Source organism: Oreochromis niloticus, linkage group LG3 (assembly GCF_001858045.2).
Source record: "Oreochromis niloticus isolate F11D_XX linkage group LG3, O_niloticus_UMD_NMBU, whole genome shotgun sequence".
In the NCBI taxonomy this organism is placed as follows: domain Eukaryota; kingdom Metazoa; phylum Chordata; class Actinopteri; order Cichliformes; family Cichlidae; genus Oreochromis; species Oreochromis niloticus.
In genome coordinates this window covers 20,187,846-20,332,024 of record NC_031967.2, presented here as the reverse complement: position 1 = coordinate 20,332,024, position 144,179 = coordinate 20,187,846, and the positions used below count along the sequence as shown (strand labels likewise).

The window sequence follows — 144,179 nt, the reverse complement described above, 5'->3', positions numbered from 1 at the left end:
GAGCTTGGCCGTCTACTCTGAGCCTAGAGATCCTTACCACGTCACCCTTTTTTATGATAAGGAAGAAGACGACACCTATAGGGAACAATTTGAGAGTGATCTAGAGGGAGAAACTTGGAATGTAAAAACACACAATATTTACATTGGACCAGAAGGTGTCGCCGCGGCTGTCAAATTAACGGATGAACAATTGCCCTGGTACAATGTGGGAGAGGATTCAGCCCCTCACATTACTTTGGCGGTCCATGTTGGTCATGAGGCAAGAGAACTAGGGCCAATGGTCAAGCGGGCACTGGACAACTCTTGGTGGCAAGGTACGCAAATTCCAAATGTTTGGTATGCTCCTAAATGTAAAATCTATCGTATACTTTGTTGGTCTAACGATGCTGTGATTTTAGAACACAAAGAAATTTCCAGAACACATGGCAGAGAGAAAACAGATCATCCAGACGCGGTGGCTGAACTCCCCAAACTGCCTGACACGTTGTGGTCCAGAGGGCCAACTGATGTGGGTTTAGCTTCCTGTTCACCTGTTCTTTTCGAGCTGAAGTCGGATGCACCCATCAATAAACCACAGTACAGGCACAAACCAGAGGCTGACGCAGGTATTGCAGAACCCATTGAAGGCCTGTTGCAGGTAGGGGTGTTAGAACCATCACACTCATACTGGAACACGCCTATTTTACCAGTTGAAAAACAGGGCACGGGGAAATACAGGATGGCACATGATTTGAGAGCTATTAATGCAATACTACGCACTGAAACTGTTCCTGTGCCTAACCCATACACAGCTCTCACTGCAATTACATGGGACCAGAAATGGTTCACTTGTATTGATTTGGCTAATGCCTTCTTTTGTCTTCCACTGCACGAGTCACTCAGAGACATTTTTCATTTACATACAGAGGCAGACAGTTCAGATATACACGGTTGCCACAGGGCTTTGCACTGTCCCCAGGCATTTTCAATCAGGTGCTGAAAGAAGCCCTGTCACCATGTCAATTGCCTGAGGGCTGCACATTAATCCAGTATGTTGATGACCTCCTAATTGCAGCTCCTTCCGTGGCGGCGTGTACGGCAGCCTCGCTCGCAGTGTTGAATCGACTGGCAGAATGCGGCTTCAAGGTCAGTAAAGAAAAACTGCAGCTGGTCCGACCGGAGGTAACTTTTCTGGGCCGGGTGATTGCACACAAATCTGTGGGGTTAATGAGCACACACAGAGACCAAATTCTCACACATCCCACGAACGGTGAAAGAATTGCTTTCTTTTCTAGGTTTGACAGGTTACAGCAGACAGTTCATTCCGAACTACGCAGGTAAAACCGCCCCTTTAAGGGACCTGATTAAGAAAGTAGGCGCTCGAAATCTGAGGGCTGAGTTGTCTTGGACACCGGCCACAGAGTCCGCGTTCATTTCACTGAAGCAGGATTTGTCGAGGGCCACTGACTTGGCCACGCCAAATTACGATGAACCATTCTACCTGGATGTTTCTGAAACAAATGACATTGTAAATGGTGTATTGTTTCAGAAAAAAGGGGGGAGTAGAGATGTGCTCATGTATGTTAGCATAAAACTGGGCCCAATAGAAGCAAGACACCCAACATGCACACGACACGCAGCAGGGGTCGCAAAAATCATCCAGAAAACAGCACACATAGTAAGGGAACACCCACTGAAAGTGCTCACCACACACAGTGTAGTGGCTTATGTGAACTCACAGGCGTTCACAATGACCCCACTGAAACAACAGAGGTTGAGCAAAGTTTTAGACGCACCTAACCTGACATTCACACATGAAGGGATTAATATGGCAGATTTAATGGGGTCAGGGGAACCACATGATTGCGTGAAGAAAGCCCAGGTTGAAGAGAAAGTGAGAAAGGATCTAAAAGCGGAACCCATAGCAGGAGCAGAGGAGTGGTTCACAGATGGATGCTGCCACAGAGATGAAGAAGGACTTAAAGCAGGGTATGCTGTAGTTCGCAGAGTAGGACAGGAGTATCAGGTAATAGAGGCAGGAAGAATTGAGGGACAGCAGTCAGCCCAGAGAGCTGAAGTGATAGCCCTGATCCGAGCGCTGCGGTTGGCCAAGAACCTGAAAGTGAACATTTACACTGACTCAGCATATGCGTTTGGAGCCGCACAGGTGGAGCTGGCTCAGTGGAAGAGAGCTGGATACAGAACTGCAACCAACGCACCGATCTGCCACAAGAAGGAAATGGAGGAACTGGAGAAAGCCCTAGAGGATCCAGATGAGGTGAGTATTGTAAAATGTAAAGGACATTCACAGGGAGACAATCCGGTGGCAAGAGGAAACCGGACAGCGGATGAAGCTGCAAAAAAGGCCGCAGGCTACAAAGGACAGAGACAAATGGTGCAGGTAACGGCAGAGGAAGAGGGGAGCACCAACACCTTGGAGGAGGTCAGACAGGCTCAGAAGGAAGCATCCCCAGAGGAAAAGGGGGTGTGGCAGGCTAGAGGAGCCTGGCAGGAGGAAGGTCTGTGGAGGAGCCCGGACGGGCGTCCAGTTTTGACGACTAAAATGGCAAAGCAGAAGGTAAGTGAAGCTCATGGACTGGGCCACGTGGGTATAAAACAAATGGAGAAAAACTTGTGTCGATGGTGGCACCCGGAATTAAGGAACATGGTACAGGAGAAGGCCAGAACATGTCTAATCTGTGGAGCACACAATCCCAAACCAGCAGTGAAACCAGAGCCGGGTAAGTTTTTGATCCCTGAGAGACCAGGAGAGGAGATTGTAATTGATTTCACTGACATGATTGAGACAGGCCCCGGTGGTGTGAGGTATTTGTTGGTGTGTGTTGATGCCTTGACCGGCTGGCCCGAGGCTTGGCCAACCCGGAAGGAAGACGCAAAGAGTGTAATAAAGTGTTTGATTAACCATTACATTCCGCGACACGGGTTTCCCCGAAGGATTAGATCAGATAATGGCACACACTTTAAAAACCAGGATCTGCAAGAAGTAGAGAGAATGTTGGGAGTGCAGCATAAATTTGGGACAGTGTATCATCCCCAGTCTCAGGGAAAAGTAGAAAGAATGAATCTGAACTTAAAAAATAAGATGGCTAAAATATGCGCACAAACAGGGTTAAGTTGGGTAGCTGCACTCCCCATTGCTTTGATGACCATACGATGTTCTGTGAATCAGTCAACAGGTTTTACCCCGTACGAGCTGCTGACCGGGAGACAGTTTCCAGCCCCTTGGACAGTGGTCTCGGCGGAGCAGCCCCAGAAAAGGAACAGGTCTCATGCTGAATATTTTAACGAGTTGAAAGCCCTTGTGTCCAGTTTCACAAAACAGATGACGTGTGAGAACCCCAGAGAGAAAGGAGAGGTCCCGGACGCCAAGGCGGTGTGGCTAAAGGTCATCAAACGCAAGTGGAAGGAACCCAGGTGGACAGGTCCATACGAGGTGACAGGGCGGACGGCTACAGCGGTCCAGCTGAAAGGGAAAGGCGACACCTGGTTCCATTGGACGCAGTGTGCGGCAGCAGACGAGAGCCTAGTGGACGAGGACCCGGCGCCACCGGACACGGGGAGCAACAAATCTAAGAGGCAAAATAAATCCTCTCCCCCGTGCAACGGGCCGATCGGTAGTCTACCCGAAAGGCCGAAGCAAGAAGAACCGCTGAGGAGGAGGTCGCCGCGCCTACAGAAAGGAGCAACCACAAACTGAGTGGCCGGAGAAGGGTAGCTGAAAAAGAGAAAAAAGCAAGCAGCAAAGAGACTCAGAAAAATCACGCTTTGTATTCTTTTATTTTTAATCATTAAATACACGCTGAAAAATGCCACGCCGTGAATTAGACCCTCATGAAGAGAGGGCACAAATTAAAATATTACTTGTTATTGTGAGTTTGATGTCTGTGATGATATTAATTATGGCCGTATGTTTGCTCGTTTATACTTTGCAGAAAAACCCAAGCGAACTGTCCGGACCCGGAGGCCAGCCCACTCCAGCACCAAAAGAGGGATCGTTCGCCGAAACGGGGCCAAGGGTGAGAACAAAGCGTGAAATCTCGGGTATAAAGGATGGGTGTCTCAGCAGATATAAGGGGCATTGAAAAAACAATTATTTGAACACCTGCCTATTTTTTTTGTCTCCTACTTACAAAGAAATGAACAGTCTCTAAATTTTGTGGTAGTTTCAATTTAATTGAGGGGAGCGGGGGGCAGAATATCAACAAAAAATCCAGTTAAAACACATCACATCAAAGTTATAAACTGATTTGCTTGTTATTCAATAGAATAAGTATTTGATTACCTACCGACCAGTAAGAATTCTAGCTCCTCCAGACAGATGTGGCATATAGCTCATTATGATTGTAAAGGCCCACAGAATAATTATTTGTTGTTCCAATTTTGCAGACACATGTGCAGTCCTGTCTTAAGTTTGCCAGTGAACATCTAAATGATTCAGAGGAGGATTGGGGGAATGTGCGGTTTTCCAGTGAAACCAAAATCACATCTTTCATATCAACTAGACACGCTGTGTTTGGATATGAAGAACTGCTGAGTGTGACACAAAGAAAACATTATGCTTTGGGATATTTTTCACTATAGGTACAGGACAACTTTGCTGCACCCACAGTCGAGGTCATATATTGTACATGAACCCTTCATCTCAATCAATCAATCAAAGCTTTATTCGTCACATGCAGGTTGCCCTGCAGTGAAATGGGACCCCCCCGACCTTACACATACAACACAGACTTTACATGGGGATACAGGTCGGAGATTGGTAGCAGTAGAGAAAAACATTGAAATGTACATTACAATGGGAAAGTACAAGAGGAAAAAAAGAGACCCCTACTCATGCTGTGCTTCCATGGTAGGACAGCATGAGAACAGGAAACAAAAAAACTCCTCTGCACAAAAAAAGCACATGAATGTCCACAGCACAACATTATGAAGGACATGACAAGCCACGGGTATGGGTGGGGGGTGAGGAGTTATCCGAAGCGAACACAGCAGCCGCCCTGCACAGCGCTATCATTCCAGCGCGGCACATAGACCCGCCGTGTTCCCCCGCAGGAAACAAGCATCGAAGGCGTTGGAAAGGGAGAGGGATCAGTGTTTGCTTATCAGTGTAAGTGTATGTGTATGCGTGTCCATAGTTCAGCGGAGACAGTGTCCTTCGCCCTGCCAGGCTAAGTAAACAGTCTACCAGCCAACCCAGGTGGCCTTGCATGGGATGGGAAGGAACAGTCTCAGCATAGTCGTTATCAGGGATTGTTTAGATCGGCTCCAGCCTTGAGCCCGCAGCTGGCGCCGGAAGGGCGCCAGAACACTGAAGTCATGGACAGCTCTTGCAGACTCACACTGACCCAAAACATACCACCAATACAACAAAGGAGTGGCTAAAGTAGAAGCACATTAAGGTCATGTGGTGGCCTAGCCAGGCTCCAGACTTCAGTCCTACAGAAATCCTGAAGAGGGAACTGAAGCTTCAAGTTCCCAAGCAGCAGCCAAGAAACCCAAAGGATTTAAGACATCAGCTGCTTTGTAGATTTATTATCAGATCGGAAGAAAATCTATTGTCTCCTTTTTTCCCAAATCTGTGACTGCGTGACCTTAATTTAATATCAGCCAGTTTATTTACACTGGAAATAATGTTAATGAATTGGATTTATACAGCACTTTTCAAGGCACCCGAAGTGCTTTACAATGCCACTATTCATTCACTCTCGTATTCACACAAGGCAAGCTACGGTTGTAGCCACAGCTGCCCTGGGGCAGACTGACAGCAGCGAGGCTGCCATATCGCGCCATCGGCCCCTCTGGCCAACACCAGTAGGCGGCAGGGTAAAGTGTCTTGCCAAAGGACACAACGACCAGGACAGAGAGGCTGGGGATCGAAGCGGCAACCTTCCGGTTACAGATGCGCTGCCCAACCCCCTGAGCCACGGTCGCCCCGTGTTGTGGTGTAAGAGGCCATATTAATGTGTGTCACAATTAAATCTCTAAGATGATGGAAATATTTGGGTGAAGATGAGGCTAAACTGACAATCAGATTAAAAAATTAAACTAATTTATTTTAAAGTGACAGTCTGATTGTAATCTGATTACTTTTCATGTTGAGATTTCTTAACAGATTGAGGTTCGGTCATTAAATTATGTTAAATAGCACATATAAATGTAAAAATCAATTCAGATACTTACCTTCATAGATGACTGTAAATGATGACTAAAAATGAATAAAATGTCATCAGACATACAGCTAATAAAATCAATATGACATTTTTTTAGATGAAACAATGATCACAACATTGGTGTGCTCCTATTTGTCAAACAGGCTCTAAACACAATAACTAAAACAACTGTAACACATTTTGCTTAAACAATCACAAAATATCACAAGTCTGCTTTGTTCCAGCTCTCAGGTAAACAGGTTAAAGCAGTGACACACTGTAATTCTCACAGATCAGAAACATTTTCATTAATCGCTGCCATTCAAACAATGTCAGACGTGTACTTACAGAAAAAGCCCATCATGCAGAGCAAAGAGTGCCCCATCGTCACATCCAGCCTGCTGCACGCTGATCCACACATAATCAAACAGTTTTACATTACAGGAAAAGAGAAGTTGTGTTTAATATAGATACAACAAGAGTTTTTCTACAGGTTTCCTCTCCTGATTGGTTGCTCTGTGCTTCCTTCCCTTTCACACAAATGTCAAACAGCTCCTGTAGCTTTGACCGCAGCAGTTGTGTGACATATTTATATTTCCTGTCCATTGCAAACATAGAAGCTTGTTTCTTGTGTTGTGCTGTTTCCTTTCTCTACAATGTACAAAGCTGTTCTGTTGCTTCAAGTCAGGAGACATATTTTGTCTTTTTTGTGTGATTTTTGCAGTTTCCTGTGGATTGTTATCATGCTGCAGAATTCCTTTTCCAGCAGGTCTCTGCAGACTGGGAGTCATCTTATCAGCCAGTGTTCTGATAAATCCACAGCATTCATTCTCCCCCAACATGTATTGTTTTCAGCCTCTTGTCATCATCCTCCTGGACTCTGCATTCACAGAGTTGTGTTCTGGAGACATCTTTCTATCATCTTTTCCATCTTTCTGAAATCTGACAATCTGATTTTTCTGTTATTCTGGAACTTATTTTGCATGTTTTTTCCTGATGTAGACAGGAAGTGTAACACAGATATAAACCTGGAATACCATAGATCTGTAAATGATCTCATTTTGTTGTTCAATTTTGCTTTAAAGTTTGGTTTGAGACCCAAACCCAGGAAATGACTCAGTGTGTGGTTGAAGTGAAACTAAAGTAACAAAGACAACAAATAAATTCATAGTCAGGTTTATTATCTGTTGCCATTCAAAACAAACTCATTTATTCTGAATTCTCTGTGTTGTTTTTACATGTATGTAGAGATGCACACTGACCTTAGCATCTGACTACATGTAAACACACTAAAATAAAACAAACAGATGATGTGAAATAATGAATGAAACACTGTAATGATGTTTGAAGTTTAAATTTACACCCTCCAGTCAATAATTAATGTGATATATGATATAATAATATGTAACATATGAACATATAACACCTGTTATTAAACAGCTCCATTGACTTCCAGTTCACCTCTGTGTCAATTTCAAGATCCTGCTTCTTACTCTCAAAGCGCTTCATAACTTCACTCCCCTGTATTTATCTGATCTTGTCCATACTTACTCACCCACTCATACACTTCACTCATCTTCAGCTTCCCTTCTGTCTGCTCCACCTGCTCGCCTGACTACCATGGGTCTCAGAGCCTTTAGTTGTTCTACCCCAAGACTTTGGAATGCACTTTCACCAGATCTTCAGACTACAAACTCACCACTTTTAAACCACTTCTTTCTCATTACACCACCAAATGTCTTTGTCCTCTTTCCTCTATTCAGAGGATACACCAAACACCATCTTGGCAGTTTCACTCAGCACTATAGCTGTACTTTCCCACTCAGCTGTTAACTCTTCGCTAGCATCAAGCCTGTCTTAACTCCTCCTTCTTCAATGTTCATCATTTAATTTAATCCCTGCCTACCAAAATAAATCCATGAATAAATCCATCCATTAATCAGTCAGACAGACAGAAAGATGGACAGTAATGTTGCCTGAAAAGGAGTGAGTAATGTTATCTTCATGGTAAACAAAGGACTTAATGAAAGGACAAAGTGCAATGAAATTATGTGAATGGCTTTGAGATGTTCTGCAAATGTTTCCACCACATAGACCAAATTCAGTCACCCTGGAATCCAGCATACAGGTTGTAGCCAAGCACTAACATTTTATCTTATTCTCTGGCGTAGGGACCATTTCTGTAACACCCAGTGTAACAGAGAAATTAGTATCAATAAAACATAAATGATTACCTCTGTTGGGTACAAACCATTGATTATACTTTGGAGTCGTGTTGTAAGTTATTCATATGGAGCAAGGAACTTGCATTTTTTAAAGTCCAGTAAGGAGAACAACATATCTGTATATGATGTTGTTGGCAAAGAGAGTGACAGTATATTTATACTTTCCTACTTCAGATATTTACAGAATATTGTATTATATATGTAGCCCAGAGATATTTGGGGGGTTAATTTTATTTCTAATGTGCATGTATATATGAATAGTTTTATTTTCTCATTTTCTATATATCTATATCACAGGTTTCTTAAACACACCGGCACACCCCGCCTTAACACTCAGTAAACAAGTTTAGTTCAACTTAAAGATCTTGTTGCATTTTAATGTTTCCTATTTCTAGATATGGTTCATAAGGTTCATAAGGGACCTTATGAAAACAAAGGGAAATAAACGAAATATAAATGTATTTAAGAACAGGAACAAATAACAAAACTTGGGTAAGCTAAAGTCTCTGGGCATGCCTGGCTATTTCAGGAGGTTGAAGCCAGGTGTGCCACATATATATGAATATTTACACCATGCAGAGAAATGCAGCTGTTATTCCTCGTGGGAAACTGAAAGTTTCTCTTGGTGGCCACAGACATTTTTCTCTGGGCCAGTATGTGTCTTCACTACAGTGATGCCTCTTTTAAACTGTTTTCACACATTGTTATACCTGTGAATTTCCACTGTGCAATGTGTAGGCATAAAGAGTTACAGATTATTTATGCTTTTCTAATTCAGATATATATGAAAATTTATAGCAAATCCATGCCGACTGTTAGAATAAACTGTGGCAATAAATTAAACATGTCACTGTAGTTCTGTAGATGTGATTTTAATGGAATTTTGTTGTAGTGTTTTAAAACTTTTAACTTCATGAAAAAGTAAACAGTATACTCTATTTGCAAAGTCTTCAGAGAGATGACTTCAAAGCACAAACGGGTAAAAAACTATCTGCTATCTGTTTTTTGACTGTACACTGTGTATTCTAACACATGATGGTGCTGCTAAGTAAAATAAGGAGAAAATATGCTGCAAAAGCAGCATAACAGTAGCACATCCATGGTAACGCAGAAAGAGCAGTAAAAATCTGTCATTCAACACATCTTCTGTACAATATTAGAATAATCAGAATATCTGACCTAATTCCAGCTTTGTGTTTAAGTATAATGTTACCATGAATCATTGTGTGTCGTATTCAAATTTTTCAGAAGGAATTCAGGAGAAATATCTGTCATTTAAAAAAGGTTTAATTTATTTCAGCAGGAAGGAGAATAAGGACTTCCGTTTTCCGGCAATGGAGTAAGGTGTCTCGGCCACTAGCACCTGCCTAACTTTTTCAAAAATTGTACTTTTCGAGCCCCATTTTGCTGTTAGACACGAACTTTTCGGGTCATTTATGAATGTTACATTGGAAGAATGTCCAAGGGAAGGAGACAGATCGAGAAAAACCTTACTGCCGAGAGTTGTGCTAACGCTGGCGCAGCAGAGGACGCTGGCGCAGCCTTGAACCCGGCACTTGTCGCCCTGCTCGAACAGCACAGAATAGCCATAGCCGCAGATTTTAAGGCTACATCGGATGTAATTAATGATAAGTTGGACAAGATTCAAGCGGAAGTTGCAAATCAAGAACTACGTATTGGTGAGCTTGAATCAAACGCAGCGGATGTGGTTCAGCGTTTAGCAGTGCTTGAAGCTAAGTATGATTCACTACAGGAGGAAAACAAACTTTTCAAAACTAAACTTTCCGACCTGGAGAGTAGAAGCAGACGGCAGAACATACGTCTGGCGGGCCTGCCGGAATCGGTGGAGCCGGGTCCACGGCCAACTGAGTTCTTTTCCCGGCTGCTGGTGGAGGTCTTCGGTGCACAAACTTTGCCATCCCCTCCGGAGCTTGACAGAGCCCACCGTAGCCTTATGCCCAAACCGGGCCCTGATGGGAGGCCGCGCTCAGTCATTATTCGCTTCCACCGCTTCCAGATCAAAGAGCTGCTGATGAGGGAAGCACGGAGACGCCGAGGGATGTTGGAGTATTGCGGACATAAACTCCAGTTTTATGAGGATTATAACGCCGACGTCCAGAAGCAGTGAGCCCAGTATAAGGATGTTATGGCCGAGTTATACCGGAGAGGCCTCCGTCCTTCCCTTCTTTTCCCCGCCAGGCTTCGTATTACTCTTCCAGATGGGAAAATTCGGCGATTGGAGTCAGTTGAGGAGGCCTCTCGTTTCATTCAAACTATGGAAGAAAACCAAAGCTCTCCATCCTGAATTGGACACTGTAGCCGGTCAGAGCACTCACCCTAATTTATAACTATAACAGGTCGGACTACCCTATGTGGCGTCCTCGTTGTGACTGAGATTATACAGCCGCGATGTTGGTATAGCAGTATATTCTTTGTTGTTTGCTGTTAAAATGGGCTCGTTGTTTGGCTGATTTGTTCTTGTTTTCTTTAATTTCTTTTTTTCGTGGCCTGAAAACTGAGACCCTGGTTCGAGTTTAGGGGCCAATATTCAAGGGTGCAGGTATGATGCTAGTGGTACGGGGAGCTCTTGACTAATATGGGAAGTAAGCAGGGGCTTACGCGGTTGCTTTTTAATGCAACCTGCTGGGGTGATATTGGTGGGTGGTATTGTTTTAGTTTTTTTTTACACAGGGATATGTTATTGTATTGCATTTTCTTTCTGGGGTGGGGTTGGTTGACATGTTTTCTGTTGCTGCTGTTGCTGCTGTTGTTTTCGTTCCCTCTCTTTCCTCCTTGGGCAATTTTGCATATATATATATAATATATTATTATATTTTGCATATAATAATGTGGGACTTCCTTGATGAGTGGTAATCTTACCTTTGTTAGCTGGAATGTGAGAGGGTTGAACCACCCAATAAAGCGAAAGAGAGTCTTATCACGGTTGAAGCAATTTAAGCCCGGGGTAGTTTTTTTGCAAGAGACTCATTTGCAGGATTCAGATCACTCATGCCTGGCGAAATGTTGGTCAGGACAGATGTTTCACTCTAATTTTAATGCAAAGGCTAGGGGTACAGCTATTCTTATTGATCAGAACATCCCATTTGTTTCATCTACTGTTGTGTCAGACAAAAATGGACGATTTATAATAGTGTCTGGCAAACTTTGTGACAGGTTTGTGACTTTGGCCAATCTTTATGCACCCAATTTTGATGATGTGCAATTTTTTCAATGCCTGTTTTCACACCTCCCGGACTTAAATAGTCACTCTTTGATTTTGGGGGGCGATTTTAATCTTTATTTGCATGCGGTTTTAGATCGTTCATCCCCCAAACCGGCTACTCTTAATAAATCTGCAACTTATGTCAAGTCTTTTCTTGAAGATTATAGTCTTACGGATCCCTGGCGGTTTCTGTTTCCTACTGGTAGAGACTATTCTTTCTTCTCACATGTACATCACACCTACACTAGAATAGATTATTTTTTCATTGACAATTTGCTAATTAATAGTATAAGATCCTGCAGCTATGAAAGTATTACTGTCTCGGATCATGCCCCCCTTGTGCTCAAAATAGCTTTTCAAGGTTGCGACTCTGTGAGAAAGCTCTGGAGATTGGATCCATTGCTGCTCACGGATGAACAATTTGTTTCTAACATCTCTTCTAAAGTTAAATTTTTTCTTAACGAGAATAGAACACCTGGTATGCCAAACAGGACGGTGTGGGAAGCCCTGAAGGCATTTCTGAGAGGAGAAATCATCTCAGTGGCAGCATTTAAAAGACAGTGTGCACAGCGGGAACAGAGGCTTATTTCAAACCAGATTTTAAACATCGACAGGCAGTAAGCTCAGTCACCATCACCGGCACTATATAAAGAACGCTTAAGTTTACAAACCAAACTCAATCTGCTTTCCACTCGACAAGTGGAAGGATGTCTGATTAGGAATAAGAGCGATTTTTACGAGCATGGTGGAAAGACCGGTAAGCTTTTGGCCACTCAACTGCGTGGTATTAGGGCTAAACAAATTATAACTGGCGTAAAGGCGGACAATGGAGTGGTGACTAGGGATCAGAAGGCGATTAATGACATTTTTTCTTCATTTTACTCTAAGTTATATACATCAGAGTCTACTGTTAATGTAAAAGATTTACATGGTTTCTTTGACTCCATTGATATGCCTTTGCTCTCCCCAGAGCTCAGACAGACTCTGGAAGCCCCCATCTCAACGGCGGAAATTCAGGCGGCAATAACATCTATGCAATCTGGGAACTCTCCTGGTCCTGATGGATTTTCTGCAGACTTTTATAAAAAATTCTCGGACGATTTGGTTCCTTTCCTTTGCGAAGTTTTTACAGAGTCGCTAGACTCTGGGGCACTTCCTTCATCATGCTACCAGGCCTGTATCACAGTGTTACTTAAGAAGGGCAAGGACCCGACTGATTGTGCTTCTTATAGGCCTATATCTCTGTTAAACACGGATGTTAAAATTCTGTCTAAGCTACTGGCGCACAGACTGGAAAAAATTCTACCTGCTATAATCTCTCCCGACCAAACTGGCTTTATTAAAAATCAGCATGCCTTTTTTAACACACGGCGACTTTTTAATATTATCTATGCCCCTGGCCATGTCGTGCCTGAATGCCTTATTGCTATGGACGCAGAAAAAGCATTTGACAGGGTGGAGTGGGAATATTTGTTTTTTACTTTAGAAAGGTTTGGAATGGGCCCCTTATTTTGCTCATGGATTAAACTTCTTTACGCAAGCCCCACGGCTTCAGTGGTAACTAACTGTCACTATTCTGACTATTTTAAGCTCCACCGCGGAACGAGACAGTGCTGCCCTTTAAGCCCATTGCTTTTTGCTCTTGCAATTGAGCCATTAGCAATTGCAGTCCGTGGCAGTGGGGACATAAAAGGCATATGGAGGGGGGGGATTGAGCATAGAGTTTCACTGTATGCTGATGACCTTCTCTTATTTCTTTCCAACCCGCTTACCTCTTTACCTGCTGTACTTAATATACTGAACGGTTTTAGTCAGCTCTCTGGATACAAAATCAATATGAATAAGAGTGAACTGTTTTTGATTAATGAGAGGGCTCGAAATCTGGATTTGGTAAATGTTCCCTTTAAAATAGTCACAGATCACTTTGATTACCTTGGAATAAGTGTCACAGAGCAATTTAATTGTTTGTTTAAGAAGAATCTCCTCCCCCTGCTGGAACAGTGCAAGTATATGTTGTCTAGATGGTCCCCATTATCCTTATCTTTAATAGGTAGGATTAATTCAGTGAAAATGATGCTACTTCCAAAATTCTTATATATCTTTCAATGCCTCCCTATCCTGATTCCAAAATCCTTTTTTAAATCTTTAGACTCACTAATCACTTCATATATTTGGAATGGCAAAGCTCCCAAATTGAAGAAATTTATTCTTCAAAGGCCCAAGTCGGTTGGAGGTTTAGGCCTACCCAATTTCCAGTACTATTATTGGGCCGCCAATATTAGGTGTTTGTTATATTGGAGACACTATCATCTCGAACCGTCACCACCAGTTTGGGTTGCCATGGAGTCATTTTCAAGTGGGAAAATTTCTCTACCTGCAACTTTAGGTTCATCACTCCCTTTGGCATCACCTCTACCCAGTAACAATAGAGTTGTCCAGCAGTCTCTTAAGATTTGGTCTCAGTTTAGGCAGAGTCTGGGTCTTCGGGCTTTCTCACTTCAAAGCCCAGTTGCAGCAAACCACTTATTTGTTCCCTCAATGGCAGATAATGCTTTTCATATCTGGCATAGAAAGGGCCTAAAATCCTTTGCAGACTTATATGAAGACAGACAATTTGTAAGTTTCTCTCAAATATCCACCAAATTTGGCATAGCTGCAGCTCAGTTTTTTCGCTTTTTACAGGTCAGACATTACGTGCAGAGTGTGACAACAGAATTCCCCCAAATGCCTCCGCACAACCCAGTAGATGATTTTTTTTAACGGTCAACCCAACCTCAAGGGGGTATAATATCAGCTCTCTACAGCTTAATTTCCAATTTACAATGCTCTAGCTGCTATCAAATCTAAATGGGAACAGGACCTTACCTTTCATATTACGGATGAACTCTGGGACTCTATCCTTGGTCAGGTTCACAATATATCAATGTGTGCTCGACATACACTTATCCAATTTAAGATAGTTCTCCGGGGGCATTGGTCCAGGGATAGGCTGGCACACATATATCCAGGGGTGGACCCAGCCTGTATAAGGTGTGGGGGTGCTCCTGGTACATTGTTTCATATGTACTGGTCCTGTCCTTCGTTGTCCACTTTTTGGAAATCTGTTTTCCATTCGATGTCTGAAGTCGTGCAGCATCAAATTGAACCAGAGCCACTCTGTGCTATGTTTGGTGCGGTCCAGAATTTGAATCTGTCCAACTCCAGACTCAGAATATTAAACTTTTCATTACTGCTGGCCAGGCGAGCTATTTTGCTGAAATGGAAAGACTCTTCTCCCCCTTCACACACACAATGGCTAAAAGATGTAATGTCCTGTATGGATGTAGAAAAAATTAGATATACAGTTCGAGGGTCTAAAAATAAATTTTATAAACTCTGGTCTCCCTTTCTGGACTTTTTTGAAAGGCCCTCAACTATTGTTACTGAGTAGTCCAAGGAAATACCCCCCCCCGCTCCTTTTTTTTTTTTTTTTTTTTTTTTTTTCCTTATATGAGTTTATTTGTTGTTTTTAATTTTTGTTTGTTCTTTTGCTTTTCTTTGTTGGGCCGCAGGCTGCCAACTATCTGTTGTTTTAAGGGTTAGGGTGGGAACAGGAAATTTTGAAATTTTGGAAAATTCTGAAGCATTTTTTTTGTATACATTATATTGAAACCTTTGTTTAATAAAAAGACTTTTGAAAAAAAAAATTTATTTCAGCAGTTGAACTTACAAGTTGACAGCGCTGGACCTTTGTGTGAACCAGCGGCCTGCTTCACAGAAAGGATAACCCTCAAATGCGCTGTACAGCTTATATACTGTGACAATAACAAAAGATTATTATGTGCCTTCTCCAGGCACGAATGTGGCAGTCCGGGATGAATCCTCCCCGTTTAGTCCCAACCTCACCTAGTATCTGCTCCTTCTTCTGTACGAGACAAAAAAGAAAAATATCTCCCTGGCTATCCTTATTATTTAATATTTATCCTAGATTCTACGGCCTAGTTCAGGACATCTTGTTCTGACTTCCTGACCCAGAGACTGTTCTAACCATTATCATGTCTGTAAGCATGCTGCAAAAACCCTCTGCACTCTTCATCACTAACAATATTTCAAATCCAGAGTAGCACTGAATGAAGCTATTAACCCTCAAAAAAAAACCAAGCTCCAACTTGTTTATGAGCATGTTTGCATTGCGTATATATTAAAATAATAAAACAACTTTATTCTATAATTATATAAATAATCTTTTTTTTCCACCCTAACAAGTGCTGGACCAGAAGGATTCAGTTCAGTTAAGTTTACTTAAAGTGAAGACCAGGTATATATGGTGCACATGCTAATCAGCCAGCAGAGTGGAAGCAGGAAGCAGAAAAGCAGAGAGCAGGACGTTCAGGTGGAGCTGCAGAAGAGAAAGCTAAGAGGCTGATTTGTAACTGTGGCCAAATGTTCATATTATAAATTTGCTTAGACCACTCAGATACAACTGCTGTTGCCGTTTCATTGTAACTTTTTCCACATTTTCTCTGATCTTCTCAGTGCCGTGTGTGTGTCTGTTGTCACAGAGAAAATAATAATAATTTTATAAACAGAGAAAGTTTATAAAAAAGAGACCTCGATTCATGATCCCACCCACTGTTTCCTACTGTCCATTCTGGGTATTACACCACCATAACAAGTTTAAAAAAAACAGAATAAAACTCTTGCCAGTTCAAATTTTTGTCAGTTAAAACTGACACAAAGAGTCACTTGTGCATGCTCAATCATCCAGGTAAGTAAAACCCCAAAGGTTGATTCTGTTCATCTGGACGTAGCGGTTTGGGTGACACAACGGGTGTTTCTTCATAAATATTTAAACCACATGAAACAAAAATATCACCACATTACTTGTGTGTGTTCAGCAAATTTGTCTTCGACTCTGAAGTCAAAGTCTTTATCCTTTATCATCACAGTTCTGGGAAATATTTAACATCAGGCCAAGCAGATGAATTGGTTTCAATAAAAAATAAAGGACTAAATTGCGACCTCTAGTGGCTTTCAGCTGTAAACACAACCCAGTTTGAGAAGCAAGGATCTGACTGGTTTGAAGCTACATGAAGAAAAGGTATACTTATATGTGATTTTGTGGGCAAAGAAAGTGAGTTTCTTTTATACTTTCTTAATTCTAATATGTAACATTTACTGCATATCCATACTAAACACTCCTGATAAAAACCTTATAGCTTTTGAGTAACACATTGGGGTGCAACGAGGTGATCAGAAAAGGACTAAATGAGCATATCATAAATCAACAACCAGACAAAACTGCTTGTGTGAAGTTTCAGTCAAAGTCAGTCTGCACCGATGAACAAGGTCGATCTGATATCCTCGTATTGGTGTTGTTTCCAGATCATCATGAAAATGTTGTTCCAGGATCAACATTGCAAGTGACCAATCAGAATGTTGTGACGTCATACTTTTGCGACTTCGGGAAAAACCGCCGTAAAACAAAAAACTGTACTTAAGCTGCGAGAAACCGCCTCTGTCCGCCGATCAACGGATCCTGACCCTAATCCTAACCCTAACCCTAACCTTTTAATAAACGGTAAGCAGAATTGATATTGTCCTTGCAACACTGGAATTTCATAAACGCAAGAATGGCTTGGCGCGCAAAAAAATAACGTCACAACATTCTGATTGGTCACTTGCAATGTTGATCCTGGAACAACATTTTCATGATGATCTGGGAACAACACCAACACGAGGATATCAGATCATCCGATGAACAAATGGTCTGCTCCATCATTTATTTCTCCAAGTCTGGATACAATGTAACGAATCACAAAAAACTGAGTTACTGAAGTTTGTGGCTGGACATTTATAGTAAATTTAGTAACAAAAAGCATATATTCTTTTGTGCTCCATATGTGTGTGATAGTTGCCTTTTGGAATGTTCAGTTATTTGGAATGAGAGGGGCAGATGTTATCATGTTATCAGAGCAAGTGTGTAGTTGGCAAAGCTGGTTGGCTCAAAGCTGTGAGTGCAGTGCCAAAATGGCTCTGTCTTTACTCAGTACTCAGTCCTGAGTGTTTAGAGCTGAGCTCCACATTAACACTTATTATAACAGAGCCAGATCAAACTAATGTAACACTTCTGGAAGTGTGTTAGAATAATGTTTGAATGTTACAGCATGTTAGGGCTGCATTAATGCACTGCATTAATATTAGCATTAATATGCACAATATTTTCAGTCTCACGCTATTCTATCCAGACACTCTCAGTCAAACAAATAATACAAATGATTTACCACACCAGAATAAAATCCCTATCCACTCATTGCTATTGGCCAGCTGTCCCATTTAAGTTCAGCATTTGATATGAAATTGTGTCAAAATTCAGAACACAGGCCATTTTAAAAAGAAAATGTCTTGATGCATGCTCAATCATCTAGGCAAGCAAAAAAGTTGATTCAGAAGGCCCTGGGTAAATTTGGTTATCCCAGCTGGACATGTCTCAAAACAGTGAAGGCACCTAAAGAAAGCTCCAGCCAATCCAGGAGAGAAGGACAAGTGCTGCCTAAGCAAAAAACTCTTAGTGTAGTCTAGTCCATGCATTCATCTTTAGTAGGCTTGATTACTGTAACAGCATCTTTACAGGTCTACCTAAAAAATTCAGTCAGACAACTACAGCTCATTCAGAACTCTGCTGCTCGAGTCCTCACTAAGACCAAAAAAGTGGACCACATCAGTCCAGCTCTGAGGTCTTTACACTGGCTGCCTGTCCGTCAGAGGATGGACTTTAAAGTTCTGATGCTGGTCTATAAAGCTCTGAATGGTTTAGGACCTCCTGACCCAGTATGAACCTTCCTGATCTCTCAGGTCATCTGGATCCGTTCTTTTGTTAGTTCCCAGAGTCATAACCAGACATGGAGAAGCTGAATTCAGCTTTTATGCTCCATATATCTGGAACAAACTCCCAGACAGCCTCAGATCAGCTGACACACTTAGTTTATTTAAATCCAGGTTGAAAACTTTCCTGTTCTCAGTGCTTGAATAAAGCACTAAATCCACACTGTTTTACTTTTAAGCTTACATTTCAAAACTAATGATTTTATCTACTGTTCTTTCCTTTTTTCATTTTAAATCATCCTTTTTATTTGTTTTTGTTTTTTAAATTTGACGTCAAATTTGTTTGGTGGTGCGGTCAGATTAGTCATTTGTTCCTTTAGGGTGTTTTTTCAACCTTTGGACGTTACGCCTTCGATCCCACCAATAATAACAGTAGAAGAGTATCGTCACTCATCTGATGTTAGACCCAAATCGTGAACACCAACCGGAAGGGTCATTACCAGTGTCCGCGGCAACAACTTTAGGAGCACAGCCAGTGACACACAAGTCAGCACAAAATGGAGAGGAACTACAAAGTTATTGTTCATGGACCCAGGGGTGAGAAGGTGGAGGTCAACCTGTGCAGAACCGAGGAGCAGTTTAAGAACATGACAGTGCGACAGCTGAAGGAAAAAATATGGGAGAAGTTTCCTGTATTTGCAGGTAAAAACACTGGAAACCGAAACACGAGTAACGCGCTTTTTCCGACCTGATGGCAGAAGACAACAGATAGCAATGTACCGTCTGAAATGTAGTTTTATTGATGCATATTAACACTGTTTAAAGATTTTCTGAAAAAAGATACAAATTAAAGCTTTATTACATATGAAAACATTATACATATATATATATATATATATATACATATATAAATGAGATTAAACAATGCTGCTGTATGTCCACCAGGAGAGACTGGACAGTATAGATGTAAAACAAATATGCCAGCAGTTTATCTCAGTTAACAAGGGGAAAAAGACAAAAAAGAAAAAAAAAGAAACATCCGTCCCCACCAATGCCAAAACCAAATCTACGCCCTTGGATCAGCTGTCCATACGACACACTGGACACACAGGTTGGACAGATCCTTCCTCTCTACATTTGTTTTACACTGTGGACACTGATGTGGGAAACAGTGAGGGGTTGTTTTAAAGAAAAGAAAGAGACCTCCAATTTAAACATTTTTATCAAAGTAAATTGAACTGAAATGTCACTATAATAACCATAAATCACTTACTGGCTGAACCTTGCAGTGGTCTTTGAGAGCTATATGGGCCATGTTCTCTTCAAAGTGCTGTATAAAAAAGCTCAAAGCCGAATGTACTTCCTGCTACTGATGATGTTTTACCAGTCGGTGGTTGAAGGAGTACTGTTCTATGCTGTGGTGTGCTGGGGGAGCAGTACAGCAAAGAAGGACTCATCCAGGCTGGAAAAACTGATCAGGAAGGCAGGCTCTGTGGTCGGCATGAAGCTGGACACTCTGGTGACAGTAGCAGAGAAAAGGGCACTAAAGAAATTGCTGGACATTCTGGACACACCGCCATAAACAACCAGAGGAGTCTGTTCAGTGACAGGTTGCTTCTCCCAAAGTCAAGAACCAACAGACTTAAAAACTCCTTTGTCCCACACGCCATCAAACTGTTTAACTCCTCTCTTGAGGGGAAACGGGGACAGAGGAGGGGGGAACAACTAAGCTGTAGTGCCTTTTCACTGTGCAATACTTTTTGTATATATCCAACAGTGCTATAGACTGACGATACTTGAAATGTGCAATTCCCTTGTATTCTTATTCCTATTTATTCTATTTATCCCTGTTGTATACTCTGTATTTATATATTTCTCTGTATTTATATACGTGTATATATGGTATATTTCTGCTCACATTCTGTAACTTCTATCGGTGCTGGGCTATTGGAAACCGAATTTCCTGAAGGAACCCACCCGAGGGATTAATAACATTTTATCTAATCTAATCTAATCTAATCATTTCCTCCACAGTCAGATCAGCCAGTCTGTGCACCTCCTGGTACGTCCACTCTTGATTACACTGTTTGGTGCCCTCCACTAAAGCCAGACATCTGAATTTGAAATTCCCCTGAAAACAACAACAACAACAACAACAACAACAACAACAAAGACTTACTGTATAATTAGAGAAATAACTAAGAACTTAGCTCCAAATCTTCAAAGCTCTTACTATAATTATAATAATACTTTGTTACATTTACATGTAATAAGCTACTGGCTATTTTCACAATCAATCACAGAGCTCAAAACTAATATAGAACTTTATTGCACCAATGTTATCCAAATTAAGCATGAAACTTTATTTACAAAAAAAAAAAAAAAGCGCTATAAGGACACAACATACCTGATCCAGCAGGGAGCGACACCAACGTGTCAGAGATTCAGGAGTTACAGCGTGGCCGCAGGACATCTCTGCTCTGAGAGAGTCATCACCTGAGGAGGGAGTGGACATTAACAAATCAAACATGTTATTAGTTTAGAGAGGAAACAACATCAAACTAGATTTGCATGTCAAGCTACCCCTAGACACATCCAAATCTAACAAATCTCACACAGAGTGCATCATTTAAGCTGCTTTCTATCCCCACTCCTCCTTTTATACTGTGTCTGACTTTATCACCATCATATCTGTCTTTGGTGCCTGCTCTGGTCTGTGCTGGAGTCTAGCTGCTGCTTCCAGAACAGAAACAAAACACAAAATATAAATTATCTTCAGTAAAAATAAAATCTCAGGGAAGTTCTAACTGCCTTTAACTTGGTTAGGCAACGTTAACGTTTCTCTTTCTTATGAGATTTTTATTACAAAGTAATAAACAAGTCCACTTCATTTTATGTAATATTTTAAAAGAAGATAAAATTAAACTTGAAGAAGGCTTCATAGTTATTTAAGTGGATAAACTGAAGATATTAACAGTCGATTTAATAATGGGAGAAATGTTATGTCTTATCTTGTTGGCACAGCTCTAGCAGTTTTTAGGACTTCCGCTTTTATTTTAAGGCTCAGCCAGAAGTAGGACAGCCGCACATTTAAGTATTAAAATAATTATTAAATTTGCCAGGAATCACAAGTCTCCAGGGTCTGTGTGTACCTGTGTGTATCCCTCCTCTCTGTCGCACTTCCTCGTTCAGCCTCTCTCCGGTGTCGAAAGCGAAAATTTGCTGAGGTCGGTAAATCAGTTAGGCTGCACGGTGAGTACTCTCCTTTTTACCCTCCGTTTTTACTACTCACCGTTAGAAAACATCATCATGTTTGCTGTCTGGACTTACAGGTTATTGTGTCAGTGCGTTTGGTACTTTATACTGAAGCTGTGATTGTTTTATTGTTGCTGCTGTTTTAAAATCACGCCTGAAAACGGTTAAGCACAGCTGAGAGGCGGCAGCATGGTTCAATAACACAGACTGTTGCTGTGGACTCATCCCACGGCTGTGCTTTGGTTTACAATTTAAATTTGAATGAATTCAAGGTTTCGAAAATCAGACGTTTTAAGTAGCAGTGGAAAAACGAGTGGGTTATTTTACTCATAGCACATTTACAATGATAGCACATTACAAAAGAAACCTGTAAAACCTGTTGTGGATAGGCGTAGCTTTGGGTCACATGATGTTGTTAATGGCAGCAGTGATTTTTATGTTACCCGTTCACTTACCAAGGGAATTTTTCTGAGTGAGAGGCTGATGGGGGAAGTCGACTTTGATGACCGCTCAAGCCTGGAATGTTTTGATCACTGGTGTTTCTGGATGAATTTTAAGGATTTGTTCTAACAAAGGAGTCTTAAATTGAAAGTTTGTCATACGTTTGAACAACCGGCGTGTCAACATTATTCCCCTTTTCAGATGCTCGACAGTCACCAATACTACCAACCGTAAAAGTATCGTCTTTATAACGTGGCTTTATTAATACCAGCTCAACTTTACTTAAACCAGCTTTATTTAAAGCATGCTACAAACACAGTCCAGTAACTCTACTGCACGGAGAGAGAAAACAGAACAAACGGGAGGAGGTAGACATGATAGCGTCACACAGCTGCTGCAGATGTGTCTGCCGCACATTCATGACTCTCCTGTTCCAACACATCTTAAAGCTGATCTGTTGGACTGACATCTGGTGACTGTGGAGGTCATTTGAGTACACTCAACTCATTTTAATGTTAAAGGAAACAGTTTGAGATTATTAGAGCTTTGTAACATAGTGAGTTATCCTGCTAGAAGCCGTCATCAGAGGATGGGTACACTGTACGCCACCACCAGCTCTAACCATTGATATACGGCAGGATGGATCCATGCTTTCATGTTGTTTATGCCAAACTCTGACCCTACCATCTGAATGTTTGTTGGTGCCTGTCTGGTTATCCTCAAATTCTGGGATGTCAAACTAACTTTACATCCTGGGCCACACACAGCAAACTTTAATCTTAAGTGGGCCAGACCAGTGAAGCTCCCCCTTCTGTCAGTGTAAAGACGTTTAACTCACATTCAAGCCCTGACATATGTTATTATAAGAAAAAAGAAGTGCAATTTAAATAGTAAGTCACAGTTTTTCTACATGATAAAGAAATGCTGTTATGGTTAGTGAAAGAAATCTGTCTGCACAAATGTTTGAGCTTCAATTGTAAGACATAAATGTATAATTTTTGTTATGTTCTAACAACATAATGACAATAAATAAATCTTGAATCTTAAAAATGCAAGGTCAAGTATCCCCTCAGTGTCCTGGAGCAGCGGAATGCCTTCTTGTTTGGTTTGCACAAACTCCTTGATTTCACCTTAAAGTCCAGGCCATTCTTCTCATTTTTTAACAGTGTTTTTTAATTATCATCACCTGCATTCATGGATATATCAATCTGCTCAGCACTTTTAATTTTTATTTTATGTTTATTTAAGTGTTTGTCTTATAGTATGTTTTGCACCTAGTACAGCAGCAATTTCCTAATGTTGTAAACCTGCTAAAAATTTGGCAATAAACCCTTTTCTTACTCTGATTCTTTCAAAACCTCTCCATCAGAATAGACTTTCTGTCCGTTATCCAAAAGTTTGCTGCTCTAAATGAAGTTTCAGTTTCTTTGTGTGACTTTTCACCAGCCTTGTAAAAAAGACCGATGTTTTAACTCACACACCTATTCTGCTCAAAATGCGCTGCCAGGTGGGTAATTAGCATGGAAGCTTCTGTGACATACACACTAAAGTGAATCATTTGCAGGATTTGTGTTGTGTTTTGGTGAAGATAGCAAATCAATTTGCGACAGAATAAGAGACAGCGAGGAAGATGGGACGTTATCAATTGTTGTGGAAAATTCAACAATAACCTGCAACACACCCAGTGAGCTTGATTTGAAGTGGGGTTAATAAACACATTGCAATGTGGAGAGAGCATCCCATTGAAACACTAGGACCATCTCTGAATTGTGGCCACCGCCCTTACATCTTATATACGCAGACACTCTTAAACAAAGAACATTCCACAGCAGATCAATTATTAGCAGATCCTTAACTGCTCAGTCTAAGAAAAGGTCCAACCAACCGTCACCTCATCTGCAACAGGATGTCCAGAACCCTCAAGAGGAAAATGAGTCTGCTGTGAAGGTGCAATAAAACTTGGGCCCCACTTGTGATCACATTCCACATGCATACAAACTGGTGACTGGAGTGCTCTTACTATACTAAAGTGATATGGCTAAAATGTGTGATTAATACATGAGAAAAGAAACCACACCTTCTTCATAAATAAAAAACAGATCATAAGCAATTCTACCCCCAGGTCTAAAATGCACATAAGAAATACAATATAGCTCTAATTATATAGGTTATAGTATATTATATATAAACGTACCTGTCGCCTGTTTAATTACAAAATCACGCGGTGCAGGGGCCTTACAGCACAAAAATACTGTGTCACAGCACTGGGTTACTGACCAAGTGTTATGTGTTTATTAGTTAATTTATATTCTTGGATTATTATCATTCACGGTTTTCTGATTGTGCTTATTCTTAGTTCTTAAGCATTAGGTTTCTGTTTCTTTGCCTTCCACGTTTCATGTCTAGTCACTCTTGTCTCCACTGTGGTTCCTGGTAACATCTAGCTCTGTGTTTCTGGTTTTCTAGTTTATGTTCCTGAGTTCCTGAGTATAAATAATTTATTTTTTTCATCTATTTATAAAATAAACAAAACATCAAGAAGTCACAAGATAGAGGAGAACACAGCATGACCTGTATTTTAACAATATATTTAAAGAATCCTTCAAAATTACTTATTAAGTAGACATAACAAAAATTTCACCCAGAAAAATATGTGTTCAAAGCACCACGTGCTAGCCCAATCTATTGGATTCCATCCACAATCTGGCGCGGATCATAGAAACATGGAAATTTACCTTTTGCGCTCCTGAGGAAAGCCTCAGGACGTGACAAATTGTTGGTATATTACACGGTGGGAGTAAGAAGAGGCTACAACATATTAAGGAGAAGCTGCCCGCTCAGCTGTTTAGAGTTAGTTGGCAATCATAAGGAAGCAGTTTATTTTAACCTCTTAAGACCTGGCGTCCACATATGTGGGCATCACATTTTGGGTTGTCTAGACCACAATACTAAATTTTGCTCATCAAGGGCCTGATTTCCACTCATGAGGATATTACACTGCCACTGTTCTATCAAAATTTAAAAGGAATGTCCTCATAAGTGGATCTCATTTTTCTCATAAACAAAACTCAGGTAAAAAACAAAAATTGCATTCTTCTTCTTTTTTTTCTTTTTTTTTTTACATTCATCAGGTCCTAATCAGCCCAAATAGCAAAGAGAAATTAAAATGCATGCCATGAAAGAGTTCAGGTCTTAGGAGATTAATTTGTAGATTCAAGCTTCTCATCATATTTTTGACCAAATGTCAGTAAAGAGGACTGTGTTGAAAAGCTTCGAATAAGAACCGTTTTTCAATACAAGTTTCAATGCTTCAGAAAGCTTCATTTGGCTATCACTACTTTTCTGCCATGTTTTTTGTCAGGGTACAAAACACATCTAGCTCCCATTTACATCTGCACCCACATTCTTATCTCCACAAAGAGCAAGATGGTGGTTTGTTTTGCACAACATTGAACTTTGACCTCAGACAAGATCTGAGTAGATAGATAGATTTAAAAAAGTCAGAAAGCCTTACTGCAAACAATAGATCTCCTATAAAAGCCATTTCAGTAATCTCAATCCCAATGAGCTTAGTTCCCAATCTGGTAAACTGCTGCACTGCACGCTGTGTGATGTCTGTATTTGAAAAAGCATGCACAGAGTCACGCAATTGCAGCTGAAGGTTCATCTCTGTCTCAGTGACTGTGGAATCCAACACCAGTCCATACTAAACCTAATTCTAAGGCAGAGAGGTGGAGAGTTACCTGAAGAAGGTGGTGATATGGGAGACAAGACTGTCAATAAAAGTATGGAAATTTTATCTAACATTTTTAAATCATTTTAACATGAACAATATGTCAACAACCCAAGTGCCTCAATGGTTTGCTAAATTTGCAATCTAATTTTATACTTGAAATCTAGTGAAAATTACAAAAACCCTTGTACAAATTATTAGTACAGCCTTTTACTTTCGTGTTTTAAACAATTTTATTTATATGATGTAAAGAACCAGTGACATATTCAGTATCACTGGCACTCAAACTGGGGATGTCCGTGGTTTACTGAAAGTAACATAAGAAGTGTTATCATTCTCTTTGTCTACTTAATAATATAGCGATCAGTGTTTCTTCTTCTTCTTTTTTTATTTATTGTCTTTTTTAGGGGCCTGTCATTACCATTATCCACAGCAGAAGAAGTGCAGCAAGCTTCCCACAATACAGAATCAAATGGAGAAGATTTATCAGGTCAAGGTTTTTGGAATTGATGGCGAGATGAAGGTGATTGACCTTCAACCTGTTAAACTCTGCAGCACCTCTGCAGAGTTTAACAGGCTGACCGTGAAGGATCTGAAGGAAAAAATTGTGCCGACATTTCCTAGATATGATGTTAAGACAAATAGGGCCACATGTTGCAATCATTTAAAATTCTTACACCAAGCATATTTCTCAACATTTCTTCATAAGCAGCCAGACTTCTTCATTACAATTCACCGTGTTTCATGTAAATACAGAAAAAGTAAAATAAGCTTTGAAAATGTAAAGTACATTATGCAGCATGTTTGGATAAACATGTAAAATTGCCTGCTAAGAATATTATTAGAAGAACACAGTTCTTGGTTAAAAAAAAAGAAAGATTTAGAGATTAAGTTTTTAGATAACATTATTTCCCTAGTCGAAACACTTTAGTAAAGTTAGATATTTATAGTTTGTTATCAATAAATTATAAGTGAAAGGTTGTTTAATAAGTTTCTGAAAAAAATCAGCAACACTTCTTTCAAACCTTAATAACAAGGTGCAGATTTATTTCCATCACAGTGGGTCATCCTCTGAGGTAGACAAATAGAACAGGTCTCCACACACAGCTAGCTGTAAGACGAGCGCACAAGGACAAAAAAAGTCAGTGTCTGAAAGTGGCAGTGTCCTTAAGACTCAACTTCAGAGTCCTAAACAACTACATGCCAGTGATGCATTTTTTATTGTATTTAAACTGGAATTTGCAAACAAACAAAATTCTTGCTATTCCACCATCTAATTTCCCATTTAATGAATAAAGGACCATCCAAATTACTAAACATAACCATAAACTATAAAAAAAAAAAGGTAAACTATAAGTACTATACATACTCTATTAAAAGTAAAAGAGTAAAGGATACAAAGTTCAAAACTTTGGAGTTAAATCCAGATCTTTTGTTTGTGTAAGCTATCATGACATAAAGTGGGAAAGAGCCTCACCTGACCATGAAACTGCTTACCAAGCAGCTGTCCATTACTCTTGAGCATCTGAAAATGGGGCACTATGTTTAAAAAAAAAAGGCTGTAATTTATAAATAGTTAATGTAATACTTTTGTTAAATTCCTTGAAGTAAACCTGAAGGTGTGCACTTCAATCAATTAAGGTGTTGTTTAAAATACACAAAATTACGAAACAATCATGCCATAGTTGAAATACTTTTGGACCTAACTCTAAGAACTTCTGATGGACACCCTCCTTAGTACAGTGCAGTCATCAGATTATTTGTGTATAGTGTTGAAGGAGAGGCTGCAAAGTTCTGAGGCTGTACCTTACCATCCAGGACAAATCTTCAAAACTTTGCAGTCACAATTAGAGTTGGGGTGATTCCATCCCTCAGATTTACCAGGTGCAGTGAGCAGGTTGGCTAGAAGATATAAAAAAGCGCACCACATGAAGTGTGCAAAGATAAATTATTAATGGTGAGTTTGCATGCAAGGACATTCTATTGTCCAGGTAACAGTGAATACCTCCTCCAGCATTATTTCCTGTGTTTTATCATGACATGTTCACTCCTTGAATTAATACTGGGACTCTGCACTTTAATTATTTCTTGAGAGTTTAATTTCAAACCCAATATTTGGATAAAAGGTGTCCAAAATATCCTAAACTGTTTAGAAATATAGCTATTTTTAAAAAGTATATTTAATGTTAGTTTTTGAGACCAACCAAAATTTGATTTGATTATAATAAGTATCCATCAGTTTCCCCTAACTCGGTAAATAACATGAATAAATGTTAAATTTTACACTGTGTGTGTTTGTTTCAGAGAATCTACAGATGATTTTTGCAAGTCAGCGTCTAGAAGGTGACGACACCCAGCTTTGTCTCTATGGAATACAACACTTGTCTGTCATCCAATTTGTGGTAAAGGTTTATGGAGGAGGATGTCCAGATGATTTGCCTACCGATGAAAACAGTGGGATGGGTGACAAAGCTGGCAAAAACCTAAGTATGGAAAGACTTTGCAATTTTGAAACAACAGGTCAATGTCCTACTCAGAAAAACAGTGAGCTTTGTGCCAATAGTGGCAACAAGCGTACAGTACCATGATCCAGGTCATGATTTTGTGTATCGTCTTTGCTCGCTACACCTGAGGGTGTAGTAGTTCGTTCTGTCTGCTGTTTGTGCTTATGTAAGTTCCAGGTGGAGGCTGACCATTGGTTGAGGACTAAATAGGGCTGACTATAAATTGGGACCCGTTCCTGCTGCCAAACAGGCTGCGCGTTTAGCCCTGTACCTTGTGTTTAGCTGTGTGCTTTGTGTGACCAGGTTTCCCTGATGAGAAGAGCTTGGTTTTCTTGTACATATTGTAAATAGTGTAAATAGATGGTTTCTGATTGATGTGGTAGCTGTAGGGTTGGGGAGCTTTTTTCTTTTAAAACTTTTTTTCTCCTGTTTAGTTTAGGGAGACAGGTAAGAAGCCTGTATTTTTCTTTTGGATTTCTTGTGATAGGTAAGTTAGTTGTGTTTCATTTCTAGAGCGTTTTGTTTGTTCTTTTGGCCATGCCCACCCTGATGCTTGCTACCTTTCGGGGTTAATAAAAAATCCAGTTGTTGTGAAACCACAAACCTGTGGCAGTGTTGGTCTCTACTTGGAGCAGGGAGTGTGGGTTTTATCTTTCGTTTGTTTTTGTGTTTTGTGTTGCGCTCTGGTTTCCCCTAGGCCGGGGTGTAACAAAAGAAAAAAAATGGAGACGAAGAATTCAGTCTTTTGAAACATTTTATTAACACAACAAAAGAACACTTCAGTGACCCAAGGATCCAAACAGTTTGTTCAACATTATTTATGGTTAGCATAACAAGAAATATCCCCAGCTAAAACCAGTGTGTGGAAGTTGTCCTCCAGTTATATTGGAGAGATTCTGTCCCAGTGCTATTGACAGGGAACCTTTGTTTGATTGTTGTTACAAATCTGCATTTAGTTAGCTGCTCCTGATGTGTCAGGCCCATCTTGACTATTAAAGACAGCAAGACAGAGAACGGAGAGACGGTTATATATTTGTTACAGCACTGGGGATGGTGATATGTTTAAAGTCTGAGTACACCGTTTGTTCGTGTTGATGATTTAATTTGTAGTTTCTATAAATCAGGTGTGGCTCTGTCTTTTTTAAACTGGTTAAGGTAGACAGACATCACACAATACACAGAGACAATGATACATTCAGTATGAGTGATATTCAAAATCTTTAAACTTTCCCCGTTTGGAAACTAAAAACAAATTAAGGCACTTCATGTAAATGTATTTATGATGTAATCATAAATGCAGTGAATGATTCAGGACAACACAACAGGGATGTCCTTGGGTTACTGACAGTTAAAAAAACAACAACAACCCCCCTAAAAAAAACAATGTTTTCTTCTGCTTTTCTTATTTATTTGTTTTTCCTGAATTTAATACCACTACACACTAAAAATATTAACCAGCTAATTTCACTGTATCAGTTTTATTTTTAAAAAGTTGGCTTCAGCTGAAGTTTCTATATGAAAATACACTTTGTTGAACTCTTTATAGACTCAAGATATTTAGAAACATCCCAAAGCTGTAAAAGAAAACATTTCTTGTCTGATATTTGTTGACACAGCGTGTAGTTGCTCCTGTTGATAATTACAGTCTTTTATATATGTTTGTTGAATACCCTTACACATGTCAGTCTACTAGATTTTATTTTGACATTCACCTGTGAGGGATGCTACAGCTTTTCCAGAATCATTTTTATTTTACATTACTGGATTTTCATGACCATATTAACAATTTTTTACCAACGCCATACAATTGTTAAAAAAACATAAAACAAAAAAACCCCTATGTTTATTTTATTTTCTGTTTCATTTGGATTAGTGTTGTGAGTTTGCCATAACTTTGCAGGAGATTTTTTCTCTTACATGTATCAATGAGTCAGACATTAAATGCACATTCTGATGATTTAAAGGGAATCTTAGAATGATTTGATTATTAATGATTGAAATTCATTGAACAGAGTTAAATTTAAGAAACATTATTGTTAAAATGGATTTGTTAAACAACATTAATAGAAAATACATCAGATATCATTTAATATTGTTTAATGTTCAAGAACAAATCAGCCTGTAAAACTTTTGGCTTCTGTTTCAATAAAATCTGAAAGGAAACGTTTAACATGAGAGTGTGTAATGTGTGATGAATCAGAGTGACTGCTGCCTCTTAGTTTCCATGCCACACAGGTATGGATGGCACTGCAGAGGATGAAGTAAGGATTCATCTTCAAGCACTCAATAGTGAGCTTCAGACACACAAAGCACAACTCACTCTGAGGACAGATGATGTTTTGTTGTGATCCACACTCTGATCAGAGGTGGAACAGGTGTCCGCCCCTTGAACCTGAAGGAGGGTGGTGATTTTGCATTTTTGAGAAGCTTCATTCTTTCGTTACACGGGTGGATATTGTAAGGGGTAATCAATCAGCAATTGATCTTACATTGGTTTAAAATCTCTGGCTGGTATTAGCAGCTGGAGAGTATACCAAGATAACACAGTAGGTAGTGACCACTATCCATTTTTTATCAGCATAGGAGCAGACACAGAGAGAACACAGATAAAAACAGAGGGTAAGTGGAAATTTGAAAAGGTAAACTATGATAAGTTTAGGGTGCTGAGTGAGGGTAGCTTGAAAAAATCTGGATTTTAACAAACCAACAAATGAACTGAACTCAGACATAAGTAAAAGTGTAGTGGATGCAGCCAAAGAATCTATCCTGTAAAGTAGTGGGAACAAAAAGAAAATGTTAACACCATGGTGCACACAAGAATGTACATTAGCAATTAAACCACAGAACAAGTTTAAAAATGAAACAAACAGAGGTTAGAAGGATCACAAAGAAAGGTAAGAGTTATTGTTGGAGAAAATGCTGCGAATCACTGGGTAAAAATACACCACTGGACGGGGTTCGGTGTACAAAAAATGTCTGGCAATTCAAAATATTGTTATTTCGCAACAATGATAGATAATGAAAATATTATAATAGACAAGTAAATCTGAATTATTAGAAAAACATTGACGTAAGTGAAGAACCTTAACAATAAAGAAACAAGAGAATGAGAAACAACATTACAGAGAAATATCCAAATAATTCAGGATTAAGACGACAGTGAGGACGTAATTAATATCAAGTTTTCTTTATCAGAATGGAACAAGGCATTAAAGAAATCTGGAAAAACAACTCCGGCTGATGATCAAATCTGCTATTGTATGCTGAACAATCTGAGTGATGCAATCAAGGAAATATTGCAAAATATTTCGCCTCATGTTCTCCTTTTTTATGACCTGGATACTTTTCGTTACCTTCCCTCATCCCCTCGACCTTTTTAGGGGAACGTAACATATATGTATGTATAGATGAAAACACTGTTTGACATTGGCTGGAATAATTTGTATTTGTTAATACTATTATCATATTTTGTTCCTTTTTTTTTTTTTTTTTTTGAAAATCAGTGTTTATTGACTTTTTTTGTGTATTCCGAACTGATGGAGATTATTTTTTTTTGCACTGCCTAAAAAGAACAAGGAAATGAAGAACAACCTGACCCGCTCAGTGACATTTTTGTTTATTTTCCTCACTACGCCATGCATGCAAAAAAACAAAACAAAACAAAAAAACAAAAGGATGCATACAAGATCCCAAAATATGTTGCCAGTTTTTCTTGCAAAATCAGAGAGGTGAGGAAAGGAAGGTGATAAATTTGTCCAAAGGAGGAAAACCATCATGGGAAGAAAGTGTAAAGACATAAGATTATATGATGGTGAAAAAAACACAGCAGCAAAGTCAGGCAGTCTGGTGTTCTTTGTTCTTGTCTGGCTTGTATGCGTATATATGCATGTTGAAACAAAACAGAAGAAATACAGTTCTTTATTTTTCACATTGCGCTTAAACTGCAGGCCAACATTTTGTCACACAAGTAGAGCTGATGTGTGATGCTAAGATTTCATTTGTAATAAACTGAGTTCTGATAAAGTTTATTCATTTTTCATATTCACAGACATGTTTGAGTAAAAGATGTATGTATAATAAAAGATGTATGTATAATGATCCTTCTGCACAGTTAGTGATTTTAACAGAACAATAACAGTCTCTTGTTGTGCAATTTAAAGTTCAGCCAGTAGGAGGCAGAGAAACAAAGGCTGATAAAATAAAGCTGTGTCTTTTGGAGTTGAGATACACAACATACATTTTTTTATATCAACAACTGTTAAAACCTTGAAGGAAAACATAAACATTCTCTTAAATTGTTCATTTGTCTTGTTTTCATGTTTTCCTCCACACAGGGATGGAGGTCTGCCTTGGAGCGACCCCACTGGGGCAGATTTCATATGGTGAACTGGTCTGTGAACATTCACGCTTCAGTTTCAGGCAGACAAAACAGAACTCCATCTTGCAGCGTGGACATTTGATATTTTTGCAGTGTTTTCTGTTATGCTCCACCCTCAGGCCACATGTAGGACAGAGTCTGATGGCGGGGCAGCTGGTGACACCCTCCACCTCAGGCAGACTGATGGTTTTGCATGTCTGCATGAGTTGCAGGTCTTTGTTCTCACAGCCGTCGTTATCACAGCGGTCGGATCGAAGGCCTGAACCCTTCCACGGTTTCAGACACTGCCAGCAGAACTGGTAGGTCTTCTTCTGATCAGCTGTGCATACGACACACTGGACACACAGGTTGGACAGATCCTTCCTCTCTACATCTGTTTTACACTGTGGACACTGATGTGGGAAACAGTGTTTTAAAGAAAAGAAAGAGACCTCCACTTTACACATTTTTATTAAAGTGAAATAAGCTGAAAGGTCACAAAAATAACCATAAATCACTTACTGGCTGAACCTCGCAGTGGTCTGCAAGAGCCAGACGGGCCATGTTCTCTTCAAAGTGCTGCATTTCCTCCACAGTCAGATCAGCCAGTCTGCGCACCTCCTGGTACGACCACTCTGTTTTACACTGTTTGGTGCCCGCCACTAAAGCTGGACATCTGAATTTGTAATTCCCCTGAAAACAACAACAAAAAAGACTCACTGTATAATTAGAGAAGTCCAACTCTTCAAGGCTCTTACTTTAATTATAATAATTATAATAGTACTTTGTTACATTTATATCTAATAGGCTACTGGCTATTTTCACAATCAAATCTGACAAACACACAATGATAACCTTTTAAAAAAAGTAAATCATTCCTTGAAACGAGTACCAGTACCACCCAACCCAGCTTAAACAATTTATAAGAAAAAGCAGGATCATGACCTAAAAGGTAACATTTGTATAATAATTTTAGCTAAAAAAGATTTATTTTAACAGAGCTCAAAACTTAAATACAACTTTGTTGCACCACCATTATCCAAATTAAGCATGAAACTTTATTTACAAGAAAAAATAAAGCGCTACAAGGACACGACATACCTCATCCAGCAGGTAGCGACACCAACGTGTCAGAGATTCAGGAGTGACAGCGTGGCCGCAGGACATCTCTGCTCTGAGAGAGTCATCACCTGTGGAGGGATGACAATCAAACATGTTGTTAGTTTAGAGAGGAAACGAAGTCAAACTAGATTTGCATGTCAAGCTACCCCTCCACACATTCAAATCCAACAAATCTCACACAGAGTGCATCATGTAAGCTGCTTTCCATCCCCACTCCTCCTTTTATACTGTGTCTGACTTTATCACCATCATATCTGTCTTTGGTGCCTGCTCTGGTCTGTGCTGGAGTCTAGCTGCTGCTTCCAGAACAGAAACAAAACACCAAATATAAATTATATTCAGTAAAAATAAAACAAATCTTACATGATGAATCCAAGTCATCCTCCCTGTTGACAAACTTCAGGGTGGTGTCTAGAGGGTCGTATTTCTTCTCCACCTGATCCTGTCCACGAATGCTCATTTTGGGGATCCAGCACTACAAATACTGTCATAAGATTTATATTAACATGTCAGCCTGCATACAGACCAAAAATAATGACTGTCATTCTCACAAGATAGGAGTTTGGACTGAAAGGAGGATAAATGCTGTCTGATACATTGCTTCAGTGTGCTGATGGTTCACCTTTTCAAGAGGGAAATGAACCAACACATAAAAAAACAGAGATTTACACCCTACAACCTCAAACTGCTGTCAAATTAAAATAGGAGTCTCAGATTTCAGTTTTTGTTTACATGCACATATTTCTTTAACAACAAACAAATAAAAAATGATTTCAAGTAGTTATTTGCTGTTGAATAATGAGTAGTTTTAGTGATTCAGATTTCAAGCACTACAGTACCAGAATAAGTGTAGAACCTTTATGAAGAGGAAAAGTACATTTTTACTTGTTTTTATAAACTTTATTTGCTTTTGAAGATGCATTCATGTTATCTGTGGTTGGTGTCACTGTATGGTCTTCTTATTGTCTTTCTTGGACTGAATACAGTGAATGTTTGTTCATGTCTTCTTGCATCAGTCCAGGTTTTTGAAGACTCCTCATATTGCTGGAGTCTTACTGGTGGAATTTTCCACTTTCATCCTAGATGAAAGTTTGAACACTGCTAGAAAAGATTCAGTTTATTCACGGTCTCTGTTTCACTCCCAGATAAAGGCTTGTGTGCTGAGTTTCAGTTAAATAACCATGGCATTTAAAAAAAAAAATATATGTCTTAGCTTGTGTGTACCTTACAAAAAATACTTCAAACATGAAGGGTTTTGAATCCAGAAGCTCTCATTCTTAAAACAACTTATTTAAAAACCTCCTATGAGGTGTGGCGAGTCACTCAAGGAAGTTCCAACTGCCTTTAACTTTGTTACAGAATATTAACGTTTCTCTTTCTTGTGAGATTGTTATTACAAAGTAGTAAACATGTCCACAACATTTTATGTAATATTTTAAAAGAATATAAACTTAAACTTGAAGGAGGCTTCGTAGTTATTTAAGTGGATAAACTGAAGATATTAACAGGCGATTTAATAAAGAGAGAAATGTTATGTCTTACCTTGTTGGCACAGCTCTCGTAGTTTTTAGGGCTTCCGCTTTTATTTTAATGCTCAGCCAGAAGTAGGACAGCCACACATGTAACTCCCGGGTTTGATTTAAGTATTCAAATAAATATTAAATTTGCCGAGAATTAAGAATGTCCCGGGTCTGTGTGTACTTCCAGCGGTGGGTCCTTGTGTGTCTGTCGCACCTCCTCTCTGTCGCACTTCCTCGTTCAGCCTCTCTCCGGTATCGAAAGTGAAAGTTTGCTGAGGTCGGTAAATCAGATAGGCTGCACGGTGAGTACAGTTTACCCTCCCTTTTTACTACTCACCGTTAGAAAACATCATCATTAGTGCTGTCTGGACTTACGGGTTATAGCGTCAGTGCGTTTGGTACTTTATACTGAAGCTGTGATTGTTTTACTGTTGCTTGAATGGTCTGTTTTATCGCCCCTGAAGGCGGGTAAACGCGGCTAAGAGGCGGCATGGTTCAATAACACTCGAGACACAGACTGTTACTGTGGACGAATTCATTCAAATTTAAAGTGTTTACAATGTAATTTGAAAGAATTCGCGATTTCAGACGTTTCAAGGTTATAGCACTTATAGCACATTTGTAATGATAGCACATTACCAAAGAAAGCTGTACTACCAACCGTAAAAGTATCGTCTTTATAATGTTGCTTTATTATTACCAGCTCAACTTTACTTAGACGAGCTTTATTTAAAGCGTGCTACATAACACAGTCCAGCTCTACTGCACGGAGAGAGAAAACAGAACAAACGAGAGGAGGCAGACACGACAGCGTCACACAGCTGTTGCAGATGTGTCTGCCGCACATCCATGACTCTGCTGTTCCACCACATCCTAAAGTTGATGTGTTGGATTGACATCTGGTGACTGTGGAGGTCATTTGAGTACACTGAACTCATTTTAATGTAAAAAGAAAACAGTTTGAAAAGGATTTGAGATTTGAGCTTTGTAACATAGTGACTTGTCCTGCTAAAAGCAGTCATCAGAGGAATGGTCCACTGTACACCATCAGCAGCTGTAACCATTGATATATGGCAAGATGGATCCATGCTCTCATGTTGTTTATGCCAAACTCTGACCCTACCATCTGAATGTTTGTTGGTGCCTGTCTGGTTATCCTCAAATTCTGGAATGCCAAACTCACTTTACATCCTGGGCCACATACAGCAAACTTTAATTTTAAGTGGGCCAGACCAGTGAAGCTCCCCTTCTGTCAGTGTAAAGAAGTTTAACTACACAATGCAAACCTGAGATATGTTATTATAAGGAAAAAGAAGCGCAATTTCAACAGCACTTTACACACAACTGTTATCTATTAATGAACTATTTTTGGCTCAGTATGAATGGCCATGGAAAGGTTTTTATCAGGAGAAAAAGCTTCTTAAAAGCTTCTTAATGTCTATGCTTTTCTACTAATTTTCCAAAGCCATCTAATTGGCTAGATTGGCGTCTTTACCGGGTCAAGTGTAACCCCCGAGCATTATGTTTGACTCTCCTGCTCTAACCTCTGCTGTATCTAATATCCTTCAACAGAATGAACCCAAGCATCTGACAGTAAAGTTCAGGAGTGAAAATGCCGACACACATCAGACGGACATCAGGATGAATCACTACCTCGTGTCGAGGTTCAGAAAGAAACTAAAAAGCCTTCCTGTTGCAGGTAAGTAGTGTAAAATGCAGCAGCTTAAAGCATGTGGCTCTGGTTATATGATATGTGACTTATATTCCTTACCCCCACTGACTTACTTTTTAGATTACCATGGCCTCAAGAGTCCAGGTCTTACATGTTACCTGAACAGCGTGCTTCAGGTGCTTTTCATGACAGAAAACTTTCGCGACGCTTTGAAAAGGTTTGAGAAACAACTTTATTTGGGATGTTTTTAAATGTGGCTTTGTTGTCTTGAGGAGATGAACACAGCTGTCATAAGTTAGCATAAAGCCTAGATGCATGGGAAAGAAAAAAAAGAAGAAATGTAGGAAAATCAGAATAAATCAGAAACGTAGAGTATCACAGAAAATGTTGTTTTTTGTTTTCTTTTACTCTTTGACTCTCAATGTCAGAACAGAAGTGTCAGATTGATGTGAAAGTGTCTTCCAGGAGTTAACACATGTTAAAATCTGGAACTAAGTGGAATTATAAAGATTTTTAATCACATTACCTTTGTTTCGTGGTTACAAATTAAGCAGTCCAGATCAGCAGCGTGCCAGTAAAGAGCCACCAATTGTTGACCCAGAGCTGAGAAGGCTGTTTGATGATTTACAGAAACAGTTGGCCGAAACACGTAACATCACAGAGAAGCTGGGCATCACAGATGGTAAGATGGTTTATTTGACATGTCTCACTATTCTGTGCGTGCATTTGAAATGCTGCAACAAATATATTATCACTGGTATTCTGGTAAGTAATTTTGCATCCTCTTCTATCTCCCTGATCTTCAGTATTTGAACAACGTGATGCTGCTGAGTATTTTGAGAAGATTTTGTGTATGACGAGCCAAGACGCTTCCAAGGTGCGACCAATATACAGCTCTGTTTACTTTAAGGGCACAGTGTTCATTAATCAGTGCTGAAATTTGAAAATATCTAGGTACACGTGTACAAGGTACAGCACAGCAGGCACCAGCTGTAGCGGTCTGCTAATCAGTGTTAAAAGGGTCCTTTGGAAAATAAAGAATCAGATTTTTTTATGTAGGTTCTTAAACCATAAACACATGTCTGGATAGCTGAGTAAAAATCTCTCTCTCTCTCTATATATATATATACTTTTTCAAATATGTGCATTAGCTGAGTTAAAGTGTAAAGATTAAAATACTTTTGAATTCTGCATGCAGAATTATGAAGCAGTGCAGATGGTGGTAGAAGTTTAACTTCCAAGGAGAAAAAGTTTAAAAAGAAATCTTTTTAAAAATGTAAATGTTGGTGATTCTATACAGACTGTTTTTTTATGTTCCAGTGAGTGTTGACAAGTTAAAGGTGCATTTATACAATGGTTAACAAATGAATTAGAGCGCCACCGTGTGATAATGACTTTAACAGCATGCACAATGTCTTTGATCAAAATGATAGTTTTAATTCTAATATATAATCCATGAACTTTCACATTTCCCATTATACAAAAAAAGGAGAAAAAAATAGCACAAATTACTTTTTTGATTAATAAGCCAAATGACAGTTATTTATTTGCATTCCTGAACAGAAAATAGGAGTAGATGTAGCAGTAGGCCTCCCAAATTATTGTACTTTATTCTAACAAAATGCTTTTGTCAGTGTAGTATAGCTCTAACAGTGTCTCTGATTACATGGGTGCACGGCAACAATTGCACTTTTTTGTGTCCAGATCTTTAAAGGAGAGCTGAATCACAGGACAACATGCTGTAAGTGCGACATGAAGAACGATTCCAGGAGCTTCTTTTGGATTCTGCCACTAATGGTGGAAGATTCAAGATATAAAACCTACAATTTGGTACTGAATTTTCTTTCATTAAAAGCAAGGGTATATATATTTTCTAAATGTTAAGAGAGCAACCTATTTCACATAAAATCTTCATGGTTTGCAGAAGCAAGGACTCGAAGCTTTCTTTGAGTTACAACAAGTATCTGGTGATGACCAGATATACTGCAGCCACTGTGATGAAAAGCAAAATGCAAACATAGTGAGTGATGAATCTGATCTCTTAAAGTTTTTATCACAAAGATGAATGCCTCTGGTTCATGTAGTTGTTTTTATGTTGTGTCCTAGAAATGGGAGATAACACAACATCCAGATGTTCTGACCCTCCTGCTAAAGAGATTTACCTTTGACTACAAGCTGAGGCGCTACGTCAAGCTTCACTGCAAAGCTGATGTGCCTCAAACTTTACACATGGAGGTATTTAAGAGAGAACAGCAAAATGTTTTAACTTTTATTTTTTTAATTTAATGACTTTGTTTTATTTCCTTCTCTCCAGAAATGTACTTATGAGCTCTACGCCGTGGTTAACCACTTTGGCAGTCTCACAGGAGGACACTACACCGCAGAAATCAAATCATATGAAAATGGGCAGTGGTACAGCTTCAATGATGGACGTGTTGAAAGTGTAAGGGAGCATAATTTGACAAGTCCTCAGACAGTTAAGTGTTTAACAACATGACATTAAGTCTTTAATTTATTATTATTTTTCATTTTTCAGGTCAAACTATTTTTTGCTAAAGAAAACCCACTGAGGTAAACACTTCTTTTGTCTAATGCCACATCAAGAATATTTCCTAAGCTAGAACCATGTAATGTCTGACATGAAGCAGCTGGAGTTCACATTATTCAGCTGGTTGACTTTTGACGATGTTTGATGGCGTCTTTCTCATAATTCCTCATAACAGGTCTTCTACAGCTTACATCCTCCTGTACAGGAAAGGTAAGTTTGCTTAAGATCACCTCTTATAATTTTTTAAAATTCATAATTATAATTTATTTGAAATGGTTAACCCACCGAGAAAAGAAAATCATTTCCTACTGTACAATCTTTACCTTATGATATAAAGTGCTTTGGAGACAAATAACATTTAATTTGATTGAAATTGAAGGTGACATTATTTGACTAGACTTAGATGTAGTGCAAAGAGTGTAAAAATGTAAAAGTTGTCTTACTAGCATACTTAAGAAGTGTTTCCCAAAACCTTGTAGATAAAAATAATATTAAGAGTATTTGAATAATAATTTTTGACCTGTAGGAGGAGCCAAAACTGCATTCTTTAAAGAAGTACTGGTTGTTTCAGTTTTAAGCTCTTTCACTGTTTCGAAGAACACCAATGTACAAATCAGAAAATTAATCAGTAACACAAACTGATTTAACTGTTTTTTTCACAATTGATTGGCCAGTTTGCCTAAAATATTCATTTCCTAAAAGCCTAATGTCACTTAATGCTGCTTTTCCTTTTTACGGAGTACCAGTTGTTTTGCCACACACATATCAGACTGATGCAAAAATTATGACATTCATAATAAATGCCATGAGAGCAATAATCTCTTCTCCAAATACAGATTACTCATTGATCATTCTGTGTTTTACTAATCTTCCATTTTTCTGTTCAAAGTGAGCAAAGAAGCTCCAAAGACTGAAGGAGGGGACCACGACGCTCAGTGTGCACATACAGATGTCAAGGCTGAAGGAAGGAGTCATGAGACACACAGAGGAGACGCTGATGTTCCTCATTATCAACCAGATATATTATGACAAAGGGAAGGACATTTTAAAGAGCTTCAATGGTGATTTGCCAAAAAGGGAAAACGGATGAACTTTAATGGAGAACCGGATAAACAGCCAAACCAAAGAGCAGCACGGATGAACAAAACAACTGAACATCAAATGAGCATTAAAGCAGATGTGCAGTGGCTTGTTTCAAATACAAAGGCACACATGTATCCTGATATCAACAGAGCAGAAAATATGTGAACACGCAAAATTCACGGGATTCAACAAAACAGTAATTCCCCAAAGAAATGCCAGAAAGCACGAGACACTTCCTGGGAGGTTAAGGACAACACTGATACTAAGATTGGAACAAAAACAAGTAAACCAAGGAGTTGCCCAGGAAGAAATAGAGAGAAACCTGGAGAGACTAAAGCTGAGGAAAAGAAGAATTAGGCACTAAAAGGTGTAGGAGTAAGAGGAAACAGCAGGCCTGTTAGACAGGGAGGGAACGGTTCTGTCTCTGCTGCTGATAAAAGGTTTGTACAGTGGCTTGCAAAAGTATTCGGCCCCCTTGAACTTTCCCACATTTTGTCACATTACAGCCACAAACATGAATCAATTTCATTGGAATTCCAGGTGAAAGACCAATACAAAGTGGTGTACACGTGAGAAGTGGAACGAAAATCATACATGATTCCAAACATTTTTTACAAATAAATAACTGCAAAGTGGGGCGTGCGTAATTATTCAGCCCCCTGAGTCAATACTTTGTAGAACCACCTTTTGCTGCAATTACAGCTGCCAGTCTTTTAGGGTATGTCTCTACCAGCTTTGCACATCTACAGACTGAAATCCTTGCCCATTCTTCTTTGTAAAACAGCTCCAGCTCAGTCAGATTAGATGGACAGCGTTTGTGAACAGCAGTTTTCAGATCTTGCCACAGATTCTCGATTGGATTTAGATCTGGACTTTGACTGGGCCATTCTAACACATGGATATGTTTTGTTTTAAACCGTTCCATTGTTGCCCTGGCTTTATGTTTAGGGTCGTTGTCCCTCTGGAAGGTGAACCTCCGCCCCAGTCTCAAGTCTTTTGCAGACTCCAAGAGGTTTTCTTCCAAGATTGCCCTGTATTTGGCTCCATCCATCTTCCCATCAACTCTGACCAGCTTCCCTGTCCCTGCTGAAGAGAAGCACCCCCAGAGCATGATGCTGCCACCACCATATTTGACAGTGGGGATGGTGTGTTCAGAGTGATGTGCAGTGTTAGTTTTCCACCACACATAGCGTTTTGCATTTAGGCCAAAAAATTCCATTTTGGTCTCATCTGACCAGAGCACCTTCTTCCACATGTTTGCTGTGTCCCCCACATGGCTTGTGGCAAACTGCAAGCGGGACTTCTTATGGTTTTCTGTTAACAATGGCTTTCTTCTTGCCACTCTTCCATAAAGGCCAACTTTGTACAGTGCACGACTAATAGTTGTCCTATGGATAGGCCTGTGAGTTTAGGTGGACGGCCTTGTCTTGGTAGGTTTACAGTTGTGCCATACTCCTTTCATTTCTGAATGATGGCTTGAACAGTGCTCCGTGGGATGTTCAAGGCTTGGGAAATCTTTTTGTAGCCTAAGCCTGCTTTAAATTTCTCAATAACTTTATCCCTGACCTGTCTGGTGTGTTCTTTGGACTTCATGGTGTTGTTTCTCCCAATATTCTCTTAGACAACTTCTGAGGCCGTCACAGGGCAGTTGTGGAGCTGTTTTGCAAAGAAGAATGGGCAAGGATTTCAGTCTCTAGATGTGCAAAGCTGGTAGAGACATACCCTAAAAGACTGGCAGCTGTAATTGCAGCTAAAGGTGGTTCTACAAAGTATTGACTCAGGGGGCTGAATAATTACGCACGCCCCACTTTGCAGTTATTTATTTGTAAAAAATGTTTGGAATCATGTATGATTTTCGTTCCACTTCTCACGTGTACACCACTTTGTATTGATCTTTCACGTGGAATTCCAATAAAATTGATTCATGTTTGTGGCTGTAATGTGACAAAATGTGGAAAAGTTCAAGGGGGCCGAATACTTTTGCAAGCCACTGTAATGGTTACTGTTCTTCAGTCCTGCACCCAACAAACTACGCCTAGAGTAGAATAAATGAAGCCTCTAATTATAAAAAAAAATCAGTAAATCAGGGCAGAAATTAAAACACCTTAAACAGCAACATTATGAAAACACAGCATGTTGTTACTACAGACAGCAAACTCAAGACCAAACACAACAACAAACTGCAAACATGACAGAGAAAAAAAATATAATACAAAAGCCTTGGAAGTGATGTTGTTAATTGTGACAGGTAAACTGTGAAGAGGAATGCATTTGTTTACTTTTTTATACGTCAGTGTCTTTCTTATTTACTATTGGCTAATGCACATAGGTATTCATAGTTTTCCCAGTTTGGGTCTCTCCACTTTTTCCCTGTAAATCAAAATATATCACTGCCATACAGTGTATGTATGCAAAACATTCAGTAAATTCTTTAATGAGACTTTGTGCATTTGTGTCAGAAAAAATGTAGTTGTCAAATTATGCAGTTGTTACTTGCAGAAGATCTCAAACACACATTTTTGTAAGGTGGCCCTGAGAGGTCAGATGCGGTACAGCAGGTGCAGAAGTGACAGAAAACTAAAACATATGAAGGAACGCACTAAAAAAAGTGGTAGATTTGCATGTGTGCATAATAACTTGTGTGCTAATAACTCAGGATGGGTATCGTTTACCGGTGCCAAACCGGTACTTTTGAAACGGTGCCGGTGCTTAAACGGTGCTCGAAGAATGGAGAACACACACTTTGTCCAAAACCCTCTTATGTTTCAACACGTTCTCACTCCCAACTCGTCAAATGTGTGACGCATGGTCAGGCTCCCTCTGCTTCACTTATCTACGTGCAGGGCACCCCCCTCGCGTCGACAATTGACGTGCAGGGTCCTCTCATTGAATACTATAGAGCTCCCTAAACGTTGTTTATTGACGACAAGAGATTGCCGTGGAAGAGCCTGTTGTCCGTATATTTATACATTTCCGAAATCACATTGTAGTGGCGTGTACTGAACACAATATATTATATAATGTAAACAACTACCTGAGAAACAGCAGATACAGCAGCTAAATTAATTATAGGCCATTACTTTTGTATCGTTTATTGCATTTATGGAGGGAGAGGTGTATGCTGGGTAATGGCACAGCTAGCGACACGGTGACTTTATTCACCCGCTTCGGCTGTTATCAGTCCATACAATGGGCGTTATTAGCAGAAATTAGTCCCATAGATGTGGGCCATCTCCACCTGCTAGATTGTTCAGAAGGTTGTTATCATCCATCCAGGTGGAGGATCACTAACAGGAGCGTGGGAAGACTCCAGAATCCACTCTGGCTGGAATCCGGTGGATACAGCAGTGTTACAGGTAAGACCATTTAAACGGACAGCATTTATAAAATGACTATTAAAAGTCAGCGAGGGTCAATAATGTTAATGTGGTTATGTTAGTAATACACCGAGTGCTAATATAACAGCTTTAAGATGCATTTGTAGATATTATTACGTGTTTTACCGTCTTTATGGTGCTAGCTTAAAGTTACGGTGTAAACGTTAGCTTATATTGTAGTAAAGCTGTTACTGTTTAAACGATGTTAGCACAGAAATATTAGCTTCTGTCATGACTGATGAAGTTACTAGTTAATAAAGTTTCCAGTAAAGTGATTAATCGCAGCCACAGATTAACAGTAAATATCCCGATTAGCTTCAATGCATCTGTTATAAATATGTGCACGTTTCAGTGCTTCGTTTAAACTGTATGATACTTATACTGACCCAGGGTCAGTGTAAATACAATCCTAGCTGTGTGAACAAAGCCTGGCTCCTACAGAAATGTTTCACAGGAACTGATTCCTCCCAAAGGGTGAACTAGTCTGTTTCCATAATGATACGTTTTTCATATCTCGTTATGAATGTACTTCTTAAATGAAGGCAAGTGTTTGTCCTGTTTTGTTCCTCAGGTACAGTACGTGATATTAAGGGCAGGCGGTCATCACTGGGGGAAGAAAAGAAGCAGACGTACTTCCAAGAGGGAGCTGCAGTGAGGACACAGCCAGGTCACTGAGGTCAGAATCTGAAACAGCCCAGGTTTATATTCTAGGGGTTATAAAAAATTCTAAATGTATTTATAAAGAAACCTTTAAATAATATTTTAAATAATAATCATAATTATGATTATTATTAGAAATATCAAACATTTAAGTGGATTTTCTGTCACACGTATTGTGTTAGCTCTGCGATAAACTGGCAGCCTGTCCTGTCTTTGTCCTGTATCAGCTGGGATAGGCTTCATCCTCCGGTGACCTTGAATTGGATACATTGTATTCCAATTATGTAATCTCATCATTTACAAACTCAAGGTATCCAATCAAAATGTAAGCATTAATGGTAAAAATGGGAAAGCAGAAATAAGTGTGACATGAATGTAAATGTGTTAGCTGACATAGAGGACAGCTACATGTAGTCTGAAAAATCTTTGTTGTCAAGTTTGCAGGTATATCAGCACGAGACATTCTTACATAGAAGAGACTGTTAAAGTCTCTAACTCAGTGAAGCATTATTGGTCCAGTCTGTTTGGATAAATATAGTAAGCTGATGTATTTATTGACACATTTTCTTAAGTGCTTATCCAGTTCAGGATCACAGTGGAGCTGCAGCTGGATATGTTCAGTAAAGAAACCTTACAAAAGTTAACATAAACCTGCATCTCTGTACGTTGTTGTCCACAGGATGAGAAAATCGAACTGGAAGACTGTGGAACATGTTAATAAATGTTTGTGTTTATGCCTGTGTCTTTCACAGGAGGCACTGAAAGGTTTCCCTAATAGTTCCTGGTGAATCAAAGCAGGACCATAAAGGTTGCTGGACTGCATGATGGCCTTACCCCTGAGCAGTCATCCTGTTAAAGGAGGAACCAGTTAGAAGCTGTTTTCAAAGTAGCTGAGCAGATTTCATCTCAAGTAAGCGATTAACTGTTTGTTCATTTGTTCTGCCACTTAAAGAGCATTTAAGGACGTCTTTTGAGTGTCTAGTTGAATTAATTCTACTGGCTCTCATGGTCATTTGTGATTATGGACATATTTTTCATGTTTTCAACTATTTAGTAAATTCTATCTATTTAGTAATATCTGTCAGCTATAAAATATAATATAAATATAAAAATATCTAAATATCTCCTGCCCTTTATATTTTAATGATGGAAGACCAGATGTCTGTTATCGTGTTACATTAGCATTCCTCACATATGAATGAGATGCTGTACAGTACAATCCTACAGACACAGCAGAGGGATAACGACGGCTATTCAACATCGTTGCACGACACATTCGAGCTGCATGTTGCAGACAAAGTGACTAAATCATCTTTTTTGTGGTTTATTGTCTTCAAACCAGCAGACAAAGCCGATGGCAGAAGATGTTTGGAGAAGAACTTCAGGCCGTGTACTGACAAGGTATTTTTTTCTTGTTATCGAAAGACATTTGGAGTGACGGCTTCTACAACTGTGCTGATGTGAAGCTTACAGTCTAAGAAATCACAGTGTTGATATTCAGCACAAAGAGAAAAGCTCACTTGTTTGAATTTATTTACAATCATAGTTTTTATACATTCTGACTGTAAACAGCTTTTACAGCTTTGATATTGTTTGACACTCGATATCAGGTGATGGTATTTAATTTAAAGGTTTCTATGTCCCAATGAGCCATTTACACTGACCAGTGTCAGTTTGACTGTAACACGTTCATTATTTAGATCCAACATTTCTAAGAGAAATAACTGAATGTAAAAATGGCAGCCCTCAGGCCAGGTTTATAGAGATATATGCATGCATTATGAAATTTATGTATCCCAGATCATTTTTATTCATCTAGTCCTGGCAGACCCACCCCTTCCTCCCAAGTTAACTGCAACCCAAAAGAACTAGTGGGGCTATTTACACACTCACAACCAGTGTGGGGTAAAAAGAGCCACTAAAAACCTGTCAGCCTGCACAGCTACAGATGTGCTAAAAGCTATAAGAGTTAGAAGCTCTGCTTATGGAGAAACTTTCTAAGCCTAACAGGGGACAGGTACTCCTGCCCAAATAACATGATATAACCCCACATACAGCCCAGCCATAAAATGAACCAAGTCATTTGGTTAAAGACAGCATGGGACCAAATGCATGTAACCAGCCTGCACCCACCTGACATTTCTTCCTCCTGAATTAAATGAATGAATGGATGAAAGTTAAATGACTACAAACCTAAAGCCACTAGTTCCCACACTGGAGTTCCCTGACACTGTGTTAACTGTACAGGTCCTTCTCAAAAAATTAGCATATTGTGATAAAGTCCATTATTTTCCTGTAATGTACTGATAAACATTAGACTGTCATATATTTGAGATTCATTACACACAACTGAAGTAGTTCAAGCCTGTTATTGTTTCAATATTGATGATTTTGGCATACAGCTCATGAAAACCCAAAATTCTTATCTCAAAAAATTAGCATATTTCATCCGACCAATAAAAGAAAAGTGTTTTTAATACAAAAAAAGTCAACCTTCAAATAATTATGTTCAGTTATGCACTCAATACTTGGTCGGGAATCCTTTTGCAGAAATGACTGCTTCAATGCGGCGTGGCATGGAGGCAATCAGCCTGTGGCACTGCTGAGGTGTTATGGAGGCCCAGGATGCTTCGATAGCGGCCTTAAGCTCATCCAGAGTGTTGGGTCTTGCGTCTCTCAACTTTCTCTTCACAATATCCCACAGATTCTCTATGGGGTTCAGGTCAGGAGAGTTGGCAGGACAATTGAGCACAGTAACACCATGGTCAGTAAACCATTTACCAGTGGCTTTGGCACTGTGAGCAGGTGCCAGGTCGTGCTGAAAAATGAAATCTTCATCTCCATAAAGCTTTTCAGCAGATGGAAGCATGAAGTGCTCCAAAATCTCCTGATAGCTAGCTGCATTGACCCTGCCCTTGATAAAACACAGTGGACCAACACCAGCAGCTGACATGGCACCCCAGACCATCACTGACTGTGGGTACTTGACACTGGACTTCAGACATTTTGGCATTTCCCTCTCCCCAGTCTTCCTCCAGACTCTGGCACCTTGATTTCCGAATGACATGCAAAAGTTGCTTTCATCCGAAAAAAGTACTTTGGACCACTGAGCAACAGTCCAGTGCTGCTTCTCTGTAGCCCAGGTCAGGCGCTTCTGCCGCTGTTTCTTCAAAAGTGGCTTGACCTGAGGAATGCGGCACCTGTAGCCCATATCCTGCACATGCCTGTACACGGTGGCTCTGGATGTTTCTACTCCAGACTCAGTCCACTGCTTCCGCAGGTCCCCCAAGGTCTGGAATCGGTCCTTCTCCACAATCTTCCTCAGGGTCTGGTCACCTCTTCTCGTTGTGCAGCGTTTTCTGCCACACTTTTTCCTTCCCACAGACTTCCCACTGAGGTGCCTTGATACAGCACTCTGGGAACAGCCTATCCGTTCAGAAATTTCTTTCTGTGTCTTACCCTCTTGCTTGAGGGTGTCAATGATGGCTTTCTGGACAGCAGTCAGGTCGGCAGTCTTACCCATGATTGCGGTTTTGAGTAATGAACCAGGCTGGGATTTTTTAAAAGCCTCAGGAATCTTTTGCAGGTGTTTAGAGTTAATTCGTTGATTCAGATGATTAGGTTAATAGCTCGTTTAGAGAACCTTTTCATGATATGCTAATTTTTTGAGATAGGAATTTGGGGTTTTCATGAGCTGTATGCCAAAATCATCAATATTAAAAACAATGAAAGGCTTGAACTACTTCAGTTGTGTGTAATGAATCTAAAATATATGAAAGTCTAATGTTTATCAGTACATTACAGGAAATAATGAACTTTATCACAATATGCTAATTTTTTGAGAAGGACCTGTACTGAGCTTGTATCAACAGTTGCAGCAGGCTAAGCTACCTGAGAGACTGCATTGAACGATTGTTTCTATCTTAATGGTTTCAGCTCATATGTTCTGCTTTTTCCTTTCAGTAGATCAAAGCAGCTCGTGCTCTGTCTGCTTCCATTCTGATGGCAAGAAGAAGAAGAAGAAGAAGACTTCAGCGAAGTGGCGTTCATGGTCTCAGTGGACAGTCATGGTCACACACTGCATGTGGTTTTAAAAGCAACATTGTTCACCACAACAATGGAGATGTGTAATATTAGTGCAGCTACAGTTTGTTCTTGAACATCAGTTTTGTTTTCTACTTTGACCACTTAGACCAAAAAAAGTCTTGTTTTCAGATTCTTTCTTATAAATCTGTAAAGCACCTGCTCATTTTTTATTACAATTAGTTTCACATAAATGTTAGTGTTTCCTTTATGATCTTTTAATGCTTACATTACACTGTGCACATCTACATTAGAGACATTTCTGTTACCTATGTATGAGACTGGGCTGCTTGACTACAATTTGGAAATGGATGCAAAATCACACGGATCGTGCTATTGTTTGTTTTTTAATATGATGGACTGAACACAGGAGGTATCTGACTAAGCAAAGATTAGTCCGATCCCATTTCTACCTGTCTCTACTGTTTCAACATTTCACTAAAGTTTGCTCAACTGTAACTGTCAGGATATATATTTATTCCAGCTCTCATAGGGCAAAGGAATGACTCAGACTTGTCAAATGTTCTTTGACTTGATACACAATATGAAGTTCACAATTTTCTTACAAATAAAACTATAATGACAAACATGAACAGCTGTGCTTATTTCTGAGACATGATTTTTTTTGTGTGTTCATATTTAGACATTTGTATGCTGAAACTGTAATGGTGAACCTGAGGTGATGGTCAGCAGAAGGCAAATATATATAAATATAAAACAATATTGAAGTAATGTCTTTACCCTGTGCAGCGTGTGGACGCTGTGCACACAATCACCTTATTCACTGTAGTAAACGTGCACCGCTAGCTCACGTGACTGACTGTCTCCATGGTTACATATGTAAACAGCTTCCAAAGATACCGCCATAGCTCTCTGCAGCTGTAACACTTTCACACTTTACAAATCATTTCACGTTTTTGATAGTTATGAATAAAGAATGTGTTTTAAAGACATGCTAGGCGGTTGCTATGGTGGTTGCTGTGGACTAGGGTGGACCGCGTCCGATTCCTGTTATTAGCTGTCCGCCGTAGGAAGGCTGCGTTCCGTTTAAAGTAGCGCCAGTCTGCCGTAACTCGAACTCAAACCCCGCTTTGTTCTGTAATTAAAGGGCTTTTACAGCCGTTCATGACACGCACGCACACACACACATAAAGCACTTTGCCTCACCATGAGAATGCAACTTTACTAAAACCTTTAAAGTATCTGATATAGGATAGAAAAATGAAGCAACCACAGATTTAATGATGAAGACTCTGGGTTCTGTAGTTCACGTTTTACAGTCCTGAATGACTCACTGCACATCCATATAATTTATTGAAGAGGAGTTTAGAATGCACTTTAGATTTAGAGTGTTGCTGTTTAATTTTTTACATTGTTACCATGTCATGAATAAGGTTCACCTGCTAGGGGTTTGATGGATCAGCTGGACAATACAGTCAAAGACAGACTTCACCCATCATACGCAAGAATCCTAGTTGGATTTTTGTTTTCACTCATATTTTAGAACCAAATATTGAAAACAATTCTGACAGACTGGATACCTGGTCAGGGTGTACATTACCTTGTACTCAAGCATCCCAGGACAGAGCCCTGCCCCACCATGAGCCTGGGTGGATACATGGTTATAATATAAAATGACTGATACTGAATATGAATATTTCATGAAAATCAAATTATAATATGAATTCCTAGGTGTTTGTTATATCCAGCAAGAGATTGATTACATATGTCTGAATTGCTAACCCTAACCCTAGCTCAACAGACCACAATGCCCTGGACTGTCACTATTATTACCTGCTGTGAACATAAGTAGCTTTGATCACAGTTTATGTTGTAAAAGAGAAGGAATATTGAAAAAAAGATCGACATTGTGATATTATTTCTTCCAAACTGACCAGAAACATGCTTGTCAGACTCTCACAGCACAGGATCAGACTCACTGTGCATGACGGCTCAGGCCAATAATGTTTGTTAGATTGTCAGTTGTTTAGTGCTTCTGTACAGTTATGGTCACCATCTCTATTTCAGTATAATTAATATGCAGAAAACACTAAAAGTTGATTGTCTTCCAATATTCTAGCATAATTAAAAAACTTTGACTTTGTAAGTACATATTGGTACAGTCCTAATGCCAATATGATTCTTCATAACGCCTGCTTTGAAATACTGAACTTTAAAATTGACCTGATGAAAGATAATTTACAGTGGCAGTCTGTCAGGATAATTCTGACTGTAAGATCACTGTATTAATCTGAATCCTTCTGCAATGTGCTGTGAATGAATGCTGATGCAACTCACTGTGGGAAAGCTGTTAATAAATGAATCTGTGACACATGCAACACATTCACAGAGGAAGAGGACACAAAGGGAGGACACACAGAGGCTGTGTTAAAGTCAGAAATCCAAATCTTTAGTCAAAAACAGGCGGTGGTTACAAACAGGAAGACAAGCAGTCCATTAAACAGTCTACAGGGTCAAACATACAGAGAATTCAAACAGCAGTAAAAAAATAACTGGACACTGAAAAACTTAAAGCAATGTGAGATGCAATAAAAGGAAGCAGCAGAGTATCTTCACTGAATTATCATCAATTACAAAAGAGAAAAACGACGATTTCTAAGGATTATTTGCTTAATTGCGGGTAGAGTGTGGCTGGTAAAGATGGAAACATACAGAATGTAAACTGTGTGAGTTTGGTGAACTTTGTTAGTAACAAATGAGGTAAAAAAAAAACAAAACAGACAAAACACAGAAAGAGGCTCTCGGTATTCATTAATAATTAGAAAGCATCTAAACATTCTGGTCGTGGATTTTTACAGTCTTAGTTCCGCTCGCTGTCATTATTATAATCATCATGATCAATGGCGAGGTCCTGAGGTGGGCGGGGCTGTCTCTGGTGATGTCACCATGAAGGAACAGCATCTGGCACGTGTTGCTGAAACATCCCAGTACACTGGTGTAGTTTCCTCTCCAGCTGGTTGACATTTGACACTTCAACATTAAGGGGAAGAAGAAGAAACAGTGTTAGGTCAGGTGATCACATGGTTTCTAAAATAACTGACAGGAAGTAACCAGGCCGTTAGAAATGGATGGCATGTGTTTAGAGTTACTGTAGTTAGGTAACTCTACTTACCAAAAGCAAAGCTGCTGAATGTTGCAGGAACATGCTCATGTGTGGTGATCATTCAGTGCTGCTCCGGCAGGTTAGACAGTCTAATAGTGATATCCTGCCCATCTGAGAGTTTGAAAACACACATGCAAAGATTTAATTGTATTACAGTCAAAGTGGGATGTTCGATTTTGTCCTTTAAAAATGTTTGTGTATTTGAAAGCACTAACATTTTATGATGACTCGGATCATCTCTCTCTAAGAGTATCTCCTTTAAAGGGGAGACAAGTGTATCCACTGAACCACGTCACTTTACCTGGATGATGACTCCTCTCTCCCTCACTCAGAAACTGGAGATTTACCTACATCATTACAAAAACATCAAAAACTTCTCCCTTTGATTCCATTTCTCCGTTCCTGCTGAACATCAGGCAACAAATATCTCAATAAATCACAGTAAAATGTAAAGCACATATTTTCTCTGCTTTGTCTAACCTCTGCAGAGCCTCTGTCAAGAAAAACAAATCTGTAAGCATAAAACAAATATACATTTCATAACACTGCACTGGACAAACCTCGGTCAGTTGATTTCCTCTGTGCAGTGCAGACGAGCATCAGTCAGCAAGTCAAGGTGGTGAGAAGGACTCGTGCCCTTTGTGACTCTGCTAGTTCTTCTGAGGAAACACCACCGTCTCTCCACACCGTCACCATCTGTGAGCATAGATCAGAATATATATATATATATACATATACATATATATATATATATATATATATGTATATATATATATATATATATATATATATATATATATATATATACACATATACATATTTCATTTAACAATTGCAACTGAAAGAAATTAAATATTGAACAAAAATATATTGTCACATTCTGCATTCTCAAATACAAATTTCACAAAGTAAATTTTTAATTAACAGAAAAAATATGAATTACAAAAAATAATTGTATATTATTAAAATATTGTGCAACTGTGACCAAAGTCAGAATCTTCATTACAGTACTGTGGACTTACTGCTTGTATAATAGTGATAAATTCAGGGGAGATCATGATGACAGAAAACTGTAAACAACACTCTGAAGTCAAGCTGCTTTTCTTGTTTCTGTGACCTCAGCACGCTGACAGACCTGAAGTTGCTACAGATTTTAAAAAGTGATAATTACAGGGAAGAAACTTCTCTTTTTCATCGCTTTGATCAAACATTTGATGCCTCAGCTGTCTCAGTCCTAAAGCATTCTGCAACTACAACTAACCTGAGGAGGCTTGGATTTGGCTGCAGGTGCCCCTGTACATCCTTCTCAGCAGCACACATGTGGGTACCATTTAATCACACTTCTTCCTGAGCTTTGCTTCATCACAAGACTAAAGGTGGCATCCCGTGTCACAGTCTTATCATCATCCAATTGGAGAAGAAACATTTACAGGTCTCCTGGTTTTGTTTTCTGATCCTGCAAAAAGACTGAGGACAACAAAGCCCAGAGAACACAAGATACACAACATCCAACATTCAGACTCAACAGCCTCCATAAATGAAGAGCACCAGGTTGGTCCAGTTATACTAGATATGAGCAGGCTTCACATTACTGTGTATGAATAATAATCAAGAGACAAACTTTGAAGATGCACAGCATGATGTCCCATCATCAGACTGCAAACAAACATCCACCAGGCTTCTTTGTTGGCAGAGGTGATGATTCTCCCATCAGGGATCAGTAGCGTGTATTAACTAGAGATGGACCGATCCGATACCAGGTATCGGTATCGGTCCGATACTGACGTAAATTACTGGATCGGATATCGGCGAGAAATAAAAAATGTAATCCGATCCATTAAATATCAAAAAAACACCTCACAAAACTTGCGACACGGCGTAACTCGGCTCATAACCGTAGCAGTCGGAGCAGTGTGCATCACGTGATAGAGCGGCTGTGTGTATTTGTAGCCTCGCTAGCAAACCAGCATTTCATCTCCGAGGAAGTTATCCCAGAGAGAAGTAAAGCAAGTGTGTAAGTTCATCTCTGAATGTTTGTAAAGCGTACCTGCGTTAAGCTTAACCACCGATATATGGAGCGTCTGCCTCTTCTCTCTCTCTCTCCCTCTCCTGCCGCTACTTCATGAAACTCCTTAATGATCAGCTGATCGGCTTTTCTGTCGCCAGTCCGTCTCTCTTCTTTGTTTTTGGCCCACTTTGCACCAGAAAGAGGAAACCAGCGGCTGAACAACAGCAGCACGTTTAACCTTGATAAGCTGTTGTTAGAATTTATTTAATATTACTTTCTAGACCAGGATCCTTTTCTACGTAGCTGACGGCTGGTAACTGTGCAGGGGCGGATCTAGCAAAGTTTAGCCAGGGGGGCCGATAGGGCATTAACAGGGAAAAGGTGGGCACAAAGGCATACTTTTCTTTCTTATTCTCATTTAAAATGTCTAGCTTGTAATAAATAATTATCTGAATCTTACACCCAAAGTTTTAATCTGATGTAAAATGTATAGAAGTCCATTACTGTATATAGTAACTGTTAAATGTCTAATATACCCCAGTAAGCTATAGTACTTTTTCCTTTGGGAAGATACCATCTGTGAATTCTGCAATTCTGTAGTAGAAAGATGTTGAATCTATTTACTTGAAAAATAATTTATTTCTGTGCATTTTTTTTCACACTGCATCAAATTAAAGTTGATTATGTCGATTAAGCATCATGAGATGGAGGGTGGGCGGTGGTTCCCTATTTTTTTTTTGCTGGGAGTTTGCAACCCTATTAGTTAGGTTGCTTAATATTTCTGCTAAGTACTCTTTAAAATACCAGAATAGGAAGGATGGAGTAGGTTTAAGTTTATTAGATTGATCAGTATTGCTGAACTATGAAATATTTTGGGTGCAGTGTATTTTTTACATACAGGTATAACAGAGTAGCTTTAGTGTTGTTGTTTAATTAAACTTGAGTATGAATTTATACAAAATGCAGCAAGATATTAAAGAAACAGTTTTATTGATTAAAAAACACACTATATCGGATTAATATCGGTATCGGCAGATATCCAAATTTATGATATCGGTATCGGTATCGGACATAAAAAAGTGGTATCGTGCCATCTCTAGTATTAACCTGTGGTATAAGCAGCAGTCACTGAAATATTACTGTTTCAGGTAAGAAATCTAGTACATAAAAGCCAGGGTGGGAGGGATCTCTGCAAACTGACTTACCTCTGCGAGTGTGAGGCTGTTCCTCCAGCCTCAACAAAAATCTGACTCTCCAGTCACAGACAAACAAAAAAACTCCAGCTGGGAGATAGAAAACGCTGTCTGGGTCTTGCTGGATGTTGCTGGTCAGAGTCCACACATTAGCAGTGTGCTTCTTGGTCCCACTGACCCATGTAGACAGCGACTGTGGAGAACTGTTCTGGAAAAGAGAGAAGAGAATTAAAATGATAAAAAGCCAAACAGAATTTCCACAAAGACTCTCTTAGAATCAGCAATCAGAAAATCATTGGTTCATATTACAATTAAATATGACCAGGCTCCTTAAATGTAAGCAGTTAAGATCTGATTTGATTTACATCCCTCACACAGCACATGTGTCCAGGCTGTCAGGTAAACATAGAATTAATCTCAGGTAACATGACTCAGAGTAGAGATTCAGTAAGAAAGATTGCCAGCTCTAATATTATTACCACACCAACAGCTCAGATTTCTAGAACTATTTAAACAAATGTCTTCTGAATATTCAATTCATGTTCACAGTGGGAGGGTGGGGGGGTATCGTGGAATTTTGTAAATAAAGTCTGCAACACAGAAAGAGCTGTGATCAAGCTATTTATTACTGCGCGCAGGAGAGCCAACACACATCAAACATCACAGTTCACAGTCATGTCAGCTCTGCCACAGAAGTCGTGCTCCTACTCCTTTATGCATTCCAAGGAAGAGGGAGGAAGTTACAAACTGATCGTACCACACTTCACGCGCCTCGTTATGAAACCTAACGGATCAATGGTTATGCTGTTTTGTGCCCTTGGCCTTATCAGCACCTGTAAAGGGAGTTGTTTTCTCAAACTGCTGACGCTGAAGTAAGTTCATCTAGTTTTAGAAACTTTCACTGAACAGTCTATAAGAGTGTCACAACTAAGCATATGCATAAGCACTTAAATACTTTAAATTAGAATAATAGAAAATTTCTATTACAGGAGCAAGAGCCTGTCCCAGTAGTCATAGGTAGAGCACACCTGGACAGGTCACCAGTCTGTCAGAGGACTAACAGAGAGACAGACATCAGAGTAACAAATCCATTTAAAATTAATGTAAGCTTGCTGCAGCTGTATGTATGAACATGTGTTCCTGTGCTCACAGTCCACCTCTCAGGAATCTGCAGTTCATTTTAAGTCTACTTTAAACAGACCTCACAAAAGGCTGATGTGGCTGGATCAGTAGTCTGATTTAAGTACGATGCCTTTGGCCAGGGATTAATCTGGCGCATCGCTTCACTGCAGTCTTACATATTATCCCCACACCTGAATAAAAAATATTGATATTTACAAATAACAAATTCAGCTGATGCAGCCTGACTCAATCTGATTCCAGATGTTCAGCACACACAGAGACACAGAGGTACTGTTTAAAGTTTAGTGTTAACCTGAGTCACTGATCATTTACAGTATTACAGAGTCTGGCAGTCTTTGCATGATGTCCACGTCACTGTAAGCTTCTAGCCGACTCTCAGGTGTGACAGGTGTGCCAGCAGGAAAGAGTCATAATAACCTGCATCCTGAGGTTTGTCATGCAGGATTAAAGGAGCCAGGCTTTGTTCACACAGCTAGGATTGTATTTTACACTGACCCTGGGTCAGTATAAGTATCATACAGTTTAAACGAAGCACTGAAACTTGCACATATTTATAACAGATGCATTGAAGCTAATCGGGATATTTACTGTTAATCTGTGGCTGCGCTTAATCACTTTACTGCAAACTTTATTAACTAGTAACTTCATCAGTCATGACAGAAGCTAATATTTCTGTGCTAACATCGTTTAAACAGTAACAGCTTTACTACAATATAAGCTAACGTTTACACCGTAACTTTAAGCTAGCACCATAAAGACGGTAAAACACGTAATAATATCTACAAATGCATCTTAAAGCTGTTATATTAGCACTCGGTGTATTACTAACATAACCACATTAACATTATTGACACTCGCTGACTTTTAATAGTCATTCTATAAATGCTGTCCGTTTAAATGGTCTTACCTGTAACACTGCTGTATCCACCGGATTCCAGCCAGAGTGGATTCTGGAGTCTTCCACGCTCCTGTTAGTGATCCTCCATCTGGATGGATGATAACAACCTTCTGAACAATCTAGCAGGTGGAGATGGCCCACATCTATGGGACTAATTTCTGCTAATAACGCCCATTGTATGGACTGATAACAGCCGAAGCGGGTGAATAAAGTCACCGTGTCGCTAGCTGTGCCATTACCCAGCATACACCTCTCCCTCCATAAATGCAATAAACGATACAAAAGTAATAGCCTATAATTAATTTAGCTGCTGTATCTGCTGTTTCTCAGGTAGTTGTTTACATTATATAATATATTGTGTTCAGTACACATCACTACAATGTGATTTCGGAAATGTATAAATATACGGACAACAGGCTCTTCCACGGCAATCTCTTGTCGTCAATAAACAACGTTTAGGGAGCTCTATAGTATTCAATGAGAGGACCCTGCACGTCAATTGTCGACGCGAGGGGGGTGCCCTGCACGTAGATAAGTGAAGCAGAGGGAGCCTGACCATGCGTCACACATTTGACGAGTTGGGAGTGAGAACGTGTTGGCTGAACAGCATTATCAAGATGCATTATCAAATTGGCCAACAGATGTCACTGTGGGGATGAGTTTCAGAATGTTTCGAAGCCTTGATACAATTCTGGCACAAATGCTTTGAATGTTTCAGTGTTTCACAAAGGCTTACTTTGGCCATCACAACAAGGAAATTGTCACAATGAATACACAGACAGGTGTTTAGGAGAGTGAAGACACCAGGGGAACACAGCTGGAACAAACAGACATAAGGAGACAGGGGAAGCAAACTATATATATACATATATATATAAATATATATTTCTTAAAGCTCTCTCATTCTCTTATATTTAAATTAACCAAACTAGATTCATTTGAGAGGAAGACATCATCAACATAGAGGAGTGTCCAAGGGTGGGGAGCTTTGAGGTCAGCAGTCACGGTGTCCATGGAGGGGACGAAGAGAAGCGGGACAGCGTGGAGCCTTGGTGCATGCCCACAGTGTTGTTGGAAGGTGGTGATGTTCCCACTGGGCTTCTGATTGTGCTGGTCACTTTTCTGTACAAGAGCTTGATCCAATCGACGTAGGCCTTGGGGACCCTGTGTGATCGCAGAGAGTGCCAGATCAGGTCATGAGGGACACGGTCGAAAGCCTTTTCCTGGTCAAGGAAGGCCATATGGATGTTCTTGGTTTTGGCGGCATGACTGGCATCTATTGTGCCGCATCCTTTGACGAAGCCACACTGGTTGAGCGTTATAGTGATGATTTCTCACAGCCTGGCATCGATGATCCGCTCGAAATCAAAACAATACTGACTTAACAATGTTTAAAAAGTCCAAAAAACCCCACAAAACACTGGGTCATAAACCCAGAGTCATTGCAGTACAGTTCAACTTTCTCCTCGCAAGTTGTGAGGAGAAGAAATTCTGGTCAAGATGATTGACTAGAATTGACCAAAGTCCTTGGATTCATAACTGTCCACCTTAAAACTGGTGTATTATATTGAAATCTGTGATTATTCATTAAGAATTATTCTGAGACACTGCAATAGGTCATCCAACTATTTAAGTTGCTTTTGTGGGTAATCATTCTACTGAAATTAGGCTTACAAATGTGAAAAGAGCGTACTACATTTAAAAGTTGTATATTCCACTATGATTAATTGTGAGGCACTTGTACGCATGGCATCATGACTGGGGGCTGAACCCCTCTAAAACTTTAAACCTAGATTCACCCCAGCTGCAGAAACACTAAACAACTGTGAATTAAACCGTTCACACTGTCATAACTTATGGACTATTAAAGTGTTTACGTTTTTCATTACCAAATATTTGTATGAATTACCTAAAATATAGTTTAGGAATGCCATAAAATTCAGCTGAGGGGGCACAGTGATGGCACCCCAAGGCCAATCCATAACGTCCATGTGAGCTGTGTGCTATTGCCCTCAGAAACCTGAACTCCTGTGCACTTTCCAAGTAATGACAATCAAGGATCCAAATACAAACTAGGAAAGAGTTGTGCACCACTATACTGAAATAAATGGGCTATTACTGAAATACAATTAAAATATTTAACAAAACAGTAACATACAAGTCATATATGAACTATGATATAAATCTGGAGGTGTGAATAATATATTTAGATCTAAAGGAAACCTTCCTGCCTTTAGTATTTTTCGTGACCATTATTAGTCTTCAAACACCAGAGGTCTGTAAGTTAGTCTAACAAATCTTGTATAGTTAAGCTTAAAAGTTATTACATGACTGAAACATCAGCATTATCTCTTTTAAAGATTATGCATGCATGGCAGGGTGCTTAAGGAAAGGGGAAAACCCAGCGCCACCCCCCATGTATCTAAGTTGCTCATATCGTTTCTTGGGAATCGAAAGTGTGCGTACTGATAGTTTTGTTTTCCGTGTGTATTCATGTCTGTTCATGCCTGTGTGTCTGTTTGGTTAAATGAATTAAGCAACCCATGCAACAGTAACATTTAGATGTTAAATATTTTTAAATTATCGAACGTCTCCTGTAAGTTTTAAAATTGAGTATTTTCAAGACGTCACAATACTTATTTTTACAAAAGCGGATGCGACTGCCTCCTCCGTGACGTCGGATTCGATACCAGTCAAGAAAGAACAGCTTCATCTCTCATTCAGAGAGTGAATTGGATGAGACTCAGTGTTGCCTCTTGCGGAAAAAACAAAACAAAACATAAAATCATGGGTAAAATACACCAGGTCAAAGTGTTCGGGATTGATCGTGAGCTTAAGGTGATTGACCTCTGCGACTCCGAGGAGATGATGAAGAAAATGACTGTCCGAGATCTGAAAAAAAAAGTTGTGGAGAGGTTTCCCGGGCCCACAGGTAGGCTAAACACTGAAAAAGAAAAACAACGAGACTAGCTGCATTTGCACATTTCATAACAAACACAACAACAGGGTCAACCTATATATACATTTTAACTGAGCTGAACACTTATCTGACGTGTGTAATTTTTATTTCAGGCTAATGTTCATCTTTTTTCTAAAATGCATATTTTGTTTCTCCTTTTCATTCTCAAACGCCTGCTTGGGTACAGATGATCTGCAGATGATCTTCGCAAACCACCGGCTGGATGACGAAAATGAACTTCTGTATAAATATGGAATCCAGCACTTGTCTGTTATCCAGCTGGTAGTGAGGCTTAATGGGGGACTACCAGCTTGATAGAGGGCGACAGAGACCACAATCAGCATCTCCAAGTGTTTTTTACTGATCAATTAAAAGATCAATTAAATTAAATGTATTTTAGGCTCATTTTCTAGTTGTCTAGCTGTCGGACTGCTCCCATAATGTTTCTTTTTTTTTTTTGTTATAAAGGTCTGTGTTGAAAATGTAATCCTGATCTCAAAATAAATTCATAAATAAAGGATTCAATATTGATGTCATAACAAACGAAAACTGTTGACGCAGTCCTTAGGTTTTGATTATCACTGACTTTTATTACAATGTTGAATTCTTGAAGAAAAAAGAAAACTGAAGAATAAATTGTCACAGAAATAAAAATCTGTTTCCCTCTGGTTCTCTATCTCTGTAAATCGTAAACTGAAATAAGATCTCTAATAAAGCCTAAATGGACAAAGCATACCAAGTGTCAAGTAGACAAGTATATATTTTCTGTTTATAAATAAAGGATGAAATACAAAAGGATAACATTTCAAAGTATGGCGTGAATAATTTTATATTGTATTAAATATCGCTCAGGTAGTTACACTTTACAATTGTTTTTTTTTTTTTAAATCTCGTTTTTAGCCCCTATTGGTTTAAAAAGGAGCAAAAAAGATTTCCAGTAAATGTCTGTTCTTTATTTTGGACATAGAAACTCTACAGGCCTATTGGGAGATAATTATTTTCGTAAGAAACAGACGTAACAAACAATTATAAGCATATTACAAAGCGTCAATAAAATACTTTTATGAAGTGTTAAGAAATAAAGATAAGCAGGAAATATCAAGAGGAAAAGAATGCGATGGTTACAGGTTCAAAAAGGCGAGTACAAGAGTCCTTGTTAAATATGTAGATAATAGGGGCAAGGAGGAGAAGGGGAACTGATATTAAACTAGATGCGTGTACAGCAACAATTTCCTGTGGCCACATATGCAGCTGTAGGTGTGGCATCCAGCGAAACAGAAAGTGAGTAGCGAGGAGACAAGCCACAGATATCGCCCTTCAAGCGTGGCTACAAACTAAAGGTATTTTTAAGTGTTTTTAAGGTGTTTTGTTTCTCCCGCTTTGCCTTTATTACATAAAACCAGATTATAAAGGTTCCTAAACATCATTTGTATTTTAAAGTAGGTTATATGCAGTGGAACAACATTTTTGGCGCATTGAAGGAATCACAATGACTGACATTAATCCTCATGGTACGACGCACAGTTTACATCTGAAAGCGATTCTTTGATCCATAATAATAAAACTAGTGTGATACTTATTATTTCTTTCCAACAGCCAAAAAACCCCATGGATTAGTAAATCAAGGAGCAACGTGTTACTTGAACAGTGTGCTGCAGGTGCTGTTCATGACCAAAGATTTCAGAGAAGCGGTGACAAGGTCTGTTACAGAAATTAATGAAGGGAATTTATTTGGTTGAATGTAAATGATTCACGACCAATGTGTTTATTTCTTATAGAGACTCTGATCCACTTCTTAAACACCTGTTTGAAACCTTAGAGAAAAAAACAGCAACGACGTCTCGGATTACACAGAAGCTGAAGATCCAAGGTACAGTGTCTGTGAGCAAGTGTTAATAATGGCTTTTGAATTTTAAATTTATGAGCAAAACACCTTAACATCAGGTTAGTGTGAACTAACACCATAGTCTGGTGTAATAATGTTTATGCATTCATTTTTCTGCTACTTGCATATTAACAATTAATTAAACCAAGTTTTAAAATCCCAGCCGTACAACAGTAAATACGTATATAATTGATTTTTCTCCTCACAAACCCAGTGTGTGAACAACGTGATGCTGCTGAATACTTTGAGAAGATTTTAAGTGACACCAGTGTGAAGGCTTCACAGGTAACACTGTGAAGCTATATGTTTATATGTGTGTGTGTGTTAGTATGTGTGTGAAGTCAAATGTCTCTATTTTTGAACATTTAGATATTTCAAGGAGAGCTGACACACAAGAACACATGCTGTGAGTGTAAGACAGATACAAACACCAGTGATCCATTCTGGAGTCTGCCTCTTGCATTGGAGTCAGACAATAATGAATACAATGTGGTAAGGCAGCCACTGTTCTATTAGATGTGCAACATAAATGTGTAACAGATTTAAATGTGTAGCATGAAGAGCACATTTAAATTAACAAACATTTTGTCAAATGATGTTGTTAAAATAGAACAACATGTACTGCATGTTGAGTTGCAGTATGTTGCAATATATGAAAATATCCCATGTATTGTGTTCACTACAGGTGTGTACTGTTGAAGGGAGAGACTTGGTTCAAGTAATATGAATGTGTTCTTTATTTTCCCCAGGAGAAAGAACTTAAAGACTTTTTCCAAGAAGTATGTATTGATGGAGACAACCAGCTGTACTGTGAAATATGCGATGCGAAAGCTGGTGCTAAAATAGTAAGTTAATAAGAAATACCTTCGGGATTTATGCACATAAACTTGAAGGCCACAGGTTTAAAGGTGTTATAATTGCAATGGCGGGAATGCTTGACAATGCCAGTGGCCTAGGTGTTCTCTTGTTGTTGAAGTTCACACAGTGGAGTTAGGACAGGATGTTTTAATGGTCATTTGGTTATGTTACAATATTTAATCTAATCTGGAGGTCCTTAAAGAAAGAGCATAAATATTTATGTTTGACATCATACAAATTATAAAACTGTTTAAACAAAATACCATGTAGATTTCATGATGTTAAAATAGTTAACTTCTTCTTAAATGTTTACAGCAGTCGTTGTTATTAAATTTTCTATTTTTAAAAATTCGTTCTCTTTTTAACTACATTAAATCTTAAATTATGGTATGTGTCCATTAATTAGAAACTGGAAATGACACGTTATCCAGACGTTTTGACGCTGCTGTTGAAGAGATTTAAGTTTGACTATCGATACCAAGAACATGTGAAAATAAAACGAGCAGTCACAGTTCCTGACACCCTACAAATACCGGAGGTATACTGAATATTTCATTATGTTGTCATTACTTTTTATTTTCTGAGTCCTGATACTAATTTATCTCTTTTTTTACCCATTATCAGAACCAGACCTATGAGCTTTATGCATTTGTTGAGCACTTTGGTGACTTGAGATCTGGACATTACACCGTAACAATCAAATCTCAGGATGATGACAGATGGTACAACTTCAATGACACCTGTGTCAGATTGGTAAGCCAGATTGATTTTGCTTCACTGGTATTGTTCCCAAGACATAAATACTTTAACACAAATTGATGCAGTTTTGGGCTTGATAGAAAAAAGTATTTAGCCTATAGATGATCATCTTTGTATTCTTTTTATTAACAGCTTCAAGAAGGACCATTCCAGCAGAAAAGAAATAAAACGTAAGCTTTTATCTGAATTTTCTTCCAAAACAAACATTACTGAATATTAAACTGACCCTACTTTACTTTTACAGTGCTCTTACTAGATCCAGCAGTGCTTATCTTCTGTTCTACAGGAGAAAGAAAAGTAAGATGGGAAACATTTCTTATGAACTTACTGATGTGTCTGTGAATGATTGTATCACACTGGCAGTTTGAAATGATTTTGACTGTTTTGATTTCATTTCCAGTGCATGCTGCAGACAAACAACACATCAGTGAGGCACCCACTGGTGGAGCGTCAACCAATGAGCAACAAGAACAGGTGGTAAAGACCAAAGGAAGAGATGAAGATGAGGCAGCAGACATGGACCATAACCTTGTGGACATACAGAGAAATGATCAGGAGATGATAATGAAAGATGTAGAGAATAAAGATAAAAGTAAACAGGAAAAGGAGAAAGAAAAGACACGAAACAGGAAAAACAAAGACATAAAACATGTAGACAATGAAAGCAGTGACCAAATTACAAAGAAAAGAAAAACTGATAATCAGGAGTCTGATAGGACCCAATCCTCTCCAAATGACCACAAGAATGATGTTGAGCATCAGCAGGATGCGAATTTAAAACCCATAAAATGCAGTGATCACCAGGATAACCAACACAGTCTGAAAGTGGAACAAAATGAAGAAATGAGAGAGTACAAACTAAGAGATAAGGACAGGCAGATGATGACAGATATGATGGTAGACAGTGAAAGCATAGATGAAGCTAATAGAAGTAAAACAACAGCTAGGAATAGAGGATCTGTAATGCATAAAGACTCTAATATGTTTCAAAGCAATGGAATAGTGGAGCAAGATAAGCAGAACATGTCAGAAAATGATAAAGAGCAAAAGAAAAATGATAAGCAAGATAAGAGAGATGGTGAAGGTGCAAAAAGAAGAGATAAAACAAAAAAAGATTTTTGTGAGAGTGGAAAAAACAAGTCTATCTGTCTCTTAGCTGATGATAGTCAAAGCAAAGAACAGCACAATCAGGGGCAAAAAGTGAGACATGAAGGGGTGGAAAGACAGACCATAGAAAATCAGCACAAACTAGGGGTTAATCAGTCACACAGCAGACCTACAAGTGTTGGTGAAGACATGGGAGCTATAGGTTCAGAGAAGGAAGATCAGAGAATGAATATTCACAGAAGCAAAAACACACAGACACAAAAAAAAGCAGAGGAAATACATGATGAAGGATGTGACTCAAATAAAGGTGAACAGTGCGTGAATGTTACACTTAGTAACAGAAATGATAGTGGAAAAATAGAAAACAGTCAAAAAGTGGCAAAAGAGATTTATACAGGAATACAACATGAGAGTGAGAAACAAGACGTATCTGAGAAAAAGGGGAAAAGAAAAAAGAGAAAGCAGAAGGACAAACAGATATTAACGTGGGGTCTTTGTCTTTGTTTCAGGAAGAGTGATCAGAGCTCAGAGCCTGAATAGTATAACACAACATAAAATGTTATTTTACCAGAATTTTCTACTGTATTTAGTTTCAAAGTGATTTTCAGATTTTTAATGTATTAATCAGAGATGGAATCATGTGAAATGCTGTAAAAGTGTTTCCTTTTGTGTTCTTCTTCTATATTTGCTTTTTTGGTGTATTTTATGTTGGTATTGGTAATGAAGTTTACTTTGTTCATTTTGGTTAACTTTGTTCCATTTTTATCAGGTAATATGTATTATTTCCTGATCAAGGGCCTGAAGAGCTTCAGTTTAAATCAGTTAATAAGAAAAACTTGTTATTTATAAAGAAACATAAAGGTTTGATAATTTTCTTTATGTTTACTGATTTCTAATTCAACTTATTCAAAATAGTGTAGAAATGTATTTCATGAATCTGTATTAGGAGGATAATTTCACATGGAGATTCTACATATTAGTATGTTTTTAGTTTTACTGTTTGTACTGTAGAAGTCTGAAGACATAAAATATCCGGTTGGTCTCAGTGCTGGGACTCGCAAAGTTCACCTGTAACCCACTGAGTATTTAATACATATTAGGAAAAACTAGTAAAACTAGTAAAACTTGTTTTTAAGAAAAAAATATTTAGGTTAGAGAAGATTGTTTTTATAATATGACTCTAATGAGAAACCTGTCAAACACTGGATCACAATAAACTGCGTGAATATGCCTCCACTTAAAGCTCTGCCCGTTCTTTGAATCTATGCTACAAAAACTGAATAGTATATTTTTAATACGCCGGTTGAGGAACAAACTCAGGTTATTGGCAATTGTACTTGGAGACATGTGACGTTAGAGACACCAGCAACCATAGTGAATTGTGTTCCAGCGGCCTGAGCAGGCGACACTGACGGAAATTTAAAACTGCTGGCTAAGGGTGAATGTAAATTATATAAAATAGTGCTCGATCAGGTGACCCTGAAACCTCACTTAGTTATTCTGCAATAGGTTTAGGCTCCTAGGAGATTCCTATGATGAATTGAATCATGGGAATCTGATAGAGTTTCGTCTTCATTCACCTTTTTCACTCACTATGTGTTTATACACCACTCTGCATTTAAGTATTAGTTATTATTAATTTCTGTCTGTCTTTTGTATTAATTTAGGGACGTTACCTTACACAATATAAAGTACCTTGGGACAACTGTTATTGTGATTTAGCGCCATATAAGTAAAATTGAATTGAATTGAATTGAATTGAACTGAATTGAATTGAATTGAACTGAACTGATTTTCTAAATTGATTGGGTGTCTGTTTAAGCTTAACCTTCTACTGTATGTTGAAGACACTGTAACTCAAAATTTTAGTCAGCTGTCCACTCCTGGAGCCTTCAAGCTGGATATTAATGCTTTTATCCACGACCTGATTCTGTCCATAATTACCCAGAGCTTGTGACCATAAGTGAGTGTAGGAACAGTAATCAGTAAATTGACAGCTGTATTTTAACGCTCAGCTCTCCTCACAACAATAGATCTTCACTACATCCTATTTGTCTCTCAATCTCATGCTCTACTCCCTGCTTAGTCGAAAATTTGAACCAGGAAACAGTCGAATGTCAAATGGCAATAATGGAAAGAATACTCCGAAACAAACTGAGCAGATTACTGGGAGAGGTATTACTGTAAGCAAGGAGAAGCAGGTTAGCCTATGTGCAGAAATGTTATGCTTTTCACAGGCAGGTGAGTTGATGTGGTGAGTTTTCCGGTAAGGGATTCCAGATGGATGTTAGACTAGAGTTTGCAGTGAAAGCCATAAAGCCACCTTGGCTCTTGACGGAGCTGTTGGAGCTCAGTCTGGGGGGATTTCTTTTTTCTTTTCGTCTTTCCTCATGTTGTGCATTTTCCATTGTTATACCTCTCTGACCTGTCTTCCCCATGTGATGTTCGTCTAATGTACAGTATGTATGGTCGGAAGGGTAAGGTAGCGCTGGCAAAGGTCGGCAGCCTTAACCCAATTTCCTTCGGGGTCAACCTTCAGGATCAATAAAGTTTTATTGAATTGAATTGAATTGAATTGAATTACCACTTTGGAGAGGTAGACAATGTGAGAGAGAGCTGGTCCTTAGGTACTAGTTGTTGTTGAGGTGATTAGCAAAAGGAAATCTGGCTGAAACAAAGACCACTCAGAGGGGACCCTCACAGTAAACCAGAGCAGGACTATAATAGAAACATATTTAAAAAATACAAATACGTTTGCCTTTGATTACCTGTAAGTTCATGATATTGAGCCACTAATCTAATCTTTCAAGACAGTGTTGAATCCCCATTATCAAAGTCCACTTTCGGTATCTGTTGGGCTGGCTGTAGCTCAGGAGGTAGAGCAGGTGATCTAGTAATTGGAAGGTTGGTGGTTCAGTCTCTGGTTGCTGCTTTGGCAGGATACTAAACTCAAGTTGGTCTCCAGTCCATCTATCGAATTATTATTTTCAGTGCTTAGGTAGAGTGGAAAACTTCCATATAAGAATCAGTCTATTTACCATTTACACATTTACAGGAATTCCCATGATTTCTGTACAGTTAGGTGTTACCTTCCCTGATTAAAACCCTTTCTGCAGGGGATATTAACAAAGTAATAGAACTGTAGTAATCTGAGAATGCTACGAGAATGTGGAGAAAATTGTTGAGTTTATTTAGTGTTACTGTACTAATAATCTGTAATCATTACATAGTGAGACTGAACTAGGCTGTTGTTGTGCAAAAGAAGAAAACTCTAACTAATTTTACCAACATAAAGGATAGATTATCAGTTCTCTATGGCTGAATCCAGAGACATAATTCTGGGATCACATCTTCTGTCATTCTGGCTCTCAGTTCAGAAAAGATCAGTGAATTCACAGTAAACAGTCACCTTCAATGACACCATTTCTTTAAAATACTTTCAGTTTCTTTCCTATCACCTTTTGAGTCAGGCTGAAAACACTTCACAGTATCAACCATAAGTTTCAGGGAACTGACAGTAAACGGTCACCTTCAATGACACCGTTTTTTAACAATACTTTTAGTTTCTCTTCTCTCACCCTTTGAGTCAGGTTGAAAGGAATTCAAAGTATCAACCATAAGTTTCATTCTAAGATAATGTTTAGTAATTGTCCACACCCACTGATACTTGATTTTCACTTTCAGTTCACTGTAACTGACATGATTTCTGTACAGTCAAGTTTGAATCATTCCCCTCATTTAGCCCCTTTCTGTAGCGAATGTTAACAAAGTTTTTCTTTTAAAATTTCTTGTCCAATTAGTTTTGCTACTTTAATTATTTGAATATGCAAGTGTCAAATGAAACAGAATGTACTTGTTAAATAAACATGGTTTGTTTTTTGTTTTTTTAATTCAGGCAGCCTATTGTTTGTTTGCATTGTTTATTATGCAATAATTGTTTAAGTTGAGCAGGATCTGAAAGATGATCATACTTGTCATCATTAACACTTAAATTTACAATAATGGATTACACAGCAGTGAGGAATAGATTTCATCACAGTAGATGTTTTTCTTAAAGTGCTGTATAAATTTAAGATTATAATCCACCCACTGTTATCAACTTCAGTGACCTATACCAACACAGAGCAGAGCAGTTACCTGGACGCTACTCCAGCAGAGGTCGATTATCTTGTTAATAATTTTACCTCTTCATTACGTACAACTCTGGATACTCTAGTTGCGGTGAAAAAGAGAACCTCAAATCAGAAGTAATTGACTCCGTGGTATAATTCTCAAGGACGTAGCCTAAAGCAGATAACTCATAAGCTGGAGAGGAAATGGCGTGTCACAAATTTAGGAGATCATCATTTAACCTTGAGAAATAGTTTGCTGCTTTATAAAAAAGCCCTCCGTAAAGCCAGAACATCTTACTACTTATCATTGATTGAAGAAAATAAGTACCAAATTCAGTACCATTGATATTTATTACTTAAAAAGCCATTCCTTGGGCAAGACACTTGCCTACTGGTGGTGGTCAGAGGGCCCGGTGGCGCCAGTGTCCGGCAGCCTCGCCTCTGTCAGTGCGCCCCAGGGTGGCTGTGGCTACAATGTAGCTTGCCATCACCAGTGTGTGAATGTGTGTGTGAATGGGTGGATGACTGGATGTGTAAAGCGCTTTGGGGTCCTTAGGGACTAGTAAAGCGCTATACAAATACAGACCATTTACGATCTCTAGACCCAGCAGTCTTAGCTAATTATAGGCCAATCTCCAACCTTCCTTTCATATCAAAAATCCTTGAAAGAGTAGTTGTCAAACAGCTAACAGATCATCTGCAGAGGAATGGCTTATTTGAAGAGTTTCAGTCAGGTTTCAGAGCTCATCACAGCACAGAAACAGCTTTAGTGAAGGTTACAAATGATCTTCTTATGGCCTCTGACAGTGGACTCATCTCTGTGCTTGTCCTGCTAGACCTCAGTGCTGCGTTCGATACTGTCGACCATAATATTCTATTAGAGCGATTAGAACATGCTGTAGGTATTACAGGTACTGCGCTGCAGTGGTTTGAATCATATCTATCTAATAGACTCCAATTTGTTCATGTAAATACAGAGTCCTCTTCACTGGCTCTCTCCCGCTGCATGTCCTTTATCCTGTCTTCCTTCTCTCAGCCCAATTGGTCGCAGCAGATGGCCCTGCCCCTCCCTGAGCCTGGTTCTGCTTGAGGTTTCTTCCTGTTAAAAGGGAATTTTTCCTTCCCACTGTCGCCAAAGTGCTTGCTCATAGGGAGTCATATGATTGTTGGGATCTTTCTCTGTATGTACTATTGTAGGGTCTACCCAAAGCTGGACTAGCCATCGGGCATACCGGGGGGTGATTTTTCATTTTTGCGGCTGATGGGTTTTTTTTGTTTTTTTTTTAGTAACGGTAGAAACAATGAAAGATGGTGGATTGGCCAGATGCTGGCAGATGTGTAAAAATAACTCAGTTGTTTGGTGTTGGCAATGGCGGAGCTTCCACAGAGGCCAGCAGGTGGATGAGAGAAAGGGGACGCAGGAGGAGGAGAGACCCGAGGCGGCCGCCAGTCCGAGTGTCAGGTGAACTGAACTTCAGGTAAGAATTTATGAACTGCAGTCTGTCTGGGTCAGATATAAACCAAGTTTAGGTGGAATTTATTTGTGCTGACTTTTTACAGTCAGTTACAATAACCCGTACTGCGTACTAGCGAGCATGACGGAGTTTCTATATAGCTGGGTGGGTGCTGTGATGTTAGTGATAGTGAACTTTATTTTATTCATAAGGTTAGTTAGTAGAGTTGCCAACCGTCCTGTAAAAAACAGAATTGTCCCACATTCAGAGACAATATTACGCATTTCGTATTGAAAAGGAACGCAGTTTGTCCCGGACTTCAGCTACAATGGAAAAAGAAACAAAGCTGGAGTTATTCTGTGTCTTTACACTGTCAGCTGCCTCTTCTCCTCTCATTCTCTCCCCCTCCCTCTCCTGTTTCTACTTCAATCACGAAACTGATCAATGATCAGCTGATCGGCTTTTCTCTCTTGTTTGTTTATCTCCCACTTTGCGCCAGAAAGAGGAAACCAGCGGATGTCGCGTTAAACAACAGCAGCACGTTTAAGCTTGATGAGCTGTTGTTAGAATTTATTTAATATTAATTTCTGTTATCAGCTGATGTTTGCTGGAGCCACAGCTGTAAAAGCTCCTGGTCACGATATCGGTTTGGATGATATCTGGTGAGAGGGAAACATGAAGATGAAACCAGGAGATGTCCTTACTGAATCATCAGAGCTGAACAGGTGATGGAGAAACAGGTTTATCTTTTAGGTGACATGAATGAGTTGAAGGGAAGTTATGAACTGTTTCTGAGAGACAAATAACACCAGGATCCTTTTCTAAGTAGCTGACAGCTGGTAACTGTGCAGGGGCGGGTCTAGCAAAGTGTTGCCAGGGGTCCATGTAGGGCATTAACAGGGAAAGGGGGGGACAAGGAAATACTTTTCTTTCCTATTCTCATTTAAAATGTCCAGCTTTTAATAAATAATTATCTTACAACCAAAGTTTTCATCTGATGTAAAATGTATAGAAATCATACATATACCAACAAGACAGTGTACATCACTGTCACAACAGCATGTGTTTTCATTCAAAGGCTTTATGGCTTCTCTTATAATACCTGGTGGGCTGGTCTCTAGTCAAATGCCCAGGCCCATTTTTGTCCCAGTCCAGCCCTGGGTCTACCTTATAATATAAAACACCTTGAGGGGACAGTTGTTGTGATTTGGGGCTTTATAAAAATAATTGAATTGAAAATTTAATTGAACTGTGCTGGCATGTTGTTTTTACAGAGAAGAGACTTTCTCTTTTCAACCCTTCCAAACAAACCCTCCATGTTCAGTCTTTTACTAATTTTACTATTATGGACTTTAACATTTAACATGCTAACTGAGGTCTGTAGCATCTGAGATGCAGCTCTTGGGCTTTTTGTGATCTCCTTGACCTGCACAACCTGAGCTTGGGGGACATTTGCTGGGAAATCCACTTCTGCAAAGATTGTGGCATTGTGCTAATACACAGCTGAATGCCCAAGGCAAGTAAGATGTGACAACAGATTAATCTAGAGTTGTGTCAATTCTGGTTATCTAGTATTTTTTAATTTCACCCATTGTCTATTACTATTGGTTAGCCAGAGTCACTTGTTAAATTCTTCAGTAGCAATTGAGGATCCATATCTCAAACGCCTTCCAAGTGCTGAGAATAATGTGAGCATTGAATGTACGGGATATTATAGAATTAAGGAATACATAATATTCCCTATGTTGGTAATGTTGCTTAACAATGTAAATTCCAGGTAAATACTATTTTCAGTTAAGTAAGCTATCAGTAAGTGCTGTGTAAAACTCACTGAAGACAAACTCAGCTTAAATTCATTTTTACTGATGCCCCACGGTGATGTCTCACACTAACTGACAAGCAACTCCTTTCCTAAATCATTACATGTTTTATATGAAGGAGATTTTTTTTCAGATCTTCACAATAAGAAACAGATAAGAAAAGACAGATAGAACACAGCAAAGAACTTCTCTTTGATTTATTGATTTATTTATTTTTGTTTAATTAAACATTTATCCTTCTGTTTGCATTATTTCTGCTGCCATACAGGTATGGAGGTCTGCCTAGGGGCAACACCAGTTGAGCATGCTCCAAAATACTGACTTGTCTTCCCTGCACATTCACTAGTGAGATTCAAGCATACAAAACAGAACTCTGTCTTACATCTGGGGCAAATAACGTTTTTACATTTCTTTCTGTTATGCTCCACCAGTGACCCACAGGTGGGACAGGCACGAATGGAGGGACAACCACTGACGCCCTTCACAGACTCAAAGATGATATCTTCACAGTTTGTCAGGGCTTTTAGTGCTTCATTGCTGCAGCCATCATTATCACAGCGGTCTGACCGTGGCCGGGTACCCTTCCATTCCCTCAAGCACTGCCAGCAGAATTCGTAGTTCTGACCTTTTTTTCTGGTGCACAAGCTGCAGCAGACACTCAGGTTGGATACATCCTTTCTGACAACAGATGAGTTGCATCCAGGACACTGTAATATAGTAGACAGTGGATTATATCAGTATGCATAGACATTAGTTTTAAGCTAAATCAAAAAGGTGTGCCCAGGGGGGCATTTTGTCAAATACCAAAAAAATGCAATGGTCAGAGGTACCATAAAATTCAAGTGACATAAAATAGACAGAATGACGAATTGCATTAATATTATTAGTCAACTAAAATGTCATAATTTCATGATTGAGAGAGCATAATACTCACCAATTTGGAATCAAAGAAATGCTTGGAAGCATTTAAGGCCATGGTCTTTTCAAAGTGCTCCATTTCCTCAGGGGTCAGTAGTGCCATTTTACGGACCTCTGCATAACTCCACTCCTTATCACACTTAGGCTGACCACACACAAATTTGCTGTCACCCTGTATTGAAAAAATGAATAAATAAATAATTATTTCTATTTCTATCTCTCCCGCTTCTCTTCTCGCTGTCATATGTAAAAAAATTACACACACACACATATATATATATACCCATATATATATATATATGTGTGTGTGTGTGTGTGTGTGTGTGTGTGTGTGTGTTGTAATTTTTTTTTAAAATAATACATAAATTTGTGCCACTTCTCTCTGTGAACCCATTACAGGTGGCACACTGCACAGTTATGAGACAAAAAAATGAACATGATTCCAAGAGCTCTTAACCTCTTTCTGTCATGGCAAAAGATGTGGTGCTCCTGGGATTGGTTACTAGTTAAGCACAAGGACAAAACAGAGATCACACACTCAAATTCAGACATTCAAGCTCAATTCTAAATTACCGAAAAACCTAAACAATGTGTTTTGACTTCAACAGGCAAAAATATTACATCAAACTCCACACAGAGAGACCTGATCCACCCATGGGGTTTGAACCCAAAATTTAGATCCTGGAACAAGCTTATTAAGAAAGTGTTCTAATGCAAAGAAAGAGCTGTATTAGTTGTAGTATGCTCAAAAGGAGACGCTAGTGGTGTGAACCCACTTTAAAGTATAACATCACACCTTATGACAATGATTTTTTTTACATAAAAAATATTTCAAAAATTTCATCAAAACATAATATGGTCATCACTGATCACTTCATGCATCATTGGTAACGTCATCACCAGTGGTGGCAAAAGTACAGACTGTATTTAAGTAGAAGTACAGATACCCGTGACTTTGCCTCTAAACAGGAAAATTAGCACTGTCAGGGGTTACAGTGGATTCAGCAGGTGAAGGATCCCTAACACTGGTTGTAATGGCTCAGTGTGGGGAAAAGAATCATAACTCACAATAATTTCTATTGAGAGCTCCAGTAGACTTTCTTAGGGTATAGGCTGTGATCAGCTGACCTGCTGCTCTTTGTGGATGTACACAACTGAATTCAACCAGATGTCAGCAGATGTTTCAGGAGTTGTCCTGGCCGATTTCCACCCTCTAAACTGACAGTACACTGTTTCTGCTGTCTTTTTTCTAGATGGTATAAAGTTGGTATGAAGATGGAATTCAGTGAATGAATCTCAGCATCATCAGCTACAATTCACAAGAAGCTCTGCTACACTTGATGTGACCTAACACTGACCATTAAAACCACAGCCACTGTGCACCAGTCACACACTGTTCTTTACTCTAAATCTATCACAGTACAGCAAACTAACCTGTTAATCCTGAACTAACTTGCACAGTTTTTTCATGCAACCTTTAAATAACGCAGTCTACTTCAGTAGACTTCACAATATTAAAACAAACAAACAAACCACAATATCATACAGGCCCATTATCTGATTTAAAAACACAAGGACTTACATGTAAGCTTTAAATTTATCAAATACCACAGAGCAGCAATTACCTTTAAATCTAACCTCTTTTCTTCCTCTCATGCCCTGTCTTTTTTATTTTTTATTTTTTTTATTTAAATCAGCTCCTTTTTATTTCTCTCCCTGTGACATACAGCAGCTGGCCCTTTTTACAAACTGCACACAAACTGTTTGTGTGTTTGCTGATGTTTGTGGTGCTGATAGAAACACTGCATTTGTAATTGTAACTTTACAAAAAATAAGTCTTTGGTCAGTTTTGAAATGTTTGTCAAGTCACGGCAGTAATGGTCTGACAGATGAAGGGTGTTAAAATAATAACTAATTTTACAAATGCTTGCAGCTTCAGTCATACAGAAAAACTAAAGCAATGTGTGTATTCACGCACGTGGCAAGAAACTTCATTAACACGAGGATGGATCAAGATCTGAAGGCAAATACTATATTGTTCTACAAATCGTGCAGGACAGCTGTTACACGGGGATAACACTTTTATATCAGTTATATATGTTGAAATTGCCAATAAGAGAGGAGATGAGAGAGGTTTTGTTAATGTGACACGTCAAATGTCCTTTGAAATGGAGGCCTAATTATTATTAATAATAATAATAATAATAATTATAATACCAATAAAATAATCCTACCTCTTTCAACAACCTGAGACACCAGTTGGTGAGGGAGGACGGAGTCACAACATGACCGCAGGACATCTGAGCTCTTGGAGACTTGAAATCCTCACACAGAACTACAAAAAACAAAAGTTAATCATACACATACAAGAAGAATAACACTGAAATGGATCGAAAGACAACATTTTCGGCTACTTACAGTCAAATTCATCCTCTCCGTCTACAAGTTTAAGTGTAGAGTCCCGAGGATCGTAACATTTCTCTTTTTCATTTGCCGAATTTAAAAAGCTCATCTTTCGCTGTTTATCTATCTAACCTGCAAATCGGGGTAACGACGAAAACCCTTAGTGAGATACTCTAAATGTGTGAAACTTTCAATTTCATTTCAACTTAGGTTTCACATCAAGCCACGTGATTTTCTAGAAACTAGCGAGCCAGTGCCGGTGTTGTGCCAAAGTAGTTACCCCCAGCAAAAATTGTTTCCCTATCTACGAGAGCGCGCAAAGTAGGAGGAGCCACTTGCCCAGCTCCGTTCTGTACGCTACTTGTCACTGATCTGAAGTCGACGCAATAAAGAGTAAAACAGCAGACTCGATTAATTTAATAGTTTCGTGACATTGTAATGTGCCGTGTGAAAGACAATTTACCTTAAACTGTACACTGAAATAACCTGCTGGGAATACTTTGTCTAGAAAAAGACTTTGATACTATAATACTGTAAAACCAGACGCGATCATGGAAAAACGTCGCTCTCCAGTGAATTTACACTCGGTTTACACTTTGTAGTGAAGCTATCACGAAGGAGTTTATTTGCAAAATCAATCACAGTATAACCAATAACTGCAGTAACTTTGAAGAGGATTTCTTCTTCACAGCAAAAGTTATGGAGGGGTACAAAATTCATCAGGCTGTGCTGTGTTGCATCGGCTGCCAAAATGTGTGCCCCCCCCATCTGTAATCCATATTGGTGTTGCTATCACAAAGGGTATATGTTAAGAGATTTTTACTTGTTTTACTATACTTTTATAAAGCCTATGTTTTTCGTCTTTAGCACACATATTGCTGCAGTGGAAAATAACCACTCTTGTATAACTGCTTGTGAAACCAGTGTTTCAACTACTTTTAGAGAAAAACAGGAAACGCCTAAGGAACTTGAAACAAGAAGATTATGCCATATTCACGAGGACGAAGACGTGCAGAAGAGTTGTCGAAAGGGGAAGCACGCCTTTGCCCTTGTCAGAGTTATGAAACTATACATTGTGTAAACGAGTGTATAAATAAAGAAGGCGGACTACAGCTGGGTGTGAGTCTCACTCAGAGCTCTCACCCATGTACATGTCTTAACAAGCTTGTCGTCTCTTTCCTTACTTACTGAAACGAAATGCTCATGACAGTATATCTGCAAAATCAATCACAGTATAACCAATAACTACAGTAACTTTGGAGAGGATTTCTTCTTCACAGCAAAAGTTTTGGAGGGGTACAAAATTTATCAGGCTGTGTGGCATCGGCTGTTAAAATGTGTGCCCCCCCCCCATCTATTATGCACATTGGCAGAGTTTTTCTTTGTAGATAAATAAAACTTAAAGCAACATTTAAATATATACGCCTTTGTAAGTAACAGGGCTTTTCAAAATTTTGCAAGTTAGTTTTGGCCAACCTTTCGAAGGCCTACTCGACTCCAACACTGACAAATTTTTCCAAAATCTCTGGTCTGTTTTTGTCCTTTTATAGCTTAACTACAATATATTACGTGGTAATTACTTTTGGAGTGGTATGTGCCACACCCTTTTACGCAGGTGCACCCACTGTTATGTCTTTATCTCTTTAAATTACATATGTGGAAAATTACTTACAGCAGGAAATGTGGAATTAAACTACTTTGAATTGATATTTGTATTAAAAATAACTCCATGATATCTGAAGGCCATTGACTTTACACATCCATCACTTTTTTTAGTATCACTAATACAGTCTTGTGTGTGGCATAATCTTTTTGGCTTCTGAAGTAGTCATACTGTCATAAATATAGAGAACCAGTCCAATAGTCACCCCCAAATTATATCACATGCATAATTGATTCATTACATTCAAGATGTATTGTCATGATTTTTACCACATATAGACCTGTCATGGTTTAAACAGCTATGATAAACTTTTCTATTTTCTTGTTTATGTTTAGGGGAGCAGCTGTTTTACTGGCGCTACAAAGGCACAGACAAAACAATAAAGACAACGGTAGTGTGGGGCAGATGAGGCAAACACAATTTTTTCAGATTTTCATGCCAGTCCTACTGGGGCCCATTGCGGGCAAACAACAACAAGAGAAGCCATTTCAAAGCGGTTCTACTGGGCAGGGATTTCAGTGGACATCAATAATTGGGTGGGTACTCCAAAACAAACTCTATGTAATTCGACTACAGCTAACTTGTTTTAAGAGGAACGCAGCAATGTTTCTGTTTCTCTCAAAATAAATTATGTAAACCTTGATCATCAACTCTTGTGTTTCTTATTGAATTGCTTTTGTTTTTGATTAGGTTTCCCAGTGTGCACTTTGCCAGGCAAGTGCTGCAACAATTAAAAAACCAGCAGAATACATTCTGATAAAGGTTAGTCATCGACCATAGCAAATAATCACATTTAATCACACAATGTTTTCATTGCTTACAAACCTACTGATTATATACTTGGAAAAAATTATAACAGTAGACTAGCATTCTGTGTAATTTCAGTATTATTAACTTAACTATGATTTTGTTTTTAAGGTCTCTCAGCCATTTGAACTGGTTGGGCTGGACCTTATTGGAAAACTTACTGAAACCAACAATGGACATCAATACATATGTGTTTTTATTGATTATTTTACAAAATGGCCACAAGCATACCCTTTAAAGTCAAAATCAGCTGGGCAAGTGACAAACTGTCTCATAAAATTTGTCCACCAGTTCGAAGCCCCGAAAAGGATTCTTACTGACCAAGGCAAAGAATTTGTCAATTCTGTAAGTACTTTAGTCTTTGGCAAAAATATGTGAACTCATATTTGAATAATTCTTTGAAAATGGTTCATTTATAAATCTATTTTTGAGATATTAGTATGACAGCTGTTTATTTAAATTCTTATTGTAATGTGCTTATAGTCAGTGTATATAACTTTCTTTTGCAGCTCAACAAAAGGGTTTGTGGATTGTTAAAAATTAAAAGAAGCCTCTGCTCCCACTATCACCCACAAACAAATGGGCTGGTGGAGAAAATGAATGGCACCATCCAGAGGTAAATTCTTGGAGTACATGTTATACATTTATGGGGGTTCCCTTCAACCAAAACATTAATGCATGACATTAAACTATTAAAAAAAATGTAAATGATCTTTCATATGAATGTCTTCTATGTGCTTTCATTGTCAGAGCCCTGTGTAAAGTTGTTGGCGACCATCCAGAAATGTGGGATGAGTATCTGGATGTAATGTTTGGACTCAGAACTAAAAAACAAGTGACCACCAAATACTCACCTTATTGCCTAATGTTTGGCAGAGAGGCTCGCTATCCTTCCGAAATCCCAGAAGAGTTCATGGTATGTCTTTCTGTCTGTGACAAACTACACGAAAATCCCACACAACGAAACTTATTTAGTTTTTGAGGCGCAGGCAGATCAGTTTCAATGGATGCTATGTCACCACCATAAAAGCACTACACCACTGAATGTTTTTATGGATTGTTCAAACCCTCAATAACAGTTTTCTTCATGTCCAATCAATCCCAAGATACACTGAAGCTTTGCCAGAAATACATTGTGTCTTAAAACCTTACCAAAGACACTTAATGTAAATTTTCACTGTATTTCTCAGTTCTGTTATGTATTATCTGTGTATCTTACACAAATTATAGTAATGATAGACATGTCTTTTGATTCAAAGGTTGATGAGAGTGTGGAAGACATTGTGGGGCAGGAGGAGCTGTTGGAAGACATTCAAAAGCATCAAAAGCTGTTGGAACTGGTGAAGGACAATGTGGTCAAAGCTCAGGAAAAAACAAAGGGCAAAATAAAAATGATGAAGAGAGATGTTATCTTCAAAGTTGGTGACAAAGTTTTAAGAGCTAACATAAGAAGCCAGCAGAAGAAAGGGGGGGAAACTTGAAGCAAACTTTTTAGGCCCTTACATTATTACAGCAATGTAAGGTAAAAGTGCAGATCTTCAGGATTCCAATGGGACAATCATTCCAAAAGTAAATTTTGACCAACTAAAGTTAAGCAAAGACAGCATGCCAAGAGTGCTACGCCGGAGTTTAAAGAAAACAGCAGCCACATTACTAACAGCACAACCAGGTCCAGCAGCACCAGCATCTGCTCTAGCTTCAAAGGCTACAGCAGCACCAGTGGCGGTAGCACCACCACCACCTCCTCCTACAGCTACACAGGCTACAGCACCAATGGCATCACTTACATCACTACCAGTTCAAACACAACATCCATCTCCAGTTCCACAAGGTATAGCAATAACGGTATCAGATCCAGAGTCAGGAGCAACAGCACAGAAAGAGAACGAACCACCAGAACCAGCCACAAGTGCTACAGCACCAGAACATGCTACAGCTCTACAAACCAAATCCCAAACAGCAGCAGACCCAGCCTCACAGACCACAACGGCAACAGACCCAGCCCCACAGACCACAACAGCAGACCCAGCCCCACAGACCACAACAGCAGACACAGCCTCACAGACCACAACAGCAGACCCAGCCTCACAGACCACAACAGCAGCAGACCCAGCCTCACAGACCACAGCTCCAAATGCTACAACCACACAAGCCTCAGCTCCACAGATTACAGCCCAGCAATCTACAGCACAAACCATAGAAGCAACAGTTCCACTTGTGACACCAACCCCAGCAACAGCCTCAAAGATACACTGAACCTGTTGCAGAGAAATGTAAATAAATATAATATATTTTTTTTATTTTTTTAAAAAAGACTTTTGTTCCTAAGAAAGTGTTTGTTTCAGTACTCTGTAGATCATGGCATAGCAAATTTTACACCTTTAACCAGATTTTTTAGGTATATTTCCTAAAAGAATCTTTAAATTTAACAATATGTTAATGCTTAAAAAAAAAACCTTCATGGGGCAAAACATTATGGAAAACTTGTAAAAGGATGTAAGCCACATGTGTAAAATTACACAAATGAAAAAGTGAGTCCTTCAAAAATGTGAACATTTCTTTTGTTGTTGTGTAACCCAGAATGTTAATGATTGATATTGTACATCTGATGTACACTAAGAGTGAAAAGTTTGGACACACCTTCACTTTAATGTTGCTTCTTAATTTCCTTGTTTATTTTGTAGATTCATTGTTGATTAGAACTCGAGGCATCAAAACTATGAATGGACACATATGGAGCACTAACCCTAACACAAATGATGTAGTAAACCAAAAAGTATGAAATAACCAAAAATATTTTTTATATCTTAGATTCTTCAAATTAGCCACCCTTTGCTTTGATCACTGCTTTGCACACTCTAGGCCTTCTGTCAGTGAGCTTCATGGGGTAGTCACATAAGATGATTGTCACTGCATGAAAAGCATGAACACACAGAAAAACACTGAATGGGAAGGTGTGTCCCTAATTTTGACTAGTAGTGTATGTTCATTGAAAAGTGAACTGTCAAAAGTAAGTACTGAATATCATGTCACTTATTTATGTGGGAATGTTTAATAATGAAGAACATTAAAACATTACTGTTGGCCACATGTCGGCAGAGTTATATGACATTAATGATGTTTGTACTTTCAGCGTTAACTTGGTTTTAAAGCCTTTAAAATATACGCCGTTCAAAAGTCGACCTTAATCTTACAGAGAATGTGATGATTTTATGGATAATTAAAGTCAGTCATATATCCACAAACACAACAAGCTGAAAGTCAGTAATGCTGCTCGGTTTGCAGTCCTGAATATGACGGCACAAGCAGGATTCACTGCACTGTTAATGTTAGCTATGTTATATTGCTGCCTCTGTTCGGTGGTGTCGAGCCAAACGGACTTTAACGTGTGTTTGAACGAGCTGAGCTCGTTAAGCTGAAAGAAAGATGCTTTAATCACAGGAGTCACACATGTGTCCACTGTACCATCTGGGAACTCTTCTTGTTTAGCACTCGTAATAACACAAACACTAAATCTTCCTTCTCTTGTGCTGTTTTGTAGCAGTGTATACACCTGAGACTGTCACCTGTCTGTCTGTCCTGCACTCTCTCTCTGTTTCTTTCTCTCTGATTGTGGAATAAAAGTATGAACATGTATTTATAAGTTACACTTGTGTTTGAATCCTGCAGCTTATCACACATTTGATTTCCATGTGTGACAACTGCAAGTGTCCAGAGTGAGGACAGACTGAGGGACCCACTGCTGCACATCATCTGTGAGGCTTTGCACCCCTGATGATCCACCAGGACAAACTCAGCGGTGTGTGAGGAAGAGGAGGAGGAAGAGCCAGTAGCAGCTGACAGATGGAGAGAATAGACAGACTGTTCCCTGTTTGTGAAGGACTGCTAGGAAAGTTTAACATAACTAATTGTCTGTCCTGAATCAGTCTTATTAGGTAATGTTCAAATAATTTTATCATTCCAGTGTTTTCAGTGTGGGAGAAAGTACTCAGGGCCTTCAAGTTACACACTATGAAAGGCAGCAACAAGTTTAATGTTCAGAAACCTAAAGTATGTATCAGCAGCAGGATGGAGCTAAAAATAAATGTTTGTTTCAGTTCTATGAAGCTTTGAGTATTTTGGATTAGTAGCACTGCTGTGTTTGTTGCATCATATTGCTGTAATTGTTTATATGCTCTATCAAGGGTCCCCAATCCCAGTCCACGAGGGCCGGTGTCCCTGCAGGTTTTAGATGTGTCCTTGTTCCACCACAGCTAATTTAAATGGATAAATTACCTTCTTAACATGTCTTGAAGTTCTCCAGAGGCCTGGTAATGAACTAATCATGTGATTCAGGTGTGTTGACCCAGGGTGAGATCTAAAACCTGCAGGGGCACCGGCCCTCGTGGACTGGGATTGGGGACCCCTGATCTATATATTCTGAGGTAAGTTGATCTATAGTGGTACATGATATTCTATAAGGATGTTATGTGTTTGTATACTTTCTGCCCAGTTTGACCCATTTAGCAGAAGTCAGCCTGTTTAAGGCTCTGATATCTGTTCTGTATGACTTAAAGCAGTTATGACACGGCATGATTTTCTCACCCAATAAAGGAATATTTAATATATCAGTCTACTCTTCATTCTATCAGAAACAGTTATCACAGCCTGTAAATTTTCTTTTTACCCATATTTGTAAGCATGCAGACAGATTTAGTAATGCCAACATATTAAAAGAGCAATATTTGTCTCTTACATATAAAACATCTAATACGTCACGTTTAAAGATGCTTGTCTTTGAGTGAAGATTTAAGGTGATAGGAAATATAAATAAATACAACTTGAATCTTTACTGAAGCTCAGTATTTGAAACAGAGTTCAAGTTCACTGCTGTAATAAATCATAATTAATATAATAATAAATATTGGCCATATTATATTTACATTACCAAAGTGTAAAGACACTACTCTCATGAGTGACATTAGCTAATTGTTATTTACTAGCTAATCTTAAAATTGCAGTTGGGTACAGAAGTGACGCCCAACGATCATGTTCTTACAGTCCTGTGGTCTCAGCTTCAGATACTCAACAAATCAAAACATCTCATAAAAAAGAAACAAATGAACATAAAAACATTTTTTTCCTTCATTTCTGTCAAAAATTCTGTATGAAACGTTTATAGCGGTTAGTGTCATGGCTGCTAGGCAACCTGGCCAGCGCGACAGAGGCTAGACCGTCCCATTTCACAAGCCTTGCACTTCCTCCCTCCTCGCTCTTCGGAGTACCCGGCCCACGTAGACCGCAAAGGCCGTGTACTCCGAAGTCTGCAGCCCCTGAATGGGGACACAGCTGTTGAGAACGTAATTTTGCCATTTAAATCAGCTTTGTTGGATGAAGGACATATCTAAAACCTGTAGGACACCGGGCCTTGAGGCCTGGAGTTTCCCACCCAGCACTAGAGGCTATTGAAGGACCCAATACACAAAATCTAACATAGGGTATGGCATTTCAGACCATCTTCATTCTTTTCACTACTTGGCACACACTCCTCAGCAGCTCTCACGCTTTCTTTCAGCCACTTCAATGTCACTCTGACTATTGCTTACACTGCAACTCTCCTGCAGCCCTGCCAGCCTGCCAGGTTTTTGTAAGGATTTATGTTTGAAGTCTTTTAGTTTTCTGTTAGTGGTTTTGATCGCTTTCTGTGTCTTCCTTGTCTTTTTTCTCAGTCTCAGTTTCTAGTTGTATTTTAATCTGGGTCTCCAAGTCTGTGTTTGTTTTTCTCATTTTATTTTGATAGCCTGTTGTCCTGCGTGCATTATGTTTAGTTTTGCTTCCCCTGTAATTAGTTCACCTGTGCTTTGTTTTCCACAGCTGTGTTAAATCTCCTAATTACCTTGTGTTTATTTAAATCTCCAGTTTCCTTGTATTCTTTGTTACGTTCCAGTTTAGTCAGAGTTCTCTGTGAATGTGTATTTTGTTTTCCAAAGCTCTAGCAATAAAAGCTGCCAGAGTTCAGCTTCTCTTTCATTCTGTTACTGGCTTACAGTAATTCACATGATGTTTGTGATGTCAGGTGGCCTTCCTTATTTACCTTATGTCTGCAGTAGCTGTTACCACAGCTGTGCTTAATGCCTAAACTGAATTTATAGGTAGATATAATCTGTTCTTGAGTAAAGTTTTCTTTCTTTCTTTCTTTCTTTCTTTGCATTTCTTGTGAGATATATGGATTTATAGAAACTACAAATGTGTACTGGATATGAGACAACCAAAAAAGAGGATTTTGGAAACCCTTTCAATTGTATAAATGCTATATTATAAATAGATGTTCGCAATCTAATTCTAACATCCATACCCTGTTAAACTGATAAAAGATTAATTTTAAATAACAAACTCATATTTGGCTAAAAGAATTTTTATGGTTATAGACGCTGGTATTTCTGAAAACCATTGAATGCATCATATTAGTAGGTGTGGCATCAAGCGAAAGGGAAACTTAGCTGATGTTGTTTCATTTCACAGGAGGACGGTGTGACCTCCAGCTTCCAACTATTCGTCGAAATATATTTAACTTCCACTTAAAAATAAGCTCATATTTGAATTACTCGACTACAAAAAACTCAATGCAAGTTTACCAGGACTCTGTAGAGCTCACTTGTAAACAGAGGTGTTAGAAATGTAGGAGCACCCGTGTGACTCACTATTTTAAACAGCTGTCGGGAGTCCTTCAAAGCACCTGTTCAACAAACTCGTAAATAAAAGTAAGTAAAACTTTATTGATATAGCATCTTTCAAGATATAAAATCACAGAGTGCTTCGTAAGAGTCAACAATGGATACGAAAAAGAAAAACTACAGAAGTTAAAATAAAAGCGCAATTAAATGTTAACTTTGCCTGGAACGATGTTTAAATTGGACAGCTTGCTGAAGGTTGACGGAATCCGTACTGGTTTCTGTTCCAGTAACATCTGGAGCAAACAGGGGTGAGTCAAGAGCGGGAAGGGTGAAGGCTATTTTATTTCATACCCTAGTTTCGGGCTGTTGACAGAATAAGGGGCTTTTGGACATATTATGCAGTTATATTGTTATATCCAGTTAAACAATCCAAATATTCCAATTTCTGAAATGGAAATCAATGAGTCGTTTATTTTAATTTCTCAGTAATAAGTCGATATTGTTTAAACAGTTACTTAATTAATCAATGGAATAATTGATACTGTAGTCATTGTACTGTAAATTTATGTACTGTTCTGTAATTTTGTTGTTACCTAGGGTTTCACTTTTCAGTGGAAGAGGATACATGATTCAAAATGGAATTCTTGTATAGGTATTTTACTGATAAATCCCCAGGTAAGAGATCAACAGCTGTTAAACCAGTTGATTATCCACAGAAATGGAAGAGAAACAGTTGTACAATTTAAATTGATCATTGATTATCACCTTCTAGCCAACAAGTACCATGGGTTAGTAAACCAAGGAGCAACATGTTACTTAAACAGTGTGCTGCAGGTGCTGTTCATGACCAAAGACTTCAGAGAAGCTGTGACAAGGTTTGTTACAGAACTTAAAATATCCCAGATTTATCTATATTTAAAGTGAATAAACACTGCAGCGAACATGTATTACCATGTGACTTTGATTGCTGTAGGAACCCTGGAAGAAGTCAGTATATTGATCACCCCCTTAAGACTTTGTTTGATAACCTAAAGAAAAATACAGCTTACACGCATGATATCAGTTTAAAGCTGGACATCAACTCAGGTACAGTAAAAATGATCACACACTTACAGAATCTGTTTGGAAAACTGCGTCAGCTTACATGTTTAGTTGTAGCAACGTAAAATGACACACTTGCTTTATATTTTTGTTGATGCTTACACCATATATCTCATCCACCCTCTCTGTATAATTAGAGATTTGTTGTGGTTAGTACTATCTGAAGACAAAGCTAAACTTCTACACAAAAGTAAAGCTCGTTTAGAGAAGATGATTTGCTGTGGCACTTATAAAGATAAAAACATTTATATAACGTTTTTGTTTTGTTTTTAATTTTGTGAAAATAAAATACCCAGAAAAAGGGCATTAAGAAATAACTAAATTTATATTTATAATAAGTTACTCTTTATATCTTAAACCATACAAGCAATAGCAAAAGCATAAGTTGTTAAGGTTTTTGTTTGTTTGTTTGTTTGTTTTTTTAAATTTACAGATTTACAGTTAGTTTATAAAATTCCAAAAATGTGACACAGAAAAGATTCTTCAAAACTGCTTGACATCAATCTCATTTAACCCTTACATACTGATATATTTCATGCCTTGACAATATAATCAGGGTCAGTTTTGAATACTTTCGTAAGTGTTTGCACCAAATCTTAAACTAATCTAATTAGAATTGATACATAGGCTATGTATTAGTAAAGTAGGGGGGTGGGTGGGTTAGGCAATATTTAATCTTTCAGAGAATAGAGTGTATTTTTCAGGTTTGACAGCACTCTGTAGAGTTTTTTTCTCAAAAAGAATTTGCAATATCATTTTTCTGCTTATCTGTGGCCGGTCACAGGGGCAGAATCCTAAGTAGTGGAACCCAGACCTCCCTCTCCTCAGCCACCTCCCCAGTTTACTCAGGGGAACACTGAGGCCTTCTCAGGATTGCTGGGATATAAAATCTCACCAGTGAAGCTTGGTTCTAGATCAGGGTCTCCCCTGGTAAGGCATGATTGGAACACCTTGCCCGGGAGGCTTTCTAGACAGATGCCCGTACTATCTCAACTGACTTGTTTTGATGTGGAGGAGTAGCGGCTCTACTCTGAGCCCCTCTTGAATGATTGCACTCTTTACCCATCTCTACGAGAGAGCCCACCCCATATCTCCATACAGTGTTGCAGAGGAATGGCAATCAAGATAGCCTAACAACATCCAGAGCCTTATCTACAAATCTTGTCTACCCCAGGGGTCCTGCCACCAAGGATTTGTTTTTAAACTAACTCAGTGACCTCTGCCCCAGTGATGGGTGAGTCATCCACCACATCCTTAGGCTCTGTGTGTCGGTTGGATTAAGGAGGTCCATGAAGTATTCCTTCTGCCACCCAACTAGATCCTCAGTTGAAGTCAGCAGCCCCACCCACAATATACACCTTATGAGTAGAGCACCGCTTTCCCCTCCTGAGTTGCCTGACAGTTTGCCAGAATCACGTTGAAGCAGTCTGAAAGTCTTTCAGTGACCTCACCAAACCCCTCCCACACCTGAGTTCCTGCTTCAGCTACCACCAGAGCTGTGTTCTGCTTGGCCTGCAGATGCCCATCAGCTGTCTCTGAAGTCCCACATGCTAACCAAGCCCAATAGGGGGAGTTCTTCGCCTTGGTGATTCCTTTCACCTCCAGTGTCCACCATCTTGGTACCACTACAACAAGTATCAACCACCTTGCAACCACAGCTCTGTGTAGTGGCCTCAACAATAAAGATGGGGAACATGATCTTCTCGGACTCAATCTCCCTCAAAATGCTTTCAAACCTCCTGTGGAGGTGGAAGTTCTTGCATACCGAAGTCCTATATTGCATATTGAAGTCCCATTAGGACAACCAGATGGAGCACCCTCGAGCTCTCCACCCATGGACTCTAAAAAGACTGGGCACTCTGAACTATTTGGAAGTACAAATGACTGCTCTCGGATCCAGTTCTCTAATTCCATCTATACATTCCACCTCCCAATCACCAGCCTCAATAGCCATGAATCTGTCACTAGGGCCTCCGCGTTTGGCCACTGCCACACGCTGCACCTACTCCTCCTGCCTTACCTAAGACAAAAAACCATAACAGCTGCAGTCATTTAAGTATCTGCATAAATGGCAGAGTACAACCACTCCTCACATCAAAAGAAGCTACGTAAGGCGTTTCGGGTATATCCAACCAGGAGGCCCGGGGCAAACCCGGACACACTTGAGAGACTTTATCTCTTGTCTCTTGACCAGCTTTGGAATGTCTTGGTATCCTCTGGGAGGAACTGGAGGAGATGACTGTGGAAAGGGAGATCTGAGAATCTCGGTTTTTACTGCTGCCCCCACAACTTACACCTGGCTAAGCAGTAATAAATGGATGTTATTTATTATTTTTGTAATATTTAATTAGACTATAGATCGTTGTAGCACCCTCTGGTGTCTGAATAACCTTTTTCCCTCTCTGTATCATATATATGATCACTCTTAAGCTGTTTTTTTTTTTGTTTGAATTTCACTGTTTTGAAATATGAATATTTTATGATAGTTTTGCCAGTATTCATGGTCTTGTGCAACTCCTCAGTTCCCCAATCTCCTCATTTACGTGTTATGCTGAAGTATAAATAAATATAATGTTTTATAACTATAAATAATATATTTTCATTCATACTTCTAGTGCTGCAGTGCACATACAAGTTGATGCTGCTGAGTGCTTTGTGGAGATCCTAGATTCTAGAAGATTACCTAGATTTTAAATACATGTATTTGAATGTTTTAAGTGAAAATATTGTTTTTGGAAAACTACAGGGATTCTATGGCATTTGTTAAAATGTTTAAATCATTATTATCATGATTTTTTTTAAGTACATGTTACATTGACAGATGTATTATAGCATTTTTTTTCTTCAATACCTCCACTGCTCCAGTCTCTGTACAAGGTGACGCTGCTGAGTGCTTTGAGAAGATTCTGAGTCTAACCAGTCCTGAAGCCTCACAGGTAAAGACTGCAGTCTAAGCATTACAAATATGTGAATTTAATTTACATATAAGCTAACAACCTTTGTGTGGTTGTCTTTTAAGATATTCCAGGGAGTGCTGACACACAGGAACAAATGCTCTACATGTAGTACAGAGACAGGAACAGATGATCCATTTTGGACTCTACCTCTTCAACTGGTGGAAACTGACATCAACGATTACAGTGTGGTGAGCACTTTTATCTTGGCTACCTCTTTAATGCATTCAGACTTTGCTAGAATGTATTAGTTAGACATAACTAGTGTCATAATTAGTCTAACTTATATTTCAGCACATTTTGATTAGACATTTCACCATTTATGTGAAACTCCATTTCCATAAACATTTGCAAAAATTATGGGAAATGATTTATACATCAGTGGTAGCATGTTTGGATGGTGTAAATGACCTTTTCATTTGATCTGTTAGTAAATTTCAGCAGCAAGTGACATGAATATATTTTTCAGGCAGATGCCGTTGCCAAATATTTCAGTCAATCAGATGCTGGTGGAGGAAACCAGCTATACTGTGACAGGTGTGCATGCAAAAGTGATGCTGCTATTGTAAGTTATCATTTTTATTATTCCTATATATATCCACATAGCAAAATTGGTATGGCCCAGATCTGGCCCACACATTGTGCTTACATATAAAAATAATTTCCCCCAGGGATCAATAAAGTATTCTGATTCTGATTCTGATATGGCCCACATACTGCAAAGAATGACAGCCCTTTGGTGGCCCAGATCGGGTTTGCCAGAGGTGGCCAACACATGGGCCAGCACAAGGCCAGTTGCAGACACATTGGTGGTCCTGTGCTGGCCCATATGTGGATTACCTCTGGCAAACCCGATCTGGGCCACCAAAGGGCTGTCATTCTTTGCAGTATATGGGCCATGTGTAAGTTGTGTGCAGCCACGGGCCATTTGCAGGCACACTTCTGGCTCTGTGCTGGCCCAGAACAGTTTCAGCTCTGGCCCCAGCTGTCAGCCTAATGTGTACCTTAATCAAGCCATGTAATAACAACATGTGCCAGAACATAATAGTGCAAAAGTAAAATGACAAAACTCTGTTCAGACAGTGAATGGACTGATTGTTATATAGAGCTTTTAAAACTGCAAAGGCGGCATGGTGCTATCACGCTGATGATAAAAAGCCAGCCCTTTTCCTTGGTGCCGCGATTCCAGCCACCATCAATGAGTCGGAGGCCCCCGGGAGAATTGGTGGGGGCGCGGGAGATGCTGTCGGTGAGTCGGGAACTCTTGCCTGGATGCCGAAAGTCCTGGTAGGCAGGAGAATGCAATCCACTTCTTCTGCGAGTGAGCGGTAATCCTTTGTGGCCAGCAGCAGGTAGTTGGCAAGGCCATCTCGCACCAGCAATTGTCGGAGGAAGAGGTGAGTGAAGAGGAATCCGCCGTCATCCATTCCTAGCAAGGACAGCATGCTCTACATGAGCTCGAGAGTGGTACCATCACCCAGGCCCGAGAGAGAGAGGAGTTTCTCTGCCTGCTCTGCATCACAGATGAAGTAGCACCGTAGCAGCACTGCCTTGAGAGCGGTGTATTTCCCTTGGGTGGGGGGATCCCGGAGGAGGGTCATCACACGGCGGGTAGACAGCGGATCCAGCGAAGCCACCACATGATGGTATTTCATGTTGTCGGCTGAAACACCACAAAGAGCAAACTGAGCTTCGACATGTACGAACCATGAAGGAGGGTTGTGAAGCCAAAAATCCGGCAGCTTAATCGCCACAGCAAAAATTAAAACGTACAACTCTGCTATCACTTATGATATAAATGAAGACAGAAAACTAAAAAGCAGTGGCATTTGTAGGATTACTGAAATTGAGCTAGCTGGTATATAATGATGTGCTATGTGATCGCTAGCGACACAGCTATGTTAGCATAACATAAACACTGAAGCTGGAGGATGAATGCTAACTTTTTTCCACTCGATAAAAGCTAACGTGAGGGCTCCCGAAGGTTAGGGACAAATGCAATCGCATGGCAGGATGCTGTAAACGGACCAAACTTTAGTCAGGAGAACAACTGCAAGATGAGGTTAGTCATTAATATACTGCTGCATGGGCTGGGCTGTAGTTACATCGTAAGGTTTTAAAAACTGAGCTTTAAAATTAATAGCGATGATAAAAACCGAGAGAGGCTTGATCACTGACTTTTTTAGGGGCTTGTTTAGATCAAATAGAACAAGATACAAAGCATTAAAACATGTTAAAAACACAACAGCCTTAATAAACAGAGTAGTTTGGACCCAGAAGCAGGGTTCATCACGTCATCACTTAAAGATTGGCTATCCCACCTGCTGTGAATGTTTTAATGCAGTACAGTTGTTATTATTATCACTCGTCACATCCTGTTTATGACAGTTAAAATAAATAACATTCATATAACAAATAAAATTGTCTTGTGTAAACTGTATATGGTGTTAAATAGGCCTATACTACTGTACATTGATGTCGGTCATAAGGGTGGTACTTCAAGAGCTATTTATTTTATGAGGTGGTACTCATTGTGTAAATTTTAAGAACCACTGATCTAGTAGATCCTCTGAGGGTACTTCACATAGTCTTGGTAACCGGCTATTGAGCATCCAGATTTCAAGCTTCGCCATGATTCTATCTCTCAGGTCAGTTCCTCTTGCACTCAATGATCCTTCTTCTATCGCACTTGGGGCTTGGTTCCCAATCTTGGGTGGGGGTGACAATATCTTCCCCCTGACCTGTCGTCCTTGCTCCCCCTTGCCGTAGCATGTGTGTTGAACCTCGTCAACCTCTAGCTGTGAGAGCAATTCCTTCTTCCGAATGTTGGAACACTGAGCTACTAATTGTTTCGCCATCAAAGTGGATGCTGGGTATCAAAGACTCCATTGGTCCCTCATCCTATTCATGTAACCCCTTTCGCCAGGGTTACTTGCGTAGTAGCATTCCAACAACGCCCTATTTTCGTCTCATGCCGACTGATGCCTTCTTGTTCCAGCAGCCCACTTCTCATGAGGGTGTCCTGGTTCCTCAACACCTGACACGGACCTTGTTGATCCGGGTGACGTCTGAGTCAGCATGACTTCATATTTATCTCTCTCGCTCATGTCTGCTGTAGGCTCGCTTAGCAAGGGGGTCTAACTTTAGGACCCCTGGATACAGACGCCCCAGGTGGGAGTGTGTGTGTGTGTATATGTGTATAGGGGTAGGACTCGATTAAAAAAATTTATCTAATTAATTAGAGGCTTTGGAATTAATTAATCTAGATTAATCACATTTAATCGCACAAGAAAAGGGTTTTAGTGGGCGACAGAATCAAATAATAGACATGGACATGGATATTGTAAACTCAAGCTCTTTTCATTTATGGAAAAAAGCATTTAAACTGCAATTCAATCCAAAACAGAGAAAAAAATAATATCCCTGACCAAAATTGGGCAGACTTAAAAATAAAGTGCTGTTTAAGTACTTTAATTACGTTTTCAACATGGTATTGTCTTTAAATAATAATAATAAAACTTTGAACATAAAGTGCAGTTTTTCTTAAAAAAATAACGCTGAACCATAAAAGGTTTTTTGACCAGCTTCACATTCAAACTCTGAGTAACCTTAGCCAAAATTATTTTGTACATTAGGCTAAAATTGTGTGATCATCAAGCATTTTAGTGCAAAAAATAACAAACCCATTGGACTCACAATACCTCCATGTCTGTCTCTTTCAGCCAGTTACTTAGACAAACTAGCCTGTTCAAATTTTCAGAGCTCAAGGCAGCTCACTTTTTTTTGTTACTATGTGACCTGCAAGTAACAACAGTCTCTCAAATGGGACAGAAGTGGCAGAAGATATAACTTATCTGACATTATTCTGTCAAACTGTCACAACCCGCGTGTTTTATTTAAAACTATTAACTCTGTTCTTAGTGCACCACTGACTGTATCGAGCCTTCGTCTGCAGCCTGTGAAAATTTTTTACATTTTTTTTATTGTGACTCCTCCACCAGGGAGGGCTCAACTCTCTCCTTCTGCTCATGACCCCTCAGTCTCTGCTTCCTGCTCTGCTGTCTTTGACAGGGTTGAGCCGGTGACTCTGTCCTCTTTAAAGGAGACTCTTAGTCGTTTTAAGCCTGCAGGGTCTCCAAATGTTGCTGTCCCTCCTCGACTCTTAAAAAAGGTGTTACCAACAGTTGGACCTTTGGTTCTTGAGCTGGTAAACCACAGTTTGGTGTCAGGTGTAGTCCCTAAAGATTTTAAACATGCTGTAGTCAGACCCCTGATTAAAAAAACTGTTCTTGATCCTACAATTCTTGCAAATTACAGGGCTATGTCCAAACTACCTTTTCTTTCCAAAATTCTTGAAAAAATAGTTCACAGCCAATTAATGACCTTCCTGAAAAAAGCAAAATATTTTACAGGTTTTCCAGTCTGGTTTATACCATTTCATAGCACTGAATCAGCCCTTTTAAAAGTTTTTAATGACATATTTTTAGCTACTGACGTTGGCGACTGTGTTGTTCTTGTGCTTTTAGATTTGACAGCTGCTTTTGATACAGTGGATCATGCCATTTTACACTCTCGTTTGTAGCACTGGGTGGGCATTAGGGGCACAGCACTGGAGTGGTTCAGGTCCTACTTGGCGGGGAGAACTTTTTGTGTCAGTCTCTGTGGCCTTGTGTCGTCCTCTGCTCCTCTCTTGTGTGGTGTCCCACAGGGCTCAGTTCTAGGCCCCCTCCTCTTTTCTTTATATCTGCTCCCTCTTGGTTCTATACTGGGAAAACACGGCATTGCATTTCACTTCTATGCTGATGACTGTCAGATCTATGTCACTCTAAAGAAAAAAGGAAAATATTCTGTACAGCCATTACTTCAGTGTCTTGATGCCATTTAGGCTTGGATGTTTCTTTTTAAAATTCAATGGCAAAAAGACTGAGGTTATGGTTTTTGGTAACCCCACTGAGACCCCCAATGTGTATTTAGATACCTTGGCCCAGTATAATAAACCAACTGTCACAAACCTGGGGGTCAAAGTGGACTGTGAACTGAAGCTTGATGGTCAGATTAAGGCAGTCGTAAAATCAAGCTGGCACTCAAAAGTTTGAGCACATTTCCCCTATTTTAGCTTCACTTCACTGGCTGCCCATTCTTTTTAGGATTTATTTTAAAATTATTTTATTTGCTTTTAAAGCCCTCCATGGCCTAGCGCCATCTTATCTCTCTGAGTTGCTACAGCCATATACACCCACATGCTCTCTCAGGTCAGCTGATCAGCTGTTCCTGAATGTACCCATGACTGAGCGTAAACTTACAGGAGATCGTGCTGTTTGGTTTCTTTAGAAAACTGAAAGGAAAGGGCATCTGGTTTAACATTATGGAAACCAGTGCGGTAAGTAATGGTGAAGTTAAAACTGCCAAAAAAACATAGATAATCTTGCATGTCTAGAATTTAACTTTGACATTTTGTAAGGAGCACGGATTTTTGTGTTTTTTCCAGATCACAAAAGGCTGTCTGCTACTTCACCAGGTCTTATTTTTCCAGCATCACTGAGCTGATTTTCCTTGAGTTGCAGTAAAAATCTCTGGAGATTGATGTTGTAGGCCTTCCCACAGCTTCAGCCTCTATATACACCTGGCAGTACATCATTTGTAATAATTCAAATATATGTAGACACTAAAGGTGGTGCACCAGAATGTCGTACTGTTGTACTTAAATACAAGGGGGGAGTGAACGAGTCAGAAACCCAGGGCACAGAGATGTTACAGGTCTTATCAGGAAAAGTTTATTCCCAGGCAGGAAAGCACAAATAGAACAAACTATTCTACAAAAATGTAAGCAATAAAATGTTGTCATTACACTAAAATCCCCCAGGAATGAACAAACAATTCTAACAAAACTTATAAAATGTAATGTTCCCTGTGCACTGAAATCCCCCACAGTCCCATGATCCCATTGTCCTACAAAGCCATGGTGAATATTCCTCGTAGTTGAAAACAGAGGAGCAATTTCTCTTTTGAGTGGGGATCACGCCAGCCTGGTCCCAGAAGGTCAAGGAGATGGCTCACATCTCCGTCTTGTCCCTCCACCGGGCTCGTCCCATAACAGCCCAGCTTGCACTCTGCACTCGAGCCTCTTACTCGATGCCACAACATCTTCTCTCATGGCATCACCCTGTAAACAGACAAATACTGGCCATAACCATTGTCCGGGAAGCTGGCCTGGCTAATAGCCATGGCGACCTTCCCTCAACACAGCTGAACCCGGTAAACAACAGTGGAGACACTACTCACAAATGCAGGCAGAGGTGCACCTCTGCCCTGCTGTCGATCACATGCGTTGTCTCCTACTGTCACCATTCCTGCTGTCAGAACTGGGTCGCTGCATTACGCCCCTGACAATCGGGCAGCAGAATCTTTCCAACACCTGGCTTCTATGAGTTCCTTGTCTTCATATCTGGGCTTCCTGCAGTGCTCATCCAGCTTCCTTTTAAATAGGTCTTTTTACCAGCTGATAGGCCACCTCAGGACAAACCCATGACACAAAACCAATTATGAAAGACAAATACAAATTTCCACTGTGTGGCAGATACATCAAAGTCGCTGAAGTCACTGAGATGGAAACAAGCAAATAATGTCTGTCCATAACCTTCTAGATAACAGTTCACCTACATATATATATATATATATATATTATATATATATATATATATATATATATATATATATATATGTGTATATATATATATATATATATATATATATATATATATATACACATATATATATATATAAATCAGTTTCATCTTAAAATGTTGTGACCTCATTATTGATCAAATTTTTTGGACCATATCGGATTATAAGGTGCTCTGTCGATGAACGGGTCTGTTTTCATACACAAGGCGCACCGGAGTATAAGGCGCATTAAACCCCTTATAATTTTTGCTATGTAACTTTACACTGTCCACTTTCTGCTGTAACAAAACAAATTTCCCATGTGTGGGACTAATAAAGGTTATCTTATCTTATATTAATGACTAACCTCGTTTGCGGATGGATTATCTCAGTTGTTCTCCTGACTGCAGTTTGGTCCGTTTACAGCATCTTTCCATGCGATTGCATTTATCAAAAACCATCAGGAACTTTTATTGAGTGGAAAAAAGTTAGCGTTCATCCTCCAGCTTCACTGTGTTTATGTTATGCTAACATAGCTGTGTCGCTAGCGATCACATAGCACAGCATTATATACCAACTAGCCCAACCCTACAAATGTCACTGCTGTGTAGTTTTCTGTCTTCATTTATGTTGGAAGTGATAGCAGGGCTGTACGTTTTATTTTTTTCCAGAAATCTCTCAGTCAGAACATGGTATATCATGTTTAGGTAACTAGCGAAACCAGCGAGCTAATGTACTGCTAACTTTCTGCTAACTTCCTGCTAACTTCTAACTCCATTAAATTTAATAAATTCTGTTTTCATGGATGCCTGGATGTTAAACTTAATTGTTACACCTGGTAAAGCAGCAACACTGGTCATTTTATTAAAGATGTCAGAATTTAGACAGTTTTTAACTCTCAGTGATGCCGCAGTGTTCGTTTGACTTTGGGACCTGAAGCGGATGTTTTGGGCCCACTGTGTTATGCTTTATGTTATGCTAACATAGCTGTGTCGCTAGCGATCAGCACGTAGCACATGATTTTATACCAGTTAGCCCAACTTCAGTAACCCTACAAACGTCACTGCTGTGTTGTTTTCTGTCTTCATTTATGTTGGAAGTGACAGCAGGGCTGTATGTTTTATTTTTTTCCACAAATCTCTCAGTCATAACATGGTACATGATGTTTAGGCTACTAACAAAACCAGCGAGCTAACTTCCTGCTAACTTTGAACTCCGTTAAATGTAATAAATTCTGTTTTCATGGAATGCCTGGATGTTAAACTCAATTGTTACACCTGGTAAAGCAGCAACACTGATCATTTTATTAAAGATGGAAGAATTTAGACAGTTTTTAACTCTCTGTGTGCCTTAGTGTTCATTTAATTTTAGACCTGAAGGGACGGAGTTTTGGACCCAGATTACTATGAGTCCACGAGGCTGCTGACTACGGTAGCCGTAATGCACTGACAGTCCATCAAGCGGTGCAGCTTAGCTTACCAAAGTCATACTAAAACATTTTTTGACAGACTTTTGAGCGCCGTGTACCACATAAAATCGGTTCGAGGTCAGTCAACACAACCAGAATTCATCCATAAGGCGCACCGGATTATAAGGCGCACTGACGATTTTTGAGAAAATTAAAGGATTTTAAGTGCGCCTTATAGTGCGGAAAGTACTACAGTGTTTTTATTTGCCAGTCATAGAAATTTCCAACTCTTTTATAAAAACATAAAAGAATAATGTTTCTGTGTTTCAATTAGAAATTGGAAATGAGGCATCATCCAGATGTTTTGACGCTGCTGCTGAAGAGATTTAAATTTGACCATCGATACCCAGTATGCATGAAAATAACACAAGCAGTGATAGTTCCTAAGACTCTACAAATACCAGAGGTATACTAAATAATTCATTATTTTGTCATTACTTTTTATTTTCTGATTCGTTATACTAATTTAGCTCTTTTTTTTTCTTTTTTTTTACTCGTTATCAGAACCAGACCTATGAGCTTTATGCATTTGTCGAGCACTTTGGTGACTTGCGATCCGGACATTACACCGTAACAATCAAATCTCAGGATGATGAGCATGATGACAGATGGTACAACTTCGATGACACTTTTGTCAGATTGGTAAGCCTGATTGATTTTTTTCCACTGGTATTGTTAGTAGTAATAAGATGGCAGCAATCCAAGATGGCGGCCAACCAAACCGGTTTGAGAACCAGTTTGACCGGTTTCGTGCGTGTGCGCATGCGCGTTCAGGTCCTGGGGTTATGCGAGTTCATGTGTGGAAACACACGGTGGGGTCATATGAGTTCATGTGTTTTTAACTTAATTTAATCAAACCATAGGGTTTTTAATTAAACTATTTTTTCTCACTTTGGCGTGTCTCAACATTCATTTATGCAGACATATGTGTCCTTAAGAGCAATTCTTTGTTTTGGCATGTAGGGGTGGAAGCCGTTTTTGTTCACAGTGCGCCTTAACAAATGCTTTTTATTTACATCTAGTCAAAAGTGTTGGTAATTGTGTTTTAATCACACTCATTTTGTGATTCTGACAATGTCTCCTCATGCAGAGATGCATGCCTTTTATTTTAAAAACGGTATAAACGGGAATTTCTTCTGTACGGGTAATTTCAGCTTGTTCACAAGCGTTTCATTTAATCAAACCACTAGTTTTAATTTAACTAGTTTTACGCATGTACTGGGGTTTCTTTGACGGGTTGATGCGATCATTTTATTTAAAAATCGGGATTTCGGAATGTTGAACTAAGAGGGAGACACAGCTAGCTAGTTTTTAACACAGTAAATGGTTACAAATAACATAAAGTCCCTTTAGAAAATAAATGCTATAGGCCTACTTCTAAAACACGTTGCACATGATGTCACCTTTTCCCCCAAAGCAACCAGTAGCGCTCTTTTCAAACTAATCCTGTTTTAATCACACTCATTTTGTGATTCTGATGTCACAGCATGCAGCGATACATGCCTTTTATTTATTTAAAAACGGATCATTTTCTTCCGTAAGGGGTTTCATGGTTTCAGAGTAGTTTTTAACACAACAGATGGTCGCAAATAACATTCAGCCCTTTAGAAAATAAACGCTGCAGTGATACTACCAAAACCACTCGCACAGACCCGCTCCGTATTTTCATCAGGATTGCAAAAGCCCACTGCCGGTATCATTTAATTGTTGTGATTCCTTAGGAAGACAAAAGATAAGTGTATCACTTAGTTGTTGACAGTACCATGCGAACAAGGGCCCAACCTATTGTCTGAAGTAGGAGGTATCGTTTCTTTTGAAATTCCTTAGGAAAAGGTAAAAGCCGACAGGTGTACCAGTCGAGCGGGGACCCGACCTATTGTTTGAAGTGGCCGGTATCGGCTCTTTTTGTAATTCCTCGAGAAGGTAAAAGCCCCGCAGATGTACCAGTCGAGCAGGGTCTCGCCTATTTTCTGAAGTAGCCAGCAACAGCGGACCCTTAGGCCTATCTTGGCCAGTTACACCGGAGCTCAACACCTGCGTGCCCCACCCTCATTGTTTTAAACTTGCACAGCAAGGTGATGCCCTGCAGCTGTATCGACCCCAGATTTATAGGCCCCCCCATCTATTGTTTTTGGAAGCACCCGGTCCTATATGAACCGCTTCTCAGAGCGTGAGACCCTCGCCATTTCGCGTCAGGACCAGCGCCGGTGCAGACCATTTTCTACCCACACAGAGCGTTTCTGACCAGCCGGCGTTGCTTATGCATAAGAGAAAAGCAACAATACAACGCGGTTCTCTGCTCCAAGACATCCGTGGTCCTTTCACACGTAAGCATGTGTGTTATAGCCAGCGCTTCATAAATGTCAGTCTGTCAGCGCAGATTATTCAAACTGTTTTTAAAACGTGACTCATTTGTTGTCCAAAAAACATTTCCTCTAAATTTGCAAAGTTACTGATTTAAAAATATATATTTTCGAATTTTTAGCTGGATGTCAAACATATGATAGACTCTTGAGCATATTTATATAGCAAAATTCACAGTGGTATAACCATAAACGATACCCAAATGTGCACCAATGCACTCTAATGCACGCCTTTAAACTGTATGTTGATAAGTGCATGAAGTATACCTTTACCTCTATAGCTGAAAAGAGTCTGTATCCATTATTTGTAGATCTATTGATCTGTTTTTAATGTGGCACTTTTTTTCACGAACTGCAGATGATGAAATCCTCTTTATTTGAGAAAGTGTCCCTAAGCTATTGTTGTTCATACTTACTGAGCGCCCTAGCTACTTCTTTACCATGTCAGTAAACTTTTTGAACAAGAAAGGTGTTGTAGATTTAAAGACACATCTTAATTGAAGCAAAGGCAAAACATCTGAATGAATTTTATGTGGCTGTTCATATTAAAGCCGTCAAAGAGTGAAAATCCAAAAGCTGTTGCAAACCTTTGTATTAATGATCTCTGTGTGTGTGTGTGTGTGTGTGTGTGTGTGTGCATGCGTGCTGGCAGAAGGAAGGTCAAGGCTGGGCAGGAGCTTTTTTTTTTTTTTTGAATGCATTTCCAATCAGCTTTTTTTTTTTTTGCAAGAAGTGTAGCTCATACATTGCAATAAATGTATTCTGCTACATCTGCTAATGAGAGAACATGTTTTTCATCATAAAGACTGTGATATGAAGCATTGTTAAAGTGTCACCTCAGTAAGGCTGCTGGGAGAAACAAGTGTTGACTCATCTTTTTTTTTAAATACATGACTTAAAACACTAAAATCTAATTTCAAAGGTTTATTTTAAGTTTAAAGAATATAAGAGCTGTTAAGACGATGAGTTTTACTTCTCACTGTCCGTGTTATGTTGCAGTATCCATTATCATGTATGCTACTTTGCTCTGTGGACTGTAAAATGTTTCATTGTATTCATGAAATAAACCAGACTTTCAATGTCTGAATCTTTTACCGTTTTTCTGCTTTTGTTCACCCAAAGTTGACAAAACCCGCAGACATCCAGAGTTAACTCACTAAAATGTGGAGCAGTCTAAGTGTATATAGATGCTTTTACCCTAAACACAATCAGCTGGCTGAGAGGCATGTCTGTAGTCCTCACTTTGGTCATTATGAATGTTGAAGGAGATTTGTTCCATAGACACCTTATACTAGTGTTTCCTGCACTTAATCCAACACTACTATGTTCTATTTTAATCCAGATTCCTTTTATAGATTACAGTGAAATTTGTAAAAACCATTGCTTAATGGGACAGAAGTACAAGTCGCTCTTTACTAACACATTGTAGATAAGTTTATTGCTGGACAACACAGCTAACAGTCTCACACACTCTTTAGGTTTTTGAAGTTTTGTGTGTAATGGTTTAGTCTCGCACACCTTACCCTTTTCTCCCCAGTATCACAACAGTATGACTCCCAAAGTACGGCTCAGTAAACAAACAAGGACTCTAAATTCAGAACAGAAAGATACAGTTGAAAGATTAATGATTGCGTTTTTTTTTTTTTTTTAAATTTTTATGATGCGTAGTAAACTACCCCCTCTTCTTCTTCTCTGTGTTGATGTTGCTCGTGTGCGTGTGCGTACGTGTGTGTGAATGCATTAGAAGTCAAAGTATACATTAGCCATACTTACAAAAACATTTTTAATTTCATTTAGAAGTGAGATTCTAAGTTGTAAGCAGAAATCTTATGCTCAACCAGAAGCATGTTTCCTCACTTTCACAATGCTGAGGTGTCAAATCCATGATCCAACAGATGGTTTGTCACACGCGGGCGAGAAGGGCAAGCCACCCCTTACTTACACAACCTCACACACTATAGATTTTTAAAGTTCTTGTGTACAACGGTTTAGCTACAGATATAACTTCTACTTTTGATAAAGATCACTCCGTCTGCATATTTGTTAAGAAATAAAGCATCTTTACTGGGATATTTATTGTCAAACTATACGATTTTCCAAATGTGTGTGGAGTAAAATGTTGTGACCAAGAATCATTCAGGATTAACAACACAAACTGTTTTGATAGCAGAAACAGTCTCCCCTATAGTTCCCATACTTTACCGCTAGTTTTACAAACACATTCTTCTTCATATCTGTTTAATTGGTTTTTTTATGAAACTGATTTTCAATAGTACAACCAACGTCTAACTTTTCCTTGCTCCCCAGTATAAATGCAAGAATTTTGCAGGCTTTATTGAAACTGTCACAATTTAACACTCAGTGCCATAAACAGAGTTGATCCATGTCTCTATGGACACTGTTTCATACATCAACAGCTCTGAAAATCACTTTTAAAGTAATGTAGAACATGATCTCTCTCACTCTCAGCGTCTCCAAAAACCCAGCAAACTGACAATCACCTCTAAACAAGGGGGTTAGTTTATAGGTTTTTTATCAGGCGCAACACCATGTAATGCATGGATGTTAGACTCTTTCACCAGACCATGCTGCTAGCCCAACCACCAGGCTCAGGGTCTCTGAGCTCTAACCCCGGCTGCCAAATGTGCCTCTGAGCCTCTTGTGCCTTTTCACCACCAGACTAAGTTTGTAGTCTCGTCTCACCTACTAATATTATTTTATTACAGGACAATATTCAGCTAGGTTACTACTTTGACTTTCTTACTTTGAGCTCATTTCTGAGCCCATACATTATCAAATTTTTACTTGAGTATTTCTGACACTAGCAGCTATACTTCTACTTAAGTAAAAAATGCCTGCACTATCGGTATAAAGCTGTCTGTAATTCTTTAACAGTTCATGCAAAAATTATAAATTAAACCTGCACCACAGCTAACTCTTTTTAATAACCAATAACAAGTGTATTTCTTAGATCTACTGATACAGCCAAAACACTCTGCTTGTATAATGCCATATTCTCTCCCAGCGTACCCTTGTCTCACGACAGGGTGATTCCCAAAGTACGACTCAATAAACAGAGACTCTAAAACCAGAACAGAAAGATAAAGTTGGAAGATCAAAGATTAAGGTTTGTGTTTTTATAGCACGAAGTAAACTATCCCCTTGTCTTCTAGGCCTTGGCGTGCGTACCTTAGAAGTCAGATTATACATTAGTCATACTTCCAAAAGCATTTTGAATTCCATTTATAACTGAGATGTCAAGCTGATATCAGACATCTTATGCTCACCAGGAGCATGTATCCCCAACTTCAAAACCTTAAGGTGTCAAATTCACAAGCCCAACATGGGCTCTTTCAACACAGGGGCCAGAAGTGCATGTCACCCTTTACTGACACACTGTAAATAAGTTCAATACAGGGCAACGTGGCTAACAGCCTTGGAAACGCTTTACATGAAATAAAACTTTTTAGAAAACCCTTTACAAGAATAAATGTGATGATCTGTTTTACCTGAATCAAATGTATTAGTTTGTTTACTTGAAATAAAACTTGTTTTGGAAACCCTGTACATGAAGTAAAAAGTATCGTGTTGTAAGTTCTGGCATTAATATTTCCAGCTGATAAGGACACGTATTGCATTTCAAACGCTTTATACAAAAGAGTTTTAAACATCCACTTTGTCTGTAACGACAGTATCAAGCTACATAGCATTGTTTTTACTAAAATTCAACTTTTTCAGATGAAAGTTTTTCTGCTTTTTAAAATTTTTTATTTTACTGTAACAACCTCTGAATGCCATTTTAGGATGATATTCTTGGAGATTCCATATATATAGATATATGCTTTTGGAGTGAGGGCATCTAATACACAAGTTGTCACTGTGTTTTGTACTACCACCTGTGAGGGATCTGCTTTTACTTTGTCTCGTATGTATTTTTCAAAGGAGATCTTCATCAAGTTGATTTGATACCGTAGTCTTGTTGACAAGATTAAAAGACACGTCCATCAGAGTTCAGCAACATTTCAGTTTGATTAAATTAAAGTTTTTTTTTAACTACACAGGGATTTATTTTCTCATCTGATATAGTTATCATATTGAACATGTCAGTGATGAAAGCAAGAAAATAAAGAAAAATAGTAAACGGCTGTCTAATTAAACTGTTCCTGTGAACCTTAAGCCCAAAACAGCCTTACATCATCCTTTAATATGTTCGGTGTTACAAACTTGAAGAACCACAGAAAAGGTCATCAAAAATTAATCTAATCAGTTTTTTCAGCCTTCATTCATATTGAAATGTTGAAATCTTTCCTGCTAGACCAAATTGCAGCATTTGATACTGCTGACCATAACATTTTATTATAGCTATTATTAAATGGAGAGACCTCTTCACATACACTGAGGTTAATTATGAAGCTCCACAGGCTTCTGTGCAAAGACCTGTTCTATTTACATTACACATGCTTTAGAAGGCATAGCATACATTTTCACTGCTATGCAGATGATACCCACTTTTATTGGTTAAACTGCCGGAGTGTCTTAGACACATAATGAGCTTTAATTTTCTGCTTCTAAGTTCAGATAAAACTGAGGTTATTGTAACGGGGCGTAAAAATCTTAGAAACACTGTGTCTAACAAGATCCTTACTCTGGACGGCCTTGAGCCGCCTGTTGTAGTGATTTGGCACATTATAAGTAAAATTGAAGCACACAATCCCGTCGCACAACATCAACATTTATTTATATACAAAAATAAAAATGCTTTTTACAGAAAAGAATTGTAACTTCACAATTCATCACCGTTTACGTGGGTACATAGTCCTTATCCTTATCCCATAGTGATTCGGGTAATTTGTCAGGGCCTTGGAAGGGTGGCCATATCAGGATACATGTTTTAAAAATGGGCTAAATGTAGGATACATGTTTGAAAAAGGATACATGCTTTTAAAAATGTGGTAAAATGCAGGTTACACATTTTAAGAAAGAAAAATCTGGATACATGTTTGAAAAAATAAGCAGGGTAGCTGTTTGAAAGATACGGTACAATACGTTTTTTGTTTTTTTTGGAAAGAATCAGTGTTTCAGAGAAAACATTAGCAGCCTCCTTTGTAACACTCTGTGACCAAGCGTAGCTGTCTGATTTTCACCACGTCCAACCCTACCAGATTGTCGTATGCCTCGGCGATGGCGTCAAAGACTTTCCTTACTGATTTCAGTTCGTGCAAGAGAGTCTCTGCCACCGTGCGGACTTTGACGTCGTCCATTTTGATGTTGCGAGCAATCAGCAGACGTTGAATGGAAGGAATGAAACGAGGGGTGAGGAGTCTTTTTCTGATGCTGTGATAATTTTCAGCGTAAAAGTCATCCTCCAAGACTTGCAGACACTCGTGCTGTCTCTGGCTGGGGTGATCGAACTTACACCCGCTGCATTCGTCAGTGAGGTACTTGTTGATTACTAGGTTGACTAGATGATACACTGCGGTTTTCACGGTATCGATAAATAAAGAATATGCCCAACCGTCAAGCTCGACGGCTTGCTGCTGCTGCTTCTCCAAGGGGCGATAGTAACCGGGCGTGTCGGGTACTATTGTGCCCTCGTCCGAGGAACTGTCCTCCTCCTCAGTGTGACGCAGGGGTGCAGACTCCATCCTTCTCTCTGTTTTGAGCTAAGAAAGGTTTTGGAGGAATGAGACGGCGGTCTTGTTTTAAAATAACAGAAGGGGGCGTGATCTGGAAGTGGGGTGATCTTAGAGGGCGGGTAGGATATGAAGTGTTTGAAATGCAATATGTGTCCTTATCAGCTGGAAATATTAATGCCAGAACTTACAACATGATACTTTTTACTTCATGTACAGGGTTTCCAAAACAAGTTTTATTTCAAGTAAACAAACTAATACATTTGATTCAGGTAAAACAGATCATCACATTTATTCTTGTAAAGGGTTTTCTAAAAAGTTTTATTTCATGTAAAGCGTTTCCAAGGCTGTTAGCCACGTTGCCCTGTATTGAACTTTTACAGTGTGTCAGTAAAGGGTGACATGCACTTCTGGCCCCTGTGTTGAAAGAGCCCATGTTGGGCTTGTGAATTTGACACCTTAAGGTTTTGAAGTTGGGGATACATGCTCCTGGTGAGCATAAGATGTCTGATATCAGCTTGACATCTCAGTTATAAATGGAATTCAAAATGCTTTTGGAAGTATGACTAATGTATAATCTGACTTCTAAGGTACGCACGCCAAGGCCTAGAAGACAAGGGGATAGTTTACTTCGTGCTATAAAAACACAAACCTTAATCTTTGATCTTCCAACTTTATCTTTCTGTTCTGGTTTTAGAGTCTCTGTTTATTGAGTCGTACTTTGGGAATCACCCTGTCGTGAGACAAGGGTACGCTGGGAGAGAATATGGCATTATACAAGCAGAGTGTTTTGGCTGTATCAGTAGATCTAAGAAATACACTTGTTATTGGTTATTAAAAAGAGTTAGCTGTGGTGCAGGTTTAATTTATAATTTTTGCATGAACTGTTAAAGAATTACAGACAGCTTTATACCGATAGTGCAGGCATTTTTTACTTAAGTAGAAGTATAGCTGCTAGTGTCAGAAATACTCAAGTAAAAATTTGATAATGTATGGGCTCAGAAATGGGCTCAAAGTAAGAAAGTCAAAGTAGTAACCTAGCTGAATATTGTCCTGTAATAAAATAATATTAGTAGGTGAGACGAGACTACAAACTTAGTCTGGTGGTGAAAAGGCACAAGAGGCTCAGAGGCACATTTGGCAGCCGGGGTTAGAGCTCAGAGACCCTGAGCCTGGTGGTTGGGCTAGCAGCATGGTCTGGTGAAAGAGTCTAACATCCATGCATTACATGGTGTTGCGCCTGATAAAAAACCTATAAACTAACCCCCTTGTTTAGAGGTGATTGTCAGTTTGCTGGGTTTTTGGAGACGCTGAGAGTGAGAGAGATCATGTTCTACATTACTTTAAAAGTGATTTTCAGAGCTGTTGATGTATGAAACAGTGTCCATATGTAACAGTGTTTATGTGGTATTATTCCACTTGCCACAAATGTCAGTGTAATGGGGAAACAGCGCCCCCCCTCTCGGTGTGGCTGGTTAGGGGAGGCTGGCTGCAGTAATCGCTGCCAGTCTGTCGTAGCCATACAAGAGGTGAGTTGTATTGCTCCGCACACGATATAGCTAAGTAGTACAGACATATAAAAGACGTTTGATTAACTGATGGGCACCGAGTGTAATAAGTGCTTAGTGGACACATGTCCAACACCAGTTTTATGTACTTTTCATTTGTTTATTACTGTGTAAAACTGTATGCTAAAGCGGAATGCTAATGGGATGTTCTGCCATAGTGTGCTGTGCGGAGTGGTGTGTGGCGAGCCTGTGCACTGATAAAACACCGTTGTTTCCATTCAGGTACATCATTTGTTGTTGCTGTTACTTTCTTGTATATTATAAATTGTAATATTGCGGCAGTAATCGCTGCCAGTCTGCCGTAGCCATACGAGAGTGTGCTGTGCGGAGTGGTGTGTGGCGAGCCTGTGCACTGATAAAGAACACCATTGTTTCCATTCAGGAAATAAAGTGACATCGATCAGAGACTCCTTGTTTTCTTAAAACACAACACAACGCAGAGTCGAGGAGTCTGTTTGGGCCGAACTGTTACAGCAGGATGAAGCAGAAACCGGTTACACTGGTGCCGTGACCCAAGCTCCTGCAATCCTGCGACCGCGACGGGCCGTCTACTTCCTGGAAGGTGGAAAAGTCGCGGGAGACTGGCTTTTCTTAGTCCCGCCATTTTCTGCGTTCTTTAGAGACATCGGGGTGGGGTTCTGTGCTTTCTTTTTTTTGGAGAGTTTTAAAAAAAAAAGAAAAAAGGGGGAGACTCACTGCTGAGCCATGGCAGATTTTCCCAGTTTTGGCAGGGGAAGGGGGGCAGTTGGTTTTACCCCTCTGCAGTCATTTGGCAGAGGCAGATCAAGGTTGCTGACAGCTCCAGTTTCATCCACACCTAAGCCTGTCCTTACTGAGTTGAATGAAAGCCCTATTGATGTGAACTGTGATGATCTACAAAATGCTAGATCAGAAACCAGTCCCACAAAAGAGAACCTTTATGCAGAGATGGCGACGCAAATTGGGTTTTCTATTGGGGAAAGCATTGCCTCTTGTCTTGAATCTCGGTTGGGCTTTGGAGTGGGAAACAGTGTTGTTGGGTCTGCCAATAATGTGTTATCAGAACCCTCACTATTGAATGTGATTGTAAAGTCTGATGTTAAAGAACCTGTGTGTTTTAGAGGGGATGGCTGTGATACATACAGTGTTCAGGAATGGGAGGAAATGATGATGACTTTTTTTAAGAGAAGAGGGGTACCAGTTGCTGATCAAGCTGATGATGTGCTAAGTAAACTGCTGGGGAGGGCACGAGAAATAGTCAAGGTGGGCATACGTAGTAAGCCATCTGTGTGTCTTGAGAGGGGCCCGGAGCCCATTTTTGAGATCTTAAAGCAGCACTTCAGTGACACTGCCTGTTCAAGCATGCCTTTAGCTGACTTTTATGCAACACTACCCACCTCAGGTGAAACACCGTTTGACTACTGGCTCAGGTTGAACAGAGCCATGGAGGTGACAGAAGACTGTCTGAAGAGACAAAATAAGTCCTTTGCATATCTGACAAAAGAGCTGACTGCTATGTTTATCCGTCACTGTCCAGACTCAGAACTGTCTCTTATTTTCAAGTGCAAGCCCCTGCAGCAGTGGACGGTTGCTGATGTGCACGAGAAATTGCTGGAGCATGGCAAGGACCAGAAGTGCACCCCTCAGTTTAGTGCAGTCAGTGCCTTGAGTTTTCGGCGACAGGAGGTGAGTCCCAATGTGCAGCAGGCGACAGGCAGCAGTAAGTGTATTACACCATCACCTACCCCTACCTCAGCATTACTTACCAACCTTAATGCACAACCACCTGCTGATCGTCTTGATCATGTGATAGCCCTGTTAGAGAAAGTCCTGGAGGGACAGCCTCGACAAGCAAAGCTGCCTGCTAAGGATGATGCCAGGGTCCCCCGGACCCAAACACGCAAAATTGTGCCTTGCGTGATTTGTGGTGACACTGAACACTCTACGTATCACCACTGTAGAGCCCATCAGCTGTGTTTCATCTGCCATGCTGGCGACCACACACGGGCTCAATGCCCCAGGGCCGTGTCTGTCAGAGTGAGGGGGCCTGAATCAGCCACCCAGCACCTGGGAAACTAGATGGCCTACATGTGGAGGGGGCAAGTGTTAGGCCTGAAATCGCCCCCAAAAAGGATGATTTTGATGATTTAGAATCTGTATACCACACTGTTTGTGAGGAGCGCCAGTTAGGCCGGCGACCGATTATTCAGAACACACACAGACTAAAACAGCATGATGAGCTGTTCTATGAAAATGTGACCCTGGGGGGCAAAGTGTTTGTTAAAGCCATGCTTGACAGTGGCTCTATGGCCTGCACCCTCAGCACCAATATGATGCCCCAACTATTACATCATGCAGTGCTGCAGACCCCCACCTTGCAACCCACTGATGTTGTCCTGATTGGCTGTGGTGGTTCGAGGACAGTTCCATCAGGTGTGTGTGACATTACGGTGGAGATGTATGGTTGCAAAGTTGTTGTGCCAATGTTGGTGGTCGCAGGGCAGAGTGAGGACCTCATTCTGGGCAGTAACCTAATGAGATATCTGGGTAATTGCCTGAGGGAAGAGGGAGATTTAGGAGGGGAATGCAGCAAGACCCTGAGTGCTGAAGAACAGCCTAATAAAAATCTGCTGAGTTCAATGTCAGGAGTGGTGGCCCCAGGGCATGTTGGTGATAAGATCGGAACTGTCAAGCTAAAGAGAGCTGTAACATTAGAGCCCCTGACAGAACACCTGGTTTGGGGCAGGCTGCAGCTAGTGAATAGTGGGGAGGTGGGCAGTGCTGTAGTTGTAGAGCCCACCGGGTCAAGGTCTGGTCCGAGGTCAGTTATGGTTGGGAGAACTGTAGCGCATCTAAACAGGGATGGTTGGCTCCCTGTGAAAGTGCTGAACCCCTTTGACAAGCCGATAACCCTGAAACGGAACATGAAGTTGGCTGACGTGTCCCCCTGTGCAGCGGTGGAGAATTTCACCCCCACTGGCTCCTACTTGCAACAGAACATGCAACGGTCTACTAGCCCAGCTTGGTGCCATGATGAGCAGAGTCTAGTCACCGATGTTTCCACTCTGCCTGATGATTCAGCCTCACAGGAGATGACAGGGTGTTGTAGCCCCTTACATGCAGTACTGCGAAATCTGGGGCTGTCTGATATCGACATTGATTCATGTGCAGTTTCGCCGGCTGGCAGAGAGAAACTGGTTGGCCTCATAGCCCAGTTTGAGTCTATCTTCTCGAGAGACAAGCTGGATTGCGGCAAGGCTAACGGCTGCCTACATCGAATCCGAGTTGTGGACGACAAGCCATTCCGGTTGCCATGCCGACGTGTGCCGCCGACGCATTATGAAAAACTAAGACAGGCTCTGAATGACATGGAGGAACGTGAAATAATTCGGAAGTCTTGCAGTGAGTTTGCATCACCACTGGTCTTAGTTTGGAAGAAGTCTGGTGAGTTGAGAATCTGTAATGACTTTCGCTGGCTTAATGCTAGAACTGTCAAAGATGCTCACCCACTCCCGCATCCGGCTGACGCACTGGCTGCTTTGGGGGGGAACGGATTGTTCTCCACAATGGACTTGACTTCGGGTTATTATAATGTGGAGGTGCATGAGGAGGACCGTAAGTACACGGCATTTACGTCTCCATTTGGGTTGTACGAATATAATCGTATGCCACAAGGACTGTGCAACAGTCCGGCCACCTTCATGAGGATGATGCTAGGCATTTTTGGGGATCAGAACTTCCTCAGTGTGCTGTGTTATCTTGACGATGTTCTGGTTTTTGCCCCCACAGAAGAATTGGCACTGGAGCGCTTGCATATGGTGTTCCAGAGACTCCAGGTTCACAACCTCAAGTTGGCTCCAAAGAAGTGCCATTTTCTGAGACAGTCTGTGAAATTCTTAGGGCACATTGTAAATGCTGATGGGATACAGTCGGACCCTGACAAAATAGCATCCATTACATCCCTTGCAGAGGCAGACCTTATGGAAGAAGGTTCGAGTGTTCCATCCCAACAGAAGGTCCGCTCATTTTTGGGGATGGTAATGTTCTACCAACAATTTATTGAGAACTGCTCATCCATCGCAAAACCTCTCTTTCGGCTGACATCTGGGGATAAAGGCCCTCGTGGTTCACGGCGAAAGCACCGGCCGGTGCGTACAAAACTGTGTGGGGAGGACTGGACGGATGAATGCAGGGCAGCTTTCAATGAGCTGAAGCAGGCCTTGTTGGATCGAGTGCTCCTGGCCCATCCTAATTTTGAGGAGCCCTTTTTGCTCTCTGTTGATGCCTCCAGCAGTGGCCTTGGTGCCGTGTTGTCGCAAGTTCCTGCTGGGGCTTCTACATCAAGACCGATCGCCTTTGCCAGTAAGACACTCAATCATGCACAGTCCAAGTACCCAGCGCATAGGCTGGAGTTCTTTGCATTGAAGTGGGCGGTGTGCGACAAGTTCCATCACTGGTTGAGGGGTCATCAGTTTACCGTTTGGACGGATAATAACCCTCTCACTTACATACTTTCTAAGCCAAGACTGGATGCATGTGAGCAGAGGTGGATCGCAAAGCTAGCGCCTTTCCAGTTTGACATAAAGTACATTCCTGGTCCTAAAAATGTGGTTGCTGACGCGCTGAGCAGGGAGCCCTTCGTGCACCCCAGGGCCTCCCACCGGTTGATAAGGGTTCCATATAATGAACTTCTGGCAGAAGCGGAGGCAGTCGCCACTGGTGGAGTTCAGGAGGCCTTCAGATGGACTGTTCACTCAGCTGATAAGGCCTCAAGCACTGACCAGCCTGTTGTTTCTCAGTGCATGGCTGTTGAGCGGGCTGGAATGTTGACGTCTTCTGAAGTGGGAGCTGTCTTCCAGGCTCATAGTGAACATGAGTCCAGGGTGTGGCCACATGCTCTCCTTCTACCCCAATGCTCTCAGACTGTGATTCCGCCGAACCAGTCTGCCTCTGAACCCTTCTCGCATGATGACCTAGTGGGACACCAGCGGCGTGATGATGTGCTGAGCAGAGTGATCTCCTATGTGGAAAGGGGACAGAGACCCTCGAGGAGGGAGCGAGCAAGTGAACCGGTTGATATGAAGAGACTTCTTAGGGCTTGGGACAAGTTAACTGTGAGAGATGGTGTGCTCTATCGAGTCTCCAAGAATCCCGTCACAAAGACAAAGACTTATCTGTATGTTGTTCCGCCAACCTTGCGTCTTGCTGTACTGAAAGGCGTCCATGATGAAGCCGGTCATCAGGGACAACAAAGAACACTTTATCTGGCCAGGCATAGATTCTACTGGCCTGGTATGGCCAAACATGTGTCAGAGTATGTACGGTGCTGCAGAAGGTGTGTTGTTAGCAAGTCGCCTGAGCCAGAGGCGAGAGCACCTTTGGAGAACATCAGAACATCAGAGCCCCTTGAACTGGTCTGCATAGATTTTTGGTCTGCGGAGGATTCGGCAAACAAATCAGTGGATGTGCTTGTGGTCACAGACCACTTTACTAAGATGGCTCAGGCTTTTCTATGCCCCAATCAGTCTGCTAAGGCAGTAGCACACCAACTCTGGCATAACTACTTTTGCATCTACGGCTTTCCGAAACGCCTTCACTCGGATCAGGGAGCTAATTTTGAGAGTGTGCTCATTGCCGAGCTGTTGAATGTGGCAGGTGTCCAGAAGTCTCACACGACCCCATACCATCCGATGGGAAACGGCTCCTGCGAGAGGATGAACCGTACCTTGGGCAACATGATTCGTGCATTACCCCCCAGAGCCAAGCAAAGGTGGCCTGATGCACTGAAAGCTCTCACATTCGCCTACAACTGTACGGTGCATGAGACGACTGGCTATGCGCCATTTCTGCTGATGTTTGGCAGAGTGCCAAGACTGCCGATTGATGTGATTTTTGGCTCTGTTATTGAGCACCAAGACATCATGGACTATGATCGATATGTCCAGACGTTGAGGAGGGACCTCAAAGAGGCCATGGATTTGGCGCAGGAGGTGGCACGCAAAAATTTGAAGCGTCACACGGACCTCTACAACCGGAAGGTGCGGGGAGCGCCAGTAGTGATTGGTGATCGTGTCCTTTTGGCCAACAAAAAGGGACGTGGCAAAAGAAAACTTGCCGATCGCTGGGAGAGTGTTGTCTATACAGTTTTTGACAAAAATGATGAGAGTCACACCTTTAAGCTGATGGATGATTCCACAGGGCAAGTGAAGGTTGTGCATCGCAACCTGATAATGCCGGTGAACTTCCTTCCCCTCAGTGGTGCTTCAGTTCAGGATGATGGAGATGAGCTTTCTGAGTCTGGCTCGCTGATGGTTGGATGCGACGGAGAAGCTGTCTGCAACTCATCGGTGGGCACGGCTGAATACAGAACAAGAGCTTGGGTGTCTGACTTACCGTCTGCAGTGTCCAGCGACTCGCTGATGACAGAGGTTGCTCAACCAGAAGGAAGCATTGTGGATCAAGAACTTGCCTGTACCAGTGTTCCCCCTGTTGACACTGAGGAGCAGGTAAATGCCACCTCTGGTGGTCAACATTCTGACCTGCTTATGTCTGTGGCCCCAGTAACAGTCTCCTCTGTTTTGGAGTTGGCAGCCACTACTGATGGTGACCAAGACAATACAGCTGCTATTGGGGGTCATGTCTCAACCACAGTTGTTCTGCCCAACGCAGATCCGACTGATGTTAGCAGGGTGGTGAGGGCCCGTGCTAGATCGAGAGTGGGACGGTTACTTAAGCCTGTCTCCAGGTTGATTGAAATGATGCACCAGAAACCTGTTAAAGTTTGAATATTGTTGGATAACTGCAAGTTAATTCTATTGTTGTTGAAGTGGGACTTTGATCTTTAGAATTGAGACAGATTATTTGTTTTGGATTTTTCTGTGTCAGAGAGGCGTACAGTTATGATGTGATGAAATATGTAACTGGCATATTTTGTTCTTTTTTGGAAGGGGTCTGGCCAACTTCTTCTTCTATTGATTCTTTTGGGAATAGTCCTCTGACTGAATTTTCTTTGTGACTGTACGACCTGTATTACTGAACAGATTTATCACATGTTGATAGCTGTGGATTAGCTATTGAATTTTTTTTTTTTAAATCTTGTTTTTTTTTAGGATTATTGGGTTTTTGTTCTCTGTTGTGTTATGGTGATTGTGGTGTACCTGTGTTTTTTTTAAGGGTGTTATTTTGTTTGTGGTGTTTGTTTATTTGAGTGTGCAAGTGGAATTCAGCAGGGGGAATGTAACAGTGTTTATGTGGTATTATTCCACTTGCCACAAATGTCAGTGTAATGGGGAAACAGCGCCCCCCTCTCGGTGTGGCTGGTTAGGGGAGGCTGGCTGCAGTAATCGCTGCCAGTCTGTCGTAGCCATACAAGAGGTGAGTTGTATTGCTCCGCACACGATATAGCTAAGTAGTACAGACATATAAAAGACGTTTGATTAACTGATGGGCACCGAGTGTAATAAGTGCTTAGTGGACACATGTCCAACACCAGTTTTATGTACTTTTCATTTGTTTATTACTGTGTAAAACTGTATGCTAAAGCGGAATGCTAATGGGATGTTCTGCCATAGTGTGCTGTGCGGAGTGGTGTGTGGCGAGCCTGTGCACTGATAAAACACCGTTGTTTCCATTCAGGTACATCATTTGTTGTTGCTGTTACTTTCTTGTATATTATAAATTGTAATATTGCGGCAGTAATCGCTGCCAGTCTGCCGTAGCCATACGAGAGTGTGCTGTGCGGAGTGGTGTGTGGCGAGCCTGTGCACTGATAAAGAACACCATTGTTTCCATTCAGGAAATAAAGTGACATCGATCAGAGACTCCTTGTTTTCTTAAAACACAACACAACGCAGAGTCGAGGAGTCTGTTTGGGCCGAACTGTTACAGCAGGATGAAGCAGAAACCGGTTACACATAGAGACATGGATCAACTCTGTTTATGGCACTGAGTGTTAAATTGTGACAGTTTCAATAAAGCCTGCAAAATTCTTGCATTTATACTGGGGAGCAAGGAAAAGTTAGACGTTGGTTGTACTATTGAAAATCAGTTTCATAAAAAAACCAATTAAACAGATATGAAGAAGTGTTTGTAAAACGGTAAATATGGAACTGTTTTGCTATCAAACTTTGTTTTAACTGAATTTGTCAAAATTTACTCAACATTGAAAATGTATAGTTGAGAATATCAAGATCAGTTTCATAAAAAAACCAATTAAACAGATATGAAGAAGAATGTGTTTGTAAAACTAGCGGTAAAGTATGGGAACTATAGGGGAGACTGTTTCTGCTATCAAAACAGTTTGTGTTGTTAATCCTGAATGATTCTTGGTCACAACATTTTACTCCACACACATTTGGAAAATCGTATAGTTTGACAATAAATATCCCAGTAAAGATGCTTTATTTCTTAACAAATATGCAGACGGAGTGATCTTTATCAAAAGTAGAAGTTATATCTGTAGCTAAACCGTTGTACACAAGAACTTTAAAAATCTATAGTGTGTGAGGTTGTGTAAGTAAGGGGTGGCTTGCCCTTCTCGCCCGCGTGTGACAAACCATCTGTTGGATCATGGATTTGACACCTCAGCATTGTGAAAGTGAGGAAACATGCTTCTGGTTGAGCATAAGATTTCTGCTTACAACTTAGAATCTCACTTCTAAATGAAATTAAAAATGTTTTTGTAAGTATGGCTAATGTATAACTTTGACTTCTAATGCATTCACACACACGTACGCACACGCACACGAGCAACATCAACACAGAGAAGAAGAAGAGGGGGTAGTTTACTACGCATCATAAAAATTTAAAAAAAAAAAAAAAAACGCAATCATTAATCTTTCAATTGTATCTTTCTGTTCTGAATTTAGAGTCCTTGTTTGTTTACTGAGCCGTACTTTGGGAGTCATACTGTTGTGATACTGGGGAGAAAAGGGTAAGGTGTGCGAGACTAAACCATTACACACAAAACTTCAAAAACCTAAAGAGTGTGTGAGACTGTTAGCTGTGTTGTCCAGCAATAAACTTATCTACAATGTGTTAGTAAAGAGCGACTTGTACTTCTGTCCCATTAAGCAATGGTTTTTACAAATTTCACTGTAATCTATAAAAGGAATCTGGATTAAAATAGAACATAGTAGTGTTGGATTAAGTGCAGGAAACACTAGTATAAGGTGTCTATGGAACAAATCTCCTTCAACATTCATAATGACCAAAGTGAGGACTACAGACATGCCTCTCAGCCAGCTGATTGTGTTTAGGGTAAAAGCATCTATATACACTTAGACTGCTCCACATTTTAGTGAGTTAACTCTGGATGTCTGCGGGTTTTGTCAACTTTGGGTGAACAAAAGCAGAAAAACGGTAAAAGATTCAGACATTGAAAGTCTGGTTTATTTCATGAATACAATGAAACATTTTACAGTCCACAGAGCAAAGTAGCATACATGATAATGGATACTGCAACATAACACGGACAGTGAGAAGTAAAACTCATCGTCTTAACAGCTCTTATATTCTTTAAACTTAAAATAAACCTTTGAAATTAGATTTTAGTGTTTTAAGTCATGTATTTAAAAAAAAAGATGAGTCAACACTTGTTTCTCCCAGCAGCCTTACTGAGGTGACACTTTAACAATGCTTCATATCACAGTCTTTATGATGAAAAACATGTTCTCTCATTAGCAGATGTAGCAGAATACATTTATTGCAATGTATGAGCTACACTTCTTGCAAAAAAAAAAAAAGCTGATTGGAAATGCATTCAAAAAAAAAAAAAAGCTCCTGCCCAGCCTTGACCTTCCTTCTGCCAGCACGCATGCACACACACACACACACACACACACACACACACACAGAGATCATTAATACAAAGGTTTGCAACAGCTTTTGGATTTTCACTCTTTGACGGCTTTAATATGAACAGCCACATAAAATTCATTCAGATGTTTTGCCTTTGCTTCAATTAAGATGTGTCTTTAAATCTACAACACCTTTCTTGTTCAAAAAGTTTACTGACATGGTAAAGAAGTAGCTAGGGCGCTCAGTAAGTATGAACAACAATAGCTTAGGGACACTTTCTCAAATAAAGAGGATTTCATCATCTGCAGTTCGTGAAAAAAAGTGCCACATTAAAAACAGATCAATAGATCCACAAATAATGGATACAGACTCTTTTCAGCTATAGAGGTAAAGGTATACTTCATGCACTTATCAACATACAGTTTAAAGGCGTGCATTAGAGTGCATTGGTGCACATTTGGGTATCGTTTATGGTTATACCACTGTGAATTTTGCTATATAAATATGCTCAAGAGTCTATCATATGTTTGACATCCAGCTAAAAATTCGAAAATATATATTTTTAAATCAGTAACTTTGCAAATTTAGAGGAAATGTTTTTTGGACAACAAATGAGTCACGTTTTAAAAACAGTTTGAATAATCTGCGCTGACAGACTGACATTTATGAAGCGCTGGCTATAACACACATGCTTACGTGTGAAAGGACCACGGATGTCTTGGAGCAGAGAACCGCGTTGTATTGTTGCTTTTCTCTTATGCATAAGCAACGCCGGCTGGTCAGAAACGCTCTGTGTGGGTAGAAAATGGTCTGCACCGGCGCTGGTCCTGACGCGAAATGGCGAGGGTCTCACGCTCTGAGAAGCGGTTCATATAGGACCGGGTGCTTCCAAAAACAATAGATGGGGGGGCCTATAAATCTGGGGTCGATACAGCTGCAGGGCATCACCTTGCTGTGCAAGTTTAAAACAATGAGGGTGGGGCACGCAGGTGTTGAGCTCCGGTGTAACTGGCCAAGATAGGCCTAAGGGTCCGCTGTTGCTGGCTACTTCAGAAAATAGGCGAGACCCTGCTCGACTGGTACATCTGCGGGGCTTTTACCTTCTCGAGGAATTACAAAAAGAGCCGATACCGGCCACTTCAAACAATAGGTCGGGTCCCCGCTCGACTGGTACACCTGTCGGCTTTTACCTTTTCCTAAGGAATTTCAAAAGAAACGATACCTCCTACTTCAGACAATAGGTTGGGCCCTTGTTCGCATGGTACTGTCAACAACTAAGTGATACACTTATCTTTTGTCTTCCTAAGGAATCACAACAATTAAATGATACCGGCAGTGGGCTTTTGCAATCCTGATGAAAATACGGAGCGGGTCTGTGCGAGTGGTTTTGGTAGTATCACTGCAGCGTTTATTTTCTAAAGGGCTGAATGTTATTTGCGACCATCTGTTGTGTTAAAAACTACTCTGAAACCATGAAACCCCTTACGGAAGAAAATGATCCGTTTTTAAATAAATAAAAGGCATGTATCGCTGCATGCTGTGACATCAGAATCACAAAATGAGTGTGATTAAAACAGGATTAGTTTGAAAAGAGCGCTACTGGTTGCTTTGGGGGAAAAGGTGACATCATGTGCAACGTGTTTTAGAAGTAGGCCTATAGCATTTATTTTCTAAAGGGACTTTATGTTATTTGTAACCATTTACTGTGTTAAAAACTAGCTAGCTGTGTCTCCCTCTTAGTTCAACATTCCGAAATCCCGATTTTTAAATAAAATGATCGCATCAACCCGTCAAAGAAACCCCAGTACATGCGTAAAACTAGTTAAATTAAAACTAGTGGTTTGATTAAATGAAACGCTTGTGAACAAGCTGAAATTACCCGTACAGAAGAAATTCCCGTTTATACCGTTTTTAAAATAAAAGGCATGCATCTCTGCATGAGGAGACATTGTCAGAATCACAAAATGAGTGTGATTAAAACACAATTACCAACACTTTTGACTAGATGTAAATAAAAAGCATTTGTTAAGGCGCACTGTGAACAAAAACAGCTTCCACCCCTACATGCCAAAACAAAGAATTGCTCTTAAGGACACATATGTCTGCATAAATGAATGTTGAGACACGCCAAAGTGAGAAAAAATAGTTTAATTAAAAACCCTATGGTTTGATTAAATTAAGTTAAAAACACATGAACTCATATGACCCCACCGTGTGTTTCCACACATGAACTCGCATAACCCCAGGACCTAAACGCGCATGCGCACACGCACGAAACCGGTTTGGTTGGCCGCCATCTTGGATTGCTGCCATCTTATTACTACTATTGTTCCCAAGACATAAATACTTTAACACAAATTGATGCAGTTTTGTGCTTGATAGAAAAAAGTATTTAGCCTATAGATGATCACCTTTGTATTCTTTATATTAACAGCTTCCAGAAGGACCATTCCAGCTGGAGAGAAATAAAACGTAAGCTTTTATCTGAATTTTCTTCCAAAACAAACATTTCCTGAATATTAAACTGACCCTACTTTACTTTTACAGCGCTCTTACTAGATCCAGCACTGCTTATCTTCTGTTCTACAGGAGAAAGAAAAGTAAGATGGGAAACATTTCTGATGAACTTTCTGATGAGTCTGTGAATGATTGTATCACACTGGCAGTTTGAAATGATTTTGACTGATTTCATTTCATTTCCAGTGCATGCTGCAGACACACAACACATCAGTGAGGCACCCACTGGTGGAGCTTCAGCCAATGAGCAACAAGAACAGGTTGTAAAGACCACAGGGAGAGACGAAGGTGAGGCAGCAGGCATGGACCATAACCTTGTGGACATACAGGGAAATAATCAGCAGATTATAAGAATAAAGATGAAAGTAAACAGGAAAAGGAGAAAGAAAAGTACTTGCCAAGAAACAGGAAAAACAAAGACATGGAACATGTAGACAATGAAAGCAGTGACCACATTACAAAGAAAAGAAAAACTGATAATCAGGAGTCTGATGACCACAAGAATGAATCCGAGCACCAGCAGGATGCAAATTTAAAAGGCAGTGATCACCAGGATAACCAACACAGTCTGAAAGTGGAACAAAATGAAGAAATGAGAGAGTACAGACTAAGAGATAAGGACAGGCAGATGATGATAGCTGTGATGGTAAACAGTAAAAGCATTGATGAAGCTAATAGAAGTAAAACAAGAGATGGAAATAGAGGATCAGTAATGCATAAAGACTCCGTATATGTTTTAAAGCAATGGAAAGATGGCTGAAGGTAAACGGAAGATGTGAGAAAATGATAAAGAGCAAAATAAAAATAATAAGCAAGATAAGAGAGATGGTGAAGGTGCACAAAGAAGACAAAAAAGAAAAAGACTTTCGTGAGATTAGAGAAGGTCTAAGTCATCAGCTATTAGCTGATAATAGATATGAGCTGATTATAGTCAAAGCACAGTATAACTGAATCAGGGACAGGAAGTGATATACATATCTGTTTAAAAAGAGAGATCATCACTAATTTAAAAAAAAAACAGGACACAATAGACATGGTATGAAAAGAGAGCAGTCTTTTGGTGAACAGTTTTCCAGGAAACAAAGGACTCATGGAGAATCAGAGAAGTAGCACTGATAGTAATGTGTCATGTGGTCACATGAATGAAATCAACATGATGTATTTTTACACTACGTATTTTGCTAGTGCCTATTCCTGTAACTGACAACACTATGTACTGTTCACCTAGTTTATCTTTCACAGAAACAGTTCTACAATTTAAATTGATCATTGATTATCTCCTTCTAGCCAACAAGTACCATGGGCTAGTAAACCAAGGAGCAACATGTTACTTAAACAGTGTGCTACAAGTGCTATTCATGACCAAAGAGTTCAGAAAAGCTGTGACAAGGTTTGTTACACAGCTTAAAATACCCAAGATTTATCCATATTTAAAATGAATAAACATTGGAGTGAACATGTAACACCATGTGACTAGTTTGTTTAATTGCTGTAGGAACCCTGGAAGAAGTCAGTATATTGATCACCCTCTTGACACCTTGTTTGATAACTTAAAGAAAAATACAGCTTACACACATGAAATCAGTTCAAAGCTGGACATCAACTCAGGTACAGTAAACATTATTAAACAGTGAATGCACCTGTTCTTTGTAAAATTGGGTCAGTTTACCTGTTAAGTTACTGCAAATAAGCCAGTTTTCTTCGTGTTAGCTGGCCCAATAAAATGACATGTAATCGAAACCTATTATACATATATACAGTCCTGATCAAAAGTTTAAAACCACTTGAAACATGGCAAAAAATCATATTTTGCATGGTTGGATCTTAACAAGGTTCCAATTAGAAGTTAGCAGGAAGTTGCTAAGCTTGCTAATTTCCACCTAAACATGATATACCATGTTCTGACTGAAAGATTTCTGAAAAAAATAAAATTTACAGCTCTACTGTTACTTCCAACATAAATGAAGACAGAAAACTAAACAGCTGTGATGTTTGTAGGATTACTGAAGTTAGACTAGCTGGTATATAATGATGTGCTACATGATCGCTAGTGACACAGTTATGTTAGCATAACGTAAACACAAGCTGTGTCCCAAAACGTCGGCTGCATCCTCCGGAGGCCGCATTTGAAGGCCGATTACGTCACAGCCAGGCAACGAAGGCTGTCCCAATTCGTCGAGTCCTTCAAATGCAGCCAACAAATGCGTCCTTCATTTCCCCGAATTTGAAGGATGGGTTGGTGTCTCCTTCGTGACCCACCATATCCCAGAATTCATAGCGCGGCCCAGCCAATTTCAGTTTCCAACAATGGCGGCCACTACTAAGTTTTAAAATTACTCTTATTAATCTTTCTGGGTTACAAAATAAACTTTTAACATATTTTCAGGCAAGAAAGTAGCTGTGTAAACTTCAAATATCTGCTTGGTTCATCAAGATATCGCATATTTGCAAAAGTGCGCCGAGGTTTTCGGACACATCTGTTACCCACCCGCTCGATAGCTAGCCGGGGGGTTCAATGGTCACTCGAGCCGGCAAGAGCAGCGGACTCCCGGCTTCATCGTTTTCAGACCCCCGCTGTCTTTCGCTACTCAGGTTAAACATGATATATAAGTCACTCGGATAACTTAAAAATGTAATTATTTGGCTTTTTTCGGGGTTTTATTTGTACAGGAGTAAATCGGCTTGGCTGAGATCAAAGTTATTAGATTAGATTAGATAAAATAAAACTTTATTAATCCATCGGGTGGGTTCCCGGAATTTCACACAGCTGAATAAACGTCAAACAGAAAACCGATTAAACAGAAGTGTGAGACGGTCTAGAATTTACGCCAGTGTCCTGTTATATTTTAGATAGCAAGGAGCAGACAGCCTTGTTTATTAAACTCCACCGACACAGCGGTGACGGAAATCTGAAGGCTAGACCGTCCCATTTCACAGCCTCGCACTTCCGGCCTTCTTGGTCTTCGAAGGACCCGGCCCACGTAGACTGCGAAGGCCGGGTCCTCCGAAGAATGCAGCCGACGTTTTGGGACACAGCTACAGTGAAGCTGGAGGAGGAAGCTAACTTTTTTTGTTAACGTGAGGGTTCCTGATACACTGCAAAAACTCAAAATCTTACCAAGTACATTTGTCTTATTTCTAGTCAAAATTATCTCATTACACCTAAAATAAGACACAATCAGCTAAAGGGCAACATTTCAGTAAGCTAAAGGAACTTGTTTCAAGACAGTGAATCTTAAAACTAGAGAATTTTCATTTATTCCACTGGCAGATTTTTATTCACTTATTTCAAGCTAAAATATCTTGTATTAAGTGAAAAAATCTGACAATGAAACAAGTGAAAATTGTTTCATTGGCAGATCTTTTTAAGTACATGTTACATTGACAAATATGTTATAGCATTTTTTTTTTCAATACCTCCACTGCTCCAGTGTCCGTACAAGGTGACGCAGCTGAGTGCTTTGAGAAGATTCTGTGTCTAACCAGTCCTGAAGCCTCACAGGTAAAGACTGCAGTTTAGATATTACAAATATGTTAATTAAATTTACATATAAGTTAACAGCCTGTGTGGTTGTCTTTTAAGATATTCCAGGGAGTGCTGACACACAGGAACAAATGCTCTACATGTAGTACAGAGACAGGAACAGATGATCCATTTTGGACTCTACCTCTTCAACTGGTGGAATCTGACATCAAAGACTACAATGTGGTAAGGACTGATATCTTCTCTACCTTTTTAATCCATTCACACTTTTCTAGAACATATTAGTTAGAGTAATTATACATATGCATATTTTTGCCAAGTATTTCACTATTTAAGCAAAACTTCATTTATATGAATATTTGCAAAAATTATGGGAAATTATTTATACCAGTGGTACCATGTTTTGTATGGAACGCCAGGACTGCCATAATGAATTGATTAAATACACCATTAAATAATTAATTAAATGTGTCAATAATTAATTAAATGTGTCAATAATTAATTAATTACATGTGTCGTAAATATTTATGTAATTAATTATTTCTGATTTTAATTAATTATTGCCACATTTAATTAATTATTTAATGGTGTATTTAATTAATTCATTATGGAAGTCCTGGCATTCCATAGTTTTAATGGGTAGAAATGACCTTTCATTTTATCTGTTAGTAAATTTTAGCATCAAGTGACATGATTATATTTTTCAGGCACATGCCATTGCCAAATATTTCAGTCAATCAGATGCCAGTGGAGTAAACCAGCTATACTGTGACCAGTGTGGGTGCAAATGTGATGCTGCCATTGTAAGTTATCATTTTATTAAATAAAAAAACTAAGAAGCTGAAATTATTTTTAATGAAGTTCCCACAAAGTACTGGCTTCCTAAACAAATCTCACTACTTTTATAAAAGAGAGATGTAACACTTACCAGTTACTAAGGGACCCCAGCACAGAGACAGGGACTCATGGGGATGACTAAGTGCAAGTTAACTTTATTTATAATGATTAGTCTTTTCAGACTGCAATCCCACATTGATTGCTCCAGCCGTTCTGCTGCCTAGCTTGTTTTGAGCTCTCATCACTCCCAGAATGTCCCAGAACGTTACTGAAATAGGATGCTGGGACATGGGAGGAGAGATGTGCTGAAAAAAGCAAGGCAAGATTAGACAATTGTTGTCTGCTGTGTCCACCAGTCTCTCCTGGCACTGCCACTGAACACACTGCACCGCTTCTCCCCTGAAGCTGAGCCATAGACCATACCCCTAAACAAGAGAATTTTTTTTTTTTTAATTTTAAGTAAATTTGCAAACAAATCGGGTTATTCTTAATCTCAGGTACCCCTGTGATCCTAATGGGATCCTCTATATAAATCCTCTAAAGAAATACATAAATCATATTTATAAAAACGTAGGGATGCTACTCTATTTTTTTCCCTCTGTATAAACAAGAAGACTCGGAGCACAACCTCCCTCAGTGGGCAATGACTATACTAAAACTTTGATGTTTTATGATATTTTTATTGCAACATGGTGACATGACCCTCATAACATCCAAAGTAATATATCCTGATGTCAGCTTTGGTAATATGGAAATCCACAGTAATCATTTTTTATTATTTTTAAGGTCAACTTTGACCTTCTGCGCTAACAATGAGGGTCAAGGTCAAATGCTTAGCCAGCCAAATTACTCATATTCAGTGATGGGAATAATGGCAATAAAAATAACTGCATTGCGAACAGCATTACTTTTTTCAGTAACGAGTAATCTAACTAATTTCTATGTCTGTCATTACAACGCTGTTACCGTTACTAACAAGAAAATGCAGTGCGGACACGTTACTATTTTTCAACACAGACGGCTGAAGCTGTCTTAAGCTTACTGGGAGCTAGGTGGGGCGAAACAATCGCACGAGTGCTGCTGATTGGCTGAGGAAGAATCAAGTAGTCGTGGTAAACCAATCACATGTCCAGTTTAAGATGACATAGCAACAAGATGCTATATACCAGTTTTTAAATTGTGTTGATAGGTCACGTAAAACCAGAGTGATGATAAAAAACAAAATATACGGTATTTTTCGGACCATAAGGTGCACCAGATTATAAGGCGCACTGTCGATGAATGGGTCTATTTTCATACATAAGGCGCACCGAATTATAAGGCGCATTAAGCGAAACAAAACAGTCAGATAAGTCAAACTTTACTCAACTCATTCTTCTTGCTTCCTCCACTTAAGTACCATTGATTCATTAATGTTGAATTCTCACAGCTGTTCTATTCCCATGTTGTTACAGTACAGAGGTGTGGACTCGAGTCAGACTCGAGTCATTAATTTTATGACTTTAGACTTGACTTGAAAAAAGGTTGTAAGACTTGTGACTTGACTTGGACTTTTACACCAGTGACTTGGGACTTGAATTGGACTTGAACCTGTTTACTTGAAAAGACTTGATATTTTACCCAAATCTAAAATTTAACATACATATTATATAAAAAGTGCGGACCATTAATTCACTTTATTCATTCATTCATTCTTACCACACTCCGTATGTATGTGAGCGTGGGCTGTAGCACAGCCAATCAAATTAACCAGATTTGAAAAAAACAAGAACAAAAACGCTCGAGCCAAAAATGCTTCCAAGAGTAATTTCTTTCGGGTACATAAACTACGAAGTAGTCAACAAAAAACGAAATGCAATATGCAAAACATGCAAGAAGAGAATCACAGACGGAGATGGAACAACTTCCAACTTTGTCCGACATTTGAAGTTGCATAAAGAACGGTAGGTGGTGCTTTTTTTTTTCTTTTTTTTTTTGCTACGACGAGACAGCTGACTTAGCTAACTTCATCTTATTAGCAAATGTTCTTCGGGCTACGTTGATGATACTGTTTGGCTTTAACAGGTATGATATGTTTGTCATGCTATTTTAAATCCGGTCCTGCAAGTGCATCCAAGATTAACATGCAACTTGTTAGCTCAGAATTGTCGGTGAATGGTGAGCAGGGTCCGTTTCAGAAAGTGGGTTCTGTAGCTGTACTCAGTCTCTCTCCGTCTCCTCCCCATCATTAACCCCGTAGATTTAACCCAGTTTAGACTGACAAATATTTATTTTACCATCACATCACAATTCAAAATCACTGTGTTTAATTTGCAATTAGTGTATGGTCGTGTTTAACTTTTGCATGTCTGAGCCTGGGAAAAAAATTTTTTTGGTTAGAAAATCTGGCCCACCTTAGTGTGTAATTGAGTAGTCCTGCTATACATGGCCTTTTTCTTCTGTCATTTATGTCAATACATCAAATAAAATACTTTGATCTTATATTATTAGCTGTTGTTTATTTGCAAAGGTTATTCTCAACAGGGATGCTAGACAAAAACGGCGTTTTCTACAGACAGCCTAGCATACGCTCTCCACTTGCGAGTGAAAAAAGAAAAAGAAAAAACACCCCTTCCCTATTGGTGTTAGAGTTTACCATGTCAGCCAATCAAAAAAATGATAAGGCAACATGTGACATTTGGTTGTTTAGGGAGAAGGGGAAGTTTTTAGGAGTGACACCCGCGACGGAAAGCGGGCGAGCGAAAGAAAGAGAGAGAGAGGGCGTTTATCAATATGCGTACTTGTGCGTACTTGCGTTCTCGTGTACTCGTGATACGTCATCAGTCGGAGACCAAGTACTGTTCCAATTCGAAGTACGCATCACGCCGAGAACGCGAAAAAGTCCCGGATGTGTTCTCGATCCGCCCGTTTTATCGAGCATGCATCGGTGTAGACTTGGGACAGCTAAATATCCCAGAATGCATTTCGTCCAAAACTCAACAGCGGACTCCCGGCACATCGTTTCCAACCCCCCCCCCCCCCCCCCCCAAAACCGCTCGCGGACTTCTCACTACTCAGGTTAAAGAAACCCCAGCAGCTGTCTATAGTATTGAGTGTCCACTAGAATAGAAATAAAAGCGTTCTAACATCTCACCTGCTTGTTTTTATTAAGGTATGTACACGTATGTACATGTACACTATTTTTATTAATAGAGGTTTCACTACTGAGGTTAACAATGATATATAAGTCACTTAGATCACTTCTAAATGTTAATGTTTGGTTTATTTCAGTGTTTTATTTGTTCCTGAGTAAACTGGTTTGGCTGTGATTAAAGTTAAGCTTCATAACATGTTACTTACAGTTAAATTAAGAGGGGACGGCAGTAAAAACTCCGGCCCTGTGACATCATCACGTACGCTGGTGTTCCGACTGTACAAATCACGAGTCCGTGCTCGCGTTCTCGGCGGGTACGTACTCCCGTGCGTTCTCGGCGGGTACGTACTCACCGAGAACGCGAGTACGTACTCGCGTACTTGGGCATTGATAAACGGCCAGAGAGTTTTCATATGTGAGACATTAGTGACGTTTAGCGTGTTTGGAGGCTATAGTTAGTTTGTTGTGTAGTTATTGTTTTGTATTGTGTGTCGGTTAGACTGCTGAATTTCATATTTGATCTAAAAAAGCTGTCAAAGGCAGATTCCAGTGTAAACGCTGTCTCCACATAGAAAACTGGACTGTTGCACCTCCAGTTGTCAGACCTGCAGGGTTTAGGCCTGTGGTGTTCTCCTCTGTCTTATACTGAACACAAACTACATTTTTTGGACTGGCACAAATAATTTGTGTGCCTTCTTATGTGATGCAGCACACCTGATTGTTCTGTAAATAGATTTAAATGGTTATATAACAAACGCCTGAGGCCTTGGCTGCATTTTTAGGTAAATAGTACCATATAACTTTGTTGTTTGCAAAACTTGTGCATAATTTTTAGAAATGTACAATTTCTATTTGCATTTCAAGTTATGAAAATGATTCGTTAAACATGTAAAAAAATATAACTTTTTTCTACTCGGATTCTGAATTTTTTGTCTGAATTTAGATCAACTATACCAAAATGAAAAAAATAACTCAAATTTCAGATATTTGAGGTTGTGCTGTAAATAATGATACCAAACAAGGCAAGAAAAACATATTTTAAAAGTGAAATATAGAAGTAAAATCAAAAGTAGTCAAGAACGGCCAATTATACCCGGGACCCCAGAGGGTTAAAAAAAAGACTTGAAAGGACTTGAAATTCAAAGTTTCGGACTTGGGACTTGACTTGAAAGTTGTCTGTCTTGACTTGCGACTTGACTCTGACTTGCTTGACTTTACTTGAGACTTGACTTGTGACTTGAGGATAAAGACTTGGGACTTACTTGAGACTTGCAAAACAATGACTTGGTCCCACCTCTGTTACAGTATATTAATAACTAACCTCGTATTGTGGATGGATTATCTCAGTTGTTCTCCTGACTGAAGTTTGATCCGTTTACAGCATCCTGCCATGCAACTGCATTTGTCCCTAACCTTCGGGAACCCTCACATTAACTTTTATCGAGTGGAAAAAAGTTAGAGTTCATCCTCCATCTTCACTGTTTACTGCTAACATAGCTGTGTAGCTAGCAATCATGTAGCACATCATTACATACCAGCTAGTCCAACTTCAGTAACCCTACAAAAGTCACTGCTGTTTAGTTTTCTGTCTTCATTTATGTTGGAAGTGACAGCAGAGCTGTACATTTTATTTTTTTCAGAAATTTCTCAGTCAGAACATGGTATATCATGTTTAAGTGGAAACTAGCAAGCTAACCTCCTGCTAACTTCTAACTCCGTTAAATTTAATAAATTCTGTTTTCATGGATGTCTGGATGTTAATTGTTACACCTGGTAAAGCAGCAACACTGATCATTTTATTAAAGATGTCAGAATTTAGACAGTTTTTAACTCTCTGTGTGCCTCAGTGTTCGTTTAACTTTAGACCTGAAGTGGACGGAGTTTTGGACCCAGATTACTCCACGACGCTCCTGACTACGGTAGCTGTAATGCTCCGACAATCCATCAAGCGGTGTGGCTTCGTAGCTTACCAAAGTTATACTAAAACATTTTTTGACAGATTTTTCAGCGCCGTGTACCACTTAAAATCGGTTCACCTAATTGTTCTGTGTAGCAATACCACGACAGTCCCGATGACCACACGTTCATGCTTTTGAGCATTTCGCACATTTTATTCTTCTGATTGCTGTTCACATGCTTGGCTACAGCTCCACAGCTCGCAGTCGACACATACACCACCACCACCACAACAACAACATACTGACAGACAGCACAGCCTTTTATCCCGGCGAGGCCATGATTGCAGATGCCGTGCATCTGCGTCCATCTCGCCTGCAGCTCCCTTGCAGCGGCACGCAGACCATGAACCTTTCAAACATTTCAAACTATTCTGTAAATAGGTTGTTACAGTAAAAACTTTTTTCTACTCAGATTTTATGTTTTTTGTCTGATTTTAGATCAGTTGTGTTAATACAGTATGTCTAAATGAAAAAATAACTGTAAATTAAGACATTTGAGGTTTTGCTGAAAAGAATAATACCAAACAAGGCAACATAAATAGTTTTTAATTCAGTTCAATTCAATTTTATTTATACTGTGCTAAATCACAACAACAGTCACCTCAGGGTGCTTTATATTGTAAGGTAGATCCTACAATAATACATACAGAGGAAAACCCAACAATCATATGACCCCCTATGAGCAAGCACTTTGGTGACAGTGGGAAGGAAAAACTCCCTTTTAACAGGAACAAACATCGAGTAGAATCAGACTCAGGGAGGGGCGGCCATCTGCTGGGACCGATTGGGGTGAGAGAAGGAAGACAGGATAAAGTACATGCTGTGGAAGAGTTCCAGAAATTAATAACAAGTAATGATTCAATGCAGAGAGGTCTATTAACACATAGTGAGTGAGAAAGGTAAATGAATAAGACATACTCAATGCATCATGGGAACACCTGTTGCAGCATAACTAAGGGAGGATTCAGGGTCACCTGATCCAGCCCTTTAGCAAAAAGGAAAGTTTGAAGCCTAATCTTGAAAGTAGAGATAGTGTTTGTCTCCTGAATCCAAACTGGAAGCTGGTTCCACAGAAGAGGGGCCTGAAAACTGAAGGCTCTGCCTCCCATTCTACTTTTAAATACTCTAGGAACAACAAGTAAGCCTGGAGTGAAAGAGCAAGTGCTCTAATGCGGGGATATGATACTATAAGGTCATTAAGATAAAATGGGGCCTGATTATTTAAGACCTTGTATGTGAGGAGCAGGATTTTGAATTCAATTCTGGATTTAACAGGAAGCCAATGAAGGGAAGCCAAAACAGGAGAAATATGCTCTCTCTTTCTAGTCCCTGTCAGGACTCTTGCTGCAGCATTTTGGATTAGCTGAAGGCTTTTCAGCGGGTTTTTAGGACATCCTGATAATAATGAATTACAGTAGTCCAGCCTGGAAGTAATAAATGCATGAACTAGTTTTTCAGCTTCACTCTGAGACAGGATATTTCTAATTTTAGAGATATTGCATAAATGGAAGAAAGCAGTCCTACATTTTTGTTTAATATGTGCATTGAAGGACATATCCTGGTCAAAAATGACTCCAAGGTTCCTCACAGTGTTACTGGAGGCCAAGGTAATGCCATCCAGAGTAAGCATCTGGGGTTAGATACCATATTTCTAAGATTTTCAGGGCCGAGTACAATAACCTCAGTTTTATCTAAATTTAGAAGGAGAAAAATAGAGGCCATCCAGGTCTTTATGTTTTTAAGACATTCTGAAAGCACAGAGATGTGTCCAGTGTCAAAGGCCTCAAGAATATCATTTGTAACCTTCACTAAAGCTGTTTCTGTGCTGTGATGAGCTCTGAAACCTGACTGAAACTCTTCAAATAAGCCATTCCTCTGCAGATGATCAGTTGGCTGTTTGACAACTACTCTTTCAAGAACTGGCCTATAATTAGCTAAGACCGCTGGGTCTAGAGATGGCTTTTAATAATAGTAACAAGTAACTACTGCCAGCTTGAAGGCCTGTGGTACATAGCCAATTATTAGAGATAGGTTGATCATATTTAAGATTGAAGCATTAATTAATGGCAGGACTTCTTTGAGCAGTTTTGTAGGAATGGGGTCTAAAAGACACTTTGATGGTTTGGTGGAAGTAATTATTCAGAATCAGAAAGGGTTTTATTACCAAATGTTGAGCAGGTTTACAACATTAGGAAATTGCTGCGGTACTTAGTGCAAACATACTGTCATATAACACTTAAATAAACATAAAAATAAATAAAAATTTAAAGTGCTAAGTAGATAAATATATACACGAGTGCAGGTGGTGATCAGTGCCAAACATGGAATGATGCAGTGATCACAGTGTAGGGTCACGTGTTAGTGGTGGGAACAGTCATGTGGTTATTGTTCATGAGTCCAACAGCAGAGGGGAAGAAACTGTTCTTATGGTGAGAGGTTCTGGTGCGAATGGACCGGAGCCTCCTGCCTTTGGGGAGCAGGTCAAACAGTCTGTGTCCAGGGTGAGAAGGGTCAGCTGTGATCCGAGCTGCACGCCCCAGTGTCCCGGAGGTGTACAGGTCCTGCAGAGATGGGAGACCGCAGCCAATCACCTTCTCAGCAGAGCGCACAACACGCTGTAGTCTCTGTCCCTGATAGTGGCTCCAGCGTAACACACAAGTGATGGAGGAGGTGAGGATGGACTCGATGATTGCAGTGTAGAATTGCATCATCGTTTGTGTTGGCAGGTTGAATTTCTTCAGCTGCCTCAGGAAGTACATCCTCTGCTGGGCTTTCTTAATGACGGAGGTGATGGTGGGGTCCCACTTCAGGTCCTGGGTGATGGTGGTACCCAGGAAGCGGAATGAGTCCACAAAGGTGATGGGGGTGTCAGTCAGGATGATGGGGGGGAATGGGGCTGTGTGCTTCCTGAAGTCCACAATAATCTCCACTGTCTTCTGGGCGTTCAGCACCAGGTTGTTGTGGCTGCACCAGGACACCAGACGTTCAACCTCCCTCCTGTAGGCAGACTCATCCCGTCCGAAATAAGTCCAATAACGGTGGTGTCATCTGCAAACTTGATTAGCTTGACAGACTGGTGGGTGGAGGTGCAGCAGTTAGTGTACAGGGAGAAGACCAGAGGAGAAATAACACAGCCCTGAGGGGAGCCGGTGCTGATGGTCCGGGAGTCCGAGACATTCTTTCCCAGCCTCACATGCTGCTCCCTGTCCGTCAGAAAGTCAGTGATCCACCGGCAGATGGGATCAGGCACATTCATCTGGGAAAGCTTGCCTTGGAGATGGTCTGGAAGGATGGTGTTGAAGGCAGAGCTGAAGTCCACAAACAGGATCCTGGCGTAGGTTCCTGGGGAGTCCAGATGCTGCAGGATGAAGTGTAGAGCCATGTTGATAGCGTCGTGTACAGACCTGTTGGCTCTGTATGAAAACTGCAGGGTGTCCAGGAGGGGGGCCGTGAGGGTCTTGAGGTAGGAGAGAACCAGGCGCTCAAATGACTTCATGACCACAGATGTCAGAGCCACAGGTCTGTAGTCATTTAGTCCAGTGATCCTTGGTTTCTTGGGGACAGGGATTATGGTAGAGGACTTGAAGCAGGCAGGCACATGACATGTCTGCAGTGAGGAGTTGAAAATGCCAGAAAACACTGGGGCCAGCTCATTTGCACAGTGTCTGAGGGTAGCAGGAGACACACTGTCTGGGCCAGGAGCTTTTCGAGCATTCAGGCTCTTGAACTGCTTCCTCACATCTGCTTCATGAATATGAAGGGTTGTAGTGCGAGAAGGTGGTGTGAAATCCTCCTTGGTGTAAAGGGGGGTGTTTTAGGTGAGGTGTTTGATGGTGGTGATGGCTCTATGGAGGGGGGAGAGGTGGGGAATGAGTGTCCAAAGTGTCTCTATTGTTGGGGCCGTTGGAGGTGTGAAGGCTGCCTGATGGCTCGTCAAAACGGCAGTAAAAGTCGTTAAGGGTGTTGGCCAAGAGCAAGTCATCAGTGGAGTGGGGGGTTTTAGGCTTGTAGTTGGTGATATTCCTAAAACTTATCCACACAGAGGCCGAGTCATTCTCTGAGATCTGCTGCTGCATCTTCTCAGAGTGCTGATGTTTAGCAATGTCCACTTCTTTAGTGAACCTGTACTTGGCCTCTCTGTAGCAGTCCCTGTCTCTGCTTCTGAACGCCTTTCTCTTTTCCAGCCACAGCTTTTTGAGTTTAGGAGTAAACCAGGGTTTGTCATTGTTATAACTCACCCTGGTGCGTGATGGCACAATGCTGTCCTCACAGAAGTGGATATAGGAGGTGACAGTGTCCGTAAACTCATCCAAGCTGTTAGAAGCAGCCTTCATTGTGTCCCAGTCTGTAGACTCCAAACACGTGCGAAGCTCCTCCACAGCCTCGTTGCTCCACAGTTCTTTAGTCCTCACGACAGGTTTGGAGAGCTTCAGCCTCTGTCTGTACGCGGGGATCAGGTGGATCATGACGTGGTCAGAAAGTCCGAGTGAAGCGCGGGGCACCGCACGATAGGCCTCGCTGATCGTGCTGTAACAGTGGTCCAATATCCTCTCCTCTCTGGTCGGGCATTTAATATACTGCTTGTATTTGGGAAGCTCTTGGCTCAGACTGGCTTTGTTAAAGTCCCCAAGAGCAATAATGAGAGAGTCCGGGAATGTCCGCTCCATGTGCAGTATCTGCTCCGCGAGGGCGCACTGAGCTGCCTGCACATCCGCATCTGGCGGGATGTAAACAGCGGCCAAGATGAATGAAGCAAACTCCCGCGGAGAATAAAATGGTTTGCAGTGAATAAAAAGGTATTCCAGAGAGGAAGAGCAGTGCTGAGCATTCACTGTTACATCTGTGCACCAGCCACTATTAATGTAGAAGCAGACGCCTCCACTGTGGTCTTACCAGAGAGAGAGGCCTGCCGGTCCGCGTGCAGCAGATGAAAACCCTCCAGCTTGAGCGCGCAATCCGGGATGTCCTCACAGAGCCACGACTCCGTAAAACATAAGACACAGGAGGAGGCAAAGTCTCTGTTCATGCTTCTCATCAGGGCCAGCTCGTCCATCTTATTCCTGAGTGAGCGTACGTTGGAAAGGAAGATCCCAGGAAGAGCAGTTCGCAGTCCGCGTCTCCTCAGATGCACGAGTGCGCCGGCTCGCTTTCCTCTCCTTCGGCGTCTCACTTTTCTGACCAAAGTCTGTAGTAAATCTGCCGCAGATGCGACAAATATTGGAAGTAAGTCCACAGGTGTTGTAGTCCTGTAGTTAAGAAGCTCTTCTCTGGTGTAAGAATATCCAGAGGAGTGCCCAGACACACAAGTTATGCACAAAAACAAAACAGAAGTAACGCACTGAAGTACCAGGGCATCCATACGCGGCGCCATCTTGAATTATTGAAGTTAACTCAGAAAGATCAATTGGAGAAAAAGACTCTAAATGAATATCAATTGTACTAAAAGTAGCTGTAGATAATGTTACATCTGTGAGATGATTATGGGTAATTTTTTCTCTAATGGTTAAAATTTTATTTGTGAAGAAGTTCAAAAATTCATTACTAGTTAGCGTTAAATGGATGGTTGGCTCAACAGTGCTCTGACTTTTTGTCAGCCTGGCTACAGTGCTGAAGAGGGGTTGTTCTTATTTTCTTCAATCAGTGACGAATAGTAAGATGTTCTAGCTTTACGGAGGGCTTTCTTATAAAGCAGCAAACTATTTCTCCAGGCTAAATGATGATCCTCTAAATTTGTGACACGCCATTTCCTCTCCAGCTTACGAGTTATCTTGCTTTAGGCTACGTGTTTGAGAATTATACCATGGAGTCAAGTACTTCTGATTTGAGGCCTTATTTTTCACAGGAGCTACAGTATCCAGAGTCGTACGTAGTGAGGAGGCAAAATTATTAGCAAGATAATCGACCTCTGTTGGAGTAGTGTTCAGATAGCTGCTCTGCTCTATGTTGGTACAGGGCATTGAAGATGATAACAGTGGGTGGATTATATTCTAAACTTAGTTACAGCGCTTTCAGAAAGACATCTACTGTGATAAAGTCTACTCTCCACTGCTGTGCAATCAATTATTGTAAATGTGAATGTTATCAGGAAATGATCAGACAGCAGAGGGTTTTCAGGAAACACTGTTAAATGTTCAGTTTCTATGCCATATGTTAAAACAAGATCTAGAGTGTGATTAAAGTGGTGGGTGGGTTCTTTTACATTTTGAGAGAAGCCAATTGAGTCTAATAACAGATTAAATGCCATGTTGAGGCTGTCATTTTTAGCATCTACGTGAATGTTAAAATCACCCACAATAATTATTTTATCTGAGCTGAGCACTAAATCAGATAAAAAGTCTGAGAAATCAGAGAGAAACTCTGTGTAAGGCCCAGTTTGACCACAGATGATAACACATAAGACTGGTTTTTGAGTTTTGTAGGGTGGACAAGGCTAAGCATCAGGCCTTTAAATGAATTAAAAGTCTGTATTGGTCTTTGGTTGATTAATAGGCTGATGTGGAAAATTGCTGCCGGCTGCCGGCCTGTGCTTCTAGCAGGATTCATACACCTTTTTTAGGGTCAAATTCAAGCACTTTTTAAGCACTTTCAAGGTCCATTTTGAGGCTTTTCCAGCACATTACCAAAAAAGAATGCATGTTTCACTTTGCATAACCTCAGTAAGATCAGGTGAAAATAAAAACAAATCATCTTAGGTTGACTTAAACGCCTTTCTTCCCCTTTTGTTAAAACATAGAAAAACGCACCACACAAAAAGACTGCAAACGGAAAAGGTTGCCTTATATGCACAAAGTGCATAAACTCAAAATGCACATTTCACTTAAAAATGAAGATGTGCAAATGTTAACAAATCAACTTGTTAGAGATATGCATCACCTGTTGATTCTTTTTATCTGGACGTAGCGTTTTCAGTGGAAGAAACGTTTCGTCACTCATCCAAGTGACTTCTTCAGTCTCAGCTGACTGCAGGTTTCCCCAATCTTATAAACAGTACATTTGCATAATGACTGAAACCAGCCCACTGAAGGAACAATGGGCTGTGAGGTCAGTTCCTTAATCATAATTATGCAAATTCTCATGACCATTGATCAACAACCATTGATCAAAGTCCACTGATCAATGGCCATGAGTACCATTGACAGAGAGTTGGGGAATGGCTGCAATCACAGCATTGTAAGATGGTGAAAGATGTACCCTTAGGCCCCCTCCTCGATTCAGAGATGGTCTTTCCCTTTTCACGTAAATGGCCTCCTTGACTCCCCAGTCAAACCAGCGTTCCTCCCTGTCCAGGATGTGTACATCCTCATCCTTGAAAGAGTGTCCACTGGCCTGTAGTTGTACTGCAGAGTCCTGGCCTGGCGAGGTAGCTCTTCTGTGTTGTGCCATCCGCTTCGCCAGAGGTTGTTTGGTTTCCCCGATGTATAAATCCTGGCAATCCTCCTGGCACTTAACAGCATACACTATGTTACTCTGTTTGTGTCGGGGGACCCGATCCTTGGGGTACACCAATGTTTTGGTGCAGCGTGTTTTGGGGTTTAAAAGTCACAGAGACACGGTGTTTAGAAAAACTGCATCTCAGCTGTTCCGATACGCCTGACACATATGGGATCATGACGGGTTTTTGCTTAGGCCGCGCTTGTCCTTCTCTCCTGGATCGGCTGGTGCTTTCTTTAGGCGCTGTTTACATGAAAAGGGAAAGACCATCTCTGAATCGAGGAAGGGGCCTAAGGGTACATCTTTAAGCATGGTATATTCTTGTAAAGTTTGAAGACAATCCATTAAAAATTTGTGGGTAACATAAGGCTTTAACTGATTTTCACATTTGGTCTTACTATGTCCCTGACTTTGACCCAATTTTCAACAAAATTAAATCACCTGTCATTGTTATCTTACCATCACACCAAATTTAAACATGATGCCCTGAAAACTGTGGAAGCTAGACTGCTAACAAACAGGCAGACAGACAAACAAGCCTCCCTTGAGAATAAAATAGAATGCAAATATTTGCGATGCATTTAACCCTTATGTTTAACTAAAAGTGCTGCAGAAAAAAAACAAAAAACAATTTTGTAATATGTCCAGATTTTTAACTTGAAAATCAAGAGCTCTATTATCATGCGTTCATCATGCTTTATGTACGAGTTACGATGCTCAGCAGTTCAGAGGCTATTTTGTCATGTTTTTTTTAAAATTTCATAACGCTCCAAATAGTCACTCTTCAATGGGCCCTTAAGCACAATTTCATTTAGGGCTTCCGCCCTGAGGTAAATCCACCAGTAACCTCTGCACAGCCAATATTAACTAATATTAAGTGACTGGTTAAGGGGGGCCTAGTGGGATAAATGCTTTGTTGGAGGGATACATTTTACAATTTACTTACGAACAATTACTGTGGACATGATTGCGGCCCCAACAGTGGAAATTATTAAACCAGTAGTATAACTAAAGTTTGTCTGTCCATGAACACATTTTCCATTTTATTTTTGTTTTGTATGATTACTAATGATATGCTGTATCCCAATGATTCCGCAAACACATGCTAAGTTATTAATTGAAGACACCAGGGACTACTGTTATCCATGAAAAGGGAACCCGCTTGGTGGGAGTTGTTTAATCAGCCTCAATAAGCAAGCAGAAGATGATACTCTCCCCACGTTTGCAGTTAACAAAAGATATGGAGAAGTTTTTAAAACGCAAAAATGAAGATGAAATGATGAAGATGGCGGCTGAGGCGTGCGGGACTTGAGAGCTCAGTCCTCATCTCCTTTTACAGTTCTGCGGTGGAGAGTGTCCTGTGTTCTGTCATCAATATGTGGCATGGAAACTGCACTGTGGCAGAGAGGAAAGCCCTACAGAGGGTGGTGAGGGCTGCACAGAGAGGCAGCTTCCCAACCGTCACAGACATATACACCTCCAGATGCAGGAAGAGGGCCACCTGTATCATGAAGGACCCCACTCACCCAGCACAAACACTCTTTGTCCCGCTCCCCTCAAGCAGGAGGCTTAGGAGCATTAAATGCAAAATCACCAGACTGAGAAACAGCTTCATTCCAGAAGCTGTGAGACTTCTTAATACATAATGGACAAGAAACTGCTACTGGTGCACCTTAAAAATTTCACTACTGATACTTTGCTGCTAGAATATTCATACCTACACTTCTACATCTATACTCCATACTGTTACTCAGGTTGTTGCACTTCACTTATTTGTATTATTCTATTACTTATCTGTATTATTTATTACTTATTGTATTATTTTATTACTATTTAGTACTATTTTATTACTTGTCTTTCTGTTGTTTTTATGGAAACCGGGACCGTGGGTACGTAATTTTGTCCTACCTCATGTAAACGTGCGATAAGAATGACAATAAAGCTTCCTTGAATCCTTGAAAGTGACAACCTTCCCTCCCAAAAGGCAACATTTTTGCGCAAGTACAACCCTGACTTCCTGAACTATGGGTTTGTGAACGGAGGAAGCAAGGCGGACCCGAGAGCCCAATGCATGGAGTGTGGACTAATGCTATCCAACGAACCACTGAAGCCTTCTAAATTGAAACAGCATCTCGAAACCAAACATCCCACCCCCGCAAGAAAGTGGGTGGAATATTTCAAGAGAAAAGAAAACGGACTGCAGCTGTTGTCACTGAATGGTAACTCTAAATGTGCTTTAAAAGCTAGGTATCTCAAATCCGGACTTGTGGCACGGAGTAAAAAGTCTTTTACTATAGTGGAGGAGTTGATTTTGCCTCCCACTGTAGATATGTGCAGTGAGATGATCAGAGAGGCTGCTGCAAAGAAGCTACTGACCATCCCACTCTCAAACAACACTGTGAGCCACGACATCATGGACATGGACATTGCCCGATCTCTTCACATATCTTCCTCCAAGCTAGGTCCGTTTTATTCCTGTCTCGGTACAGAAAGCAGCTGGTGTCATACAGCTCCGGGTGGTTTGCTACGGCGTTGATGAGCTTTTCCTCCATATTGAATGAAGAATGAAGGGCTTTGGCTGGACCTGCCCCTTTGACCTAGGTCAGAGCCACATCACCAGGCTCCTGATTGGTTGTCGCAGCGCGAATTGACGCTGGGGTTCAGATTTATCCAACTCGAGCGGTAGATGCGATACGTGCGAATGCACAAAATGCAACACAAAAACTGACGCGCATATTTTCAGTTTGACGCGTTTTCGCGACGCAAATCTGCTTCTGAATTTTCGCGGGACCCGCAATCACGTGTCATCGCACTTCTCCATTGACTTTACATGTAAACCTGATGCTCTGGTTGCGTCTATTGCGTTCAGTGTGAACACACCGTAAGACATACAGCATCAGCCTCTGGAAAGAATAAAAAATAGTCCATTTTTCTCTTTGCAACTAGACGAGTCCACTGATGTCACGAATAGTGCATGCTGCTGGTTTTTGTTCGTTATCACTGGGACAGCAGTTTGCATGTAGACATGCTATTTTGTGGAGAGCTACCAACACGAGCAACCGCTCAGGAATGTTTCCGCTGCATTGACAACTACTTCACTGAGAACAACCTGGACTGGCAGAACTGTGTTGGGTTGTGCAATGATAGTACAGCTTCAATGACTGACAGGCATCACGGCATCATTAGGAATGAGGTCTTCTCTTTTCTCATGGAGAAAAAAATCTCCTCTTGCACATTATTATGCCAACTCAAAGTTCACAGCTAAGCTTTCCTACCTCTGTGACATTTTTTCACTGCTGAACCAGTTCAAGGGAGAAACAGCAACATTTTTTTTGTTGCAGACAAAGTTGAAGCTTTCAAGAGGGAACTTGCTTTGTGGACTAAGAGGGCACAGGAAAAGAGGATGGACACGTTTCCTCTTTTTGTCTCACATCTTTGAAAACTCCCCTCAGGGAGAAGATCAGTGACCTTGTCTGTCAGCACCTTTCACAACTGACAGAGAAATTTGATGAATATTTCCCTGAGGATCCCAGAGAAGGACACGTGGATTTCTGTAGATCCCACTGAAAATGATGTTGTTTTGCCCTCACATCTGGAATTCCAGCTTCTGGAAGTTTCCACCAACAGCACTTTAAAGTTGCAGTGGGACAAACTGGACATGGGTACCCCTTTGAGACAGCAATCCAGAAGGAGCCCATGTCTGGCACTGAGAGCTGTGAAACTCCTCCTCACATTCTCAACTACATATCTGTGTGAATCAGGATTTTCCACTGTGGCCACAACCAAGACCAAAGCCTGAAATAGACTCAGAGCAACACTGGAAGCTACTCTGAGAGTTTCCCCATTCCACCCAAATTGGATCTGATTGTGTCTCAGAGGCAGGCTCAAGTGTCTCATTAAGAGGTGAATATAAAAGGGGAGTTGCAGCTTGTCAAAAAAAATGAACTGTTGTGACTGTTTGTTGTTCATTTGTCTCAAATATAAAGAGGGTTTTACTGCTGAAGCAACTTTCAAATTCACTTACAGATTAAAAGGCTATATTTTCATTTGCACTTTATTTAAATTTTATAACACTTTATTTATTTATTCATTTATTTATTCATTTATTTATTCATTTATTTATTTATTTATTTATTTATTTATTCATTCATTCATTTAATTAGAAGATTATTTTGAATGTATTTATTTTATTACCACATTATTTATCCAATTTCTATTTCCCCTTTTTTTTCTTGTCTCATTTGTTGTAGTAAAATTAAATTACTAATTATTTTGTGCTATTAAGCCTGACTTGAGCGTTTCAATTTCTACATGCAGTTTGATTTGTTCCATGAATTGTTAACCTGTTTGGGATTTTGTTTTATGTGCAGGTTCACATACACATAATAAATACATGTGTTTGTGATTATTACATTGTATCATGTCATCATCATGTTTATTTGACATGGTCTTAGTTGTTAAAATTAAATAGATTTGATTTATTTATTAAAGTTAAATCAAACCAAAAGCAACATCAATTTATTCAATACATTGTTAATATCTGAATGGGGCCCAGGCCACTTGTAGTGGAAAAGTTGGGCCCCAAGGTAAAAAAAAAGGTTTGACTCTCCGCTCTATTCAGTGAATAAAGAATATATTCAGTTGTTTGTTTTTCTATTTCTTTTCTCTTGAAAGATGGTTAAATATGGGGATTTTGACGATTTAATTACAATTTTGTCCTTCAAGAATTATTATCATAGTCTTATTAAAAGATAGTAATGTAAAACCAACTTTTTTAAAAAACATAAAAGAATATTGTTTCTGTGTTTCAATTAGAAATTGGAAATGAGGCATCATCCAGATGTTTTGACGCTGCTGTTGAAGAGATTTAAGTTTGACCATCGATACCAAGTATACATAAAAATGAGACAAGAGGTGATTGTTCCTAAGACCCTACAGATATCAGAGGTATACTGAATATTTCATTATGTTGTCATTACTTTTTATTTTCTGATTCCTGATACTAATTTATCTTTTTTTTTCTTTCTTTTTTTTTACTCGTTATCAGAACCAGACCTATGAGCTTTATGCATTTGTCGAGCACTTTGGTGACTTGAGATCCGGACATTACACCGTAACAATCAAATCTCAGGATGATGAGGATGATGACAGATGGTACAACTTCGATGACACTTATGTCAGATTGGTAAGCCTGATTGATTTTTTTCCACTGGTATTGTTCCCAAGACATAAATACTTTAACACAAATTGATGCAGTTTTGTTCTTGATAGAAAAAAGTATTTAGCCTATAGATGATCACCTTTGTATTCTTTATATTAACAGCTTCCAGAAGGACCATTCCAGCTGGAGAGAAATAAAACGTACGTTTTTATCTGAATTTTCTTCCAAAACAAACATTTCCTGAATATTAAACTGACCCTACTTTACTTTTACAGCGCTCTTACTAGATCCAGCACTGCTTATCTTCTGTTCTACAGGAGAAAGAAAAGTAAGATGGGAAACATTTCTGATGAACTTTCTGATGAGTCTGTGAATGATTGTATCACACTGGCAGTTTGAAATGATTTTGACTGATTTCATTTCATTTCCAGTGCATGCTGCAGACACACAACACATCAGTGAGGCACCCACTGGTGGAGCTTCAGCCAATGAGCAACAAGAACAGGTTGTAAAGACCACAGGGAGAGACGAAGGTGAGGCAGCAGGCATGGACCATAACCTTGTGGACATACAGGGAAAAGATCAGCAGATGATAATGAAAGATGTAGAGAATAAAGATGAAAGTAAACAGGAAAAGGAGAAAGAAAAGTACTCGGCAAAAACCAAGAATAACAAAGAGATGGAACATGCAGACAATGAAAGCAGTGATCAAATTACAAAGAAAAGAAAAACTAATAATCAGGAGTCTGAAGACCACAAGAATGATGTTGCGCATCAGCAGGATGCAAATTTAAAACCCAGAAAAGGCAGTGATCACCAGGATAAGCAACACAGTCTGAAAGTGGAACAAGATGAAGAAATGAGAGATAAGGACAGGCAGATGATGATAGCTGTAATGGTAGACAGTAATAGCACAGATGAAGCTAATAGAAGTAAAACAAGAGATGGGAAAAGCGGGTCTGTAGTGCATAAAGACTCCTCTGATATGTTTCAAAGCAGTGGAAAGGTGGATGAAGGTAACCAGAACATGTCAGAGAATGATGAAGAGCAAAAGAAAAATGATAAGCAGCATGAGACAGATGGTAAAGGTGCACAAAGAAGAGATAAAACAAAAACAGAATTTTGTGAGAGTGAAAAAAACAAGTATAGGTATCTATTAGCTGATGGCAGTCAAAGGAAAGAACAGCACAATAACAATGGACATGATGGGGGAAGAGAGTGGTCTTTGTCAGGAAGCAACCGATTGACAGAGAACTACAGAAGCAGCACTGGTAATGAACAAATGAAACCACACAGTCAGTCAGAACTGTGGGTTACTCAGTCACTCAGCAGACCTAGAAGCATGAACACACAGACACAAAAAATGTCAGAGGATGTAGATGACATACTCAGTAAGTTTAAAGAATTAAATCTAAATGAGCCACTGCACTTTGGACAAAAATTTAAAAAGAAACGTAAGGGGCATGAACAGGTATTCAGTAATATTTCAGAAACAAAACAAGAGCAGCAGAAAGAGATAATAAAATATGGACAATCAAGACCAAATAATTCACGAATCTACGCCTATTACAAAACAACATTAACCCAACATGATGATGAAAGTAGCACTTCTAAGCAAAATGGCCAGAGGTCGCCACAACTTGAAATTCATTCTGTAGAGGTTATTGGCCATGAAGAGATAATAAAAATGAAACTGAAGAGAGATTATCAGCAAATTCCAGGAGATGTAGATCAACAACAGACTGGAAATCACACAGGAAAACAAAACAATGATGAGGAAGTTGAAAGAGAGCAAACAAAAGAAATATCCAAACCATACTGTGGGGAGAGTGGAAAAGATTAGTACAATGTGCAATTAGATAATGTTGCTCAGAGCAGAACACAGGAGGACTCTGAAATTATACAAAGCTGTGGGTTAAGAAGCTTTTGTTGGAGACAAAAAAGCAGTAATTGTAGTAAATGATGAAGCATGTGACTCAAAGAAAGGTGAACTGTACACCACTCAGAATTTGAGTGTGAATGTTACATTTAGTAACAAAACTGACAGTGGAAAAATAGAAAATAGTCATAAGAAAAATGTGGGAAAAGAGTTTCATAGAGGAATCAAACATGAGAGTGAAAAACAAGACATGGTGTAAGTAAGAGTGATCAGAACTCAGAGCCTGAATAGTATAACATAACATAAAATGTTATTTTACCAGAATTTTCTAGTTTCAAAGTAATTTTCAGATTTTTAATGTATTCATCAGAGATCAGCTGGAATCATGTGAAATGCTGTAAAATTGTTTCCTTTCTTATTCTTCTTCTGTATTTCCTTTTTTGGTGTATCTTACGTTGGTATTGGTAATGAAGTTTACTTTGTTCATTTTGGTTAACTTTGTTCCATTTTTATCAGGTAATATGTATTATTTCCTGTTCAAGGGCCGAAGAGCTTCAGTTTAAATGAGTTGATAAAAAAACTTATTTATAGGGAAAGTTTCTGAAATTTTATATATCGTTTTTTTTCTTAATGTTTACTGATTTCTAATTCAACTTATTCAAAATAGTGTATAAATATATTTAATGAATCTGTATGAGGAGGATAATTTCACATTTAGATTCTACATATTAGTATGGTTTTAGTTTTACTGTTTGTACTGTAGAAGTCTGAAGACATAAAATATCTATTTGGTCACAGTGTTAGGACTTGTGAACTTCACTGTAACCACTGAGTATTTAATACATATTATTAAAAAACTATTTTGAGAAAAAATACTTAGAGATTAGATACTTAGGTTAGAGATGCTTGTTTTTATAATATGACTCTGATGAGAAACCTGTCAAACACTGGATCATAATAAACTGTGTGAATATGCCTCTACTTCAAGCTCATGCCCATATAATTTCTTTGAATCTATGCTGCAAACACTATATTTTAACTGCTATATACACTATAAATAAATAGTAGTTTTAATTGTTCTCTGAGTGATATTTTACCATTTCACCGTTTCAACACTCTGTCCTTGTTTTACAAGATACAGTTCTGTGCATCTGACAGTCCACAACAGTGCAAGGACTGTAACAGGACGTATCAGGTGACACAAACAAACAACTTTACCAAACTTAATACTCTCTATTCATTATTGATTTGATGATTTTTGCTTTTCCATGGAGAACATTTTGTCTCAAAAGTTTTACAAGTGAGTATGATAAGATCCAAACAAAAAAAAGAAACATGTTTTATTTGAAAAAATGCAGGAATACAAAGGAAGCCCAGTTTCCCACTGGAATTTGAACACAGCTTATATTTGTGGATCTGTGGGAAATTGGCAGTGTGAAATTTGTATCCTAACATCCTGTGGGCATGAAATGTGATCTGTTCGTATCAGGCAATTTGCCTAAGCACACGTTTAAGGTTGTGCAAGCAAGCGAGTGAGATGTTATGTGTATTTTTTATTTTAATTTTTTTTTTTGTAAAAATTTGCATGCACAGAAAGCTTTTTGAAAGAGAAAATGATCCGGGAAGCTGAACTTAATGTGCACAAATTATTAGTATTTATTCAGGTGAGTGCCCAAAAGTTACCCACATAACACTGTACACTTTTGTAAATCTTACTCATGTGGATTATATC

At 39.8% G+C, this 144,179-nt stretch overlaps 5 protein-coding genes and 2 long non-coding RNA genes across 12 annotated transcripts; 4 read left to right on the top strand and 3 right to left on the bottom strand.

Annotated features, from left to right (window-relative positions):
* Positions 1-32,236: 32,236 nt before the first annotated feature.
* Positions 32,237-35,559, bottom strand: LOC100706623 (E3 ubiquitin-protein ligase RNF19B). The gene is made up of 5 exons (XM_019353756.2): positions 35,356-35,559; positions 34,177-34,297; positions 33,793-33,881; positions 33,214-33,384; positions 32,237-33,104 (listed from the first exon to the last, which is right to left on the bottom strand). Exons 2-5 carry the CDS (start codon positions 34,271-34,273, stop codon positions 32,649-32,651), a joined length of 813 nt encoding a protein of 270 aa, XP_019209301.1. The 5' UTR covers positions 34,274-34,297; positions 35,356-35,559; the 3' UTR covers positions 32,237-32,648.
* Positions 35,514-46,074, top strand: LOC102080725 (ubiquitin carboxyl-terminal hydrolase 47). The gene is made up of 16 exons (XM_019353729.2): positions 35,514-35,635; positions 36,906-37,032; positions 37,126-37,222; positions 37,557-37,687; positions 37,812-37,882; positions 38,710-38,835; positions 38,930-39,025; positions 39,112-39,240; positions 39,320-39,448; positions 39,542-39,576; positions 39,729-39,763; positions 40,443-41,076; positions 43,913-43,992; positions 44,585-44,689; positions 45,426-45,583; positions 46,016-46,074. Exons 2-12 carry the CDS (start codon positions 36,975-36,977, stop codon positions 40,580-40,582), a joined length of 1,047 nt encoding a protein of 348 aa, XP_019209274.1. The 5' UTR covers positions 35,514-35,635; positions 36,906-36,974; the 3' UTR covers positions 40,583-41,076; positions 43,913-43,992; positions 44,585-44,689; positions 45,426-45,583; positions 46,016-46,074.
* Positions 46,075-51,155: 5,081 nt separating this feature from the next.
* On the bottom strand, positions 51,156-53,610 carry LOC109198403 (uncharacterized). 3 transcript variants are annotated; one of them, XR_003215167.1, is made up of 6 exons: positions 53,142-53,610; positions 52,903-53,024; positions 52,441-52,576; positions 52,096-52,227; positions 51,890-51,991; positions 51,156-51,747 (listed from the first exon to the last, which is right to left on the bottom strand). It is a non-coding gene; the product is annotated as an uncharacterized LOC109198403 (long non-coding RNA). The 3 variants fall into 3 exon arrangements; XR_002059218.2 differs by having other exon boundaries at positions 52,182-52,227; XR_002059217.2 differs by lacking the exon at positions 52,096-52,227 and having other exon boundaries at positions 53,142-53,609.
* A 6,021-nt stretch (positions 53,611-59,631) lies between these two features.
* Positions 59,632-60,816, top strand: LOC109197088 (uncharacterized). The gene is made up of 2 exons (XR_002058390.2): positions 59,632-60,054; positions 60,269-60,816. It is a non-coding gene; the product is annotated as an uncharacterized LOC109197088 (long non-coding RNA).
* A 451-nt stretch (positions 60,817-61,267) lies between these two features.
* Positions 61,268-143,020, top strand: LOC102081728 (uncharacterized). Of its 3 annotated transcripts, XM_025905630.1 has the most exons (23): positions 84,360-84,607; positions 84,766-84,828; positions 85,118-85,195; positions 85,293-85,395; positions 85,494-85,606; positions 88,487-88,557; positions 88,641-88,766; positions 89,045-89,140; positions 96,981-97,112; positions 97,211-97,348; positions 118,482-118,519; positions 118,595-118,647; positions 118,751-118,852; positions 119,852-119,954; positions 120,060-120,172; positions 121,996-122,066; positions 122,148-122,273; positions 122,756-122,851; positions 140,223-140,354; positions 140,455-140,592; positions 140,731-140,768; positions 140,844-140,896; positions 141,000-143,020. In XM_025905630.1, the coding sequence occupies exons 3-23, from the start codon at positions 85,156-85,158 to the stop codon at positions 142,409-142,411; spliced, it is 3,294 nt and encodes a 1,097-aa protein (XP_025761415.1). In that variant the 5' UTR covers positions 84,360-84,607; positions 84,766-84,828; positions 85,118-85,155; the 3' UTR covers positions 142,412-143,020. The 3 variants fall into 3 exon arrangements, with proteins under 3 accessions (XP_019209392.1, XP_025761415.1, XP_025761416.1); XM_019353847.2 differs by lacking the exons at positions 84,360-84,607; positions 84,766-84,828; positions 85,118-85,195; ... (5 more) ...; positions 96,981-97,112; positions 97,211-97,348 and adding exons at positions 61,268-61,421; positions 61,522-61,592; positions 61,678-61,780; ... (4 more) ...; positions 63,231-63,362; positions 63,449-63,577; XM_025905631.1 differs by lacking the exon at positions 84,766-84,828.
* Positions 72,259-75,683, bottom strand: LOC100706136 (probable E3 ubiquitin-protein ligase ARI8). Its single transcript, XM_003449403.5, has 4 exons — positions 75,413-75,683; positions 75,229-75,329; positions 73,011-73,166; positions 72,259-72,783 (listed from the first exon to the last, which is right to left on the bottom strand). Exons 1-4 carry the CDS (start codon positions 75,504-75,506, stop codon positions 72,325-72,327), a joined length of 810 nt encoding a protein of 269 aa, XP_003449451.1. The 5' UTR covers positions 75,507-75,683; the 3' UTR covers positions 72,259-72,324.
* On the top strand, positions 106,925-114,165 carry LOC109198416 (uncharacterized). Of its 2 annotated transcripts, none has more exons than XM_025905632.1 (2): positions 106,925-107,935; positions 113,821-113,971. In XM_025905632.1, exons 1-2 carry the CDS (start codon positions 106,976-106,978, stop codon positions 113,965-113,967), a joined length of 1,107 nt encoding a protein of 368 aa, XP_025761417.1. In that variant the 5' UTR covers positions 106,925-106,975; the 3' UTR covers positions 113,968-113,971. The 2 variants fall into 2 exon arrangements, with proteins under 2 accessions (XP_025761417.1, XP_019209410.1); XM_019353865.2 differs by lacking the exon at positions 113,821-113,971 and adding an exon at positions 114,045-114,165 and having other exon boundaries at positions 106,929-107,935.
* Positions 143,021-144,179: the final 1,159 nt, after the last annotated feature.

Coding starts and splice junctions, on each gene's coding strand:
- LOC102081728 (XM_025905631.1), top strand. CDS start 85,156: ATGGAATTCTTGTATAGGTATTTTACTGATAAATCCCCAG. Junction 118,853..119,851: donor GACCACAGGGAGAGACGAAG/GTGAGGCAGCAG, acceptor ATCTCCTTCTAG/CCAACAAGTACCATGGGCTA. Junction 140,897..140,999: donor GTTCTACAGGAGAAAGAAAA/GTAAGATGGGAA, acceptor TTTCATTTCCAG/TGCATGCTGCAGACACACAA.
- LOC100706136 (XM_003449403.5), bottom strand. CDS start 75,506: ATGAGCTTTTTAAATTCGGCAAATGAAAAAGAGAAATGTTACGATCCT. Junction 73,167..75,228: donor GTCTCAGGTTGTTGAAAGAG/GTAGGATTATTT, acceptor TTTTCAATACAG/GGTGACAGCAAATTTGTGTG. Junction 72,784..73,010: donor ATTTCTTTGATTCCAAATTG/GTGAGTATTATG, acceptor ACTATATTACAG/TGTCCTGGATGCAACTCATC.
- LOC100706623 (XM_019353756.2), bottom strand. CDS start 34,273: ATGAGCATTCGTGGACAGGATCAGGTGGAGAAGAAATACGACCCTCTA. Junction 33,882..34,176: donor GGATGACTTGGATTCATCAT/GTAAGATTTGTT, acceptor ATCCCTCCACAG/GTGATGACTCTCTCAGAGCA. Junction 33,105..33,213: donor ACCACTGCGAGGTTCAGCCA/GTAAGTGATTTA, acceptor TTCCCACATCAG/TGTCCACAGTGTAAAACAGA.
- LOC102080725 (XM_019353729.2), top strand. CDS start 36,975: ATGAATCACTACCTCGTGTCGAGGTTCAGAAAGAAACTAAAAAGCCTT. Junction 39,577..39,728: donor GCTAAAGAAAACCCACTGAG/GTAAACACTTCT, acceptor TCCTCATAACAG/GTCTTCTACAGCTTACATCC. Junction 39,764..40,442: donor CATCCTCCTGTACAGGAAAG/GTAAGTTTGCTT, acceptor TTCTGTTCAAAG/TGAGCAAAGAAGCTCCAAAG.
- LOC109198416 (XM_025905632.1), top strand. CDS start 106,976: ATGGCAGATTTTCCCAGTTTTGGCAGGGGAAGGGGGGCAGTTGGTTTT. Junction 107,936..113,820: donor TGAGTTTTCGGCGACAGGAG/GTGAGTCCCAAT, acceptor GTTCTGCCATAG/TGTGCTGTGCGGAGTGGTGT.